At 43.4% G+C, this 144,179-nt stretch overlaps 1 protein-coding gene and 1 pseudogene across 1 annotated transcript; one reads left to right on the plus strand and one right to left on the minus strand.

Moving 5' to 3' along the window:
- Nucleotides 1–35,789: 35,789 nt before the first annotated feature.
- FAM155B (family with sequence similarity 155 member B) lies at nt 35,790–63,071 on the minus strand. Its single transcript, XM_025373032.1, has 3 exons — nt 62,157–63,071; nt 39,133–39,304; nt 35,790–38,726 (listed from the first exon to the last, which is right to left on the minus strand). Exons 1-3 carry the CDS (start codon nt 63,021–63,023, stop codon nt 38,341–38,343), a joined length of 1,425 nt encoding a protein of 474 aa, XP_025228817.1. The 5' UTR covers nt 63,024–63,071; the 3' UTR covers nt 35,790–38,340.
- A 5,815-nt stretch (nt 63,072–68,886) lies between these two features.
- Nucleotides 68,887–83,890, plus strand: LOC112615196 (annotated as a pseudogene).
- Nucleotides 83,891–144,179: the final 60,289 nt, after the last annotated feature.

A 144,179-nucleotide genomic window follows, 5' to 3' on the forward strand; every position in this document is an offset into this window, starting at 1 on the left:
GAACTTTACTGCATGCTAGTGCCTTGGAGTTAAAACTGGCCATTGCCCATGTTCTGGAAATAAAGATAGCCATGCTTTATTTCAACATGGAGCCCAAAATTTGGGCTTCATTCCATTTGGTTCAATACAACAATATCTGTGGCTGAGCAGACAATCATGTATTCTATATGGAATCCCCAGGGACTAATTTCAGTTTCTGGCGTAAAGTACATACTCAGTCAATGCTTGATCAGTGGGTAAGTTCTCAGCAAATGTTTGTTCTCTCATGAAGACCATATCGTTTGGAAGTGCAGAGTTGCCAATTCGTGATTAGTGGAGGAGATCCCATCCTCACACCCAGGATTCAGATGATGAGGAAGAGGATAAATAAAAAGGGAAAAGTCTAAGCCAGTATGACAAACATATGGCACATATGCTACAACTTCTTTCTCCTTCACCTACAGCAGATATTGCTAACCAACGGCACTCATGTCTACCACTAAGTTCATTTGCAGCCACAGACTCCTTGACAGCACACTCCAAACAATCCCTACTATTCAGCTGGAGTGCAGCATGTGTTTATCATTCTGAACTCAGGTTCCCTCGGTTATGAAGAAAGCATGAACGTGGATCTAAAATAAGAGTAAGATGCCTGTATAGTAAATCAGAAAATCTTTGAGTACACCATGACTTTTGTGGGGTTTTTTGATACTCATAGCTAAGATTTATTACAGTGATTTATTAAGGATATTAAGATGCATTAAGGATACATAGCCAGATCCTAAGGAAGAAACACACAGGTGGAGTCTGGAAGAATTCATATGCATAGGTCATAACTTTGTATGTTTTTGAGCCTTTGAACATGCTCTTTCTTCTTCTTGACATGAAATTTTTCTCCCTTGTTGTCCTGGTAGACTCCTAGTCATTCTTCATGATTTAGGTCAAGCCTGACCTCCTCTTTGAAGCCTTGTCTCTCCTTTCTCCCCATCCCAAAGAGAGTTGATTACCTCTAGACTATTTTTCTCAGTCTTCTTTCATTCATTCAGCAATGTTTATTGTGCATTTACTATGACACAGATTCTATGCTCTTATTCCTCATCTCATCCCTTAAAGTCTGGGGTCCCACGAGCCTCTTTCTTCAGCCCCTTTCCTCATTTTCTCTCTATACACTGTCGTTGGGCCATCCCATCCACCCTCATGGCTTCAATGACCAGCTCTGTTCAGTTGTTGCCATCTCTCTCTTACTTGATCTTCAGTTCTGAATATTCATATATCTATTTGGATGTTTTGCAGACACTTTACAATCAACATATTCAAAACTTAATACACTATTTTCTTTCTCTCTCTCTCTCTTTTTTTTTTTTTTTTTTTTTTTGAGATGGAGCCTCACTCTGTCACCTAGGCTGGAGTGCAACGGTGCGATCTCGGCTCACTGCAAACTCTGCCTCCTAGGTTCAAGCAATTCTCCTGCTTCAGCCTCCCAGGTAGCTGGGATTACAGGCGCCCACTACCACATCCAGCTAATTTTTGTATTTTTAGTACAGATGGGGTTTTACCATTGTGGCCAGGCTGGTCTCGAACTCCCAACCTCAAATGATCCACCTGCCTCAGCCTCCCAAAGTGCTGGGATTACAGGTGTGAGCCACCGCACCCAGCCAATAAACTATTTTTCTTCCACCCTACACCTGCGCCTTCTCCAGTACTCCCTATCCCAGTGCACAGCATTTAACAACCACCTAAGTGGCTAAGCAGAACTTTGGAAATTGACTCCTTCCTCTTCCTTAGCCCCTACATCTGATCAATCACCAACCAATTCCTATTGATTCTACCACCTACATCTCTTGCATTGTTCCACCTTGCTCTATCCCCACTGCCATCACCCTACCTGGGCCACCATTTTCTCTCATTTGGATCCCTGCATGGGCATCCCAACTGGTCTCTTTGTGTCTAATTCTTGCTCCCTTTTAATCTGTTCCCTATAAAACAGTGAGAAGGATTTTTTAAAACACAGATATGATATGTAACTCTTGAAAACTCTTCAATGGCTTCACATTTTTTCCCAAAGGAGCAAAGTCAAAACCAGGCCTGAAATATGGACTGGTACAATCAAGCTGCTACCTCTCTCAACAGCCTCATCTTCCATTCCTCAACACTCGCTAGTCCCCTCCTCACACTCCATGTTCCTGCCATATTAAACTTCTGTCAGGTATCTCCAGAAGAGATACCATTCTCTTCACTTGGGGGAACTCTTCCCCACTTTCTACTAATTCCTTAGGCCTGAGCTTAAATATCACCCTCTCCGGGGTATTGCTGCTTCTGGAAGGCCTCTCGACTACACCCACTCATCGAGTCTGAGTTTTGCTACCCCTTCACTTACTCCCACAAAACTTTGTGCTTTCTTCTAATGGTACCTTCACATTAAACCCAAATGACTTGTTTACTTGTCTGACTCCTGTACTAGCCTGTGAGCTCCCTGAGGCAGAGACCAGAACTGTCTTATTCTCATTCATATACCTAGTGCTTAGCACAGTACCTGGTACATAGTAGGTGCTCAATAAATATCTGTTGACCACATGAGTGGTTGCTACTCCACAGAGAAGTTTTGTCTAGACTGGGCATAAATTTGGGAAGTTGATAAACAACCCCCTTTGAAATAATACTTCTCTATAAAAGTAGTTGTTTGCAAATGTTAATGTATGACTGGCAAGAGATTGACTGGAAGCCGAACAATAGGTGAGAAACAAATTGTTCCCTGGTGTGTGGAGAGCAAGGAATGAGTCAGGAAACAATGAAAGAATCAGAATTGAATTAGCTAAAATGAAAGATTAGCATGAAATAGCCTGCAGGAAGCTGAAAAGTGGGCAAGTAAGGAAAAGATTGAGTGAGTGGTGAGCTAAGAATAACAACTAGAACAGGTTATGGTACTTTATATATCATAATGCCCTTCACCTACACTGTTCATCAAATCCTCACAACAACCCACTAATACAGCTATTGTTAACCCCTCCCCTTTCAATGTTAGCACAAGAGGAAACTGAGATTCAGAAGCTAAAGTAACCTGGCAAAGGCATACAGCAATCTAATGAGAAAGCCAGGACTCCAATCCAAGTGCACTAACTGCTATACCTGTACTATGCCCTAGAGCATCTTGGAGCAGGGATAACTAGGGCAGGTGAGATAGCCATTCTATCTGAGGCAGCCCAGGCATTCCTGACCACCTGCGCACACCTCCCATCTGGGTCAGGCCCCCTCTCTGCATGCTCCTAACACCTTAGGATTCCTAGCATCACACTCAGCATGCTGCATGGGAACCATGCTCACTTTGCTCTCTCCCCTGCAATAGCCCCTGCCCCCTACTCCAGCCACAACACTCCTATGCCTAAGGAGTGGGTACTAGCAGGAAGCAGCTGAATGCAAAGGTAGGGCATTGGACTCAGGCAGAGGCAGGAAGCTCCAGGCGGGGCGAGTAATTGTTCAGTCTCTCCAGAGAAACAAACCACTCAGCCCATTCAAAGTCTGCCCCAGCTAGGGCCAGATCAATACAGTCAAAGAGAAGGAATCTCCAGTAAGAATGCTAGAATTCCCAGGCGACTGGGCACTCAGATCCCTGGAGCAGTCATTCAAACTAATAAAAGCAAACAGACCATAAACATAGACAGAAGAGCCACAAACAAATGTCATGAAGCTTGAATGGCCTCATTTCTCAAGCAGGAGGGGATATGGCAGAAGGCCTGAGGGGAATTAAAGGAGAAAATACCTTAGAGCACGTGGTGGGTTGAAAAATGGTCCCTCAAAATATATCCACCAAATGTTATACGCCAGAAAAAAAACAAAAACACCTTGCAGATATGATTTAAGTTAAAGGTCTTGAGATGGGGGAAATTATCCTGAATTTTCTGGGTGGATTCTAAATGCAATCACATATTTCCATATAAGAAAGGCACAGGGAACTTTGACACACAGAAAATAGGAGCAGACAATGTAACGATGTGGATTAGAGTGTTGCAGACCCAAGCCGGGGAATGCCGGCAGCCACCCAAAGCTGGAAGAGGCAAGTAATAGGTTCTCTCCGAGAGCCTCCAGAGGGAGCAGGGCTCTGACAACACCTTGATTTTGGCCCAGTGAAACTGATTGTGGACTTCAGGCATTCAAAACTGTGAGAAAATAAATGTGCGTTGCTTTAAGCCACCAAGTTTGTGGTAATTTGTTATAGTTGCCATAGGAAACTAATACAGAGTACAAAGCCTGTTAAGGCATTTTGGGTTTTGGCTGATTCTGTTGCCAATGTAGATTATACACAGTGAACACAGAAGCCTTTTATCTTCTTATTTCCCCATTAGGTAAAAATCTGGGGTCATTTGTCTTATCTCTGTCCTTTTTCAGAAAGACAGAATGTACAAATCTGACAGTTTTTCTTGTCAGAAACGCTTCAAAAGCAAGACTTGGGTCGGGTGGGACTCAAGAGGGCAAGGCTGAAGTGAAAGTGAGCAGGCTGGATCTGGGCCAATTGCCAGGACCTGAGAGCCAAAGTTCAAGTATCAATCAAGACCAGTACACAGCACACAGTAGGCCTGGATGTGGATTTAGACATATGAGATCTCAAGGAGAAGCCAATTTTCATTAAGGAGAGGCTGCTGTGAAAGTCACATGTCAGCAACCCAAGCCCAGGGTGTCAGAACATCTGGGCAAAGAGGACAACCACTGGGAGCCTGGCATTAGAGTCCAAGCAAGAGTGGTGATAAGGCGGACTCCATGCTGCCCCTTCTCTCCCCCACTACTAAGGTCAGGAGGTGTTTCTGAGGGTGGGGTTGGTGCAGGGCCTACAAATAACAAAAATAGCTAACAATTCATGCACTTACTGTGTGCCAGGCATTGTGCTAGAGTGGTTTACACATATTAACACATTTAATCCTCAGCACAACCATATGAGGTAGGTACCACTGTTCTTTCCATTTCAAAGATGAGGGAAGTGAGGCTTGCAGAGATTGTGTAACTGCTCCAAGGTCACACACTTAGTAAGTGAAGGAGACAAAATTCAATCTGAAATTCAATGCCAGGGCTGTCTGGCTGGCTTCAGGGCCCATTTTGCCAGTAAATTTCAACTGCAGTTGCAAATTGGGAGCTTTAAAAAATAACCCTGCCTGGTCTCCACCTATGGATATTCTGACTTAATTTGTTAGGGGTGGGAACTGGTCATGATTTATTTTTTAATCTCACAGGTGATCCTTACAGCAGCCAGAGTTGAGAAGCCCTAGACTAGGCTGTACCAACTCTTGAATGACTGATAGCTCCTCCTTTGAATTCTTCCAGAGGTGTTTGCATGTTATTGAAATAAATCTCTTATGGGTGGAATTTCAAGTCAAGTTGGGAGACATAATAGTAACTATAATGAAGATGATAATGATACTAATAACTCTTTATAGCTTTATAGGCGTCATCATTTACAAATGGCTTTCAAATGCATTATCTGCCACTTAAACCTCACAACCATCCTGTGAGGAAACAATCACTATCTCCACCTTACAGATTATCACACTGAGGCTCAGAGAGGTTAATAAACTTGCTCAATGTGTCCCAGAGTTGGTAAGCTGCAGAACTTTGGGTCTTTGGATTTCAAATTCCTTAGTCTCTCAATTACAGCACAAGTACAATCTTCCAAGGTCACAGTTTGGCAGAAGAGGGAGCAGGCAGGAAATAGCTACATGTATCTCCCAAATTCACCTTTTCTTTCCCGTGCCAGCAGCCCCAGCCCCAGCCTCCTTTTATGTGGGATTGCCATGTCTAGTATGAGCCCTCTCTGTCCAATTTTCAAGGTCATGGTTCAGTTTGTCTCCCAACTATCAACATTATTTTTTCCTTTGTAATGGCATAAACAACATCAACATAAATACAAAGAAAAGAAAAAAATAATTCACTGACAATCCTGCCACCACAATGAGTCATTTTCATTTTTTATGCTCCCCTCTCCAAAGCTTGGCCATGTGCATAGATCATTTTTACATACTTGTAATCATTGCATAGCTGTAATTTCATATTCTGCTCGTGTCGCTTAGCATTATATAGTAATCATTTGCTGTATTGCTACAGTGTCCTCATAATTACCATTTTAATGGCCACATAATATTCCATTGAGTGGAAGCACCATCATTGACTTAAGTATTTCCAATTTTTCACTATTATAGATAATGCTGCAATAAGCATCCTTACACATAGAGCTTTTTTCTTCTCATTCAGTCATCCATTCATCCAACTATTCATTCAGTCTAAAAACATTGTCAGGACATTGGGGCACACGCACAGAAGAATGAGACATGGGCCCTGTGTTCAGTCTAGTGGTAAAACAAGCACCTCAGCGAATGATTATGATATTATGCTCTAAGTGCTATGGGAGTCCAGTGGAGGGAGTAACACATTCTGTCTCTTTCCCCTAGGGTAGCTTATTATTGTTCTCTTGCCAGGACTTTGTCTCTTGCCTGACAGCTCTGGTTAACTTCATTTCTCCAGTCTCTTCTTTCTCCCTTGACTGGCCTCTCAGTCTCCCTCACTCAAAGTCCCCTTCTTCTGAGCAATCTGTCCAAACTTGACCCTGGAATGCACACCCCCCACAACTCATAAGCTTTCTTTCTTCCTTAATTCAAATATCTCTGACTGCTACCTCCTCTTAATAAGCCTTCCCACAGGTTGCGAAGTACGGCCTTTAGGCCACATTGGGCCTACGGGTTCATTGGTTGAGCACAGTGTTTTCAAACGTTGAAACTGGAAGCTTGTGGACTAGGCATGCTTCTCTGTTTCCCCCAGGTCCATCACAACCTACCATCTCAGACTAGGTCAGTTCTACTCTGGTATTTGTCCTGGCTGGTCTGAACTGGCAACTCAAACTAGGATCCACTCAAGTAACCTGGGAACTTTTAATATTTTCCCTCAATTCCTTACCCCTCTACATAGGAATTTAATTTCTCCTATATTCCAACCTTGATGTGTGCTGCTGGTTTTTTATTACATGTCTATTTGCTTCATTCATTTATTAATTCAGTGACTGGTAAGGTAAGGAACCCTCACTGTGCAGCTGTATTGTGCTGAATGCTGGACATACAGATGTAAATGATATGAAGTATTTACACAGATGGAACTCATGGTCTAATATCCATATGTGCTGTATGAATTTAGATTGTAAGCCCCTTTGCCTTTTGCGGGGGCATGGTTAAAACACTTTATTTAGAGTCCTGCATATAAAACAATATACTTAGTGCTCTTTGGTGACAACTTTGCCAAAATAATGGCTATTCATTCGAGGGCCATTCTACTTCATCATGTGAAGCTCCACTGGTGTCTAGTTTTGTGGGACCAGAAGTTGACAAAATTTATATTTCTTCCAGGATAAAACTGGTCACTTGGAAAAGACTAGATGATTATCCTAAGATTTCTCAGTAGGAAGAATTTTGTCCTTTCCTCTCATTTGGTCTTTGCCTCTATCTTCTGCCTCTAGCTTCTGTTTTGTTCATCTGTTCCCAAGCTTTTGCGTAAGTACAGGTCCTCGGGCCTCAGTATGAGAGGGTCTAGCCTCTCCTGTCTTCTCAGGACCACAGCTGAGATGTCTTTTTATCCAGACAGGAGAAAAAAGAGGTGGAAAGAAGAAATGAAGTCCTGATCTTACATGGCTTGTCCCTGGCATCTGACCCTTGTTTTGGAACACTCTCTTGACCTGCTCTTATTCCTGTGTATCTGCCCCAGTACTTGCTGTTGACTATCCTATCTTTAGGACATTTCCCCTAAAGGTCTTTTTCATCCATCTTTTTTTCCTGAATTTTAGTAACAGCTTTATTGAGATGCAATTCACATACCACACAACTCACATCTGTAAAGTGCACAATTAGGTGGTTTTTAGTGTATATTCAGAGTTATGCAACCTTTACCACTCATTCCAGAACATTTTCATTACCCTTAAAAGAAGCCCCATACTCCTTAGCCATCACCCCCAAACCAGTCCTAAACAACCTACTAATCTACTTTCTGTCTCTCCGAATATGCCTATTCTGAATGTTTCATAAAAATAAGGTTATACAGTGTATGTCTTTTGCGTCTGACTTCTTTCGCTTAGCATAATGTTTCAAAGTTTATCCATACTGTAGCATGTGCCAGTACTTCATTTCTTCTTAAGGTTGAATAATACTCCATTGTATGGATATGCCAGCATTTGTTTATGCATTCATCCATTGATGGACATGTGAGTTGTTTCTACCTTTTGGCAATTGTAAATAGTGCTGCTAGGAGCACTTTTGTACAAATTTTTCTGTGCATGTGTGTTTTCATTTCTCTTGAGTATATATATATTAGGGAGCAGAATTGCTGGGTCAAATCATAACTCTACGTTTAACCTTCAGAAGAACTGCCAGACTGTCTTCCAAAGTGCCTCTGTGCACCTTTTTAAATGTTGCTGTTTCTCTTTTCTTTTTAACTACCATTGATATTTTCCAAATTTCCACTTCCAGCTCAGATTCCCCTCTGAGCTGCCTATGAACATCTCCACCTGGGCGTCCCACAGACTCTTCAACCTAACAGTGCAAAATGGAATGTATCATATCCTCCCTACCCCATACTCTCTTCCCTCCTTCTCCCATGTTGTCTATCCCAGCATATGTTACAGTAGTCTAGCCAGTTGCCCAAATGCCAGACAGATACTAGATTCTTGCCCCTTCCTCATTCTCCACATCCAATTCATTACTAAATTCTAAAGGTTCCATCTTCTCAATAATTCTCCAGGGTGGGGGACGGTGGCTCACGCCTGTAATCCCAGCACTTTGGGAGACTGAGGAGGGCGGATCACCTGAGGTCGGAAGTTCGAGACCAGCCTGATCAACATGGAGAAACCCCATCTCTACTAAAAATACAAAATTAGCCAGACATGGTGGCGCAAGCCTGTAATCCTAGCTACTTGGGAGGCTGAGGCAGGAGAATCGCTTGAACCCAGGAGGCAGAGGTTGTGGTGAGCCGAGATCACGCCATTGCACTGCAGCTTGGGCAACCACAGCGAAACTCCGTCTCAAAAATATGAAAATAAAAATAAAAATAAAAAATAGTTCTCCAATCTACTCTTCATGCCCATTTGCCACTGCTCCAATTAAGGTCCCGTTTTGCTCAAAATAGTAGTGTTCCATCTAACCTCTAATCTTACTATCCCTCCAAATCTTTCTAAATATTATTGCTACTGTGATAAGTCACTTTCCTGCTCAAAATTCTTCAGTAACATGCACCAGACAATGGGATGAAATTTATCTTCTTTACCTGATATGGTAACACATAATGCTTCAGCAATATCGAATTAGGTATGCTTTCTTATACTTCAGTGCCTTGCACATGCTGTTTCCTTGGCCTAAGGACTCTCCCCATGTTTGTTCACTGAGAAAGTTTCTATTCATCCTGTAAAGCCTAGATCAAATGCTACCTCCTCTGTGCAGCCTTCCCTGACTTCCTTGGGTAGACTTGTCTTACTTCCTCCACATTTCCACTGAGTTTATACATATACTTCACTAGACACATTATTATAAATTATGTTTATTTAACTATCTTCTTTTCCAGATTGCAAGACACTTGAGGGCAGAGATTTTATCATTTCATCTCTGAACATCCAGCCTCTACTACAGTATGTGGTATAAACATACACACAGAGAGAGAAGCAAGGAAAAAAAGTAAGCTTTATAGACTCTTTGATCATCTGCTGCTCTGGGCCAAGAATGTTAAACAGTTTGCATATTATCTCATTTAATCCTTATTTAACCCTCTACTTGATATTTCTACCTTAAAAATGAGAAAACTTGGGCTCTATGAGGTTAGGTAATTTACACAATGTCACGTATATAGTCAAAGACAGAGGCAAAGGTGACAGAGAGAAAAAGAATTGAACTCCTCTAGGAGTAGTCTTTCCTTAAAAGGGCCCCAACCTGAATTTTCACCAAATCCATCTTGCCTTCAGACCCAAAGCCTCCAAACAGTGTCTTATCTACAGACCATAGTCATCTACATCCTCCCTCTAAGAAAGAAAAGTTTCTAAGGAAGAAACTTTATGTCTCAGAAATGCCACCTTTCTGTGTAACTTGCCTCCATCTTCTCTACCTAAGACTTCAACTGGGTCCATTGCAGCCATCTCCATTCCTCCCTGTTGGGAGCTTGAAACCCTCCCAGCTGTCTTGACCTTTCTATGGCCCAAGCCTTTTGCTTGAATTGATCTACAACAAAATGGGAGTTTTTGAAAAGAACTTTTCTCAGAAGTTGAGGGGAACACAACAATTTTTTTAAAATTACAAAACCCTAGAAATAAATGAGTTTACAGAAGACATTTATTTTCCTAATGGATCTCAGATCTTTCCACTGATGGATTTGGCCGGCAGATTATAGGGCATTCAATCCCCATTCCTATTCTTGGCCTCAGCCCTGTCTGAATTGGATGCTTGACCATGATATTCAGACTCATTGCCTGGAAAGTTTGGGTTTGTGCCACCATTAGAGCTGGTGGGATTCTCTGTCTTTTCCAGAATCTGCTTTATTAATTTGGCTTTGCAGTAGGGAGGGGTGAAGGGAGATGGGGGACATTGCCAGATTACCTCCTTGCCCTGGGAAACTCTATAATTGTCCTGAGTAGCTTTTCTGTCCCCTGAGAGAACTACCCTGGTTCCTAGTCCCAGAGTAAGGAATATACTTCCTTATCTAGCCCAAAAGTGGCCTTTCTTGCACTTCAGGTAGCCTAGCAAATGTCTCTGTAACTCCTCTTAGATGCCTCTAGGCTCTGGTCTCTGAAAAGCCCACCTTCACTCCAGCTTGTTTCTCTTGGTCTCCTTAGATTTTCCTGGAGCATATCTGGTAGACACCTCCTGCGGTGGTGGTATGGCTCACAACAGCACCCCTATGGCAGTCACTGCTGATTGTCTATCCAGTAGACCTGTCCCCGCTCCATCACTTATTGTTCCGGGGTTTAAAAATCTCTTAAAACTCAGTCCGAACAACTTCACTCTCTAGGGAATTTTAAACTGGCAGCGGGAGACACAAAGTGTGGCAGCCAGTCATTGAAGCTGGGTCTCATGAGTAGCAGCGATTTAATGAGGAGGGGACACCGATTCCCACTGTTTAGGTCTACAAAGCAGTCCTGGTTCCTGCCTTTCCTGAGGTTAACTCTTCCCTCAGTTGCTTGCAACCCAAAGAGCCTTAGATAAGGGCGTCTAACAAATTAGACATTAGGACTAGTTCTACCATTCTGTGACACACACAGCTGATATTGTAGGCCTGAAATTACAAATTGCTTTCATTTTCCATGTCAATGACTAGTGTACTCAGTTAAGAAGGACTTCAAAGTAGTGTCAGCACTGAAATCGGGGTGCAAGGTCCACCAGGGGCAGAGGAGTGAGAAGTGGCATTATGTTTGCCAAGTATTTGCAGACCCTATCTGGGCTAATATCTGAGACTATTCTCTCTAGTAACCTATGTGGCCTCTTTCTGAAGCCTGTTTGTCTACCTAGTTCACTAACTCTGTGACCTTGGACAAACTTCTTCCCTTCTCTGAGTACTGGTTCCTTGAGTATGAAACAAAGAGGCTGGGTCAGATGATCTCGGGGTCCTTTCTAGCTCTATGACTCAGGTCAGCTCCCTTCAAAGGGCAGTAGCAGACTCCCTGTCTCTTCCTGTTTCAAAACTCCCTCCCCTCCCCCTTTACAGCACTCACTGAATTCCAGTGTCATGTTTGAGGGACACCTTCAGTTCTCAGACCATTGGCAGAGTACAGTGGATTGACAGGCCTGGAGCCCAATGAATCATCAGGCCTTTCCTAGTTCAGGTTACGAACTCCACCCACTTCCCCTGGGTTTCTCTGATGATTCATTCAGGTGCCCCTCTCCTATCCTTGGGAATGACCTTCCAGAATTTTATCTCTCCAGTTTTGCAGTAGACAAATACTTCACATGCTGACTTATGGTAAGAGACAATATCCATCAGCAGTAAAAGGGTTGCTTTCTCACGCCCTCCTTCCTCTGCCTCCACCACTATCATCCAAACCATGCGCCTCTCCAGTCAGGCTCTCACTGGCCCTCTCTTTCCTGTCTGCCTTCAGACTCAGTCCTGCATTCCGCCGGATTTCCTCTCCTAAGGCCCAAGTGCCTGCACCTCACCCCTTTCCCCTCATTAGGCTCTGGTCTTCCGTGGCAACGGGGCCTTTACCTTTTCCCCACCCTGCCACCCCACTCCAGCCTCATTGCCCCCTTCACGGGCCTCTCCCTCTGCAGCTGCTGCAGTCTGAATAAGCACAACAAAAAAATTACCACATGTATTAAAGCGAAGCTCTTGTTGGACAACTGCAGATTTCCCTGGGCAGGATTTCAGTTTGATTTTCTCAGGGTTCCTATGGAGCCGGAGTTCCTGCCCAGACCCACCCCACCCCCGCCCCAGATGTTTGGGCCTGTAGGGAACCAGAGCCCTTTGCTTCTTTGGCCAGTCCTGGAAGACCAGACCCCCTTCCCACCCTGAACTTCCTTGTCCACCAGTCAGGGGCCCAAGGAACAGAGAGGACAGAGGAAAGTCAGCCAAATGGGGCAGAGAGCCTGCAGTCCACCCCTTAGGGAAGTTTAACTCAGAACTGGGGGCCTTAGGGCAGAGATCCAAGCCCCCCTCTCACTGAAACAGAAACCAATCTTGCAAATAAACATATAAACAGATTACCAGTGAGTTAGGAAGGGCTGCTAAGGGACTGGAGAGCTAAGCTGTCCATGGCCCCACCCCTGGCACTTCCCCCAAGGAAGAGGGATTGAGTCTCCAAAGCCTAGGCCCCACCCAACCTCTCAGTTGCTGAGCTTGGCCAGGCTGGGGCCTCTTCGTTCACTGTTGCCCCTTTCTCCCTGGCCTCTCCACCCAGAATCCCACTCCAACTCTTTTGCTTCAGAAGGCTGCACTCCTGCCCATCTCTTCTGTGCACCTCTGCCATCTCTTGCCAGTTTTTCACCATCCCCAGCCACATTCTCTATATCCCCAAGCACATTTGCCACCGTGTGCCTCCCTCTCAAGTGCTCATTAGGAGCCTTGAAAATGGCCACAGATAACACTCACTTCATCCCCCTCCTCACTTTTACTCTTTCAGAAGGCCAGGCAGACCCTTCTATTTAAGTTGTCTGCGTCTCAGCTTGTCCCAAAATGCTGAGAGCCTTGCCCACACCCACAGGCACCCCTGAGAAGTATCTGTATGTTATGGAGCAGAACTGTGGTGCCCGGGCTCTGGGCCTCAGCAAGATTTTCCCAGTTTGTTCCTTCCTGTGGTTGCCCTTTCTATCACTCCCATCATAACCATTAGGGAATGGTTCCAAGCATTCAGATGCTGAGAGGGCCCAAGGGGAACCTGGTAACAGGCCAGAATGCTCTGCTGGAGGTCAGGTTGCCCATGCAGGTCACAGCCTCCAGCCTTGGCCAGAGGGAGAGAATACTGTCCCTGGGCCAGGCTGGAAGTTCCACAAGTCTGTTTAAGCTCTGTTACTGCATCCTCAAGGCCTAGCACAGTGTCTGGCACACAGGAGGCATGCAACAAATATGTTGAATATGTGCATGCGGAAGTATCTAAATGAATAAAGCTGACAGCAACAAACTTCTAGAGCGATGGTGCTTCCTCACATGACTAAAACTGGAAGGCTTCTGTATTAGCTTTCCATGACCGTTGTAACATATTAGCACAAACTTAGCAGCTTTAAAACACCACCTATTTATTAGCTCACAGTTCTGTAGATCAGAAGTCTGGGTGGACTCAATTGGGTTCCCTGCTCAGGGTCTCATAAAAGCAAGATCAAGATTTCTGCTGGCCTAGGCTCTTATCTGGAGGCTGAGTAAATATCCATTTCCAAGTTCATTTAGGTTGCTGGCAGAATTCACTTCCTTGTGACTGTAGGTCTAAGGTCCTGTTTCCTCGCTGGCTATCAGCTGGGGGCTGCTCACTGTCCTGAGAGGTTGCCTGCATTTCTTCTCACAGGCCCCTTCCTCCATTTTTCAAAGCAGCAACAGCGACTCAACTTTTCAAATCACTTTGCCTTTCTTTTCTGCCTTCCTCTTCCGCCACCAGCTGGAGAAAGTTCACTGCTTTTAAGGACTCGTGATTAGACCAGGTACATCCAGATATTCTCCCTTTTTTATTGTGGTAAAATACAGAAAATGGGCCACTGAACCATTAAGTGTACAATCCATTGAGATTAAGTACACTCATATTGCTGTGCAGCCATCCCCAACGTCCATCTCCAGAAGTTTTTCATCCTCCCAAACTGAAACTCCGTACCCATTAAACAATACCTCCACATTCCTTCATACCCCCAGCCCCTAGCAACCACTATTCCATTTTCTATCTCTGTGAACTTGACTACTCTAGGTATCTCATATAAGTGGAATCATACAATTGTTTTATGACTCGCTTGGTTAACTTAGCATCATATTTTGAAGTTTTAGCCATGTTGTGGCATGTGTCAGAATTTCCTTCCTTTTAAAGGTTAAGTGATATCCCATTAAATCTCCCTTTTGTAAGGTCAACTGGGCCATAGAACTCAATATAACCCTGAGAGAGATAGCTTATCACATTTACAGGTTTTGGGAATTAGAACATAAAATCCTGGGGCCATTCTTAGAAATTCCGCCTACTGCAGTCTCCAATTCAAGGATGTAGACTATTGCTATCCTCCAGCCAGAGCAAAAAAGAGCAGCGTGGGTAGTAGCCAGAGCATGCCATGGGCCTGGTGAGGGTGACTGGTACGGGGAGTGGACCAAGAGGGTCAATGGAGAAAGGCACTAATCTTTATTGCATGAGCACTATACACAGGGTGCTAATAGGTGCTTTTACATGCATAATTCGTCAAATCCTGAGAACACTCCTGAGAAATATGGATTATCATTTCCATATGACATGAGGAAACTGAAGCTCAGAGAGTTTGAGTAACTTACTCAAAGTCTCACAACCAGTAAGAGGAAACATGTGCCTGACTCCACAGTCCGTGCTCTTTTCACTATATAGTGCCACCTTTCAAGACTGGACTTGAGACTGGTCAAGCTTATGAGGGCATGACTAGGTGGCTTTTGCTCCCACCTCTCACTAACTCTACCCACCTGTACCGGAACAGAATTTATGAATGCTGGGCACAGCATAGGGTGACTGTTATGAACTCAATGTTTCATTCCCCCCGCCCCTGCCAAATTCATATGTTAAGGCTCTAACTCCCAGTGTGACTGTATTTGGAGATAGGGGCTGTGAGGAGGTAATAAAGGTTAAATAAGGTCATAAGGATGGGGCCCTGATGTGATAGGACTGGTGCCCTTATGGAAGAAGAAGAGAAACCAGAGCTGTCTCTCCCTTTGCTATGTGAGGACGTAATGAGAAGATGGCAGTCTATAAGGCAGAAAGAGAGCCCTCACTAGGAACCAAATTGTCTAGCACCTTGATCTTGGATGTCTCCACCTCCAGAACCATGAAAAAAAATAAATTTCTGTTGTTTAAGCCACACAGTCTTTGGTATTTTATTATGGCAGTCCAAGCAGACTAATACAGTGACCATGATACACAGCAGCAGAAACCAAGATAGAAAGAAAGCTCCCAGCCCAATTGTGCAATCCTACTCTATGTCCTTGACCTTTCTGGCATTTACTGAGAGCCAGCCTGGGTGTTCTGCTGGCCCCAGTTCTGGCGCCTAGAAGAAAAGGAGAAACGGACAGTTTCTGAGGCTCAGGCTGTCTTAATGCAGCTACCTGTGAACTGAATAGGGCTGCTGGAGCAGCTGGGGCCCTGGGTGCAAGGCCACCTCCCCAGGTGGGGTTAAGAAAGGTTGCAAGGGGGATTAGCTACAGCTGAAAATCTGCAGCGAGAAGCAGGGCAAGTGTACAGTACCATCAATCTGCAATTCATTTGTGACTGTGAACAGCATATTTGGGATGTGACAGCCGACTGCAAGGTCAAGAAGCCAGCAGAGCTGGGTTGGTTTGGAGGCAGTTCAAGACTCTGAACTGAAAAATCATGTGTGTGTGTGTGTGTGTGTGTGTGTGTGTGTGTGTGTGTGTATTTTTTTTTTTGGGGGGGGAAAGACCACGAGCATCTGTTTCAACTCCGAGACTGGCTCCTCCCTCCTGTTGTTGCTGGTTTCTTTTGTCAGAATGGGTAGGTCCCAACTGTGGCTCCTGGAAGCAAAGCTCCCAGTTGTTCAATGGCATCTTACCCTTGGGGCTGTGCATTAGTTATCTATTGCTGCATAACAAATTACCATACATTTAATGACTTAAAACAACACAAAGTTATTATCTCATGGTTTCCATGCATCAGAAGTCTGGGCACATTTTAGCTGGCCCTCTGCTCAGGGTCTTACTAGGTTGAAATCAAGGTATTCACAGGACTGCAATGTCATCTGAAACTTGGGGTCCTCTTCTAAGCTCACTGGTTGTTGGCAGAATTCAGTTCCTTGCAATTATAGACCTTAAGGCCCCATTTTCTTGCTGGCTCTTGGCCAGGGGGTAGTCTCAACTCCTAGAGGCTGCACTCTGAGGTCATTGCCACATGGCCCCTTCCACAAGCAGTTCCTAACAGGACTGTTTGCTTCTGCAAGGTTGGAAAGAGTGCGTCTGCTCTCTTGCTCACTCCCTTTCACTCTCCCTCGCTCTTTCCCTCTCTCTTTCTCTCTTTAATTTATTTTGAAATAATTATAGAGTCACAGGAAGTTGAAAAGATAACACAAGGAGGTCCAATGTAGTGTTCCCTGACAGTTATGTCTTATATCAGTATAGTACTATGTCAAATCCAGGAAACTGACATTGGTGCAATGTATGTGTATACTTTTTTGCTATTTTATCACGTATGTAGATTCCTGAAACCACAACTGCAGTCAAGATTCAGAACTGGTTCATACGTTAAAGGTTTCCTTTGTGCCACCCCTTTGTAGTCACACTACCTCCTTCCCTCCCATCATCCCTAACTTGCAACTACTTATCTGTTCCCTGACTCTATAATTTTGTCATTTTGAGAATGTTACATAACATTCAGCATGTGACCTTTTGAGATTGGCTTTTTGTCTCCACTCGGCATAATGCCCTTGAGATCCATCCAACCTTTTTTATGTATCAATAATAGTGCATTCCCCTTTTATTGCTGAGTAGTATTCCATGGTATGGATGTACCATAATTTGTTTAACCATTCACCACGTGACAAAACTTTTGGTTGTTTCTGGGCCTGGCCAGTGCAAATAAAACTGATAGGAACAATTGTGCGCAGATTTTTGTGTCAACATAGATTTTCACTTTTCTGGGATACTTGTCCAAGAGCTGGGTTATATGGTAAATGATGTATAGTTTTAAAGAAACTGCCATACTCTTCTCCAGAGTGGCTGTACTATTTTACATTCCCACCAGCGAGGCAGGAGTCATCCAGTTTCTCACATCCTCACCAGCATTTGGTGTTGTTATTATTTTTTTTAGTCTTTTGGATAGGTGGTTTTAATTAGCAATTCCCTAATAGCTAATGATGATGAACATCTTTTCATGTGCTTCCTTCCCATTTGCATATTCTCTTCAGTGAAATGTCTCTTCATGTCTCTTGCTTATTTTCTAATTGGATTGTTTGCTTTCTATTGTTGAGTTTTCAGAGCTCTTTACACATTCTAGATACATGCCCTTTGTCAGACATGTGGCTTGCAGATATTTTATCCAAGTCTGTAGTTTGTCTTTTCTTCCTCTTAATGGATCTTTCAGAGTAAAAGTTTCTACTTTTAATGAAGTCAAATTTATTATTATTTTTCTTTTATAGATCAGACTTTTCATGTCAAGTCTAAGAACTCTTCACCAATTCCTAGGTCACAAAGGTTTTCTCCTATGTTTTCTCCTAAAAGTTTTAAAGTTTTGTATTTTATATTTAAATCTACAATCCACTTGGAGTTACATTTTGTATAAGGCATGAAATTCAGGTTGTTTTCTCTTTTTGTTGATGGATGTCCACATGCAGCAGCATCATTTGTTGAAAAGACTTTTTGTGTCTTTTAAAGACTCACCTCAATCAGTCAGGCCCCACTCAGGAAAATCCTCATTTTGATTAACTCAAACAGAACTGATTATGGACCTTAATTATATCTGAAACATCACTTTGTTAAATAGTAGCATAATCATGGGAGTGATAGCCCTTCATGTTTACCAGTTCCACCCACACTCAAGTGGAAGCAATTATACAAGACTGTGGATCATTGTGGGAGACAGGGTCATCTCTAGAATTCTGTGGATCACAGGCCATGACTCATGACTCATTCACACTCACTTTTTTTTTTTTTTTTTGGAAGGAGTTTCACTCTTGTTGCCCAGGCTGGAGTGCAGTGGCACAATCTCGGCTCACTGCAACCTCTGCCTCCCAGGTTCAAGCGATTCTCCTGTCTCAGCCGCCTCAGTAGCTGGGATGACAGGCATCCACCACCACACCCAGCTAATTTTTTGTATTTTTAGTAGAGACAGGGTTTCACCATGTTGGCCAGGCTGCTCTCGAACTCCTGACCTCAGGTGATCCACCCACCTCGGCCTCCCAAAGTCCTGGGATTACAAGCGTGAACCACCGTGCCCAGCCCATTCACACTCACTTTTTCCTCCTCTGGGGTGGGAAAGCCTGCTCAGCTGTAGGGCCTTGAACAAGTGGGGACTAGCTTATTTGGAAAGCCCTGCAGGGATCTGAGGGTGGGTATGGGTACACGTATATATGCCATGACCCAAGCAAAACATGATTGTTCCTTCCCAGGGTTAGGGCTGGGTACTCTCACTCCGGACTGAATAGCTCTGATGGTGACGTGAAACACAAGTGGGATGGGAGGACACTACCACATGAGCCTTTTCTTTTAAAATAGAGCTTGGATTAGCGAACTCAAAGCAGAAGATTGTCATAGGCCCAATTAATGCAGGAAATGCCCATTCTCTTGCAAACGATTTTCTAATCTTCACCTAAACCACTGTTCTTTCACTGACATTCAGCCAAGAAGCAATGTTGGGGGCCCAAGAGTGAGACTTCCTTTATCTGTGACTTCTTTTAGCCATTGGATCCTTCCTGTCCCTCTGTACTTATCTCTGAAACTTCTACAACACGTCTTCTGCCTGAAAGAATCAGGCTTGTAGAAAAGAAGGCCCACCCAGATCCTTGTAGACAAATATCCCAAAAGTCTCAGCAGACCAGCCACTTGGCTGATTCTATGACTCTTGAATGAAAGGTGGCATGGTGAAATCAAGTCACAATGATGGCCTTTCAAGCTGGGGCCCAACAGGAGATTGTAAGCAGTAAGTGGCTGAGGACGTTGAGAAACATTCAAGAGAAAAGGTGAATTGAGAGATATAATGGGAAGGCTATTAGCAGATGCCTATTTAAATGAGTGGGATCCCAAACCTGCTTGTTAATCAGTCCTTCATAAAGCCAAAGAAAAACCTAAAGCAAGAAGAGTAAGGAGAAGTACAAAGTCTTATCTGGTCACAAACATTCTCTTATTATCTCAACTCCCAGCTCCTCTGGACTTTCTTCTTCTTTATAATTCCAATGTGAATATCATCCCTGGGGCTGAGCAGTACGGCAGCCCTGATTCTAATGTGCACTATGGAAATAGCACTCTAAGGTCAGCAAGCTCCCATACACTTTCAATCTCTTCTCAGAGTGCACCCTCCACCTCCTGCACTGGCTGCTAAAATCAGGCTCTCTGTGGACACACTTCCTCTACAAACTAGCTCCTTCTCTGATATCCCACCAGTACATTGCCTCAAAGTAGGATTGGCATCACCTAAATCCCTGTGGCTGTTTCCAGGCCATTGTTCTCCATCATTATGTAAAATCCCTTCCTCCTTCAATACTCAGTCCATCTGGTATCATCCCCTTCTATCCGCTTCTGTCTACTATCACTGTCCATTTTCTCTTCATTGTCAGAGGATTTTTGCCACCCCTTGCTTAGTTTATATATTCCTTCTCCATTCCAATTTGTCTTGCCACATTGGCTGATTTCAACATTCATATGGATGATTCCACTTACATCTCTGGCCCCGTGGTTTTTGATGTGCAATCACTTGAAAAAGTTTTTTAAAGTACTGATGCTTGGGACCAACTCAGATGAATTGAATCTGAATCTCTGGGAATGTGGCCTGAACACTACAGTACAACTCTCACACTTCCCTACTCTAGTGCTTCTTCCATTTCATTACAACTCCAGATTTTTAACCCTACCACTGTTAAGACGTATTAGCAGTAGCCCATCATTTTGTTTTCCCACCCATCCTGGCTCCCATGATTGATATTCTCACTAGTAACTTCACCAGCCAAGCTCTCTTGCCTATCTGTTGCACTTACCTTTACAAATCCCAAACCCTGAACCAACAGGGAAATCTACCTCCCCTGGTCTTCTGTCAGAACTTCTGGAGAAAAATTGGATATGCCATCCAGATGGGTGCCACTGTCACAGGATCTTCAGGTTGTCACTTTTCTGACCAGAAACCTCTGTGGCCAGTGGTGCTTTTGCCCAAGTTTTGCTTGGGCCCACTGGGCTTGTTCTGCCCACTTGGCCTGTCAGGCTACTCTTGGCTCATGCTACTGGCCTGGATCCCACACCTGCCAAGGGTGAGCCAGGTGCAGAGTGGCAAGGGGTGTGTGAGTGAGTGAGCATGGGGTCTGGCCATTGTGCACAACCAAGCATGCCAGCTGTGGTGGGGTGGGCAGCTCCAGGCGCTGGCATGGGTGCCGGCTCCTTGTGAGGCTGAGGCTGGACCAGGCAGCTTCCACTCTGGCAATGAGAAACATGGTGGTGTCCAGAGGCTTGGAGATGCCAGGAACCTCAGAGCCCCAAAGAGGGTGTCATAGCCCTGGCCTGGGGAACTGCTACGTCTGGTATCTCTGAAGGGCCACAGCTCCCTCTTCTCTTCTCTCCTTCTTGTTGCCTGCAATGTAGCCAGTCAGGGACATGTTTCAGCCCTGTTTGTGTTACAGCTCTTTCAGCTCTTTCAGTCCCACCATTAGACAGGTCCCAAGTTCTTCTCCTGCATCCAGGAAGAATGAGGTATACTGACAACTGGAGAGTGAGTAAGGTGAAGAGGTGCTTTATTGAGTAACAGTACAGCTCTCAGGAGACATGAAGTGGGTAGCTCCTCTCTGCAGGCAGGTCATCCTGTTGCCTGCTTGAGTCTGGCTGAGTTTGGGGTTTTTATGGGCTCCAGATGGGAGGAAGTACATGCTGATTTGTCCATGGGTGGCCATGGGTGGGCCTGGATAAAGCACCATAAGTTCTCACTCTGGTCCATACAACTGGCATCCCAGTTCCTGGGCCTCAGGCTGTCCCTGGCCTGAAGGTGGGGTTTCACCAGGGATCCACCCCTTTTCACCCAGGAGCCTGCCTGCCACCTGCCACCATTAACCTGCCATCCACAGTACCCATGGTACCCAGGCTGTTTTTGCTGAGGGGTGCCTGCAGGCCTGCACCAAGCCACCCTTAGTACCCCCTCAGCCTCCCTCCTGTGATCATTGATGCCCAAAGTTCAGAGGGGGCCAAGGTGGCAGGGGGTTGGCATGTCAGCACTTTCCTGAGTGCATGGACACCTGGCCAGGTTGCAACAGTGCCTGGGCGGCTTGGCCACAACTTTGCTCTGAAATCAGAGCAGGTGTTGGGAGTGAAGAAAGGCCATCCAGTGGGAGCAGGCACTTCCTAGCCTGTCATGGGGAAGACATGCCCAGGTCCACAGTGGCTGCAGCTGCTCCAGGGAGGGTGGGGCTCCCACCCCTCCAGCTTGGAATTGGGCAGGGCTTCTGCCTGTTCCCAGCTCCTGCCAGCTTCACAGAGCATGCAGCCCTGACGGCGCCTCCTCCACGGCAGCTGGTGTCATGGCAGCAACCACTCCAGATGGGCCACTGCTGAAATGTATGGCAGCCATCACCACTACAAATATATGATTTCTAATTTTAGTTAATTTCCAATACTATTTTTTTTTTACTTCTATTCAGCTCTCCCTCCCATTTCCCTTAGCCACAATTCTAAAACTTTTCCCCCACTTAGAAAGGGGCCATAGTTTATGAGGCCCCTCTTCCACAACCATAAGTTTGTTTGCATCTCCTATTGTCCTTTTCTCTTTTCCTTTTTCTCTGAGAAGAGTGTTCCTTTTCCTGTACAAGGCACATTATTCTTTCCGTATTCTAAATCCTATCATCATGTCTCCTTTATTGAATCTTCAACCTCTGCCAGCTTCTTCCCCTGATGATACACACACACACAAACACACACACACACACACACACACACACAAAGTCTCTCCCATCTTCTAAAAATTCTCTCTTGAGCTTATATTTTCCTTCCACTACCATCATCTGTTTGACCTCAGCCAAGCTTCTTGAAAGAGTGGTCTAATTTATTGTCTCCCTTTCCTTGCCTCGCAATTACTCCTCAATCCACAGCTACTAGGCTCCCATCATTCCACTAACCGCATGGCAAATAGTTAGGGCAGAATTCACACAGACATTCTAGATTTTTCTTTTATTGAAATTATTCTCTACACCATCTGTGCTAACCACTTCTGCCTTTTTGAAACCTACCTTGGGTCTCCTGATATTTCCCTACTATGGATCACCTTCTCCCTTTCTGACTGAATGCTTCTTTTAAATCTTCATTGCTGCATTATGCATTATCTTTTATGTGCATTTTAAAAGTTGGTATATTCAAAAGTACTTTCCCTTGCCCTCATCTTTTCTCTCTATATACCGTCTCCCTAGATAGCCTTATATTGAGGACTTCCAATACTCTCAGTCAAGTCCAAGCCTTTTGTCTAAGTTCTAGAACTATACATTCACTGTCTATTGGATCTCTCCTCCTCCTCCTCCATTTCCTCAACTTTTACATGTCTCAGACCAAGCTCATAACCTTCTAGAATCTTCTCAAATATAAAACCAGATACCTGTGTTTCTTATCTTTATTTGTGATGCCATTATCTACTCAGTGTATCACAACAGAAACCTGGGTTTAGTTATAATGTTTAGTGATAACACCTCCTAACTTGTCTCCCTGTCTGCAGTTTTCCTCCTCAATGATGCTTCCACCCAGCAGCCACAGTGATAGAAAGCCCCTAGAATACTACCTGGTACGTATCAGGTATTCAGTGGAGTTTTGTTGGCTGAATGGATGTCCAAATGTTCTATGGAGGAACATATATATCCTGTTCCTAGTTCTGGCCTCATTTCCTCCATTGCAATTTGGATTCTGGCTAATGAGTGCAAGAGCAGATCTCATAACAGGCCTTCTGATTCCAAGTTTGAGTGTTCTTTTGACTACAGCCCAGCTGCTTCCATTTCAGCCTCATTTTATGGAAGTCTTAAAAACCTTCTGCTTGGGAGTATTTGCATACAGTCCCAACTGGAGGCAAAAGGATAGACAATATGACTTCCCCCTTCACTTCCCACTACTGAATTCTATGATGTTAGACCCACCAGAGAAGGAAGGAGATAGGTTCTATAGAGGTCGAGAGCGTGGAAAAATTCAGACCATAATTACTGCATTCACTAATTCATTCGTTTACTCAACAGACATTTACTTTGTGCCCAGCTCCATGGCAGGCCCTGAGTATGATGGTGGGCTCCACTACCTTCAGGAGATTTGATGGACAGTGATGGGAACTTTTGATACATTGGGAAACAGAAGGGGATGAATCTGTGCAGCATGACCTTGGTGGTGTGGCGGCCAAGGGGAGAAGAGCATCTCCCATATCCTCTGGACCAGGATCTACTTCTGCCAGGCTGTGGGCCCTTGGGCATGTCCTTTCTTTTCTCTGGGTCTGTTTTCTCCTCTACTGAACAAGGAGAGTGTTAAGCAATGTCTGGGATGGTTTAAAAAAAAAATAGCCAAAAAATAGCCAAAGAACTGCTCCAGGGTGTGTCCTGGGTCCCTGCAGTGCTAGGGCAATGGGAAGTCATGGGATAGTGGGCAGAGAGGGAGTTCTGGGTCTGGAGCAAAACATTATTGCCTTAGCCCCTCACTTTTTGCTCTAACTACCCCTTGAAGCAATAATTATCCCACTCCCTGGATACCTAGGATGTGGCCAAGTCAACCTTCCTGGCAGTGCCCAAGATGGCTGGCAGCATAAACTTCCCTGAGAAGATGTTATTATGTGGAATTGAGCATGCCCACTGAGGGGCAAGTTGCCCAGGACTGTCTTCAGCCTGAGTTTTTACCCATAAGCCCTTAGCTCTTTACTGGTGACTCACTCAGGTGCCCCCCAAAGGAAAGTCTTTTACCCAGAATCCTAGAACTTCTTTGACAATATTTTTAAAACCACTTTGTATACCAGACAATTTCTGCCAGCATTGTTGGCGGAGAAGCATTGGTGCCTCACACAGTTGCCGACCTATGAGGACTAGGGCAGGCAACAGGGATCAAGGCTGCAAAGCTTAGCAGTGGAGAAATGTCTGTGCTGTGACTCTGTGCTTTCTCCCCAGGGGTCTGAGCCAGACCCCAGGGCTGGCCTCCTCTGTGCCCCACCCTTTGCCCCCCTCCCTTTCTGGGCAGGGCTGTACCAGACCAAGAAGACACTGCCCCAGGGGCTCGTAATCTGAACGAGACAGTCCAATTATCTACAATTTATGGAGCTCAATTGGAGTGAGTTCAGAAAGGAGCAACCTGAACAATTAAGGGACCAGAGGGCTCGGCTTCTGGGGCAAGATAAAAGGCAGGAGGTCTGAGGCAGCAGTAGTGGTTTCAGGGGGAGTGGTGACTAAGGGGGAGGGCTGGCATGGATGTCTGCCAGCGAGGGAGTGTTAAAGGGGGCAGACACCTGTGAGGGAGGGGGCAGAACGAGCGGGAACAAGGCAAGGGATATGAGCCCCCAGGTAGGGCGGGCAAGAGGCTTAGAGCTCAGACCCAGCCTCTGGGAGTCAAGCCATGTTGAGCAAGTAGTAAATTTTGGCTTTCCCGGCCCAGGCCCTGGCTTGAGGGAATCCCAGGAAGCCCCAGGGAGCAAAGCAAGCAGCAGGGTAGTGTCTGACAGAAAGAAGCCTAGACCTGGGGCCCGTGGAAAGCACAGGCCCCATAAGAAGGCCATGAGATGAAGAAAATGGTGGTTTGCTGGGCTGGTTGAGCTCCAAAATATCCTGAAATATCCGTTCCAGCCCTGCAAAGATCCCACAGAAAAAGAAGTCCCTAACCCAATTCAATTCTTAACTCAGACTCTATCTTAAATCTAGAGGTATACTAGTTGAGAAGTCCTGCTTCTGGACCAGGTTCTCCTGCCAGGCTGTGTGACCTCGGGCAAGTCCTTTCTTTTCTCTGGGTCTGTTTTCTCCTCTACTGAACAATGGGAGTTTAAAATGAAGTATGGGATGGTTATTTTTTTAAAAAAACAGACAAACCAAGGGGGACCTTTTAAACTAGCTGAACACTTCCCCTTTTAATGAAAACTTACACAGAATCCTACCATGTAAAACAGATAAAAGCAGTGCTTTATTGATAGAAATGTGTTCATTGGGATCAAATTTATGCCATTTACCTTATTATAAAGTGAATCAATCAGAATTATGGGGCTATTTTGATGAAATCCATGGTTTGAAATGAAAGGTTGCAGCTCTCGGTTGCTGTCTGAATCTGCCAACACATCTGACCTTTGCAGAACTCCCGAAGCTCTTCTGTAAAGCCCAGGGGCACCACAGAATTCTGGGTGAAAACCATCACCTCAGTTATCCCCCACATTTCTCCCAACTCAGACTTTTTCCGAATCTAGACTATGTCTCTCTAGAGGACAGGCACTCTGTCTCCTTTTCCTGGTGTCCCCAGCACCTCAGGATCTTTACACCTGGCCTGGACCTTTGCACACAGTAGGGTTTATTTTTTAAAGCTGTTGAATTGAATCAGGGGTCTTCGGTCAGGTAATGGAGGAAGGCCTTGGTTGACAGGGTGTATACACAGATGCAAGGGCTCTGCCCACTTCAGAGATCCCTCCCCAGATAACTGGGAGAAGCACTTTCAGAGAAGGAGGGTTTAAGGCCTGGTCTTTGGGTGCACTGGTGTTGCCAAACTACTTTTCACTTTAGCCACAATCCCCAGAAGGCTGAACTTCTGGGTGCCAAGGAGGCAGCCCAAACGAGGAATTTTTAGAGCTTGAATGTAGCCAACCTGAGCAGAATAGAGGAGATGGCCCAGGCAAGAAGCAGCAGAGTAAACGTGACTTATGTACACTTGGACATAGAATGATGACTGTGTAAATGACTGCAAATGAAAGGCTAGGGTACTGCAGACTCCAGGTTGTTCCCTGTGTAGCCTTGATGGTGATTCACCTTGTCGGTGACTTCAGGTTGTCTTAGGAGGAATACTGGAATTAGTTTTTTTGTTCCTTTTGTATCTACTGCAGGATTTATTAAAAACAAGATTTTTTTGGCTTAGATTCATGGTTCAAAATTTAAAAGAAATACAAAGGTATATACTGAAAAAAAAAAAAAAAAAAAAGCCTGTCTTCTTTCTCTCCCAGCTACACAATTCTTTTCCCCAGAGGCGGCACTGGTTACCAATTTCTTGACTTATCCTTCCATAGATATTTTACGTCTACACTATATTCAGACATCCTTCCGGAGATATTCTATACAAATACAAATACAAGCAAGTATAAGCGTGGGTGTTTATATTTCCGTTTTCCCCTTCCCACAGAAATGGAAGCATATCGTATGCACCACTCTTCATGTTCTTTTTAATGATCACATAGTATTCCACTGTAGGTATGTGTCAAATTGATGACATTTCAGTTCTTTCTAATAGTTTCTATTATTCATGATGCTGTACATACATCACTTGGCAGCGACATGAGTGTATCTTACTAGAATTGTTATTACTATTGAGTCCTTGAGCCAAATTTTAAACCCAACTTTGGGGCTGCAGGAGAGGATTCTCTGGAGTGCCATGGCCTCATTTTGACTCCCTTTACCATGTTTGCTGCTTCTCTTGACCTTCAAGTTGGTGTGACTAAGTGCCATTCTGGGACATTAAAGAAAAGGCAGGCAAAGGCTTCTGACTGGCTTGGTAGGGATCTCTTGAGATGTCCCCATTGGCTGACAATTTCTGCTTCATGATGTTCCTTGCCCCTTGAACCATTTAAGCAGTGGTGAAAGATGACAGATTGACTTTAGAGGCCAGGAAGATAATGAAAACTCATGAAGCTAGCTGCATGTAAGATGACAAATGGCAAGTGACACCTGGCTTCAGTGTCAGGGACCAAACAGGAATTTGCAGGACTGAGGCTACCCAGGAAAGAGCACATCCCACCTGAAGAGGGCAGATTCCGTTCTAGGTGGCAATGGAGGTCCAGGGCTGTCAGATTTTCTGAATATTTAAGGGGAAGTGAGAATTTGGGTTTTATGTGAACTCTCCCCAATTTGTATATAATAATAATAGTAATAACAAACACATAGCATTTACTAGGTGTCAGATACTATTCTAAGAGCTTTAGATATAACTCAATACTCATTGTAACCCTATGAGGTAGAGTACTGTTGTTTAAATCTCCATTTTACAGATGAGCAAGATGAAGCACAGAGAGTTTCAGTAACCTTCCCAGAGTCACAGAGAACAAGTGGCAGAGTCAGGATGCAAACCTAGGCTATGTTGTTAATGACTACACTATACAACCTCTTATAGAGGAAACCCAACTCAAATTTAAATACTGAATAGATCAACACTGCCAAGTTAAACAAAATAGCTGTAGAAGCTCCAGGTGGAGACTTCTACATTAGAAGGGGTTTGGCATGAGGCTGGCTGTTGCTCTGATGGTCCTGCAAACCTCAACATTGACTGAATTCCCCTGCCATCATTCAGACCCAGGCCAGGTGTCAGCATGGCCCAGGAGCCAGGTGAAAGCCCTTCACTTGGCTTCAGTCACACTGCCTGCTTTTTCAATCACTCTTGAGAACAGGGTGAGGGTACAGGACTGGGGCCAGTTAACCTAGCTTTGGGTCTTCAATAGGTCATGAAACCATGGATGGAAAAGTGCTGGCACTGGTCTTAGAGTTGGAGTTCTTGGCTTCTAGTCCTGGCCTTCTGCTTTACATTTCTCTTGTTTATTTTGGGTGAGTGGATCTTTTGGCCTCTTCAAGCCTCAGTTTTTTCATCTGTAAACCTAAACTAATTTCTACTGCACATGGTTATTGTGAGGATTAGCAAGACACTGTGTGTATACATGCAGTACAAGTGGAAAAGGATATTCTTAGCAGTAGAGCTAATTTGGGGGGCAGGAAGCTGTCATTTCCCAGAGAAAGTTACCCCAAGATGGAGCCAGGGAAGAGGAACTGCCTCCTCCTCTCATCCCAGCCTTCTCGGGGCTATGTCTTTCATTCCAAGCCCTTTTGTCCACTAGGCCACAAATGAGCCATATCTGACCCTGGGCACTGATTCCAGGAGTCCAAGGGCCCAGGGAATCTTGAAATGAACCATCAGTGTTTGCCAATAAATCTACCTTTGCAATTTTCCTCTTCACCTGTATGCTTTTCCATGTGAATTTTCAGGTTTGTGTCCTGGGTTCAACAAGGCTAAGATCAATACAGGAGTCTCTGACCTTTCCTCAAGAACAGCTACCTACAGTCTTAGTATCTGTGAATAGCAGGTTCCTCAAGAAAAACAAAAACAAAAAACCAACCCAAGTGCTGAAAGTGAAACTCGATGTTACAGAGAAGCCTGGTCATGCATGTCATCAAGCACTTTGTGGCAGGATGCTGTGTGCTTGTTGAGAATAAAGCCTCCTGCCTCCTGTACCAGCAGGCGGGTCATGAGGGGACAAGACAGAGGAGAAGAGGAGATGGCAGGAGAGGATAGATCCTGGGAACAGGGGAAAAAGAGAGGGGCCAAAGGAATAAATACGGATGTGCTCTAGTGTTCCAGGGCAGGCAAGAATTGTGTTCTCTGCACCTCTCCAGTCTTGTGACAATGTGATCATGAATTAAGGTTGTTCAAATAGATGCTATGGAGCCCTGTACAGAGTCTTACAGAGCCTCCCACTCTGTTCAGTTCCTGTTCTAATTCCTCTTCTACTCAGGGCAGCCCACCAGGGGTATGCCTTTGAGTCTGGATGTGAGTTGAAGTGAGTTGGCCAAAAGGGTGAGGTCAGAATGTGGAAGGCCCTGAACAACAGCTTTCGATTTTTTTCCCAAACAATGGGAACCATTAGAGGGGCAGGATGCCAGGCCAGTGCTCCAGGAGGCTCCTGGCTCTGTGCGAAGGTGTCTGCGCTGCAAGGGCAGGAGGCTAGAGGCAGGGATGCCAGTTGGGAGGTAATGAAGATCTGGGCAGACGACAGCAGTGACGAAGGAGGGATCAGTTTAGGATATAGAATATATATATGGGGTGGTGGCGATGTAATCTGGGACACACGGCAGGAGGGTGGAAAGGGCCACTGGAGGAGTCCCAGATCAGCTTCTTGCTCCAGGGGTCGGGAGGAAAGGCAGGACTATTAACATAAACGGTGAATTGGCCCCTTAACTGCTCTGGTCCCTCCGCAGGAAAATGCTGCCCTTGCAGCCCTGAGCTCCCTTTAGTCCCGGGCCTGGCTGGACTGGACGGGCCGGCTCGGGGCTGCGGTCGCGAGCTCTGTTTTGTCGTTGGGGTCCAGGGAGACTTGAGGCCTGAACAGGCTGAAAAAGAAGGGCGACACTCCCGCGTCCCGCCCAGGCCCCTGCCTCTGGCCCGGCTGGTCGGAAAGCGAAGGAAGGTCAGAAGCGAAGGAGAGCGGGCTACCGGGGGCCAGGTTGGGGGTGGGAACGGGCCTGAACGCGGGAGAAGCCCGCGAAGTGGGAGAAAGGAACAGACGAGGAAGAGCCCGCTCTGCAGCGCCGACAGACCCTAGAGCCAGGCCGGGTTCGGCGGCTGCGCCTCCGCCTTCCTGGCGCCTCCAGCCTGGGTAGGAGGAGCCACAGCGCCACCCAGCGGCCGGTGTCGGGGAACAGCAGTCAGGGCTCTTCCGTGGCCCCAGAAGAGTGGGGGAGCTGGGTGGAATAGGACAGTGGAGGGCCTAGAGGACAGCGGGTACCAGCGCGGGCACAGAGTGGTTGATACGCCCTCCGTTTACTTCACCTACCAGTCCATCCGGCACATGGCACCAGTTAAATCTTACTCCAGGTCAGCTGATGCTATTCCTCTCAAGCTCAACAATCTTCCATGGCTCCCAATGGGTCACCATATAAAGCCCACACATTCCCTGGCCTGACCTTCACGGCCTTCTGTGTTTTTACCTCAGGCTATCTTTCAGGCTCATCTCTTACCACCCACTCCACACATCCTGTGCCACTCATTCCTGCTCAGATGAACCACCCACCACTTCTGCATCTACATCCATTCACTCAGTGAGCATTGACTAAGGCACTGGGAAGATAATAAATAAGACAGACAAGGTCCTTGTCTGCTCAGAGCTTACATTCAAATGGAGAAAGAGGCAATAAACAAGAAAGCCAAAGTATAAACAAGATCGTTCCAAATAGTTACAAGTGCTAGATCATATACAAAGCAGGGTGGTATGATAGAGTGTCTGCGGTGAGAAGGGCACTACTATACCTAGAGTAGCCAGGAAAAACCTTTCTGAGAAAGAGATATCTGAGCTCAGACCTGATCATGAGGAGCGTTGCAAAAATCTGGGAGAATAACATTTCAGGCTGAGAAATGGCATGTTCAAAGGACCTGAGACAGGAATAAGCTTAACATATCAGTGGAAAATAAATAAGGCAGGGTGGCTGTAGGAGAGTGAAGGGAATATTCTAGGTGAGGTTGGAGAGATAGACAATTGGCAGGTAGTGTAGGGCACTGTGGGCCATAGTAAGGAGTCTGGAATTTATTTTGATTTAGATGGGAAACTAGGAGAGGGTGTTAGCCGGGGAAAGACATGATCTGGTTTGCATTTTTAAGAGATACTCTGAGTGAACTGTGCATGGGGTGCAAGACTGGAAGCAGGGAGACCAGTTAGGAGGCCATTGCAGTGGTCTATGAGAGAGTTGGTGACTAGGCGGTGACAATGGAGGTGAGAGAAATGGTCAGATTCTAGAGTATTTTGACCAATTTCTGTTCATGTATTTTCTCTCCAACCAACCCAGGAGCTTCTTGAGCTTCTTCATGTCTGAGTGAGCTTTGGATTCCCATCCTACACCCCTAAGCAGTTAGTTTGTCTGCGATCTGCCACAGTGAATGTGACAGGAGGTAATGGCAGTTGGATAGAAACTTGGGCATGGCGCAGAAGTTCTGAGACTTCCTTCTAGTTGCTCTAATGGGCTTCTCCATCTCCTTTTTTCCTTCTTCACCCTTTAGTGTCACCTAAAAGAATTTAAGTATGTTTTGGAGGGAAGAAAACACAGGAGTTATGGAGTTGCTCCTCTGTGCTAGCAACTGGGCTCCATGTCTTCATGTAGATTACTTCATTTGGGTTAACTTATTTCATATTTATAAAAACATCTAATCCTATCCCTTCATTTTAGAGATAGGCAGATTAAGAACCCCAAAAGGAAAAGGGACTTTATGAAGTTGGGTAGAAAGGTGAGGTTGTCATAGCATAAAGCAGTCACTATTTTGAGTCCCTCATAGACCCCTCTTCCCATTTAACACCCAAATACTGTTTGTCTACACCCATTTTGCTAAGGTCTTTTTCAGTCTCTTGTTAATTGTTAGCATTACATAATGCCAATAAATCTCTGGGTGAAACTGCAGGTCTTGAAAAGGATTCAAGGTTTCATGAAGTCAATGAAAGTGATGTTGGAGACCCTCTCTAATGTCATGTAAAGTCTTTGATAAATGGGAATTTGGCAGAGATAGACCAGTTACCCCTGGCAGAAGAGAAAATTGACCTGGGTAATGACAGGATCAAGGCTTCAAAGAGAATGATTCAACTCTCAAAGGATTACAAGAGGTCCTTGGGATAATTGAAGAAGCTCTCTAATTTTGGAAAAACAAAACAAAATCTCTGCTTATGACTGTGCTGCAAAAGTCAATATTATCCTCCCATGTACTTTGGTCAGGAAAATTACATTATCCCCCAGTGCTTGACTCATTCTTTGTTCATTGTAAGAATTAGTGCGTATTTGCAATTATTTATACATTTATACATTTTGTACATTTTAAATGGAAACTAAAATATTTTCCATGTTTCCAATTTTATTTCTCAAGATGAAGTCCTAACCAAATCCTTTTTCCCTTTTCTTCTGCTCTACTGTGAAATGTTGGTCCCCATTTCAAGTGGATTCATTGTAAGTGGCCTTTTTCTAGCACCACTTATCCTCAAATAACAAGGACTTCATGTAGCCAAAGCCTTCTCTTCACCCAGTGATTGTAAAGCCTGGCTGCACATTAGAATCACTTGTGGAGTTTTCTAAACAATGCTGAAGCTGGGACTCCCACCCCGGACTAATTAAATCAGACTCTCTGCTGGTAAGGCCAGAACTAAAACTCTCCAGGTGATTCTGATGTGCTGCCAGGGCTGTGAGCCACTGCCATGTTTCCTCCTCGCCCATGCTGAGGCTGCAAGAGACAGACTGTCTGCAGTTGGACTGACCTGAAGAGAGTGCCAGGGCCTGGGCCTGGGCGAGGGAGGGAGCGCTTAGAGAGGCAGCTGCAGGGTGATGGTAGCTTAGTCCAGGAGTGAAGTTGTGACATATGGCTTGTAGAGCTACTTCCTTGGCACAGCTATTGCGCCCTTTAGTCCCTTAGTACTGTGGGTGTATTGCTCCCTCTGCTTTTGTATGTAGTAGGTTAGTGTGGGACCTGCAATCCCTCATCTCTCTTTCCTATGCACAAGGCCAAGAGAACCTGGCTCCCTCCTCTTGGGTATGCAGTGAGACAAAAACTCTAATGTTGTGGTGGGTGGTATTATGGTTGTCCAATGCATAAAGTCATGTTATTGTGTGGATTTATAATGTGTCTGTTTCCTGCTGTTTTGCCAGCACCCAGTGCAGTGTTTGATATATAGTAATTGCTCAGTAGGTACATTTTGAATGAATAAATTGAACACAGGCAGGATGTAATCAGTACCACGATTAAGGGACAAAGTGTTATTGAAGTACAGAGGAGGAAGAGATTTTTTCCAGCTTGAGAGAGGGGGGAATGTGTAAGTCTTCATAGCAGAGGTGGCATTTGAGCTGGACTTTGAAAACTAGGAAAGTCAGTGATAGGCAGAGATGGAAAGAGGGCATCCCAGGCAGAAGAGACAATGCGAGCCAAGGGTGGGAGATGAGACTGTGCAGAGCTCATTCAGAGGCTAACCAGTAGGGCAGTGGGGAGTGGATGTGAGTATATGAGCACCTATGGGGGAAGATCAGACTAGTAGGATATGATCAAAAAACAAAGATCCTTGAATGAGATACTCAGAAGTTTACACTTGATTCTACAGACAATGTGGAGCCATCTGATGTTTTTGATGTTTTCCAGGGGTGTAATGTTTGCTTTAGGAAGATTAGCTCTGTCCTCTAGGTAACTCAACTATGGCAGCAATTGTTTCACAAAATCTCTAGCAAGTGCCTCTGAAGCATGTGGGACTGTGCTAGGTAGAGGATGGATCAGAGATGGAGTGACTGGACAAGAGATTGGTTGATAGGCTATTGCAGTAGTCCAGGCAAAAGCTACTGAAGGCCTGAAACAGCTTAGTAGGAGTCAGGGCGGAAAGTATGGGGAGGATTTGAACATCTTACAAAAGAAGAATGATGGAACTTGGTGACTGTCTTAGGTGGGGGTGAAAGAAAGAGAAGAAAGACTGAGCGACTAATGATAATAACAATCAGCATGTGAGTGGCTCCTTTGTGCCAGCTGTTTTGCCAAGTGCTTCATGTACTACACCATCTAATTCTCACAGTAACCCTTGTGATAGATGAGGACACCAAGGTTCAAGGAAGTAAAGGAACTCTTGTCTGAACCCATACAAGTAGGAGATGATGATGACAGCAGTGGCCCATCTAGAGTGGCCACTGCCAAGATGTCGGCTGCAGCAGGAAGGTGTGGTCCAGGCCTCCCACTCCACGGAGCAGGCAGGAGCCCTATCCCCTAGGCCTGGGCATCCCACTTTACAAAGCAGGCAGGAGACCCACCCTCCCAGGTGGGGCTGCAGCTGCCCAAGTCATGCCTGCAGATCTGAGCATCCCTGTGCTCTTGAGGGGCTGAGAGCAGGCAGGAGCCCTGCCCTCCTGGGCACAGCTACAGCTGCCCAAACCATGGTTGCAGACCTGGGCCTCCTGCTCCATGGAGCAGGCAGGAGCCCTGCTCCCCCAGGCACAGCGCAGTTGCCCAACCATGGCTGCAGACTCGGGCATCTCGGCACTTTTAGGGGCCCAGGAAGGCTCCCCTACCCTCTCAGGCTCAGAAGTGCCTGCTCCCACTGCCTGACTTCTCCCTGCTGCCGGTGCCCCCTCTGATCTTGGAGCAAAGTCGGGTCAAGCCCGGACACCATGAGCAGCAGTAGAAGGCAGATAGGTTCCTCGGTGAAAGGGGGTGGGTCCCTGGTGAGGCCCCACCTTCAGGCCAGGGAGGGTCTGAAGGCTGGGGGCCAGGCTGCCAGTCCCACAGACTGGAGTGGGAACTTGTGGTGCCTTTTCTGGGCCTGCCCATGGCTGCCCGTGGGCCAATCGGTGCACACTTCCTCCCCTCTGAGGCCCATAAAAGCCTTGGGCTCAGCCAGAGCTGAGCAGATGACAGGATGACCAGATGCAGTGAGGAGCTATCCGCTCTGCTGAGAGCTTCAGAGACCTGCAGAGATGTCAGGACTACCAGCTGCAGAGAGGAGCTACCCTCTCCAGGGCCTCCTCTCTGCTGAGAGCTGCAGAGATGACAGGATGACCTGCCTGCAGAGGAGCTACCCACTGTGGGTCCCCTCTGAGCTGTTCTAACACTCAGTAAAGCTCCTCTTTGTCTTGCTCACCCTCCACTTGTCTGCATACTTCATTCTTCCTGGATGCAGGACAAGAACTTGGGCAAAGGTGTCACTGACCACAGAGGTTTTCGGCCAGAAAAGTGACACCCCAAAGATCCCGTAACAATGGCACTGGCTAGACTTGGAACTCATATGGTCTGGCTCCAGAGACCATGCTCTGACCTCCATGTTATGCTGCTTTTGGGGAAGTGGAGTGGGCTCATGTTTTCTTGGCAAAGTAATTTGGCAGCTCAGTCAGGACACCAGCCTCTCTCCTGACCATGCTCTCCTTTCCTCATTTATGTGAAAAGCAGTATTAGTGATGGAGAGCCCTGTCTGCCACCCCTCAAGCAGTTGTCCCCAAGTGACCTTCCTCCTGTGATGGGAAGATGGGTCTGGTGAAGAGGTGTAGGAGAGATGAGGCTGGCAGACTAGAACCAAAGGCTGCAACAAAAGCAAGAACTGGCAATCCCCAGGCCACATACAGCCTGCAGACTTGTTTAGCCCTCATGGAGATAGGTTTGTTGGTTTTTATACTTGAGCCAACATTTATGAATTAGGGGGCTTCATGTTAGAATCCCAAGTCCTAACTTCCCTTGAAGAATGAGAAGACTGGCAACACTGGACCTACATTCCCCAAGACAACCCTGGGCTTCAGCTGCCTCCTTTGCACATGTCCTGCAGTTCTCAGCACTCAAATTGGAGTCTGCACTTTTCCCCAACCCGGCCTACTTCACTCCATACAGTGATCTGCCTGATCCCTGCAGGTGGCTGGCTTTGTGAGTCCTTGTCTAGCATGGTCTACTACAGTTTACCCTTTCTTCCTGAGATTTGAGCTGACAGAGAGCTGGGCACAGGGTCAACATCTCTGGTCCCACCCCCTCCCCAAGCCACAGCCTTTCCTAATGCAACAAGCTCAACTCCACAGAACAAATCCATGAAGGGAGGGTTATCATCAAGTCTTACCATTTATTTCTTTATGGGGTTAAACAAGAGCAGAGAGGCCTCTGCTCCACAATGCAACAAAACAGAAAGCAGTACACATACAGAGACTCTTACCGAAACACAGAGGCAGGGTAAGAGGGAGGGCAGAGACAACTGAATCATAGCTGGGTAAGGGAGGAAGGGATGGGGGACTACTAGGAAACCAGTTTGGAGACTCAGTCATAAGAACTAGTGCAAGAAAGTCCTACTCATGAAGCACAGTGTAGAAAATGGCATAAGAAAGCTGCCCGGCTCTGCTGCCTGTGATGGAGGGCAGGGGCAGCCGGAGAGGTGGTGGAAGATTAGGGTGGTGGGGTGGATGGGGGCAGTCAAATGACTTTGAGGTGGAGTGAGGTGCCCCTTTCCCCTGCCACTGGGCAAGGCCTTGGGCTGGTCTGAGCCAGGGGTCTCCTGGGCACTTGGTGAAGGGGAAGAGAGGATGGGAGTCTCCAAGGGTCCATTCCCTGGGGCCATATGGTTCCCCTTTACTTCCCAGTTCCTTTTCCCCTGCTGAGGATGCAGGAGTTAGAAGGCAGTACCTAAGGTCTCTCTGGAGCCCAAGCACCTGCCCCTTTACTTATACATAAGCATGTCTGGAAAGGAGCCAGCACCTCTTCCCCTCCCCAGCTGAAAAGATCACTAGGGATGGGGTATGTGACCAGGCCGGAAGTGCTGAGGGCCAAACAGGGGAGTGTGTGGGCAGGGCACAGGGGTAGGGCTGGGGGATAGGCTGTAAGAAATGAGAAAACTGGCAGGGAAGGACTCCCCAGTCTCATGTAATCAGTCTGGGACCCAGCTGAGGCCCATGAATGATTCCTTCTCCACTCATCCCTAAGCTGACCAAGGTCAGCTCTTCCTTCCCCATCCGCTTCTTGGTTTCACTCTCACGAAGCTCCAGGCCCACCCTTCCATTCACTCATTAGCATCGCATCCCAGGACACAGGCCCTGCTGGCACTAAAGGCTCCCTGGCCTGTCCCAGGAATACAGCTCTGGCTCCCTTTCCTGTCCATTCTTATCAGCATTCAGATGTCCCAGGCAATGTGGGATGCCCCCTACTCCCCACCCCCACACAGCAGACCAGAGCAAGGCTAATGGCCCCCAAGGGGGCTCTCAATGCCTCTTCTCTTGTCCAGCCCTCTAGCCTGACTCAACAGTTTCTCAGCCAAGAGATGACAGCACATTATCTTTAGTCAAAGGGTCTTCTTGGCAGTCCCTGGACTTTCTCTTGCAAGGGGCCGGGGTGACTGGAGCAGAAGACCCTGCTACAGGGTGAAGAGGAGTCTGGGTGTTTCACAATTGGGACAGTAACCCATGGAGTCAGGGATGGAAAGGTGTGAATACTCTTTGGTAGGCTGGGGACGGGGACAGGGTGGGGATAGGGGAGGCTCATCTCTGGAGAGCTCTGGGGAAATGCCACCAGGTTCTCCTTCATGGAGGCCTGGGCTGGGACAAGATGGGGGAGTATGAGGACCCGGGCCAGGCCTGACCCACTTGGGCTTAAGTCCCTCCTCCCCATGGAGATCGGAAATGGAAATATCTTTGACCCCAAGGCCAAGATCTCCAGGGCATGAGTGGCCCTTGGGAGTATGTGCACCTTCTGTAAGATATGGTCCTTCAGACAACGGCAGTCTAACCATGTGCCTGCAGCCTTTTGTTTTGAGGCCTAGCAACTCAGTTCCTGTGCTCTTTCCCCAGAGGGCTCCTCATGCAACTCACTGATTTGGGGAGCAGTTCTCGAGCCTACCTCAACACTTATCAACTGTCTTCCCAAAGCCGGGTGGCAGTAGCCTATTCGGCCATCTCTTCAAGCCCTCTGTCCACATTTCTCCTCTCCTCTCCCCGTTCTCTATCTTCACTCTCTTTCACCATTCATTCTGTACCCCTTACCTGCCCCTCATTGCCTAGGGTGGTGGGGCACAGCTTAACTGGGGCCCCGACCTAGCTGCAACTGTGTGCACCTCATCTCCCAGCCTGGTGCTTCACGTGTGATGGTCCCAGGTGGGGCAAGGTGTGCTGAAGTGGCAGGAGGGCCATTGCACTGTCTGCCGTCGCCTGTAGGGATGTGGGCAGGAGGGAATTAAGGATCTTGGCAACAAAAGGAATGTGGAGTGGGGGAAAGAGCTTCTCCCCTCTGTGCCCCCCAACATTCCCTGCAGGGCCAAGGCTGGGTGAGCAGCATCCTTCCCTGGGGTCAGGGCTTTTGGCAGGGGTGGGCATATCCAGTCCCCACTTCCTCCCTTTTTTCGCTAAGCCCCATAAATGGGGGCTTGGGAGGGGTCACCTGCTGCTCCTGCCTTTTTCTCCCGGATGAATTTTGCAGCTCCCTGGGACCCTCTGGCCATTCTGTTGGAGCTGATTTTGGGGTGGGGGTAGGTTGGGGGGGATGTGTTGTTCCCCCATTTCCCCCCGCCCCCACCTTATCCTATACCTCCCATGGGAGGAACCCCTCCCCCCCACCTGGGGGAGCTGGAGCTGATGTCAGTGTGTGGTGGAGGTCTGTCCTCCCTCCCTACTGTCACTCTTCCCGTGTCAGGCCCTCCTCTAGGGCAGGCAGTGTCTCCAGCCCCAATCCCCCACCACCCTGGTTGCTGGAGAAGGACACCACGGTATGGAGGAGCATGAGAACAAGGACGCAGAGCCGGATCCTGCTAGGGCTGAGGCGGGAGCCCCCAGAGACCGGCAGCAGGGCGGGCTTGTTGCTGACGCGGTGGGGGTGTTCATGACGGGGGTGGTAGTGATGGTACTGTTGGTGGTAGTGGTGGAAATAGGAGTGGTGGAATTGCTGGTGGTGGGTTTTGGGGGCCTCAGACTCCTTGAACTTCTTCTTCTTCGCCTCACAGGAGACCCACTGCACGTCACAGCACTTGGTTTCCGGACGCTTTGGTGAAGTATCCAGCAACCCTGCCAATGGATAAGGAAGGTGTGGTGGGGTGCTCGGGGAGCTGATAGCTATGCCTTACCTAGGGAGCAAGTTTCCAGAGCTGGGGCTGCTCAAGTAGCCTCATCTAAGGCTCCTTCCCCCCAGCCCTCGGCACTTGCCCTTTCTGAGTCCTTCTTTCCTGGGGACCCCAGCCAGTTTCTTCGGGATGACTACCTGGGAGTGTCCTGGGCAGAGAAAGACACTCTGGCCTTTTTCCCTATTCCAGTTGGCCCTGTCCCCACCTGGGGACCTCACTGCCCATTCGTCCAGCCACTGGCCTTCTTCTCACCTGACTCCCCGGTTGTTCTCCCTGCTCCCAGCTCCTCTGACCTGATGCCTGTCCTGGGCCCCCAGCCTCCTCCCTCTTCCCCAGTGCCCTGCCTTTACCTGTACAGATAAAGCCAGGGAGCCCTCCGTACACCATTTCCTCATTGTCGGGGAGTATAAAGGGGCACCGGGTCTGCACCTCCAGGCAGTATTGCTTGCAGGGCACCCAGCGCTGGCATTCCTGCTGGGTCACGCTGAAGTATTCTGAGCACAGCCAGGCCTTGTAGACAGCCTGTGGGGAGAGGAAAGAGCATCAGCCCATGTGTCAGCCCCTTCTCACCTCAGAGGAGAGGGATGGGGAGACTTGCTTGTGGTCTCTCAAGGGGGCCTCACCAACCTAACCCCAAGATTCCAGTGGGTAGAGAGGAAGAAGGGCTTGGATCAAGGCCACTACATCTTACCTAAGATCTCCCATCTCATAGCCAGTGCTCCCAAGCACCCCAGTCTGCAGTCATCCAAGACTCAGCATTTGTGTGTTGGCGAAGATCACAAAATTACTGGAAGGTCAGCACTGGAAGGAGCCTTACCAATCATTCCGTGCAACCCTGTCATTTTACACTTGGTCCAAGGAAGTCTCTGACTTGTCTGAGACTACCTATATATAATGAGGCAAATGTCAGTTCTGTTCAATTCAGCAAACATTTCTTTGGCTGATGGTATTGAGTTTCTAAATTCAAGAAAGAATAATCCTTGCTCTACCTCATTAGAGTGTTGTATGGATGAAATAATATGGCACATATGAAAATGTTTTGTAAACTGTAAAGTGTAACGCAAATGTGAGGGGTTATTTTTAATGAAAAAAACAAAAACAAAAACAAAAACAAAAAAACAAAAAAACCCAGGAACCTGCCTTACCAGGCACCACATGTGCCTTTGAGCTCTACTTGATCCATGCTCTGCCCTATTGGCTTCTGCTCTGGCATGGAGCAGACATCACACACACTGCTATGTTTCATTTGGAACCTCTGCTTTGCAGTTTCACTTCGCGGGTATGCTTCCTGTCCCTCATCTAGTCCACCCCTACCAGGCACTGGGTCCTAGCTAAGAAAGGTTCCCTGCTCCATACTCTTTGGTTATCATCAAGCCCAGGGTTTCTTAACAGTGATACTACTGACATTATGGGTCAGATAATTATTTGTTGTGGTGGCTGTCCTGTATACTGCAGGATATTGCACAGCATCTCTGTCCTCTACCCATTACACAGTAGTAGCATTCTCTCCCCTCACCTATTGTGAAAACCAAAAAAGAAAAAAAAATGTCTCCAGCCATTGTCAAATGTTCCCCTGGGGTGGGGGCATTGTCTCCAGTTGTGAACCACTGATCTAGGTCCTTGCTCCTCAAAGTGTGGACCTGGACCAGCAGCATCACCATCACCATCACCTAGGAGCTTGTGAGAGATGCAGGATCTCAGACTCCACGCCCGATCTGCCAAGTCAGCATGTGCATTTTAACAGATGCCCAGATGGCTCTCATGCACCTGGCCTGTTTCTGTCTCGCCACCCACATCCAGTCCTGTATCTTTAGGGGCGCTTTCTAGGTTCATTGTTGTTCCTCACAGCAATGGTTCTCAGACTTCAGTGTGCCTCAGAACCCCCTGAAGCATTTGTTAAATATGCAGACGTCTCCCTCTGTTTCAGCTTCAAGAGGACGAAGGTGGGCTCAGAATCTGCATTTCTGAGCCAGGTCTGGGTCACTGTGCTGCAGGAGGCTCTTCTATCACATTCTGAGCAACATGGTTTCAGAAGCACTGTCAGTTTCTTATACTTACTTTAAACATTTTCACTAAACTACAAATAACTGCTGTGAACATGGACTTTGGCAATGCAATCCCACACTGGCCTTTTCCAAAGCAGGGGGGTACTAGTGGGTGATGGGGTAGGTTGTGTTGCTAACCAATCCCCCAAAGAGCAAAGCATTGCTTGGGACTTTGGTATTTCACAGGCATCTCAAATTTAACATGTTATAAATTTTAAAATGTAGATCTTATTTTTTTAATCCCAAATCCACTGTCCTCCTCAAGTCTTGACCGTTTCAGTGAGTGCCATGAAACCTAGATGTCAGCCTTCATTTCTCTTTCTGTTTCCCCACATCTAGTCCATCAGCAAGGCATGCCAACTGTAGCTCCACATCCACGCCTTTGGGCAGACCATCATCATCCCTCACCTGGATGACAGTCTCCCATCTGGCCTCTCCACCTGCACCCTTGCTCTTTCCAATCCACTGTCTACACAGGAGGAACAGGGGTCTCAAAACGCAATTGACTCATGTTACTCCTTTGCTCCAAACCCTTCAATGCATTTAGAATTAAACTTCTGACCACAGATTTCTAGCCCTTGTATAACTTTGCTCCTGTCTTTCTCTCCAACTTCATTTTCTTTCTTTTCCTTGAACATGCCCTACTTGTTCCCACCACAGGGCCTTGGCACATGCTGTTCTTTTGGCCTGGAATGCTCTTCCCCCTACTCTTGACATGTCTGGGTCATTTTCATTTTTCAGGTCTCAGTTTAAATGTCCTCTCCTCAGAGAGGGTCTCCCTTACCCCTCTCACCAAAGGATGCTACCCTCATTATTCTCTTTTCCTTGCTTCTTCACCACAAGTATTACTTTCTCTGCACTCTTGTTTGGTTCCTGTCAGCTCCACTAAAATGTGAGTTGCACGTAAGCAGACATGGGTTTGCTTTATTAACCATTGTGTACTCGGCACAATATACACTTTCAAAAATCTGTTGAATGAATGAACAGGACAACTAAATGAGGACATGTCCCTATGCTCATGAAAATTCCAGTTTCATGGGTAGACACATCTAACTTGAATCTATGGCATATGATCTATACCACAAGAGAGTTCAAACCACGGACCAATGGAGGGAAGCAAGTAGAGAAGCAGGGGAAGATTTCAGTGATGGGAAAACAGATGAGCTTGGACTCAAATCAGGATTTTAGATGGGGTGGGTAGAGATGACATAAACAAGCATTCCAGGCTGAGACAATAGCTTAAGCAAAGATATGTCGGCAAACAAATTCATGGTGTGTTAAGAGAACAGAGAATGGTTTTATATGAATGGAATGAAAAGGGCATTGGTGATCTCTTGTTCATGGACATTTATTTCCACGTTTTCACTATTATGAACAACGCTCCAGTGATTATCTTTATACACACATCTCTCACACACTTGTGTTAAATTTTATTTATATAAATTCCTAAATATGAAATTATTGGGCTAAAAGAGTATATGAAAAGGAATGGGAAAGGAGTGAAAGGGCGGTAGAAAAACAGGTGGAAATAGGAGGCAGGGTAAGAGAGCTGGAGGGTTAAAAGAGGGCAGGAAGAGAGGGGCCTGAGGGGATTGAGAGAGTGGCAGATGGGGTAAGGGGTGGAAGACATGAGGTGTATGGGAAAGAGAGGGTAAGGAATGGTAGGAATAGTGGGGGTAGGAAACAACAGGGTTGGGAGAAACAGCCAGGGAATTAGAGGTGGAGGGTGTAAGGGAGGTGAAGAGTTAAGAGTGAGGTGAGGGTGAAATAAGTTGAAAGAGAGGGTGAGATAGGGGTAAGCGGGGCTGTTAAGAGGAGGCGGTAAGAAAGAGGGAGTAAGAAAGACGGGTAAGAACAAGCAGGGGGTGAATAAGATGGAATAAGAGTGGCTAAGAAAGATGGGAGCGTAAGAAAGCAAAGGTAAGAAAGAGGGATAAGAGAGCGCAAGAAGGGGAGGAGAAAGAAACAGAAGTAAGGCAGGAAAGAACATGAAATTACAAGAACTAAGGGTCCCAGTACCTTAGAGACTTCCCTCCATCTTTTGAGCCCCTGAGTGCCAAGATGAGTCTCTGTCCACAGGCTCTGCCCCAATATCTGTAGCCTGGACCCAGAGCCTGCCTGACCCTCACCCCAAAATGTGTGCAATCGGCCCCCTCCCAACCCTGCATCCATCAGTGCAACTCAGAGGTCCCTGTGGAATTCTTTCTGGGCTCTTCTAGTTCAATGCTCCAGCTCCTAGGTGAGAAGGCCCCAGTGGAGTTCCTGCCCTCCTCCCAGGCAACTGCAATTAGCCCAGTAACAGGCTATGGTGGCTGGGCGCTCCTCTCATCTGCTCCTGGAGGGAGGAAGGGAGGGAGCCAGCCAAGGGTAGGTTGGGGAAGGGGGAGGGGTGGCCTGACATTGGGAGTGTGGCCTTTCTCCTTAATTAGACGACCTCCCCACTCAGTCCCCACACCCCCAGCCAGAGTCACCATGACAACAAGTGGGTGAGCAGATTGCTTGGGGAGGACACCAGGCCTGTGGGTGGCGAAGCAGGAACAGGCAAGGAGCTAATGAGGGGAATGGAGGAAGAAGAGTGACAGGGGGCTCAGAGGTAATCCAATTCCTCAGCCCCACAGCTGGCCAGCGGAGGCCATCGCTATCCCTCATGCCTCAGAGGTAGGCTGGGGTCCTTCTCAGGTGAAAGATCTGGCTCTCAGTGTTTGTTACAGCTTGGGCAACAAGCCTGCCTTAGACTCTGCAGCTCTGTTTCTTAGATGGACCTAGGTAGCTTGCCCTGTCTCATTAGTTTTAGGACTGAGCCAGGGGTTGACAGGGGGAGGTTGTTTGGGCAGTCACAGCTTCCTGGGCACTTGTCTACAAGGATGGAGGAAAGCCAGGAGGGCCCGGCTTAGGAGAGTTGTGGGGCTTGCTGGAGGCAAGGGATGCAGGGAAAGAAATGTTTCAGAACAAGACAACAGTCAGTTTTGGGTGAACCACGGAGCTCTTTTGTTCTCCAGGATCTCAACTCTGGCTGCATATCACAATCACTCAGAGAGCTGCCAAAAAAATACTCCTGTCTTGGGCTGGGTGTGGTGGCTTATGCTGGTAATACCAGCAATTTGGGAGGCTGAAGCTGGCGGATCGCTTGAGTCCAGGAGTTCTAGACCAGCCTGGACAACATGGTGAAACCCTATCTCTGCAAAAAAACATAGCTGGGTGTGGTGGTGCACACCTTGGATCCCACCTATTTAGGATGCTGAGGTGGGAGGGTCACCTTTGCCCGGGAGGCGGAGATTGCAGTGAGCCAAGATGACACCATTGCACTCCAACCTGGGCAACAGAGTGAGACCCTGTCTAAAAATGCACACACACACACAAATACTCCTGTCTGGCTCACATCACACCCAGACCAACTAAGTCAGAATCCTTGTGGGTGGAGCCTACACATCTGTAGTTTTTCAAAATACCTCAGGCAATTTTAGTATGCAGCCACAGTTGAGAACCATCGGTTTGGGAGGAACTGGAAACCTGGCTTCCCACCTCCACTCCAGGGTTCTTCCTACTGAACAATCCTACCAGCAACAGTGAATCCAAAATTTGAGAGGCAGGACACAGGGCGTGGGGAGGGGAGGAGAGCTGAGGAGAACCAGACCTGCTCTGGCGTGTTAGGCTCTTCAAACTCTAGCCCTGGCATAAAAGGCTTTCCAATTATGTCCTGTCCTCTGAGCTTAACCATCCTGAACCCTTGAGATGGCAGTGGGGGGGCGGGGGGAAGCATTGACCTGGCGGTGCCCTCCTTTCCCCACCTCAGTTGGGCCACTGCTGGGCTCAATCAAGTTCTGGCTGCTACAGCCCAGTTGCTATGGGAACTGGGAGGGGAAGGAAGCAGGGAATAACTAGAGGGAACACCAATTAACCCAAAAAGGAAGCTGCGAAGGCTGTCCCATCCCTCCTCCCAGCTGGGCTGCAGAGCACTCCTGAAATGGGAGGGCCAAGACGAGAGGGGTCACCATCCCTCCTGGGCTCTGCAGTTGCCAGTCTAGGGAGGATCCAGAGAGCCTTACCCTCCGGCTCTGAGGCTTGCAGCCCTGGCCGCGGCATCCTCATCCCTACTCTCCTCTAGAAAGAAGACTTTTACATCCCAAAGCCAGGACTCAGGACCAGAAAGTTTAGAAAGCGGAGGCCATCCCAAGCTCCTTGGTTCTGGGGCTGAAAAGCCCTCCGGGGAGGAGAGCTTTAGTTCTTGCCAACCAGGAAGTTAAGCAGTTTCCTTCTTGGATTCTAACTTGCTTCCCTCCCTGGGGCCTGTTTCCCCATCCAAATCCTCCCTATAGGCCTTCTCTCCAGGGCTGCTTGTCTTCCTAATGTACCCCTGGGGCCCTTGACCAGCAGCTGGAGCTGCAGCCGCAGAGCCTGTGGAGGCAAAGCAGCAATGTGAGCTACATATGGGGATGATATCCACTGTGCACAGACACCACGGTAAACTCCGCTCCCAGATTTTACCCATGGGGAAACTGAGGCCCAAAGAAGAGGGTCGACTTAGCCAAGTCAGAGGCATGGAAGCAATCAACTATAAGCCATGATTCGAAGGGAGGCAACCTGATTGCTAACCTGATGCCTCTTTGTACCGCATCCATCAGCACACAGAGAAGTGTGTGAGGGACCCCCTCGGGCAGGGTCTGAAAAGAGCCAAGTGCTCCTAGTCCTGACTCGGGGCTTTCAAAGTATTGGATCAGAACAGGGTTAGGTCAGAGTCAGTCTCCTCAACCAGAGGAAGGAGATCATAGACGTAACTCTGGGGAAAGTAGTTCATTGGGATTGGTAGAATCAAACTGGGATTAGAGGCATTAAAGGGCAAATCCAGGTGGATGATAGGGCTCTACTTAAGTGGCTCTAAAAAATAAGCAATAGCTGTCCTGCTTCTCAGACTAAGCAATTATGAGTCAAAGTGGCCTGGCCTGAAGGAAAGGCAGGGGAGATGGCTGGAGAAGAGGGTGAGAACCTAGAGCCAGCACACTTCCAGAAAGCTCTCCCACCATCAAGCCTCTTGGGCCATCTGCTCAAAGGCCAGCGGCTGGATGGGCCCAGCCTGGACACGGTTGGTCCAGTGGAGAAACAGTGTCCCTAATGCAGGAGCAGCTCTGAAGGGGCCTAGATAATCCATGTCAATCAGGTGAGTAGAGGAGTCAGGTTCATGACTGTTCCAGAATAGAAGGGACCATGATAACCATCACAACACTGCCCTGTCTGCTGTTGGAATTTCCACTCCAACATCACTGCCAAGTGCTTATCCAGTTTCTGATTGTAAGCCTTGTCACAGGGGGTCATGCTGTCCTAGGGCAGCCCATATCTTCAGATAACTCTAGCAGTTACAGAAGTTCTTCCTTCTTTTGAACTAATTCCTCCTTGTGGCTTCACTCGCGGCTCTTACTAACTCTTCTGGTGCCATATGGAACAGCTACCTTCCTGTCCCCCGTGCCAACCCTGCAGGTATTTTTAGACTTCTCCGAGTCTGGTTTTCTCATTATTTGTCCATGCGAACATTTCTTGAACATCTTCTGAGTGCCTGGCACTGTACTGGGAACTACAGATAATAGAGATGAGTAAGACAAGATTCCTGTCTTCAAGGAGCAGGGGAGACAATTATATGAATCAATCATTTGAAGTCACTGTGATAGGTAGCACAGACGGTTCCCAACTTATGATGGGGAAACTTACACTTTTTCAATTTTAACCATAGTGAGAAAGCAATATATATTCAGTGGAAATGATACTTCAAGTACCCATACAACCATTCTGTTTTTCACTTTCAGTACAGTATTCAATAAATTACATGATACATTCAACACTTTATTATAAAATACACTTTGTGTTGGATTATTTTGCCTAATTGTAGGCTAGTGTAAGTGCTCTGAGCACGTCTGAGGTAGGCTAGGCTAAGCTATGATGTTTGGTAGGTTAGGTGTATTAAATGCATTTTCAACTTACGATATTCTCAACTTACAATGGGTTTCCCATGGTGTAACCCCACTGTAAGTCAAGAAGCATTGTATCTCCTTGGTACAGTAGTAGCATTAAGGGTGGAGTGATCAACTGTGTTTTGAGGGCTGAAGGACAGGAAAACATCTCCATGTGGGAGAGGGTTGAGTTAGGAATTGAAAAAAAAAAATGAGTAGAAGGTAACTAGGTGGAATATGGAAACAGTAAGTACACTTCAAGCAAAGAAATGAGCAGGCATAAAGGCCTGGAAGTGTTGAGTTTAGAGACTGTAGGTAGTTCAGCATAGTTAGAGGGCGCAAAGTGGGACACAATGGGAGATGAGGTTGCAGAGGAAGGCCATGGCCATGGTTATGACATGCTCTGGAAGCTGACAAGGAGCTGGGCTTCATCCTATAGGCAATGGAGAGCCTTTAATAGGTTTCAAATAATTGCCTACTTAAAGATCGCTTGCCCCTCACATGACTAACTTTTCAGACTTCTGTCTGAAAGTGTGGATGATGGAGTATAGGCATCAAGACTGGAGGCATGGAGACCAGTTACGAGACAATTCCAACAGTCTGAGTGAGAGGTTATGAGGACCCCGACTAAGGCAACAGCGGCAGAATTGAGAAACAGGGAGGAGGGGGTGGATGTGGGAAGAGATGTTAAAGAGGTAGAATCACCAGGATTACTTGAGGATGTGGGGAATGAGAGAGAGGGAGAGATCCAGGATGACGACCAAGCTCCTGGCTTGGGTAGCTGGATGAATAGTTTCATTTATTAAGGCAGGGAAAACAGGAGGCATAGAGTTGGGGGTGAAGACGATAAATTCAGTTTGGGGTCATGTTGACTTTGAGGTATATGTGAGTCAGCCAGGTGGAAATGCTGAGGAGGCAGTTGGACACAGTAGTCAGCTCAGAAGGAGGGTTTGCATAAAGGCTTGGAAGTTATCAGGGGCTAGGGACTTAGTCATCAGGAACATAGTAGGACTATACTTTCCCACATCCTCTGAAGTTAGGCATGGCCATATGACTTGCTTTGGTCAATGAAGTGTGAGTTGAGGTGACATGAGTCACTTCTGGGGAGAAGTTTTAAGAGCAAATGTATGATGTGCCACATTCTCCTCCCTCTGATGCTGACTGTGGAAGCAGTGTTATGTCGGATTCTCTACCATGCTGGGTCTTTGGTGACTATCATGAGCCGATGTTCCCTGATGACCTGTTTCAGACATGTATCATGAGAAAGAAGTAACCATTTGTTGTGCTAAACCTCAGATATTTGGGGGTTGTTTGTTACCAGAGCATAATCTAGCTCACCCTGGCTGCGTCAGCAATTGTGGAAGCCTAGAAAGTGGATGGCATTACCTAGGGAGAGTAGATAGAGAAAGGGATCAACAGATCCCTAGAAAAACTAACATTTAAGGGGCAGATGGAGGAAAAGAATCAGATGAAGATGGAGGAGTGGCTCAAGAGACCGGAGGAGAAACAGAAGAGAGGCATTCTGCCAATTAAGGGAAGAGAGAATTTCAAAGAATAGGGAGTGGCCAGCAGATAAGGATTTAGATGGGAACACAGTGGTTTGGGGAATTAAGAGGCAGTCTCATTATGGTGAGAGCAGTTTCAGTGGAGCAGTGGGGGCAGAAACCAGCCTGTAGAAAATTGAAAAGGAAATGTGAGGAAATAAAATCGAAGATAGCTATGTGTAGACTACTCTTTCAAGAAGCCAAACATCCCCAATGTTTTTTTCAACTATTTCAAAAGATGTGGTTTCCAGTCCTCTCTTAGCCTGGTTGTTCACATTCAGATGAGTCCCTGTATTTCCATGTCCTTTGCAACTACACATAATCCCCAGATAGGATTTATCAACACAACGTGAAGTAGAGGTATCAGCCCTCCTGTCCTAGAAACTTTTTGTTAATGCAGTCTAGGGTCACATTTGCTCTTTGGGGGGCTGTATCACATTCTGGTAACTCATGGGAAACAAAGAAGAGGAGGGCTGCCTGAGTGTGGGACCAAAGGGACAGCCTAGATCAGTCTTAACACAAAGCCTTCTGGTAAGACATTTCTATAAATTATACACTCATGAGACTGTAGATTCACCAAGGACAGATTGTATCTTACTCATCTGTCCCCTGTCCTCAGGGCCTCACATGGAGGTGGGTATATAAGTGGAGGAGGTATACACATGGAGGTACTTGACAAGTACTTGAAAACCAAACCTCTAGCAACTAGAGCAAGGTGGAGAGCTCCAAGAAAAAAAGTGAAAATAATGGGTTATGAAAGTGTTTGTGTGAGATTTTATAGTTCTGATAAAGAAATTGGGAATGTATCAGCAAAAAATGAGAAAACTAAGCAAACATAAAACAAGAGGCAATTATTAACTCCATGCAAACAAGATGACCAAGGAAGGAAACATAATCACAGTATTCTACATAACTCAGCTGTGAACAATATTTGTAATTCTAGTAATATAAACTGGAATATTGTTAAAACCAGAAATTTTGATTTGCCAATACTGAATGTATGAGGGGAGGGGAAGCATGTGTGTATGTTAAGTGCTGCTGGGAGTAAAAGAACTAAATCTTCCTCTAATCACATTTTAAAAGTCAACAGATATTTAAAAGAGAAAAATTGGGAAATAGAATATTGACATGGCATTTAGAAATGTGGAGGTAAATATCAGAAGAAAACAGCTAAGAGAGTTGGAAGTATTTAATTCTTAAGATTTAGGCTCAGGGGTGGAGTAGAGGGCTACTGTTTTAATGATAAACATTGAGATCTATATATGTCATTTAACAGACATTTTATATATAGAATTTAAAAGCTTTATAAGCTACAAGGATACATATAAATGAGATATATACACACAGGTGTAGATATGTGTATGTGTGAATATCTAGCTATATGTGTGTGTATACACAAATATTTAAAACAGAAAAAACAAGAAATAGCAATATTAGCATACCATTTAGAAATACTGAGGTAAATATCAGAAGAAACAGTCAAGAGTGTCTCAAGTGTTTGACTCTGAAGAGTGAGGCTTGAGGTGTGTGTGTGTGTACACATATATATGTGTGTATATGTATATAGCTTGTACATGCCATTTAAAATTATGAAGATACAGTACTTTGATAAACTGAATTTTAAATAAAAACAAACTGCTTTGCAGCCACAAACCTCAAAAACAAAAAACAAAATCTCCAAGACCTGATCTGACCAACCTCGCCAGACTCAGCCCACACTGAACCTGCTGCAGAGCCCCAGGCCCTGCACTGCCCTGCCCTGGATCATCTACTCCATCATCACTGTCTGGACCACGGTAAATTTATCAGGACAACGGAGCTAATGAGGGGTCCCACAGCCACACAGAGGACTAAGATGAGAGGAGGGGAGCTTTGGGAGCTTCTGTGCACAATGGTTGTGCAGATTACCATGGGAATGGTGCCAGTGTGACAGTGACAGCCATAGGTTCCCTTGAGCTGCACACACTTCCCCTTCCCAGGCACACTTGTTTGCCACATACAGCTATACCTGGGCCTGGGCCCAGGCCCAGGCAGCAATCTCCAGCCTTCTCCAGGGATCACTAAAGACAGATCTTTACCTCCTCCTCCAAATGCTGTGCCTTGCCAGAAAGATGAGAGGCTGGAGAGAACAGAGATGTGATCAAAGATGACTGTGAGCTGTGCTTGGTCTTTAGTGATGAGGTAAATCAAGGGCTTTGGAGTCTTTCCATCTCCCTCTCTGCCTCTTTACTCCCCCATCTAAGCATATCCTTGTGCTTTCCCTCACTAGAATCCTCTGGCTCGTCATCTCCCACCCCAGATACTTCACCTCCTGCTCACAAATTACCTTTCCCTACTCCTAAGTAGCCCGCCCCAGTGTTGCCAATCTCAATTAGATATTAAGCAGTCATTTGGATTAAACACACCTAATTAAGGAGAGAATAATAATAGCTACCATTTATTAAGTGCTTACTATATGCCAGGCTCTGTTCTAATCACCTGACCCTGACATTTCTTAACTCACTGAAACCTCACAACCATCCCTTGAGGTAGAGACACATCTTTACAGATGAGGACAGGGAGGACCAAAGAGTTTAAATAATTTGTCCAAGGTCCACAGTCAATAATAATAATAACAATGTGGCTAGCCTGTCTTGAGCACTTTCCATCTCACAGGCACTGTGCTCTTAAGAGATTAGCATGCTTCATGGCATTTAAGCCTCATAATAACCCTATTTTTTAGTTCCAAAGGTGAGGAAAGTGAGATTCCAATAGAGATTAAAGAATATGTTCAAGTTCTCAACAGCTATTCTACAGAGAAGACAGATTTTGAACTGGAAGTTGAAGTCAGGTCAATCTGGACTTCGGTGTCCAAACTTTTATACTCATATTGCCTTTGGGATGGTCCCCTTCAATTCATTACAACCGCTGAAGCCTGTGGACTCAAACAAATCTCGTTTTGACATAATTTCACATCAAATTAGGGAGAGGTTTGTAGGTCTGGATGGGAGGGGCGACTCTGTAAAAATCAGTCTGTGTAGTCCATTCTTCATATGAGTAAAGTTTTCTTTGTAAGTAGATGTGGGGGGAATAGCATTTGGATATTAGGTGCCACGAATGATCATTTCCATTCCACAATCAAAGTATTCCTTTCTCTCTCTCCTCAACACACACACACACACGCATATGCACACATACACGTACACACGCACACACCCTGGGAGATGGAGGTGTTAAAAAGAGGCAAACACTGCTTTGCTTCTTCTGCACCCATCAGCTTCCTACCCAGAGCCGAAGGCTCACTTTTCCTGTTTTAATCTTAACAATTGGTGAAGGGAAGGCAGCTGTCTTCAGAAGAAAGATTTTCTTGCCTCAGAATGTGAGTTCTCCTGTCCCAGGTCCTACCATCTAGGGGCTTCTAGAGTAGCCTCACCCTGGAAGACTCCAATGCCAGAGTCCATTCCTTCAGAAAAGTCTCGGGGTATCTATGCACTCCACTTTCTCCCCAACTCCTTCTCCCCAGCATATTCCACAAATTCTCTTCATTGAGAAGCCCCTGCTCCAGTTAGATAGACAGTTAGAGCTGGCTTCAGATTCTGGCTCTGCCACCAACTGTGTGAATTTGGACAAGTCACCTCCTGTAGGGAGACAGGGACTCAGCCACTAACTTTCTGGTGACTGTGAGAAAGGTATTTTTCCTTCCTGGGCCTCAAGTTGGATCCAAGAAGTTGATGCCTAGGGAGTAAGCAAATACAGTGGGAAGACAGGGTCAAACATCTTTAAACTCAAACAGTCATGCCATCCAAACCCAAACCCTAGGTCTGCTCATACTGCTTATAAAACCTCAGGCAAGTTACTGGACTTCCCTGATCCACACTTTCCTCATCTGTAAAATGGAGATAATAAAATTACGTACCCTTACTTTTCTGTAAATGATGCCTGTTAAGGAACTAGCACGAAGCTTTACCACACAAAGCTTTACCGATAGTATAATTACACCAGCAAAGACTGGGTGGTGCCATTGTCTGCTGCCATTCAAATCCCTGGATTTGACGTGGGTTCAAATCCCAGCTCCAACTCTTACTAGCTGGATGACCTTAAGCTAGCCATTTAACCTCTCTGAGCCTGTCTTCTCCTCTGTAAAATGGGAATAATATATATGTACTTCATAAGGCAGATGCAAGAATTAAGTAAGATAAAGGACACAAAGTTTGTGGAATGGTTCTCTTCCTTTCCATTCCCTCCTCTCAGCTCTATGGTGCAAATAACAAATGAAAAAATTCTGCCACAAATGTGATTAGAAAAAGGTTAATATCATTAATACATACAAAAAAGCACGTACAAATCAGTAAGGGAAACAGAAAACATGAAAAGACAATTCACAAAGCAGGCAAGACAAATGGCCTATAAACAAGAAAAACAAACATCTGACCTAAGGAATGCAAATGAAAAGCCAATGCTGTACCATTTTTCAACTACCAAATTAGTAAAGCTTTAAAGATGTGATAGCCAATACTGGAAAAGTGTGCTGCATTAGTCTCACACTTTTGGTGAGGGTATAAACCAGAATAACCCAGTAATTTGAAAGAAAGTTGGTAATGTATGTCAAGAGCCTCAAAAAGGTTAATACTCTTTGATTCTGTAAGTCTAGCTCTGAAACTTCATCTTGCAGAATTAACGTCTATGCTCCCATTTGTATGCAAAAGGAAAGAAAAAGTCATTTTGTGTGTAGACGTTTATGTAAGCCTGGACAGAGGGGTAGGAGAACACACTCCATATTGTTAACATCAGGGACCTCAGGCAGTGGGACTGGGAGGGGAGCTAATAGAAGGATCATTAATGTTTTCTTTATAAACCACTGTATTGTTAGATTTGGTACAAACAGCACGCATTATTTTGTGATTTTTAAAAACTCAGCAAAGTAGAGAAATAAAAAATGACTGAGATAGCATTTATTAGTAAAAAAGATTCGTAGTTCTGAAACAGATTTATGAACAAAGAATATCATCACAGTATTATTTATAATAGTAAAATGTTGGAAGTAACATAGATGTCGATAGGGGACTAGTTAAATACATTACATTACATTACATTCACATGATGGAATATTGTACACTTATCAAGAATGAGGTTTATGAATATTTAATTATATAAAAAGATAGTGTAACAAGCTTAAAAGAGCAGGGTAAAAAACACTATGGTTTCAACTATGTAAAAATACAGTAACATATCAAGATGGCTATTATTGAAAACACTTCAAAAATAACAAGTGTTGACAAGGATGTGCAGAAACTGGAACTCTTGTGTATTGCTGTTATGTATGTAAAATGGTGCAGAATGTATAACATAAAATGTAATATAATGTAAAATGGTACAGCCATTGTGGAAAACAGGATGGCAGTTCCTCAAAAAGTTAAACATAGAATTGCCATATGATCTGGCAATTTTACTCCTAGGCATTAATATAAACCCAAAAGAAATGAAAGCAGGGATGCAAAGGATACCTATACACCAATGTTCAATGTTCATAGCAGCATTATTTACAATAGCCAAAAAGTGGAAATAACCCAAACGCCCACCAACAAATGAATGGATAAACAAAATATGTCATAGATATACAATGGACTATTAGCCATAAAAAGGAATGAAGTACTGGTGCATACTGCAACACGGATGAACCTTGAACACATTATGCTAAATGAAATAAGCTGGACACAAAAGGACAAATAGTGTATGACTCCACTTATATGAAGTACCTACTCAAATTCCTAGAGACAGAAAGTAGAATAATGCTTACCAGGGGTTGGAAGGGGGGAAGAATGGGGGGTTATTTTTTTTTAATTTTTTTTTTTATTTTTTGAGACAGTGTCTCACTTTGTCACCCAGGCTGGAGTGCAGCGACGCAATCTCAGCTCACGGCAACCTCCACCTCCAGAGTTCAAGTGACTCTCCTGTCTCAGCCTCCTGAGTAGCTGGGATTACAGGTGTGCACCACCATGCCCGGCTGTTTTGTATTTTTAGTAGAGCTGGGGTTTTGCCATGTTGGCCAGGCTGGTCTCGAACTCCTGACCTCAGGTGATCTGCTCAGCTCGACCTCCAAAAGTGCTGGGATTACAGGCACGAGCTACCGCGCCCAGCTGGGAGTTACTGTTTAATGGGCACAGAGTTTCTGTTTGGGAGGATGGAAACGTTTCAGAAACAGATAGTGGTGATGATTGTACAATACTGCAAATGTGCTTAATTCCACTGAATTGTCCACTTAAAAATGGTTGAAATGGTCAATTTTATGTTATGTATATTTTACCACAGGAAAAAAAAAGACTAAGTGCTCTGGGACTTTTTTCCTTTTATACTTCTACTTTCCAAAATTTCTCCAAGACCTTTTTGGTTAACTGGGAAAAAAAAAAAAAAAAAGATATTATTGTAAGATTCTGAGACTATAATAATTCTAAGAGATTAACTTGGTTGGAAGTTTTAATGAGTTCAACACTAAACAGACAAGCTCACCTTTCACAGATCAGCCAGGTAGCCATGCTATCTTCTTAAAACCAAGTAAGACAGGGAACATTGGTAACACCCACCGCCACCAAATGCCCCTCTTCTGGCAGAATTTGGTGGGTTGGCACTTCCTTCAATCCCCAAAAAAAGCCTAGGTATTCAAGGTTAGGGGCTCACCAAAACCCCTGCATGGGAACTGGGCATCCAGAGTCCACGCCAGGCCTCAGCAGACTCTGGGGCGACAGTCTTACTGCAGTCGTTTTCCCTTCCAGCTCTACCAGCATGGGCAAGGATATGGAGAAATTGCACATGTTGAGGTGCAGTGGATGTGGAGGCCAGGGTCTCAGGCCTGCATTAGGCCTGCTTAGGGACTAACTTAGGTTAATATTCTGCAGCTTCTCCCCTCTTGCTCTGCTTGATCCCTCCAGCAGATTGCGGCTGAGAATATAACAGAGATACCTTCTCTCCAGGCGAGAGGAGCCCAGGTCCTCCTGTCTCCTTTACAGTTCCTTCCTTGTGCCCATTCTCTTGTTGCTATTCCAGGAAGGTAACAGTGATTGTCACTGGATTCAAGGACAAGAGACTGGGATATTGAACAAAGAGGATGTTGGTGGGTCCTCATTTTGGATCTGGGCCACTCCAGAGGACCTCTAAGCTGCCAATAGGCTCTGTTGGGCCTCCCTTTCAGTCCGTCCAGCTTCTCAGCCCAGCCTCTCAGTAGCCAGCTGGGTGCTACCTCTGACAGCTGGAGGAGATTATTAGCATTTTCTTCATGCATCTGTGCACTGGAGAAAGAACAGACAGACCTAGGTTTGTATGCCAGTCCTTTTGCTACGTGGCCTGGGAAGGTCACTTCACCTCAGAGCCTCAGTTGTCTCGTGTGTAAAATGGGGATGATGATAGTGCCTGCCTGCTAGGATGACTGCCAGGATTAAATGAGTTCATGAACATATATAAAGCCCCTGGCATCTCCTAGGCACTCAAAGCTCACAATTTTCTTCTTTCCTTCCCCTTTCTTAGCTCTTTCATCTTTGCAGCCAGTTGGCCTCATCTTCTGGCCCATAGACTTGTGGCTCAGGTTCCAGCTACTTTCCCCAGAATGCATTCCAGCAGGAGCTTTGGCCCTGGCAGTCCCTGTCACTCCGTAGTAACTCCTTCCCTCTCCAGAGCCAGCTGCAGCTCGCCTGGTGCCCTTGCTCTCCCCTCTAAGCACCTATCTGGCTCACAGTATCAAAAATTCAGGCTTTACTGAACCCACTTTTATGCCCAGGGAGAAAAGGCTGGTCCAGCATCCCTGGCCTCTTGCACACACTCTGGTCTGTGTGCTTGTAATCACACAAAATGCAAACATACCCATTCCCCAGAGACCTACCAGGCCAGCATTGGAGAATGGTGCTTGTAGTGGTCCAGATTTGTCCAGACCCCCAGAAGCAGGGGCCACCCCTGGCTTTCAGTTAACACTAGCAGCTGGAATCCACATGTGGTTGAGAAATGAGCTGGGAAGGGCAGGTTTGATGCCCAGTCTGCACGGGCACACAGCAGGTAAACAGCCTCAGAGGGTGGGGGCACAGAAGAACTGCCCCAAAGGAGAAGTTTTTCTAGGACACACTCCCACCCCTGAGTCTGAGGTGTCAGCCGATGTCCCTCCCCACATGTAAAAAAGTGGGTATACCCTTTCCTTAGGGTACTGACATATCCAGAGGGGACCAGCATGCACCTGCATGGCTTCGAAGCACCCTCTCATGCTTACGATGTGTTGGGAGATTCTTGACCCTCCTTTGATCTTGGTCCCACCCACTGTCTTCCCTCTCTTCACTTCCACCTTCACCATGTTCAGAAGACTTTTCCTGCCAGACCATGGTAATGGGCGGGAGGCTGTTAGGCTCCCTTTCTCCACCTAACTCCCCCAACCCCCACCTTCAGGAGATACCAGTGTATCCTTCCTGGAGGTTCCCGTTGCTATGGTGACTGTAGTAGTCAGGCACCAGCCTGCGGGAAGGATGGGAAGTGGCCATGAAGAAGACTGGGGGATGTGTGTCTGTGTGTGCATGCACACATGTACATGTCTACCCTGAATGGTAAGGAGAGAAGAGAAGTGGGAGAAAGAGAGCAGAGAGGGAGAGGGGGAGGCAGGAGGAAAGAGGGCAGAAGACAGGACCAGAAGATGAAAGGGAGCAAGACAAGGGATGGCAAAAAGGGAGGTAAAGTGTGAGTGGAGTGTGAGTGATGCAACACCCAAGGGGCATGCGGGCCAGAAGAGGGTGTGGGATCTTGGAGTAAAGGTTTGGGCGGGGTGTCAGGTGGGAGATGGGAATAGGGGGAGTAAGGTGGAATGTGAGGGGCTGACTGTTGACAGGAAAGAGGTGGGGAGTGAGGTCCAGAGTTGGGGTGAAAGGGGGTAGAGGTCACTGTCAGGAGGGGCAGGGGTTGGAGGACTATAGGTAGAGGGAGTAAGGCGTGGGTGTGACTTGGGAAAAGCCTAGGGTGATAAGTAGAAGATTGGGAAGGTTGTAGGGTCATTGGAAAGTGGATAGGCATGTTGGGTGTGAGCTAACATGTGGGAAGAATATGGGGGTTGGAGTTGGGGCAGGTCAGGGTGGGCGTGAAGGGTCTGGAAAGGTGTGAGCAGCATGAGGCCACTTTCCCACTCCCAGTCTTAATTCACTGTGTCCTTGTCCTAGCTATAAACATTGCCTCCTCTCTGTCCCTGCTCCAGGATTCCTGGTTCCTGCTCCTTCCCAGAACCCCATGCTCACATTCCTTGGTGACGAGATGAGCTTCTGTGGATCTGGAGGCCCCTCTCCCAGGGCAGGGTTTGCCATGGCTCCCAAGAGGCTGTTTATTGACAGCCTGCCCCTTCCTCTACCCCCAAACAGGGACCAGGGCACCTCTCTGGCTCTAAGAGCCCTGGGTCAGGGAGGCTGCCTGTGGGGCACTGCTCCCTGACTGCAAGCCTGTGTGATGGTAACAGAGACCACTGGCCAACTTGGGGCTCCTGTCCTTTACCCAGTGCCCTGAGCTCCCTGCTCTCAGCACCCCTCATACCCAGTGTTAGCAAGGAGTCCTGCTTGGCAGGAAAGCTGTGGCAGGTGGGAGGAGAGAGGAAGGCAGTGAGGCAGAAACAGCTGCCAGCCGGAGTGGAGGAAGAGCAGGGCCCCAGCGGGTACGGGCAGAAGGCAAGGCGCTGGCTCTGGCAGCCCCCCACCCCCTCTCTTTGTGTGGGTGTTAGGACCAACCTCCTTCCCCAGCCCTCCCCATCCAGTGCTGCTGTTCAAGGAGCAAGCTTTGCTCACAGGCCTAAAATCCAGGCAGAAATAGACCTCAAAGGTCACCCGGTCCAACTCTGCTCAAAATCTGGTGTTAGAGTTGCCTCCATGGCATTTTCCCCAGGGGTCCACCTGTACCGGGCCAGATACTTCCTGGGAGGAGGAACTCACTTCCTCCTAAGGCAGTCTGTTCCTTTTTTGAAAGGAAGAAACTGAGCAACTCTGCTATGGCAGGTCTAGGTACTGTAAAGACTCTTCTCATTAATAATGACCTCGCAGGACTGTTACAATGAATTAGCCCCATTTTACAGGTGAGAAAAGTGAGGCTCAGAGAGTTGACGTCCTTAGCTCAAGGTTACACAGGTAATAAATAAAAGAACTACGTTTTAACCTAGGACTTTCTAACTACAAAAGCCCTTTGGGGCTACGCAGGTCATGCTTCTTCATTTATACCATGTCAACTCTTCTGAGGTGTGACGTCAGACAGCATGTCTGCCTGAGTCGCCTCTTCTCCAAGTGAAACACCTCCTTCTACTCTCTCCAGAAGAACATGGGTTCCTGCCTCCTCCTCAGCGCAGTCAGTGTGAGACCCAAAATCAAACATGCTGTCTGCCAGGTGTGCTTGGGTCAGTCTGGAGTAGAGCAGAACTATCACATCTTTCCCTGGTACTCATCTTTACTAATGCAACCCTATGGCTGGTGAGAGAGCTAAGAACTGTCCCTCCCTTGGGCCTCTATTCCCTCTCAGATCAATAGCTTTGAGAGAAGTCAGGATTTTGCCCCCATCTCCATCACTCCCCCTAGTCTGAATGTTCTGAAGAGAGAGTAGGAAAGAGAGAGGTGGGGGAAGAGGCAATCAGAAAGGCAGAAGCGTGGCAGAACTGGGAGGCTGGAGAGGCATGGGGGAGTGAGGTGGTTGTCCAGTAACCCTAGCTAGGTCCAAGAGAGTGGGGTGGGGGTTGGAGGAAACAGGGCTTGGGGGGATGCACAGGGAGATAAGAGAGAGGTGAGGCATGACCCTAGGAGCTGGGAGAGGCCAGGGCGGGGAAGGGCATCGGCCTGCCTAAGTTAACATTGCCCTGCTGTGTGAGAGGAAGTCAGTCACACATTAAGGAAATGTTGCAGTTGGTACTAAATTGGGAGGTGTCACAGGCAGCAGTGAGGACAGGTATGATTCGTGGGGCCCTGTGTGGCCTGAAACAGGGGCAGATATTGCAAAGGCAGAGAACAGGGTTTCTGGGGCCACCCAGGGAAGAGCTAACTGATGCACTCAGGACAGGGCCCTGGGGACAGGGGGTCACCTGGCTCTGGAACAGAGGTTCCCAGCTTGGTTTCCAGAAGTAGAGAAAGCGTCTTCATCCTGGCCTGGGGCTGTGGGCTCTCCACTCTGGAGAAGCTCTGAGGGTGGGGCATCATCTCCCAGGGATCCCATTTGGAGTGGGGACTGGACAGGAGGGCTTGGAGCCCAGGAACAGGGTTGGGGAATGGCAACTAAGGCCTGCCAGGGAGGTTGGGTGAGGGGCTGAGGAGAGAGGAGCCTACAGTCCAAGAAGGGTAGCAAGGTTGTCTTTTCCCTTAGTGCCCATCATACAGCTGGATTCGAGAGCCAGGTGGGTCTGGCCTCAGTTGAGGGAGAGAGCATTGGACAAGGGGTGGGAAAGGCAGGAAGAGAGCTGTGGAGCTGGCACTGCCCTTCTGCCAGCACAGCAGGCAGCAAGAGAGCAGGAGGAGTTCGCTGGTTTGCTGGAGAGAGACAGACAAGAAGACAAAGGAGAGGAGGGAGGGCCATCAGGAACTTGATGTGAGGCCATGGCAAAAGCACCAGCTTAGCACCAAAACAGGTGGGCTGGAGTCCTGGCACTCCTGCTCATTATCTGAGTGACCTTAGGGCAAACCGTTTGATCCCCTTGCACCTAAATTTCCTCATCTGTAAAATGGGAGTAATGGTGTTAGTATCACCAGCCTCCTTGATCTCATAACATACACGAGAGGGGCGGAAAAACCCTAAGCATTACATTAATGTCAGATGTTATATTCTTATTACAAAATACATCTGCACCTTCTCCCCACAAAAGACCCAGGATGTGGGCAGAGCAAGGATGATGATCCCTGTTTTACAAATGAGGAAATGAAAGCTTACAAAAGTGAAGTGACTTGCCCAAGGTCATACCACTTACAAGAGGTAGAGGTGATAAGGCCGCCTGAATCAGAGAGATCAGATATATTTCTTCTACGTCACACTGCTTGGTAAAACAGTCAACATGAGAGATTTGTATTTAGTTCAGGTCCAGACAGAAATCGGAATCAACTACAACATGGAGAAAACCCCGTGGGGAAGTTGTGGTGTGCCTCTCATCCATACTGGTGATTGAGGAAAAAAACAAAACAAACAAACAAACAAACAAAAAACAGGGCCATGGGGTTGAAGGGAGGGCCACAAAAAACAGACATCCTCGATTCCATCTGCTTGTGGACCCTGTCTCTCTGCTCCCACTGAGTGTATGTGTCCGTGGCTGACATCAAGGGTATGTGTCTCTATTAAGACAAAATGTGTCCTTCTTCATGTGACAGTACTTCTGCCTGCGTGTCTCTGACACCATGGGGAGATGTGCGTGTGTGTGACACGGCATCTGCTTCTGTGACACTGTTTGTGGGTGTGACGACCTCTCTGCATGTCTATGTGACTTTGCCCAGGGTGGTGGTGATGGTGTATGGCAGTGTGTGTGTCTATCTGCTTGTACACCTTTAAGAAGTGGAATATCTCATTTGGTAGTGTGAGTGAGGCAGTGAGTCAGCTGAGGCTGAGGGAGGCGGGAGGGAGACTGCTAGGTTACGAGAGCAGGAAAAAGGAGAAGGAGAAAGTGAAGTCAGGAGCGAGGAACTACCCCTTTCCTGCCCAACCCTCTGCCCCCAATCCCTAGGGAACCCGCCAAAAGCATGGAAGCCCTGCAGAAGTCCACAAGGGCCATGCTGGATGGAAAAGGGCACTTTCTGCCCCTCCCCAAAGTCTTGGAGGGAGACGAGCTAGGCTAGAAAGCAACTGTCTCACTCTCCAGCTCTTGGCCCCAGCTCGAGGATGTGTGAGGTCACCACCCCTCCCGGTCTCCTTGTCATTTGACCCTTTGACCTTGCTGTTCTCTTTCCTCCCAAAGGCAGGTCACCTGGCCAGGCCGGGTGAGCAGGGCAGTAGCATCAAGTCCCAAATGTTTGCAGCCCTCACCCACCTAACTGTCCAGAGCAACCCCGCCGAGGATCAAGAAGTTTAACACTCGGCTCTTCCCTAGGCGGGCCTGTTCTGCAGCTGCCTCGCCTCTCCTCTGGATACCTATCCCCAGCAGCTAGAAAGCCAGTTTTCCCTCCACTGTCACCCTGGGGTGCTGGGAAGGCACTAGGAGTTTTGTATGAGAATGCACCAACCTTCAGTGGCCTTCCCACCAGTCGCTGTTCCCTGTTCCCAGCTCCTTCCTTTGTCAGGGGAGTAGAGCCTGCAGGTGACTTCCTTGGGAGAAGACAGGCACCCCCTGGGGTTGACCTGCCTCGGCTATGGCCAGCCACCTCAGGTCACGTAAGGTCAAGAGTTTGGTGTGTCCCACCACCAGGAGTGCTCCTCCTCTCAGCCACTGGCAGAAGCCAAAGGGTGAGAGTTTGGTTGCCAAATATTCTTCCTCCCGTCTTTGGCCTTCCCCCTGTACCAGCCAGTCCCAGGACGTTCAATTCCAGCTTCGGAAAGGAGGGGGGCATGGCTGGCTGAGGATGGAGGCTGGGGGGAGCACAATCCCTCTTGCCACCTCATTGTCAGCCCAGGGCCCCGTGGCCCCTCCCCACTCATGAGGGGGCAGGTCTCCAAGAAGCCCCAGGCCTAAGGTGCCCAAACCCGGAATTAATAGAAGTTGGCCAGGTGGTTACCTGACCTGAATCCCTGAGGCCCCTTGACTAGGGAGGGTCCCAGGGTGGCACTGGTTAGTGCTGCACAGGGCACGGTGGGAGTGGTGGGGTGGGTAGAAAGGGAGACTTCCTTTTCTCTTCCCATCCCACTGCTGCCGCTGCCGCTGCCGCTGCCGCTGCCCAGGGCGGCTGTTGTGGCTGCGGAAGCCAGTCCTTACCTTACAGCCTTTCGTGCAGGACCGGATTGAGTACTCTTCCGCCTGTAAGTATTTATGCAGCACGAGGTCGAACTCGTCATATTTTTCCTGAGCGTGTCGGTCCAGCCGCTGGTATGCCTCGATACAGTTGCTACACGCCTCCCAGGCCCCGGAGCCCGGGCTGGCCACCACGGCTAGCAGGTCCCCCAGCAGGGTGTCCAGGCTACAGTCCAGGCTGTCGGGGCGGTCCATGCCCAGCAGCAAGTCCCAGACCGTGTAGGTATCGCAAAAGGAGAGAGTGAAGTTCCGAAAGTGGCCTTTGAGCAAGTTTTTTTTGGCGGAAGGGAACTCGGCCGGGCCACGGGAAGGGGAGTCAGGGGGCCGCAGAGGGGGAGCCGGGGTGGTGGGTTCGAAAAGTCTCTGCAAAGATTGCAATTTGGTGCAAGCTGCGTCCAGCCCAGTGGGCTCTGGGACGCCGCCGCAGACCGGCCGAGAGCCGGCGGCGGGGGCGGCTTTGGTCAGGTTGCTGTATCTGGGGCCGCAGGTGCCCGGGGGCGCGCTGGGCTCGCCGGGCTGCGGCGGCGGCAGCGGCAGCACCGCGCGAGGAGGCACCGGCGGCCGCTCCCGGCCGGTCCCCCAGGGCGGCCGCATGGCGCTGCTCAGCTCCCTGGCCCGGGGCCGGGCCCGGGCCCCAGCGCACAGCCACAGATGGTCAGCGAGCAGCACGGTGAAGAAGAGCAGGGACGCCAGGGACAGTCGCCATCGCTGCGCCCGCTCGGAGTCGGCGCAAGGTTTGTCGCTCGGCCTGGGAGCCCAGCAGCAGCAGCAGCAGCAGATAGTCAGCGCGGCGGCGTCTTTCCCGGGCCACATCCAAGCGCCCCTGAACATATTTCAGGGGGGTCCGGGCTGGAGGGAGTAGGCAGGCGCGAGGCCGGACGGCCGTCTCGGGCGGGCGGGCTGCGCGCCGCTCTGCGCTCCTCGGCGCCGTCCAGGCTCTACCTCGGGGGCTGCATGGTGAGGCAGGCCGGCCGGCCCGGTGCCCCGCTCAGGCCGGAGTCGCGGGGCGCTCTGGTGCCGTCTCCGCGCCGCTCCCGCGCTCCGTCGCTCTCAGCCCGGGCGACGCCGCCCAGCCCGCTAGGCGCTGCCCGGCGTCCCGGTTGGGGGCGGTGCGGGGCACTGGGGCGGTGGCGGCTGCGGCGGCGGCGCCGCACTCCTCATAGTGTCGGGCCCCTCAGCTGCCCTCGGCTCCGCGCCACTTCACTCCGCGCCGGCGGCCGCCCGGCTCGCACTCCAAACCGGCCGTCTCGGCTCGGCGCAGCTCTGCGCCCCTCAGCGCCGCCGTGCGGGCCCCGCCGCCGCGCTCCGCTCCGCTCCCCTCGCCCCGCGCCGCTCCGCTCCGCTCCCGCCCGTCCGCCCGCTGCCCGCTCCGCGCCGCTCCCTGCCTCGCTCGCGCCTTCCTAGGCCGGCCGGCCGGTCCGCTGCCGGGCCCTTCGGGCTTCGTTCGCGCTCCGGGTGTTCGCCGGGGCCAGTCCCGGGCCGGCTCCGCTCTGGCTCCGCACCGGCTGCTCCTGGAGTTCCGGCTCGGGCGGGCCACCTGGCTCCCGGCAGCGCCACAGGCGCCGGACGCGGACACCGGGTTTTACTTAGTGCGCCTCTCGCTTCCGCCTCTCGTTCGCACCGCTGTGGCGGCAGCCGAGCGGCACGGCCCCGTGGCTCCCGCTGGCTATGCCCCCTCAGTCTGTCGCCATCTTCCGCTGTGCGGAGAACACCTTGAGAGCCCGTGTGCAAGTGTGTTTAGGGGGGAGCAGGGCGGAGAAAGAGGCACGGAGAGGAGGAGGGAGCGGGACTGGTGCCCCGACTGCGCCTGCGCCTCAGGACTCCCCCCACCCCACCCCGCCCCAGCCCCCGCCGGCCGCAGCCGGTGCTGTTTGGGGATGTTTCCAGTCCACCCCCAACTCCATTCACTTCAGCGCCTCCGTTCATCCGCCCGCTGCCCGCGTGCACACGCCACACGCTGAGTCCCAGGCCCTGGCGCTTCCCCTCCCCCACTAACCCGGGCGCCCGCCTTCCTCCCCAAGGCCGTCCCTCACTCCCCCGAGGGCTAGGGGACTTCTGAGGGTGATTCTTGGAGGCAGGGGGCAGGAGGCATCTCGTAGCTGCTTGCTGCCTCCCTGGGTCGCCTCCGCCGTCCCCGTGACTGGAAGACGCTCGAGCCGGCTGCGGATCGGACCAGTCCAGTGTCCCTAACTCCACCGTCGCCCTCACCGTCCTGCCCGAGGACAAGGCGGCCCTTGGTGCTGAAGGACAGCTCCCAGCTTAGGGGCTGAGGAGGACTGAGTTTGGAGAGCGTCCCGGAGGGGGCAAGGCAGTGGGCTGAGATAGTAGTGGTGGGGTGTCGGTGTTTGCCCTTAGGAATATTTCCAGCAGCCTCCACCCCCTACTCGCTCCCCCCACGCCAGCATCAGCCCCCGTCCTAGCTTTCTGGCTCCCCCTACAGGCTGCTGAGAATAGCTGACGGAGAGTTAGGGAAGCTGCGCCGCCCGGATGGAACCATGTGCTTGGGGCCCTCACAGAGTCACATGGCACTAGGAACTCAGACGTACAAACGTCCTGCCGCGCCACTAACCTTGTTTGGACTCCACTGGCTCTGTGGTCGGCTTGCTTTCCTCCCTCCCTTTCACTCCTAGTAACTCTCACATTGTAATTTTTTGTCAACCGTTGCCGGCAAGCGTTTGTTAATATTAAGAATAATAACAATAAAGAAAATAGCCTTAATTGAGCGTGTACTATGTGCTATGTACTGCTCTATACATTTTGCATGCATTCGTCATCCAGTCTTCACAACAGTGTTGTGAGATAGGTACTACTGTTATCTTCATTTGCATACAAAGAAGCTGAGGTTTACTGTGGTTGTTGCCTAAAGTAACCGGAGCAGCTAAGAAAGAAACTCAGTCTGACTCTAGAATTCTCTTAACACTCCAGTAAGGCCCTGGAAAGATAAAAGAGCCAAGGCATTCCTTCCTTAAAGGAAATTATAGTCTATATAAGGAAGCAAGACATGTATATTGGCTAGTGGGAGGATTCATGAACTAGAGCCTTGGATAATAACTCAACTGCTGAAATGCCGTGTGCCCTTGAGAGTCTTTTCCTTTTCTGTGTCTTGGTTTTCCCCTGAGTAACACGAAGGGATGCCAAGGGTTAAATGAAATGGGTGGGCATCGTTAGCACTACTCAGAGGTGGGCTGGGGTGGGTACATAAAAGGTTTCTGAAAGAGGGACAATTGAGGCTAGTTTCTAAAGTAGCAGGATTTGGACGGTGGTTGAGAAGGGCATTCCAAATAAAAGGAATGCAGATGAAAAGTTTCAGGGGTAAGGAGCAGCTTTGTATGTTTGTGAAACCACAAGTGTGGCAGTTTGGCTACATTGATGGTGAGAATTTGTGCGGAAGAGAGTAGCAGGAAATGAGACAAGGGACAAAACTCTCAGGCATTTGGGAGGCCTATTTCTTCATTATGTTTCAAGCACTGTGCTGGGGACTAAGTGGGATACTGAGGGGAATCAGATGGCCCTGCCCTTGAGGTGCTCACAGTTGAATTAGAGAGGCAGGCATGTTAAAGAAGAAATTGCAACCTAGTGCAACAAGGATGGTAGGTGTCCCTCCCATAGAGGGAGGGACCAGTCAACTTTGCCAGATTCCCTCAGAGATGATTTTGCACACAGCCGCTGGAGTTGAGTCATTCATTCATTGATTCGTTCCTCTGTCAAACATCTATTGAGGCTCTATTACATCTTAGATGCTGTATTAGGCATCAGCAGTATAGACATGAGTAAAATATGTGTCTTGAGCTGAAGGAGGTTAGGTGAAACCTTAAGGGATGAGTAAGGACTGGCTAGACAGGTAGCAAAGAAGGTGGTGTGTGAAGGATGTCCCAGGCAGTGGGAATGTTATGTGTAAAGGACCAGAAGTAACGCCAGGAATGGTATGTTCAGAAACCTGCAAAGTAGTTTATCATGACTAGGTGTGAAGTGGGAGCACTGCCAAAATGAGGCTGAGGATTTGGCAGGAGCCAAATCATGAAGGGCACTGGGTGCCATGCTAAGTAGTTTGGACTTTATCCCAAGGGCACTAGAAGCCATGGAAGAGGCTGAAAGGTTTTCAGCAGGAGGTGACACGATCAGACTTGTATTTTTAGAAGATGGATTTGACTGCAGCATGGAGACTGGATTGGAGGGAGTGAGACGGCAGGCGGGGAGACTAGTTGGAAGACTGGTTAGTAGTCAGATGAGAGGTGTTGAGGGCTGAACAAAGACAGCAGCAGTGGAGACAGAGAAAAGAAATACACATGGGAGGGAAATGAAAGAAGTAGAATTGAAAGAAGCTAGGAGGCAGGGCCAAAAGGAGGATGAAATCGAAGAGTTCCAGTTAGTGACACTGGCACGACTGCCCCTGCCCACCTAGGAACTGTCTTTCCTAAGCCATTCTTTGTTTAGTCCTTGGAGGGTTCAGTGTTCTGTTTAACAAAGAAAGCTAATCGCTTACAGATACCTAGTTCGGAGCTGATTGGCAGGGCCACAGTGATTGACACCCTTGAATGCCAATGAAAGAGCAGCCTGCCAGGTCTAGGCTATCAGCTCTGAGCACCTCTGGAGCTGTCTGTGAGAAATCACTCAGGCAAGACTCCCTCCCTCTCCCCAAGCACACACAGGGCGAAAAGTATCTCACAACGGTCCATTTATCACAGAAGCACAATATAACAATAACTTACCCACACAGTACCCGCTGCACACAAAGAAGAAGTGCTAGCACACCAACAGTCAGAAGAGGCTCTCATTCTCTCACTCCAGATGACCCAAGAAATTGGGATGGGGGAAGGGAAGGCATTGGCCTTAATCGTCCCCTGGAGCAGAATAGCCAAGGTGGGGAGGGGGACTGGAGTGGCTTACTGCTCCCCCAGAGCTGGTGGGCCCTGGCCAGTCCTTCTTCTCAGCTCTTTCTTTCCACCTGCTCCCGGGTTAGTGGAGGCTAAAACCAGGGGATGGAGGCGGGTCACTCCTGAGGGGGCCCAGACTGCACAAGAAGAGCAATAGAGTGCCCTCAAACCAGGCAGAGGGGAAGACAACTTGAAGGAGAGGGAGAAGGGGAAGGTTTCTTGCACTGAAATGCTGACAATTAGGAAGAAGACAAAGTGGGAGCTGTTTAAAGCGACCAATGTGGTTGCATCAGGAGCTTTCTGTTAAGCTCAGATCTTAAAAGGTCATGGGAAAAAAAAGGTGGAAAGAAGGGCATGTAATTAAGGGTGAATCTGTAAGAAGAGTGTCAGGATGGCTAAAGCGCAGCTTGAGATGATGCTTGTCAGGCTCTGCCTGGATCCTCCCTTCATAGTTGGAGTAATTTCTCTCCTATTTGCAGGCTATCCCTGTCCTAAGACAGGAAGGATTGAAGTAACCTGGGTATGCACACTGAAACTCAGCGTCAAGTTGTCCCTTCACCACTGATCTGAGTCCGATCTCAAGTTTCCATTGAGTCTCTACCTCATTCCCCACTTCTGATCCCTAACCTTCTGTCTCATGTCCTGTATCTGAGTCTCTCAGTCAGAAACCCTGCCTACCTACCTCTACCAGTGCCCTGTCAAGGCCTAGACCCAGTCATGCTCTTTCAGTCCACCATCCAGGAAGGAAGTCCTGACCCTGAGCCCTAACCCAGTGGCTGAGAGGTCTGGTGGCCCACTGACAGACTCCTCTAATCCTGACTGCCCGCTTATATTTCTACATATCTTCCCCTTCTGGATTCCTATAGTCATGTTTGTCCTCCATTTGGAACCCCAGTTTTTCTGTTATGTAGGGTTACTATGTTAATTAGGAATATTTTTTGGCTGCAAATACCAGACAACTCTACAATAGTGGCTTAAACAGACAGAGGTTTATTTGTCTCATTCAACAAAAAATTTCCTTGACAGATGGCCCAGATAGGACTGATGTGGCAGTTCAATGATGCCATCAAGACCCTGGTTTTTCATCTCCACCATCTTAAGGTAGGCTTTCATCCACTTGCTTTTTGCCTCGTGGTCACAACATGGCTGCTGCAGCTCTAAGCCTCATGTCTGCATTCTAGACAAGAAGAAGGGAAAGAGCTAGAGGGCAAGAAGGCTAAGGACAAAGGATCTTCTACATTTTTATTCCAAATGCAACATCCACTCCAGTGACATCCACCTACATCTCTGACCAGAGCCATGTCATATGGACATTCCTAGCTGCAAAGGAAGCTGGGAAATCCAGTACTTTTAGCTGGGCACACTGCTTCCCTGAACAAAATTGGGATTCTATAAGTAAGGAAGAAGAGAAAAATCATTATTAGGCAGGCAATGAGTAGCATCTGCCACGAACCCTAACCACCAATTGCTTGCCTGAACTAAATCCCTAAGACACTGGGCTTTTGTCTACTAGACTTGACTTTCTCCTAGCAACTACAGCTGGGTTTATTCCTCTAGCACAGGATAGAAGAGCCCTGCCTGGTTTAACAACAGCACATGTGAAAAAGTCCTTGATTTGACTGTAAAGTCAATGTGAGCCAACAGAGTGATGGTGCTGCCAACAGAGGTAATTAGATTTTAGGCTGCATTAATGGAAGTAGAGAACCAGAACAAGAGAAGAGATGGTTCTGCCCTTCCCTACACTTGTCATGTCCTACCTGGAGCACTGTGCTCCATTCTGGACAACCCATTTAAGCTAGGATACAATGACAAGATGCAAGATGCCCAAAGGTGAGTCACTGGGCTAGTGCACTAGCGGTCACATCATACGAGGAACATTTGAAGGCCCCAAGCTTATTTGGTCTAGAGATAAACAGATCTGGGAAAGAACCTGCATAGGGGAAGGATCAAAAGTAGTTATTCAGTTAGGGTTCAGAGCCAGGGAGATTCCAACAAGCAGGGTAGTATCAAGTGATTGAGTGAATGAGAGAGAGATTGAGTGAATTGGGAGAGAGTCAATAACAATAAAAATGAACATGCACCAGGTACTGTTCTAAGTATTTACATATTTTAAGCCACTTAACCCTCTATGACAACAATTATGTGGGGTAGAGCTACCATTGTCTCTATTTTCTAGAAACTGAGGTACAGACAGGTTAAGTCACTTGTCTGAGGTCATGCAGTTGGCAAGTGGCGAAGGCAGAATTTGAGTACATGCAGTCTGGTTCCGGAGTTCATGACTACTTGATCTCTTCTCAGAATAAACTTAGTGATTCTGGGTAATTGCCAAGATTCAAACACCAAATAACATTTTCAACTTCTTGATTGTTTGGCAGCTGTGGGTGAGCTGGGAGAGATGGGGCTGAGACATGGACTTAAACCCAGGAGATTCCTCCTAGATATTTTAATATCTTCTCAGTCAAAACCAAGAGAAGTAAATGTTCACATTTTAACCCACCTTGGGCCCTTTCACTTTTACTTTCTAATATGAGGAATCTGACCTTATCCCTAAGTTGACAGAGTGGCCTCACCCTAGGATCCATCCCACTCTAGACCACAAAGGTACCGAGATGGCTACCTCTAGGCTCACCACTACTCCAGAGCTTGGAGTGTACAGACCCTGCAGCTACTGAAACCAAATGAAGGATTTGGTTTCTGTCTCACTGGCTTCCCCACCCCTGACTGCAAGGCCCGCCATCATCCTAGGGGACTTCAGTGTACAAATTAAGATTCAGCCATCACCTGGGCTTCCTGGTTCCTAAACTGCCCCATCTCTTCCACTCTACCTCAGCCACCCACCTGCATTGTCACAAACGAGACCTGCTCCACTATAAATCACCAATGTCAGTCAAGCCTTCAGCATTGCTTCACAATCCAAGCAGGTACTAAATTTCTTTAGTACTTTTCATTCTCCAGGGTGACTATTTCAAATATTCTCCATTCTTTTCTTAAACCTCCAACCCCTGTGTCCACCCTGTCACTCTTAGCCAATAATCTTATGTCTTAGTCCATTTTGTGTTGCTCTAAAAGAATACCTGAGAGTGGCCTCCAGTGATCCTCCTGCCTAGGCCTCCCAAAATTTTGGAATTGCAGGTGTGAGCCACCATGCCTGGCCCACACCGGCCACCTTTGAGTTCCAAATGCCATGCCTTTTTGGCCACAGGGCCTTTGCACATGCTGTTTCCTTTGCCTGAAACATTCTCTTTACTCCCTACCTCTAGCCACTTTGCCTGGCTAATCCTACTTAATACTCAGATTCCAATTCCAGCATCACTTCCTCAGGGAAGGTTTCCTCGACTAGTTCTTGCAGGCTAGGTCAGGTTCCCTTGTTAGATCCCTTGTAGAACTCTTTTCCTTTCTTCATAGCACTTATCTTAGATGCATTTACACCCTTGTTAGCGTGATTCCTTGGTTAATCACTGTCTCTCCCACTACACTCCAAAATCCATCGAACAGGAACCATGTCTGTTTTTGTTCCTCCTTGTTTCTCTAGCTGCAAACAAAATGCCTAGCGTGTAGATGCTCTGTATTTAGAATTAATTAATTAATAGACATTTCAAGTGAGAAAGTGAGAACATCCCAATTCCATTAGAGGAGTATGACTTTACCTCAATTAATCTGCTAGCATGCCTGTGTTTTAATACCAAACATGACCCACAACATGTAGAAACAGAAGGTTATTCTCTCATGTGCCTCCAGAGATAATGAATTCCTCTCAATGAAGGTATCTTCAAGCAGATATCTAAGGAGAAGTTGAATGACTGCTTATGGTGATATAGCCATAAGATATCTCTAAAGCTTTTGCCATCCAAGGTTTTGTGATTCTAGGATTTGATGCATAGAGAGGGTGGCTTGAGCAAAGGGAATTCAGACACCCTCTAGGATGGAAAAGCCATGGAGAAAGGCACTTTAGGATTTTAGTCCCGTTGAGATTACCTCATTCATTTCTTTCCTTCCCACAGAAGCTTCTCTTCTAGTTCATACTTTGGAGGACCATTTTTTCCTATGTTAAAGATTGCCATAGGTAGAGGGTCTTTAATTTTCAAAGCTCTCTCAGTTTCAAGATTCACTGGAAATCTTGTTTCCAATTTTCATTTTTCCTGCTTAAATTGAAAGCTATTTCCTTATGCCTCTCATGGCAAGGATGAAAGTACAGTGGTTCAGGTATATCCAAAGAGTTTTTAATAAAGGTTATTGTTTTTGACTGAATGCAAATCCCCACACTTCACAGTACAAAGAATTGAGATACCAACTCTGATGAAATCAGACCCTTGTTGTACATGTGTGGGTAACTCTCGATATGTGGATGTTAAAGGTCTCATAGGGCTACAGTGTTGTCAGACTGTGGGGCCTGTAAAGGTCATAGCCAAACCCCTCAGTGTAAGGGGTTGGCACTCACTTGAACTGTCAGATAATAAATGGTATCAATCAACAACTGAGTCCTAAGGATCACCTGGAAAAGAAATGCATTCCTCAGAGAGGGAACCAGAGCTGAGGAGGACTCCAAGAAGACTGTAACTCAGGTTTCTGTAGTACTGGCCAGGGAGGGAACCCAGCCCTCAAACACTTGCTCCCTGAGGTTGGAGGTAAGAGGTGCCTACCCTGGAAGCACAGGTCAGGGATGGAGAAGGGAGTCAGCCTTCTGCTGCTTTGGAGCCTGAATATAGTACAGACAGAATGTGTGAGTCTCAGAGAAAACTTGGCTGTGGCTGGCTCTGAGACATGTGCTGTGAAAGCTGGACTGTTTGGGTTTCTGGCATGGCCCTCTCCTTCTCCCAGACTGCTTCAAAAAGTTCTTTGTGCAGTTGCTTCCTGCTCACTCTGCTGTTCCCAGGGAAAGCCAAAGATGGGCTTTGTGCCTCTCTCAGGCCAGAATCTTAAAAAGAGAGTGACACATCCATGGGGCATGTAGTGTGTAGTGTGTGACAGCAGGGGCAAAAAGAAAGAGACCAAGCCCTACCATGGAGTTCACTGTGGGGGTACTGGGAATGAGAGCTTCTCTCCTGCATGCCTCCTCCCTAAGATATTCGTTGCTTGAACCTTGGAGCCCCCAAGTTCTGTTTTACCAAGGAAGTGACGATGGTGAGATCAGAGGGAGACCTAGGGCCCTAAGGGGAAAGGAGAAATTCAAAGGGCCAGAGTTGGGGAAAAACTAGAGCTGCTTCCTCCATGGAGATTCTCTCTTCAGTGCTATGAGTTTCTTCTTTCAGGAGAAGCAGCTTCTTTCTTCACTGAGTACTTTTTAATGGGTGAACATGAGACCTACCTGTCAAGACAGAGGTAGATTTTCCATCTGGTAGTGGGTAGATGGGACCCCTCTAGCACTGTTCTTCAGATCCTCTCTGGAGTCTGCTTCCCAGGCAGGGCAAGGCCTTGGCCAAAAGGCTCCTGGTCCTGGATCTGGTGCAGGTTGCTTGTCAAGGCCAAAAAGCCCCTCTCTGTAGCTTCCTGTCTCATCACACTAGAGGCAACTGCCTCCTGAAAGTGGTGAAAGGTAGGGCCGGGGGTAAGGAAAGAGCTCCATCCTCCACTACTCAGTGTGAAGTCACTGTCAGACTCATCTCCTGTCATCAGTAGAGCTAAGTATAGAAGGGAGCTGAGTAGAGGTCTTGAGGCAGTAAATCTGGACTGAGCACTAGAGTCCAAGTCACCCTGGACACTGACCCATGTGTGACCTGGGACTCTGGGCCCAAGGAAAACCTGGGTTTCCCGGACTCGGGGTCTTCTCCAACAACCTGCTCCCCTACTGCCTCTGTGTTGGAGGGAGGGCAATACTCTGGCATACACCCTCCACAAAGCCAAAACACTTCGGCTTTGTGGCTGTCCTGTCTCCTGGAGGGTCTGTGGTTCTCTTCCTGTGGTTTGGGTCCTGGTCCAGTGATCTCGCAGTTGCCTCAATCAGCTCCCACCCTCTTCAGAAAGCAGCACTTTGGTATTTGAAAACAGCATAAACTTTGGAATCAGGAAGGCTTGGGTTTACAACCCAGCCTAGCACTTCTGAGCACAAAGAATCAGAGTCAGTTTTCGTATCAATTAAAAAAGGAGGGGGAAAATAGTTACTTCATAAGGTTGTTGTGTAGAAAAAATGTGATGATGACCTTAAAGTGTCTTATATATGGTCCTCAGTACATATTAGTCCTCCCTGAACTGTTCTTTGTTGGAGAGAATAAGCCCTCCCTTTTTCTTCTCTCATGGTGTCTTTCTATTCTGTTCTGCTGCCTGAGACACATTCACCAGCAGGTTATTAAGTCTGGTTATCTGCTGGGAGGAAACTCCCAGAGGGGAAGATTTCTATGTATAGCAAAGGCTTGTGGGTTGGGTGCTCCTCCTCATTCCCCAGGGTGAACATCCTCTGAAGTACAGATTCCTCATGCAGAGAAAAGAGGCCTGCATGCCCTTGCTTCAGGTATGGGTTGGGCGAAATGTGGGTGGGGGGATTACAGGGAGATGATCTCCCTCCAAAGAGTGCAGAAGAAAGAAGCCTAGCAGCTTTCAGTGGCCATCGTAGAAGGGATCAGGAGATAGAGCCCAACTTCCAACTATCTGGAGACTTTGGAAGGTGGATCCTGTGTCACTTTACATTTATTCCACTGTAACAATTCACCAAATCTAGTATGTGCAACATGTTGGTTTTGTTACTTCTGTCCTGTTTTGCCTTCATGATGGCCAGTAGAGCCCTTTACCTGAGGGTTGTCTTTAGAATTCTCTTTTTGGGAGGGCCAGGGCAGCTTTTTCTCACTCTTGACCCAGTCCAAAGGAGAGACATGACCCACCCAAAGGGATAGAGTGTTAATGGTAGCTTTAAGGATGAAAGTCTCTAGGCCTGCAGGAAGGAAGCCAGGAGACCACTCGTAGTTGGTCTGACCCTGACACATGGGTATGGAAGCGTAGGAGGAAAAACAGTGAGGCTTCTCCAGGACATTCCTCCGAGATGCTCAGCACCTTCACTGGTTGGTCTAAACTCATATCTGGGTTTGTTTATTCTGTCAGGTATGTGGTCTCCAGAGTGGATGGCATCTCAGACTCCAACATGTCGGTTAACAGGCTCCCTCTTTCTTCTCTGAAGTCTGAGCTTGCTTTTGGACTTTCCCAGTAAGGCTTTGTCTTTCTGGAGTTTTTCTGGCTTTCAGGCTCATTTGTAGAATGTAGATAGCCATTGTTTTCTGAGTTTTGTAACAAATCAAGCTAGCACTGGTTACCAACCTCACCTTCTTCCCCAAGAAATCACTGATGACTCACCCTTCTTGTGTACACAGGGGGAGGATGACACTCTTCCCTAAATCCCTGAGTTGCATTCTTACAATATCCAGATACCCCAAATTCATAGACCATAAAGGTAAGAAGGTGGCTCTTCCAGGCAATAAAGGCCAGCATGGTGGACATGGAAAAAGTCATTGCTAGGGTGATCTGGGACAGAAGCTGAGGTAGCTGTTCTGAGCAGGAGTTCTAGGCTAGGAGAGGTCAGCCAAGAATATCAAAACTGGAGAAGAATGTATCTGTGTGAGAATCAGTTAGGGAGGGAGAGATTTCTGCGCATACTCACAGTAAGGACTGAACAAAATTATATGTAAATAACTACTCTCTTCCCTTACCATGCTTTGGACTTGTCTATTATGGCATTTTGGGTCTTCAAGGCTGCCCTACTGTCCTGGAACCTTTCCTTTTCTTGGACTTCCCTGACTGCACTTTGGAGCACCCCCTCCCCACATTGGGCCAGGTCTGCGCTGGCCTGCAGGGAGGTAATGCTGGCCTGGGACTGAGCAGACTCCAGACATGACTGCCCACCGATCCAAACCTTTTAACCCAGGAGCTCCTAGTCCAGGCTCCAGGTTTTTTAATTGGCCTCTGCTGCCCCCACATGGTAACTGAGGTTATTTTTCCTCACCTGAGGTGACTTCTGATGAAAGGTTGTCAGAATCCCAAATTTCTGGCCACTTTCTCCAGCTCCTTATAGCCACCCCCACCCGCTCTGCAGTGCTTCGGGAATGTTGCTCTCTGTTGAGACAGGCAGGACGAAACTCAGTCAAATCCTGGGACTGATGAGGTTCGGGGTCATGACTGGGAGGTGGTGCTGCTCACTTCAGCTCATCTGGGGATGTGGGAAGTCATAGGAGAAGGAAGGGGTTCAAAACACTGGAAACAGGATGACTTCTCTTACAGTCTCAAAAATCATCAGTCTAAAACCCCTAAGATCCCCGAGCAACCATGTCATGAGGAGCATGACCCTTCCCAAGTTATTCCTCAAAGCTAATCCAGAAACCATGACTCAGCTTCTATTGCTCTTTGCCTGGTAGCTCTGATAGGTCAGAGGTGGCCCAGACTTTCCACCCTCTGTACCTTGCACACCTTTGGACATTAAAACATGGATGGAAAAGGAAGCAGGATTTTGATCAGATACAAAAGATGTAGGCTTCCCCCACAGAGCCCAGGGAAATGTCCCATTGCTGTCAGAGAGAGTACCACTCTACCCATGAAGCCAGAAAAATGGGGTCCAAGGCCAAGGTTGATGGCCCAGGCAGAAGTAAGAAAAGAGGTTTAGAGGATATATGCCTCTCAGACTATGAACTAGAAGAGTGAGGTTGTTACCAGCATCCCACCTACCAGCTTGAGAATCTGGTGGGAAGATGTCACCTAAAAGTAGATCTAGGCCAGGCACGATGGCTTGCGCCTGTAATCCCAGCACTTTGGGAGGCCAAGGCGGGCAGATCACGGGGTCCGCAGATCAAGACCATCCTGGCTAACACGGTGAAACCTCGTCTCTACTAAAAATACAAAAAATTAGCTGGGCGTGGTGGCGGGTGCCTGTAGTCCCAGCTACTCGGGAGGCTGAGGCAGGAGAATGGTGTGAACCCTGGGAGGTGGAGCTTGCAGTGAGCCAAGATTGTGCCACTGCTCTCCAGCCTGGGCGACAGAGCAAGACTCCATCTCAAAAAAAAAAAAAAAAAAAAAAAGTAGATCTAGTGACTTTTGTCCTGGGCCCCAAGTCCAGCCCTTAGCATGCTGGGAAACTGCTGCTCATCCTCACTTTGGGCTCCTTTCTTTGAATATCCCTTCCACAACTCCTTCCTGTATCTGAGACCACTATCTCATTCCAGAGGCAGAGCAGGACCTGTCTAGGGGCCGAGTCAGAACTCTGGGAGTCACAATGGAATTCCTGTAGGTCTTTACATGTATTATTTCATTAATCCTTATAAAAATTCATGAAAGATGAATTGTTATCATTTTTACAGATGAATAAACCAAGGAAGGCTCTGAGAAGTAAGATGATTGCCCAGGATCCCACAGCTAGTTCTTGGAGGAGTCTCTTATACATTTATCTGGCTTTAAAGTTAGGATTCTTTTTTTTTTTTTTTTTTTTTTTTTTTTTTGAGACGGAGTCTCGCTCTGTAGCCCAGGCTGGAGTGCAGTGGCCGGATCTCAGCTCACTGCAAGCGCCGCCTCCCGGGTTCACGCCATTCTCCTGCCTCAGCCTCCCGAGTAGCTGGGACTACAGGCGCCCGCCACCTCGCCCGGCTATTTTTTGTATTTCTTAGTAGAGACGGGGTTTCACCATGTTAGCCAGGATGGTCTCGATCTCCTGACCTCGTGATCCGCCCATCTCGGCCTCCCAAAGTGCTGGGATTACAGGCTTGAGCCACCGCGCCCGGCCAGGATTCTTATAGACTATTACTCTGCCACCTTTTTATTGCAGTCCCTTCTCTCTCTGATTCTTTATATCCAACCAGATGCCAAATCTATAGATTCTATTTTATAAATATCTCCTAAGTCTGCTCCCTCCTTTCTCCCTCTCTTCCCCTCCCCTCTTCCTGTCTTCTATTTCTCTTCTCTTCCTTTCTTGAGTCACTTGTCTCCTGTATCTTCTCTTAACTGAGGTAAAATTTACATACAGTGAAGTGCACATATCCTAAGTGTACAACTCAGTGAGTTTTAATAATGTGTGCTCTCTATTTCTATCACTCAAAATCAAGATGTAAAATACTTCCATCACACTTGAAAGCCCTCTCATTTTCACTTTCAGTTAGTCCTTGGCCCACACATGCAATGATGGATATGGTTTCTGATGCTGTGTATTACTTTTCCTGTTCTAGAATCTCATATAAATGAAACAACACAGTATATACTCTTTGGGGTCTACTTCTTTTGGTTTTATGACATGTTTTATATTCTACACGTTTGTTTATCACATACTTCATTCTCTTTTTTTGCTAACAGCTACATTGAGATGTGATTTACATACCACACAATTCACCCATATAAGTGTACAATTCAATGATTTCTAGTACAGTATATTCACAGAATTCTATAACCTTCACAACAATTGATTTTAGAAAGTTTTTATCATCCCAAAATGAAACTCTATACCCCTTAGTCATCAACCTCCAGCCACAACCCCTGTCTCCACGCCTAAGCAACCACCCATCAATCTAATTTTTGTCTCTATAGATTTGCCTATTATAGACATTTCATATAAATGGAATCATATAACATATGGTCTTTTGTGGTTGAGATTTCTTTCACCTAGCATAATGTTTTGAAGGTTCATCCATGTTGTAGCATGTATCAATACTTGATTCCTTTTTATGGCCGAATAATATGCCATTGTAGGGATATACCACATTTTGTTTCCACTTTTGACTAATATGCATAACGCTGCTATAAATAATCATGTACAAGTCTTTGCATGGACATATATTTTCATTTCTCTTGGATATATACCTAGGAGTGGAATTGCTGGATCATGTGGTGAGTCTGTGTTTAACTTCTTGAGGCACTGCCAAACTCTTTTCCAAGTGGCTGCACCATTTTGAGGCCCAACAGAAGCATATGAAGTTCTGATTTCTCCACATCCCCACCAACACTTGTTAATATCTGACTTTTTGATTATGGCCACCCTATGGTTGTGAAGTAATACCTCATTATGGTTTTGAATTTCTTTCCCTTTTTTATTGCTGAATAGTATTTCATTGTATGGACATACTACAATTTATTTATTCTCCTGTTGATTATGGACATTTGGGATGTTTTTAATTTAGGACTATTATGAATAAAGATGCTATAAACATTCTTGTAGAAGTCTTATTGTGGACATAAATTTTTATATTTTGGGGGTAAATATGCAAGAGTAGAATAGCTGGGTCATAGAGTAGGTGTACGTTGAACTTCACAGGAAAATTCCAAACTCCTTTTCAAATCGTTGTATCTGCTACCATGTATGAAAGATCCAGTTGTTTCACATCTTCCCTAACATGTGGTATTAGTAAACTTTTTATTTACCATTCTGGTTGTTGCTTGGTGGTTTCTTGTGGTTTTAATTTGCATTTCTTCAGACCAAAGATGTTGAACACCCTTTATCTGCTTATTGGCCATTTATGTATGTTTTTCTGTGAAGTATCTGTTCAAGTTTTTTGCCCATTAAAAAATTGGGTTGTCTGTCTTTTTGTTACTGATTTATATAACAGGGTTTCTCAATATAATACTATTGACATTTTGGGCCAGATAATTCTTCGTTGTGGGGGTCTGTCCTGTGCATTGTAGGGCTTTAAACAGCATCCCTGGCCTCTGCCTACTAGATTCTACTAGGAAAATACCCCCTCCAGTTGTGACAACCAAAAATGTCTTTAAACATTGTCAACTGTCCCCAGGGAACAAAAATCACCCCCAGTTGAGAACCACTGATTTATAAAGATTTATATATTCAGGATACAAGTCCTTTGTTAGATATCTGTTTTGTGAACATTTTCTCCTAGTTTGTGGCTAACTTTTAAATTTTCTTAATGATGTCTTTTGAGGAGCAGAAAGTTTAGATTCAGATTAAGTACAAGTTAGTAATTTTTCTTTTATGTTTAGAACTTAAAATAATATAATATTTCTTTTATGTTTACAACCTAGCACAATATCTGGGAGAAGGCTCTCGTTATGGTGGGATCCTCCTGGCTACCAGTGCCACCTGCTGCTTGGTATGAAAGGGAATCTCTTGCCCTGTGGAGAAGAACAGTGTTTCCCGGCCCAGTGCTTCTTGCAGCATGATTTCCCTGTCTGCGAGAGACTGAGAGTTCCTCCAGCTCCAGACAGGTTGTTGCAGTGGAATTTTCCCTGTTGATGCCCCTGGACCATATCTCTTGGTGGGGCAGGGGAGTCTCAGATCATGGAGACAAAGAGGTTTCCAGTTCCAGGTTGTTTGATATGATATGGTCCCCCTTGCTGGTGCTTCCAGTTGCCCATTGTCTCTCCCTGAAAGAGGGGGTTCTTGGACATGGTGAAGCAGGAGAGGCTTCCACTGTCCACATATTGTCAGAGGGAATCCCCACTGATCCCCCTTGCCAGTGCTGCCAAGTTCACCTGGGGTTGTCGTTGGGAATCCTGTTCCATCTGGGAAAGAAATGAATCTACCTGGGATACCTGTTGCTAGGTTGAGGTCAATTGCTGATAGGCCTGGGTCTACTTCTTCTGTTGGGTGGGGGATTGTTAGATACCCTGCTGCATCTTTCCTCAAGTCCTTAGGTCCCAAACTAGTTCATCATCCTCTTTTCACCTTGCATAGCTCTCTTTTGGTTGCCTCTTGCATTGTTTCTAGGATTATAGTTGCATCCAGCAGGGAGAGAATGGATGAATGAATGAATCTACACTATCATTCCTCAACTGGAAGTCTAGATAAAATGTTTTAAAGAACCAAGTAAGTTTTCCATTAATAAAAAATGTAATTATTGATGTTAAAATTTAATGGAAGGGTTAAGTAGCAAATTAGATGGAAATAAAGAGAAAATTCATTATCTGAAATGCATAGCTGAAGAAACTGCTCAGAATGCAGCAGCAGCAGAGAAAGAGATAGGAATTGTAAAGGAGAAATTTGAAGATATGGAAGACAGAATGAGAAGATATAATTGCATTTCTAGATGGAGAGAATGGAGAAAATGAGAGAGAAGCAAGATCCAAAGAATAATGGCTGATAATTTTTTGTTGTTGTTGATGAATGACATGAATCCTTAGATTCAAGAATTACAACTGCCCGGCCAATCCCAGGCAGCACAAATACAAAGAAAGCCTCACATAGACATATGGTGATAAAAAAGATAGAGAATATCTGAAAAGAAGCCAGACAAAGATGATGGATTACCTCCAAAGGAATGACTCATAAACAAAGAGAAGACTTCTCAAGACTGCTCTTCTGCCTTTGTGAAGACTTCTCAAGACTGCTCTTGTAGTCTTGAGAAGTCTTCACAAAGTCAGAAGATAAGAGAATAATACTTTCTTTCTTTATTTGAAGTTTTTCTTTCATTATACTTTATGTTCTAGGGTACATGTGCACAACGTGCAGGTTTGTTACATATGTATACATGTGCCATGTTGGTGTACTGCACCCATTAACTCGTCATTTACGTTAGGTATATCTCCGAATGCTACCCCTCTCCCCCTCCCACCACCCCACAACAGGCCCCAGTGTGTGATGCTCCCCTTCCTGTGTCCAAGTGTTCTCATTGTTCAATTCCCACCTATGAGCAAGAACATGCAGTGTTTGGTTTTCTGTTCTTGCGATAGTTTGCTGAGAATGGTGGTTTCCAGCTGCATCCATGTCCCTACAAAGGACACAAACTCATCCTTTTTTATGGCTGCATAGTATTCCCTGGTGTATATGTGCCACATTTTCTTAATCCAGTCTGTCATTGATGGACATTTGGGTTGGTTCCAAGTCTTTGCTATTGTGAATAGTGCTGCAATAAACATACGTGTGCATGTGTCTTTATAGCAGCATGATTTATAATCCTTTGGGTATATCCCCAGTAATGGGATGTCTGGGTCAAATGGTATTTCTAGTTCTAGATCCTGTGAATCATACTTTCAAAGTGCCAAAGGAAAATATGGCAAACTAGAAGATTAGTGTTTGACAAACTAATATTTAACAATAAGAGCCAAATAAAGACATTTTCAGAAATGTAAAATCAGATCCTCACTAAAGGATTTTTTAGAATAATCTCCAGAAGGAAGAATTAGATGAAAGAAAAAATAGTGGGCAAAGAAATTTGTGAAATTTAGATAAGCATAAACAACCATTACCTATATGAAACACTAAAAATAGTGACTAAGTTGGGGGAATTTATAAAAGGGTGGAACTAAATTACTTATTAAAAATAATAAGTAAGTGGGGAAGAGGTGGTAGTGATGGACATTAAAGCATTAGAAGGTCTTTGTATCACTTAGGAGGAAGCTAGAGATATTGATTAAACTTGGTTTAAGTATAAATGGTAAAATTTAAAGGTAGCTATTAAAAGAATAGAAGTAACAGACTCAATGCAATACCTATAAAAATACCAATGAGATTATTCACAAAAATAGAAAAACAATCTTAAAATTTATATGGAAAGACAGAAGACCCCCAATAGCCAAAGCAATTTCAAGCAAAAAGGAACAAAGCTGGAGGTATTACAATATCTGACTTCAAAATATACTACAAAGCTATAGTAACCAAAATAGCCCAGTACTGGCATAAAAACAGACATATAAACCAATGGAACAGAATAGAGAACCCAGAAATGAACCCATGCATTTATAGCTCATTGATTTTTGGCAAAGGCTTCAAGAACACACATTGGGGAAAGGGCAGTATCTTCAATAAATGGTGTTGGGAAAACTGGACATACACATACAGAAGTGTGAAACTAAACCTCTATCTCTCACCATATACAAAAATCAACTCTAAATGGATTAAATATTTAAATGTAGGCTCCCCAAGTTATGAAACTACTAGAAGAAAATGTAGGGGAAGCACTTAAGCCCAGACATTGGACTGGGCATGGATTTTTTAAATAAGACCTCAAAAGCACAAGCAACAAAAGCAAACATAGACAAATGGGATTACATCAAACTTAAAAGCTTCTGCACAGCAAAGGAAACAGTCAATAAAGTGAAAAAAAAAAAAAACAGTCTACAGAATGAGAGAAAGTATTTGCAAACTATGCATCTGGCAGGGAGTTACTACCCAGAATATATAAGGAACTCAGCTCAATAGCAAAAAACAAATAATGAGATTAAAAAATGGCAAAAGACTTTAATAAACATCTCTCAAAAGAAGACCTACAAATGGCCAACAGATACATGAAAAAATGCTCAACATCACTAATTATCACAGATAAATTAAAATCAAAACCATAATGAGATATCACCTCACCCTAGCTAGAATGGCTGTAGTTAAAAAGACAAAAATTAACAAATGCTGGTGAGGATGCGAAGAAAAGGGAACTCATACACTGCTGGTAGAAATGTAAATTAGTACAGCGACCATGGAAAACAGTATGAAAGTTTCTTAAAAAATTAAAAATAGAACTACAATATGATCCAGCAATCCCATTACTGAGTATACATACAAAGGAAATAGAATCAGTATGTCAAACAAAGATATCTGTACACCCATGTTTATTGCAGCACTATTCACAATAGCCAAAATATGGAATCAACCTAACTGCCCACTTGATGATGAGTGGATAAAAAAAAAATGTTACACACACACACACCCCCGACACACACACTATTCAACTATGAAACAAAATGATATCTCATCATTTGTGACAACATGGATGAACCTGGAAGACATAACATGAAATGAAAAAGAGTCAGAGACAGAAAGACAAAAACTGCATGATCTCACTCATATGTGGAATCTAAAAAAAAAAAGAATGATTTAATGGACGTAGAGAGTAGAATAGTGGTTACCTGGAGCTGGGGAGAGGAGACAGGGGTTGGGGGTGGGGGAAACTAGAAGAGGCTGGTCGATGGGCACAAAGTTATAGTTAGACAGGAAGAAAAGTTCTGTTGTTCTGTTACACAGCACGACCACTATAGCAAATAACAATGTATTGTAATTTTTAAGATAGCTAGAAATTAATAGGTACGATGTACACTATTTGGATGATGGTTACACAAAAAACACAGACTTCACCGTTAGGTAATATATCCATGTAACAAAACTGCACTTGTGCCTGCTAAATCTATAAAAATTAAAATTAAAAATTAAAAAGATAGCTAGAAGAGAAGATTTTGAATGTTGTTAATACTTATCAGAAATTATAAATATGTTTAAAGTGATGGATATGGTAATTACCAATTTGATCACTATACTATGTATATATGCATTGAAACATCACATTATAACCTATAAATATGTGCAACTATTATGTGTCAACTGTAAATTAAAATTTTTTAATTTTATTACGTTATTTGTCTATTGTAAATTTAAAAATTTTTAAAGAATAGATAAAGCATAAAACATATAAAACAGTAGAAGGAGAAATAGAAAAACAAAAACTAAAGTACTTGCAAAGAAAACAGAAAAAATGAAAAAAAGATAAAAATCAAGGTAAATATAAAGCATTAAAGTACATGATATGACTAAATGAATAGTATGTCAGAGAAAGGGCAGGACATCTGGCTTCCCAGCGGGAAACTTCATAGTGCCAGCAATGAAAGAGAGAATTAAATGTGGGTGATGTTGAGAAAGGCAAGAAGATTTTTGCTCAAAAGTGTGCCCAGTGCCACACTGTGGAAGAGGGAGTCAAGCACAAGCCTGGGCCAGACCTCCATGACCTCTTTGGATAGAAGACAGGTCAGGCTGTTGAATTCTCTTACACAGATGCCAATAAGAACAAAGGCATCACCTGGGGAGAGGATACACTGATGGAGTATTTGGAGAATCACAAGAAGTACATTCCTGGAACAAAAATGATCTTCACTGGCATCAAGAAGGCAGAAAGGGCAGACTTCTAAGCTTATCTCAAAAATGCTACTAATGAGTAATAACTGGCCACTACCGAAGGTCTTTTCTGCATCTATTGAGATAATCATGTGGTTTTTGTCATTGGTTCTGTTTATGTAACGGATTATGTTTATTGATTTGCATATGTTGAACCAGCCTTGCATCCCAGGGATGAAGCCGACTTGATCATGGTGGATAAACTTTTTGATGTGCTGCTGGATTCGGTTTGCCAGTATTTTATTGAGGATTTTCACATCGATGTTCTTCAGGGATATTGGCCTAAAATTCTCTTTTTTTGTTGTGTCTCTGCTTTTTTTTTGTTGTGTCAGGCTTTGGTATCAGGATGATGGCAAACAGACCTTCATGCTAAAAACTCTCAATAAACTAGGTCTTGATGGAATGTGTCTCAAAATAATAAGAGCTATTTATGACAAACCCACAGCCAATATCATACTGAATGGGCAAAAACTGGAAGCATTCCCTGTGAAAACCGGAACAAGACAAGGATGCCCTCTCTCACCACTCCTATTCAACATAATGTTGGAAGTTCTGGCTAGGGCAATCAGGCAAGAAAAAGAAATAAAGGATATTCAATTAAGAAAAGAGGAAGTCAAATTGTCCCTGTTTGCAGATGACATGATTGTATGTTTCAAAAGCCTCATTGTCTCAGCCCAAAATCTCCTTAAGCTGATAAGCAACTTCAGCAAAGACTCAGGATACAAAATCAATGTGCAAAAATCACAAGCATTCCTATACACCATTAAGAGACAAACAGAGAGCCAAATCATGAGTGAACTCCCATTCACAATTACTACAAAGAGAATAAAATACCTAGGAATCCAACTGACAAGGGATGTGAAGGACCTCTTCAAGCAGAATACAAACCACTGCTCAACAAAATAAAAGAGCACACAAACAAATAGAAGAACATTCCATGCTCATGGATAGGAAGAATCAATATCGGGAAAATGGCCATACTGTCCAAGGTAATTTATAGATTCAATGCTATCCCCATCAAGCTTCCACTGACTTTCTTCACAGAATTGGGAAAAACGACTTTAAAGTTCATATGGAACCAAGAAAGGGCCCACATAGCCAAGACAATAAGCCAAAAGAACAAAGCTGGAGGCATCATGCTACCTGACTTCAAACTATACTATATGGCTACATTAACCAAAACAGCATGGTACTGGTACCAAAACAGAGATACAGATCAATGGAACAGAACAGAAGCCTCAGAAATAACACCACACATCTATAACCATCTGATCTTTAACAAACCTGACAGAAACAAGCAATGGGGAAAGGATTTCCTATTTAATAAATGGTGCTGGGAAAACTGGCTAGCCATATGTAGAAAGCTGAAACTGGATCCCTTCCTTACACTGTATACAAAAATTAACTCAAGATGGATTAAAGACTTAAATGTAAGACCTAACACCATTAAAACCCTAGAAGAAAACCTAGGCAATACCATTCAGTACATAGGCATGGGCAAAGAGTTCATGACTAAAACACCAAAAGCAATGGCAACAAACGCCGAAATAGACAAATGGGATCTAATTAAACTAAAGAGCTTCTGCACAGCAAAAGAAACTATCATCAGAGTGAGCAGGCCACCTACAGAATGGGAGAAAATTTTTGCAGTCTACCCATCTGACAAAAGGCTAATATCCAGAATGTACACAGAACTTAAACAAATTTACAAGAAAAAAAATCAAACAACCCCATCAAAAAGTGGGCAAAGGATATGAACAGACACTTCTCAAAAGATGACATTTATGCAGCCAACAGACGTGTGAAAAAATGCTCATCATCACGGGTCATCAGAGAAATGCAAATCAAAACCACAATGAGATACCATCTCACACCAGTTGGAATGGTGATCATTAAAAAGTCAGGAAACAACAGGTGCTGGAGAGGATGTGGAGAAATAGGAATGCTTTTACACTGTTGGTGGGAGTGTAAACGAGTTCAACCATTGTGAAAGACAGTGTGGCGATTCCTCAAGGATCTGGAACTAGAAATACCATTTGATCCAGAGATCCCATTACTGGGTGTATACCTAAAGGATTATAAATCACGCTAGTATAAAAACACATGCACACGTATGTTTATTGTGGCACTATTTGCAATAGCAAAGGCTTGGACCCAATCCCAATGTCAACCAATGACAGACTGGATTAAGAAAATGTGGCACATATACACCATGGAATACTATGCAGCCATAAAAAAAAGGATGAGTTCATGTCCTTTTTAGGGACATGGATGAAGCTGGAAACCATCATTCTCAGCAAACTATCACAAGGGCAGAAAACCAAACACCTCATGTTCTCATTCATAAGCGGGAGTTGAACAGTGAGAACACATGGACACAGGGTGGGGAACATCACACACCAGGGCCTGTCTTTGGGTGAGGGCCTGGGGGAGGGATAGCCTTAGAGGAAATACCTAATGTAAATGACTAGTTGATGGGTGCAGCAAACCAACATGGCACATGTATACCTATGTAACAAACCTGCACGTTGTGCACATGTACCCTAGAACTTAAAGTATAATTAAAAAAAATAAAAATAATTGGCCACTACCTCATTTTTACTGACAGATCTCATGAATTTTTTTTATGTGTACCATAATTTAATAGATGTCAGACACCAGAATTCAGATCACGAATGACTGACAGAATATTTTCGTTGGGAAGTCCTGATTTAACTAACACTGGCTTGGAGTTAAATGAAGGTGATTTTTTTTTATTTTAATAGTAATTCGAATTCAGTAAATGCTATCACTGACTTCCCCTTCTGAAGGTATGATTAGATTTGAATAGTAATGTTCAACTTTTCAATCTTAAACACTAGTGGAGATTGGTTTTATATTCAAATTTATATAAATGGTTACATGAATATATTTAAATACTGGGGAATCCCTTCACTGTTTCAGAGCCAAGTGAGACTCATCTGTGTTTTGTGTTCATTAGCCTCTTAAAGCAAGGTCTGAAGATAAGGTAGCAACATTTACTTATATTTGTGGTTTTAACTATGCCAATCTAATTAGAATTCCTTGTATCTAAAAATGGCGACTTTTACTTATTGAAAGGCATTTTAATATGGTTTATGTGTAATATCAGAAAGAGAATATTTAACAGAAAATATGTCAATGATCAAAATAAATGTAATTGGATGAAATCTACCAGTTAAAATACTGGAATTGTAAGTTGAGTTTAAAAAAATCTAGTTACATGGGCCGGGCACAGTGGCTCATGCCTGTAATCCCAGCACTTTGGGAGGTCGAGGCAGGCAGATCACTTGAGGTCAGGAGTTTGAGACCAGCCTGGCCAACATAGGGAAACCACGTTTTTTCTAAAAATACAAAAATTAGCCGGGCATGGTAGCCCGCGCCTGTAATCCCAGCTACTTGGGAAGCTGAGGTGGGAGAATCACTTGCACCCGGGAGGCGGAAGTTGAAGTGAGCTAGGATCGTGTCACTGCACTTCAGGCTGGCAGGCTGGCAAAGCGAGACTCCGTCTCAAAAAAAAAAAAAAAGACACAAATCTAGTTATATGTTGTTATAAAAGACACACATGAAATATAAAGACCATATTCTTTGGTCACTATGTAACTAAGAAGTCAGTAGAAAAAGAAAACCCAACTTAAATATATAGAGAGACAGATTTGAAAACACACATCCAATTAACTCATGGGTCAAAGAACTAACTATAATGTAAATTAGAAAATATTTATGACTGAATGCTAATAAAAGTATCTCACATCAAAATCTACAGGGTGCAGCAAAGGAAGATTATACTTAGATACTTATAGCCTTAAATGCTTTTATTTGAAAATAAGAAAGAATGAGCATTTATATATTAAGTGCCCAACTTAAGAAGTTCGAAAGGCAACAATAAAATAAAACCAAGAAAGTTTGGGAGGCCGAGGTGGGCAGATCACCTGAGGTTGGGAGTTGGAGACCAGCGTGACCAACATGGAGAAGCCCCGTCTCTACTAATAATACAAAAATTAGCTGGGCATGGTGGTGCATGCCTGTAATCCCAGCTACTCAGGAGGCTGAGGCACGAGAATCGCTTGAACTAGGGAGGCAGATTTTGCGGTGAGCCGAGATCGTGCCATTGCACTCCAGCCTGGGCAACAAGAGCAAAACACTGTCAGAGAGAGAGAGAGAGAGAGAGAGAGAGAGAGAGAGAGAGAGAGAAGCTATAATTAGAATTCGTTCAACAAATGTTTATGAAGCACCAGCTATGTGGTAGGCACTGGAAATATAGCAGCAAATTAGAAACAAATCCCTTGTCTCATGGAATTTACGTTCTAGTTAGGAAAGACAGAAAATAAAAAAGTAAAAGCTGTAATATAAGTAATTTGTAGTAGTGAAGTGCAGCAAGGAGCAGCGTTCTCAATAGAAGCACAGACAACCATGTGAAATATACTTACATAGTAATGTTGAGGCAGTTGGGAGGGGTGGTTAATAATTTCAGAGACTTGGAATGGGGCCAGTAATAACTTCTTTAGTTATATTAGGATTGGCTAGGGCAGGTGGGTCAGGAGGAGAGTGAGACCACGTTCCCTAAATGTTTTGCACCCTATACCTTAATGAGCTCTGTTTGTCAGCAGAGGTACAGCCTGCATCCATCACAGGTGCATCCTGCAGGGCAGCCTGGCAGTTCTCAAGGCAGTGACCAAGTGGTGATGCAAAGTACAGGGAAGGGACAGCAATGGCATCTCTTATTATTGAAATCAAAGGATTCTGGGTTAAACGTAGCAGTCATTCAAGACATCTGGACCAGGCTTTGAATTCAGGCACTGGGGTATCATGTGGTACAGGTGGAGGAATGTCATGTTATGTATGAAACCACTACAAGTCCCTATGGACTACATTCAGACTTTTTACTGACCACACAAATGAACCTCTGGAATGACATTGTGGCAGGAATCTTAGCCATACTGGCCTTTCTGTTTCTTCAACATGCTCTTCTCATTTCTACCTCAGGGCCTTTGTACTTTCTGGAATAATCTTCTGTACCTTTGCAATATTTCAACTCAAGTATCGGCTCTGTAAGATAGGCCTTCTTTGAGCACACTAAGTAAGCCCTCAGCCACTCTCTATCACTTCCCCTTGCTTAATATTCTCTTTATTAATTTTTAATTTTGTGAGTACATAGTAGGTGTATATATATGTTTTGATATATATATACACACACATAAAACATATATATGTTTTGATACAGGCATACAATGTGTAATAATCACATCAGGGTAAATGGGGTATCCATCCCCTCGGACATTTGTCCTTCATGTTACAAATAATCCAGCTATACTCTTTTAATTATTTTTAAATATACAATTAAATTATTGACTATAGTTGCCCTGTTGTGCTATCAAATACTAGATCTGATTCATTCTTTCTATTTTTTGTACCCATTAACCATTCCTATTTTCCACTCCCACTTTCACTACCCTTCCCAGCCTCTGGTAATCACCCTCCTACTCCCTATGTCCATGTGGTTGAGTGTTTTAATTTTTAGCCCCCATGAATAAGAACATGTGAAGTTTGTCTTTCTATGCCTGGCTTATTTCACTTAACACAATGTTTTTTTTTTTGAGAGAGGATCTCTCTCTGTGGCCCAGGCTGAAGTGCAGTGGTGTGATCACAGCTCACTGCAGCCTCAACCTCCCAGGATCAAGCAATTCTCCCACCTCAGCCCCTGAGTAGCTGGAACTACAGGAGCATGCCACCACACCAGGCTAATTTTATTTTATTTTATTTTTTGTAGAGGTGGAGTCTCACCATGTTGCCCAGGCTGATCTCAGACTCCTGGGCTCAAACAATACTCCTACCTTGGACTCCCAAAGTGCTGGGAGTACAGGGATAAGCCACCATGCTTGGTAGATTTCATTCTTTTTATGGCTGACTAATACTCAATTGTATACATGTAACATTTTCTTTATCGATTCATCAGTGAGTGGACACAGGCTCCTTCCAAATCTTGGCTATGGTGAGTAGTGCTGCAATAAACATGGGAGTGCAGATATCTCTTCGATATACCAATTTCATTCCTTTTGGGCATATACCTAGCAGTGATATTGCTGGATCCTATGGTAGTTATATTTTTAGTTTTTTGAGGAACCTCCAAACCATTCTCCATAGTGACTCTACTAATTTACATTCCCACCAACAGTGTATGAAGGTTCTCTTTTCTCCACATCCTTGCCAGCATTTGTTATTGCCTGTCTTTTGGATGAAAGCCATTTTAACTGGGGTGAGATGATATCTCACTGTAGTTTTTTATTTGCATATCTCTGATGATCAGTGATGTTGAGCACCTTTTCATATACCTGTTTGCCATTTGTATGTCTTCTTTTGAGAAATCTCTATTCAAATCTTTTGCCCATTTTTAAATTGGATTATTAGATTTTTTTTTCTATAGAGCTGTTTGAGCTCCTTATATATTCTGGTTATTAATCCCTTGTCAGCTGAGTAGTTTGCAAATATTTTCCCCCATTCTGTGGGTTGTCTTGTCACTTTGCTGATTATTTCCTTTGCTGTGAAGAAGCTTTTTAACGTGAAGTGATCCCGTTTGTCCATTTTTGCTTTGGTTGCCTGTGCTTGTGGTGTATTCCTCAAAAGATGTTTGCCCAGATTGATGACCTAGAGAGTTTCTCTGCATTAGTCCATTTTCACACTGCTGTAAAGAACTACCTGAAACTGGGCACTTTATAAAGAAAGAGGTTTAATTGACTCATATTTCCACATGGCTGGGGAGGCCTCAGGAAACTTACAATCATGGTGGAAGAGGAAGGGGAAGGAAGGCACGTCTTACACAGGGACAGGAGAGTGGGGGTGGGAATTGCCAAACACTTTTGAACCATCAGATCTCATGAAAACTTACTCACTGTCATGAGAACAGCATGGGGGAAACTGCCCCCAAGATCAAGTCACCTCCCACCAGGTCCCTCCCTTGACATGTGAGGATTACAATTTGAGATGAGATGAGATTTGGATGGGGTCACAGAGACAAACCATATCATTCTCCAATGTTTTCTTTTAGCAGTTTCATAGTTTGAGGTCTTAGATTTAAGTTTTACTCCATTTTCCTTTGATTTTTGTATATGGTGAGAGATAGAGGTCTAGTTCATTCTTCTGTGAACAGATATCCAGTTTTCCCAGCAATATTTATTGAAGAGATTGTCCTTTCCCCATTGTAACTTCTTGGCACCTCTACTGAAAATGAGTTCACTGCAGGTGTATGGATTTGTTTTTAGGTTCTCTATACTGTTCCATTGGTCTATGTGTCTGCTTTTATGCCAGTGCTATGCTGTTTGGGTTACTATAACTCTGTAATATAATTTGAAGTCAGGTGATGTGATTCCTCTAGTTTTGTTCTTTTTGTTCAGAATAGCTTTGGCTATTCTGGGTCTTCTGTGGTCCCATATAAATTTTAGGATTTTTCTTTTCTTTTTGCTATTTCTGTGAAGAATGTCATTAGTATTTTGGCAGGGATTGCATTGAATCTGTAGATTGCCTTGGGTAGTATGGACTTTTTAACAATATTGATTCTTCCAGTCCTTGAACATGGAATATCTTTCCATTTTTTGGTGTCCTTTTTAATTGCTCGCATCAATGTTTTATACTTTTCATTGTAGAGATCTTTCACTTTTTTGGTTAGTTCCTAGATATTTTATTTTATTTGTAGGTATTGTAAATGGGATTCCTTTTTTGATTTCTTTTTCAGGTTGTTCACTGTTGACATATAGAAATGCTACTGATTTTTATATGTTGATTTGTATCCTGCAACTTTACTGAATTTGTTTATCAGTTCTAATAGTTTTTTTTGGTGGAGTCTTTAGGTTTTTCCTAATATAAGATCATATAATTTGCGAAAAAGGATAACTTGACATCCTCCTTTCCCATTTGGTTGCCTCTTATTTGCTTGAGGCAACCAAATGGGAAAGGAAGAAGTCAAGTTACCCTTTTATTCAACATAATACTGGGAGTCCTAGCTAGAGCAATTTGTCTGGTGGCTCTAGCTAGGATTTCCAGTACTATGTCAAATAACAGTGGTGATAGTGGGCATACTTGTCATGTTCCAGATCTTAGGTAAAAGGCTTTCAGTTTTTCCCCATTCAGTATGATACTAGCTGTGAGTCTGTCATATGTGGCTTTTATTATGTTGAAGTATGTTCCTTCTATATCTAGTTTTTTTAGGGTTTTATCATAAAGGCATGTGGAATTTTATCAAATTCTTTTTCAGCATCAATTGAAATGATCATATGTTTTTTGTCCTTCACTCTGTTGATATAATGTATCACACTGAATGACTTGTGTATGTTGAACTACCCTTCCATTCCTGGGATAAATCACACTTGGTCAGGATGAGTGATATTTTTAATTTATTGTTGAATTCAGTTTGTTAGTATTGTATTGAGAATTTTTGCACCAATGTTCATCGGGGATGTTGGCCTGTAGTTTTCTTTTTTTTGTGTATCTTTTTCTGGTTTCGGTCTCATGGAATGAGTTTGTAAGTATTCCCTCCTCCTCTATTTTTTTGGAATAGTTTGAGTAGGATTGGTATTAGTTCTTTAAGTGTTTGGTAAAATTCAGCAGTGAAGCTATCAGGTCCCATGCTTTTCTTTACTGGGAGATGTTTTATTATACCTTTGATCTTATTAACAGTTATTGGTCTGTTCATGTTTTGGATTTCTTCATGGTTTAATATTGGTAGTGTATGTGTCTAGGAGTTTGGCAATTTCTTCTAAGTTTTCCAGTGTATTGGCAGATAGTTGCTCATAGTAGCTACTGATAATCCTCTGAATTTTTGTGGTATCAGTTGTAATGTCTCCTTTTTCATCTCTGATTTTATTTGGGCTTCTCTATTTTTTTCTTAGTCGGACTAAAGGTTTTTCAGTTTTGTTTAACTTTTCAAAACATTGACTATTTCATTTATCTATTATATTGTTTACTTCATTTCAGTTTCATTTATTTCTGCTCTCATTTTATTATTTCTTCTACTAATTTTGGGTTTGGTTTGCTCTTGCTTTTCTAGTTCTTTAGGATGCATCATTAGATTGTTTATTTAAAGTTTTTCTAATTTTTTATGTAGGCACTTATAGCTATAAACTTCTCTGTTAGTACTGCTTTTGCTGTATCCCATTGGCTTTGGTATGCTGTGTTTCCATTATCATTTGTGTCAATAAATTTTTCAGTTTGCTTCTTAATTCTTTCATTGACCCACTGGTTGTTCAGGCACTTATAGCTATAAACTTCTCTGTTAGTACTGCTTTTGCTGTATCCCATTGGCTTTGATATGCTGTGTTTCCATTATCATTTGTGTCAATAAATTTTTCAGTTTCCTTCTTAATTCTTTCATTGACCCACTGGTTGTTCAGGAACATATTTTTCAACTTCCATATTTTAAATTTCCATGACAACTTAACACTGATTGCATAAACAAACTAACAAGCAAAAAGAAAACTAATAAAACTCTACATTTTAGCACTGTCCCTCCTGCTTTTTAACTTTTCATTGTTTCTATTTATATCTTATTTTACTGCCTATGTCTTGAAACATAGTTGTAGTTATTATTTTTATTAGTTCATCTTTTAGTCTTTCTACTTAAGAGTAGTTTACACACCACAGTTACGTTGTTATAACATTCTGTGTTTTTCTGTGTATTCACTATTGCAAGTGAGTTTTGTACCTTCACATGATGTCTTATTGCTCATTGATTTCCTTTTCTTTCTTTTTTTTTTTTATTATACTTTAAGTTCTAGGGTACATGTGCACAACGTGCAGGTTTGTTACATAGATTTCCTTTTCTTTCTGATTAAAGTACTCCCTTTAGCATCTCTTGCAGGACAGATCTGGTGTTGATGAAATCCCTCACCTTTTGTTTCTCTGGGAAAGTCTTTATTTCTCCTTCATGTTTAAAGAATATATTTGACAGATATACTGTTCGACGGTAAAATATTTTTTCTTCAGCACTTTAAAGATGTCGTGCCATTCTCTTCCGGCCTGTACAGTTTCCACTGAAAAGTCTGCTGCCAGATGTATTGAAGCTCTGCTTTGTGTTATTTATTTTTTTCTCTTGTTGATTTTAGGATCCTTTCTTAATCCTTCACTTTTTGTAGTTTGATTATTAAATGCCATGAGGTAGTCTTCTTTGGGTTAAATCTGCATGATGGAATCAACCCAAATGCCCATCAATGATAGACTGGATAAAGAAAATGTGGTACATATACACCATGGAATACTATGCAGCCATAAAAAGGACTGAGATCATGCCCTTTGCAGGGACATGGGTGGAGCTGGAGGTCATTATCCTGAGCAAACTAACACAGGAACAGAAAACCAAACACCACATGTTCTCTCTTATAAGTGGGAGCTGAACAATGAGAACATATGGACGCAGGGAGGGGAACAACATACACTGGGGCCTGTTAGAGGGGCAGAGGGAGGGAGACCATCAGGATAAACAGATAATGCATGTGGGGTTTAATACCAAGGTGATGGGTTGATAGGTGCAGCAAACCACTATGGCACATGTTTACCTATGTAACAAACCTGCACGTCCTGCTCATGTATCCCAGAACTTAAAAAAAAACCAAAATCTCCTTGGTGTTCTATAACCTTCTTGTACCTGGATATTGATGTCTTTCTCTAAGCTTGGAGAATTCTCTGTTATTATCCATTTGAATAAGCTTTCTACCTCTATCTCTTTCTCTACCTCCCTTTTTAAGGCCAATAACTCTTAGATTTGCCATTTTGAGGTTATTTTCTAGATTTTGTGGGCATGCTTCATTCTTTTTTATTTTGTCTCCTCAGACTGTGTATTTTCAAATAGCCTGTCTTCAAGCTCACTAATTCTTTCTTCTGCTTGATCAGTCTGTTATTAAGAGACTTGAGTATTGTGATCTAAGTTTTTGGTTACCGCAGTTGTGTCTGCATTAGGGGGCACCCCAAGTCCAATAACAACTGAAGCCAGCGCATCTCAGAGTCTCACCCAAGACCCACAGTGTGTACTGCCTGGCTACTACTGCATCACAGGCTCTTCAGTTAGCAGGTGATGAAAACTACCAGGACTGGGTCCTTCCCTTCAAGGCAGCAGTCTCCCTTCTGGGGAAGAGTTGACACAAGCACTCTTGTGGCCACCACCACTAGGACTGCACTGAATCAGACCTGAAGCCAGCACTGCACTGGGTCTTACCCGAGGCTTGCTATAACCACTACCTGACTACCACCTATGTTCCCTCAAGGCCCTAGGGCTCTACAATCAGCAGGTAGCAAAGCTAGCTAGGCTTATGTCCTTCCCTTCAGACTGGTGAGTTCCCCAAGGCCCCAGGTGGGCCCATATATGCCATCCAGGTGCAAAGGCCTAGAGTCAAAAACCTTAGGAATCTACCTGCTGCTCTATCTTACTATGGCTGCGCTGTCACCCAAGCCACAAGTCAAAGTCCTTCCTACTCTTCTCTCCCCTTTCTACAAGCAGAGGAGTCTCTCCCCATGGCCACTACAGCCTCAGGTCTATGGAGGGTACTGAGAGGCTATCACTGATGTTCACTTAAGGCCCAAGAGCTCTTCAGTCAGCTTGTGGTGAATGCTGTCAGGTCTGAGACCCACCCTTCAGGGAAGTGGACTCCTCTCTGGCCCAGGGTAGGTCCAGAAATGCCACCCAAGAACCAAGGCTTGGAAATGGGGACCCTAAGAGCCCACTTGGTGCTCTATCCCACTGTGGCAGAGCTGGGACCTGTGCTATAAGACAAATTCCCCTTTATTCTTCCCTCTGCTTTTCTCAATCAGAAGGAGTCTCTCCTCATAAGCACCACAGCTGGAAATGTGCTGGGTCACACCTGAAGTCAGCATGTCTCAGAGTCTCACCCAAGGCCCACAGTGTGTACTGCCTGGCTACTACTGTTGATTATTCAGGACCTACAGGCTCTTCAGTTAGCAAGTGATGAAAACTGCCAAGACAAGGTCCTTCCCTTCAAGGCAGCAGCTTCCCTTCTGGCCCAGGGTATACCCTATCCTACTTTGGTTTATATGATATCCAATTTGCAAAACAAAGTCCTCTTTCCTCTTTCCTCTCCTCTCCTCAAGTGGAAGGAAGGAGTCTCTTTCAGAGCTGTGAACTGCACTGCCTGGGGTTGGGGAAATGGTAATGCAAGCATTCTCTTTGCTGCCCAAGCTGGTGTCTCACTGGGTCACATGCCCCCAAAGTCCACTGGCTCCAAGGCCAGCACAGCACTACAATTTACCTTGGAGTTGCAGTCCTTGTGGCCTAGACTGCCTTTTAAGTTTATTTAGAACTCCAGAGTACTTTAGCCCACAGTGGTGAGGCTTGCCAAAACTCAGGTTCTGACCACTGGGATGGGTGATTCCCCTCTGGCTAGATCTGGTTTAAATACACCCTCTGTGGGTGAGCATCAGCTAAGTTCAGCCTGGTTTTGCTTTCTGCTGTGACAGAGCATCACTGAGTTCAATGCAATGTCTCACAATTGCCGTGCTCTTCCTCTCCCAAAGGCACAGATGCTCTCCATGCCATGTGGCTGCTGCTGGGGCATGGGGGAAGGGCAGTATGTCAGCAATTCAAGACTATCTTTCCTACCCTCTTCAGTAACTCTTTCAGTGATAATTAAGTTAAAACCAGGTACTCTGATCACTTGCCCGATTTTTGGTTCTTGTAAGGTGTTTTTTTGTATAGATGTTAAATTTGGTGTCTCTGCAGAGAAGACGATTAGTGGAGGCTTCTATTCAGCTATCTTCCTCTGCCTCCTCCCCTTTCTTAATATTCTCCTTAGCAGTTATCACTATCTGAAGTTATCTTGCTTATTAGTTTGCTTGTTTACTGTCTACTCTCTTCTACTCAAATGTAATCTCCACAAAGATCAAGATTATTACCTCTGGGTCACTGCTTTATCCCCAGTGCCTGACATAGTGCCTGACATGTAGTAAGTGCTCAATAAATATTTGTTGAGGAAGGGAAGATGGAAGAAAGAAAAGAAGGAAGGAAGGAAGGAAGAAAGGAAGGAAGGAAGGAAGGAAGGAAGGAAGGAAGGAAAGAAGGAAGGAAGGTAGGTCTTGGAACAAGAATTCAAAGCCTTCTGAGTTAACTGCTTAGCCTCTGCTAAGCAAGGTTGTATTTAGACTTTGGCCTAACACCCATGCAGGATTGTTGCTGTTAGCTACAAACTCGAAACTTTCTGGTCATAGAACTTCCCAGTATAGAGCTGTATCACTGCCCTAACAGCTCTCCCTTCTGAGAGAGGGCATTTCTGCCCATCTTCCCTATTCCTCTTAGTGATTCCTGGCTGCCTAGAGAAAACAGATAGTAGTAGGAGGAAATCATACTCTGGCACGAGCTAAATTTCTTTTATTGCCTTAGTGGCTTTAGAATGTCATGATTTGCAAGCTATGTTATAAGACTGCTGTGGTTTGAATATTTGACTCCCTCCAAATCTCATGTGGAAACATGATCCTCAATGTTGGGAGTCGGGCCTAATGGAAGGTGTTTGGGTCATGAGGGGCAGATCCCTCATGAATGACTTAGTGCTTTCCTCATGGTAATGACAAAGTTCTTGCTCTATTAGTTCTGTGAGAGCTGATTGTTTAGAGGAGCCTGGCACCTTCCCCCACCATTTGCTTCCTTTCTCACACGTGATCTTTGCATATGCCAGTTCCCCTTCATCTTCTATCATGTGGAAACAAAGTGAGGTCCTCGCTAGAAGCAGTTGCTGGCACCATGCTTCTCCTACAGCCTGCAGAGCCATGAGCCGAATAAACCTCTTTCTATATAAACTAGTCAGCCTCAGGTATTCCTTTGTGGCAACACAAATGGACTAAGACAATGACTCAGTGTAGTAACACCTTTTAATGGTTTGTCTTGGTAGCATGGTTGTTTAGAATGTAAAATAAAGAAAGGGGCCACTTAATTCCATTAGTCTCCTTTCGCTATTGAATATTTTAGTAGATACTTTTTATTTCTCCCCCTCCTTTTTAAAGTCAGTATTGTGTTTGTAGTAATAATATTAATGGTAAGATTATATGTAAAAACCTAAACAACATGCTCTGGAAACATTTTTTAAAGATGCACTTGGTTTAAAAGGGTAAGTATATGAACACTTTCAGAATACAAAACAGCCAAAAGTTATTGTAAATCCATTTGTTTTCCCTTCTTATGTGGGCAGTAATGTCATATGTGCCACATATAGCTAGGTAACATTTGAAATAAAATTGATTGATTTTCAATATAAACTGTTACAATGCACTGATTGTATATAAAACTTTGTATATGACAAATTAAAGAAAAAACTCATGAAGTTATATGGTATGAATGGTGACGGATTGAGGAGATGTTCAAGATAATTTTAGTCATAGGTAATATTAACTATTCCAAGGCACTATTTTGGTTGCTTTGTCTATATTAGTTTATGTAATGTTGGCAACAATTCTATGAGGTAAATGCTATTATTATCACTCCATTTACATACGGGGTAAGTATAGCATGGGGATACCAAGTTACTTGTCCAATGCCACACAGTTAGAAAGTGGTGGAGCTTGAATTTGACCCCAGAAGTCTGACCGTAGAGCCCTTTCTCTTAACCTACTGCATTGGTACTCTTGACTGTTAATAGTTCCCTTTCCTACTTGAGATAATTCCCTCATCTGGAGAAATATGATCATGGAAGGAAGTAACAGGAGACTGGATCTGCTGAGGAGAAAGTAGTCCCAAGTTTTGAAAGTTTCTGTTTTAGTGGACTGTGTGTATGTATGTGTGTGCATGTGTCTGTGTATGGCTGTGTGTATAAATGCATATATATATATATGTATATATATGTATATATGTATATATATGCAATCTTATTTATTTATCCCTGCCTCAGTAGGTTCATATATACCAATAATAAAGATCAGAAAATATAATGGTGAAAAAGTATTCAATTGTCGATAGCAATACCAGGCTGGGTGCAGTGGCTCACACCTGTAATCCCAGCACTTTGGGAGACTAAGGCGGGCAGATCACTTGAGGTGAGGAGTTCGAGACCAGCCTGGCCAACATGGTGAAACACCATCTCTACTAAAACTATACACACAAAAAAGAAACTAGCCAGGCATGATGGTACATGCCAGTAATCTTATCTACTCGGGAGGCTGAGGTGGGAGGATTGCTTGAACCCAAGAGGCAGAGGTTGCAGTGAGCCAGGATCATGACACTGTACTCCAACCTGAGTGACAGAGCGAGACTCTGTCTCTCAAAAAAAAAAAAAAAAAAAAAAAAAAAAAGAAATAGCAGGGTCTGTTCCAAGATGGCCGAATAGGAACAGTTCTGGTCTGCAGCTCCCAGTGTGATCCATGCAGAAGAGGGGTGATTTCTGCATTTACAACTGAGGTACCTGGTTCATCTCATTGGGACTGGTTGGAACGTGGGTGCAGCCCATCGAGGGCAAGCCAAAGCAGGGCGGAGCATCACCTAACCCGGGAAATGCAAGGGATCAGGGAATTTCCCTTTCCTAGCCAAGGGAAGCCATGACAGACTGTACAGGGAAAATCGGGACATTGCCACCTAAACACTGTGCTTTTCCAATGGTCTTAGCAAATGGCACACCAGGAGATTATATCCCGCACCTGGCTCAGCGGGTCCCATGTCCATGGAGCCTTGCTCACTGCTAGTCTGAGATCTAACTGCGAGGTGGCAAGCCTGACTGGGGGAGGGGCGTCTGCCATTGCTGAGACTTGAGTAGGTAAACAAAGCAGCCGGGAAGCTCAAACTGCATGGAACCCACTGCAGCTCAATGAGGCCTGCCTGCCTCTGTAGACTCCACCTCTGGGGGTAGGGCATAGCTGAACAAAAGGCATCAGAAACTTCTGCAGACTTAAACGTCCCTGTCTGACAGCTCTGAAGAGAGCAGTGGTTCTCCCAGCATGGTGTTTGAGCTCTGAGAAAGGACAGACCGCCTCCTCAAGTGGGTCTCTGACCCCCATGTAGCCTAACTTGGAGACACCTCCCAGTAGGGGCTGACTGACACCTCATACAGTTGGGTGCCCCTCTGAGATGAAGCTTTCAGAAGAAGGGTCAGGCAGCAATATTTTCTGTTCTGCAATATTGGCTGTTCTGCAGCCTCTGCTGGTAATACCCAGGCAAACAGGGTCTGGAGTGGACCTCCAGCAAACTCCAACAGACCTGCAGCTGAGAGACGTGACTGTTAGAAGGAAAACTAACAAACATAAAGGAATAGCATCACTATCAACAAAAAGGATATCCACACCAAAACCCCATCTGTAGGTCACCAACATCAAAGACCAAAGGCAGATAAAACCACAAAGATGGGGAGAAACCAGAGCAGAAAATATGAAAATTCTAAAAACCAGAGCACTCCTTCTCCTCCAAAGGATCGCAGCTCCTCGCCAGCAACGGAACAAAGCTGGATGGAGAATGACTTTGATGAGTTGACAGCAGTAGGCTTCAGAAGGTCGGTAATAACAAACTTCTCTGAGTTAAAGGAGGATGTTCAAACCCATCACAAGGAAGCTAAAAACCTCGAGAAAAGACTAGACGAATGGCTAACTAGAATAAACAGTGTAGAGAAGATCTTAAATGACCTGATGGAACTGAAAACCATGGCACGAGAACTACATGTTGCATGCACAATCTTCAGTAGCCGATTCGACCAAGTGGAAGAAAGTGTATCAGTGATTGAAGATCAGATTAATGAAATGAAGTGAGAAGACAAGTTTAGAGAAAAAAGAGTAAAAATAAACAAACAAAGCCTCCAAGAAATATGGGACTATGTGAAAAGACCAAATCTATGTTTGATGGTGTACCTGAAAGTGAAGGGGAGGATGGAACCAAGCTGGAAAACAGCCTTCAGGATATTATCCAGGAGAAGTTCCCCAACCTAGCAAGGCAGGCCAACATTCAAATTCAGGAAATACAGAGAACACCACAAAGATACTCCTCGAGAAGAGCAACCCCAAGACATATAATTGTCAGATTCACTAAGGTTGAAATGAAGGAAAAAATGATAAGGGCAGCCAGAGAGAAAGGTTGGGTTACCCACAAAGGGAAGCCCATCAGACTAACAACAGATCTCTCGGCAGAAACCCTACAAGCCAGAAGAGAGTGGGGGCCAATATTCAGCATTCTTAAAGAAAAGAATTTTCAACCCAGAATTTCACATCCAGCCAAACTAAGCTTCATAAGTGAAGGAGAAATAAAATCCTTTACAGACAAGTAAATGCTGAGAGATTTTGTCACCACCAGGCCTGCCTTACAAGAGCTCCTGAAAGAAGCACTAAACATGGAAAGGAACAAGCAGTACCAGCCACTGCAAAACCATGCCAAATTGTAAAGACCATCGATGCTAGGAAGGAACTGCATCAACTAATGGGCAAAATAACCAGCTGACATCATAATGACAGGATCAAGTTCATATATAACAGTATTAACCTTAAATGTAAATGGCCTAATGCCACAATTAAAAGACACAGACTGGAAAATTGGATAAAGAGTCAAGACCCATCCATGTGCTGTATTCAGGAGACCATCCCACATGCAGAGATACACATAGGCTCAAAATAAAGGGATGGAGGAAGATCTACCAAGCAAATGGAAAGCCAAAAAAAAAAAGCAGGGGTTGCAATCCTAGTCTCTGATGAAACAGACTTTAAACCAACAAAGATCAAAAGAGACAAAGAAAGCCATTACATAATGGTAAAGGGATCAATTCAACAAGAAGAGCTAACTATCCTAGATATATATGCACCCAATACAGGAGCACCCAGATTCAGAAAACAAGTCCTGAGAGACCTACAAAGAGACTTAGACTCCCACACAATAATAATGGGAGACTTTAACACCCCACTGTCAATATTAGACAGATGAACGAGATAGAAGGTTAACAAGGATATCCAGGACTTGAACTCAGCTCTGCAACAAGCAGACCTAATAGACATCTACAGAACTCTCCACCCCAAATCAACAGAATATACATTCTTCTTAACACCACATCGCACTTATTCCAAAATTGACCACATAGTTGGAAGTAAAGCACTCCTCAGCAAATGTAAAAGAATAGAAATCACAACAAACTGTCTCTCATACCACAGTGCAATCAAATTAGAACTCAGGATTAAGAAACTCACACAAAACCGCACAACTACATGGAAACTGAACAACCTGCTCTTGAATGACTACTGGGTAAATAATGAAATGAAGGCAGAAATAAAGATGTTCTTTGAAACCAATGAGAACAAAGACACAACGTACCAGAATCTCTGGGGCACATTTAAAGCAATGTGTAGAGGGAAATTTATAGCACTAAATGCCCACAAGAGAAAGTAGGAAATAACTAAAATTGACACCCTAACATCACAATTAAAAGAACTAAAGAAGCAAAAGAAAACACATTCAAAAGCTAGAAGAAGGCAAGAAATAACTAAGATCAGAGCAGAACTGAAGGAGATAGAGACACAAAAAACCCTTCAAAAAAATCAATGAATCCAGGAGCTGTTTTGTTTTGAAAAGATCAACAAAATTGATAGACGGCTAGCAACACTAATAAAGAAGAAAAGAGAGAAGATGAGCATTTTTTCATGTGTCTGTTGGCTGTATGAATGTCTTCTTTTGAGAAATGTCTGTTCATATCCTTTGCCCACTTTTTGATGGGGTTGTTTGTTTTTTTCTTGTAAATTTGTTTGAGTTCTTTGTAGGTTCTGAATATTAGCCCTTTGTCAGATGAGTAGATTGCAAAAATTTTCTCCCATTCTGTAGGTTGCCTGTTCACACTGATGGTAGTTTCTTTTGCTGTGCAGAAGCTCTTTAGTTTAATGAGATCCCATTTGTCAATTTTGGCTTTTGCTGCCGTTGCTTTTGGTGTTTTAGACATGAAGTCTTTGCCCATGCCTATGTCCTGAATAGTACTACCTAGGTTTTCCTCTAGGATTTTTATGGTATTAGGTCTAACATTTAAGTCTCTAATCCATCTTGAATTAATTTTCGTATAAGGAGTAAGGAAAGGTTCCAGTTTCAGCTTTCTACTTATGGCTAGCCAATTTTCCCAGCACCATTTATTAAATAGGGAATCCTTTCCCCATTTCTTGTTTCTCTCAGGTTTGTCAAAGATCAGATGGCTGTAGATGTGTGGTATTATTTCTGAGGACTCTGTTCTGTTCCATTGGTCTATATCTCTGTTTTGGTACCAGTACCATCCTGTTTTGGTTACTGTAGCCTTGTAGTATAGTTTAAAGTCAGGTAGCGTGATGTCTCCAGCTTTGTTCTTTTGACGTAGGATTGTCTTGGAGATGTGGGCTCTTTTTTGGTTCCATATGAACTTTAAAGCAGTTTTTTCCAATTCTGTGAAGAAACTCATTGGTAGCTTGATGAGGATGGCATTGAATCTATAAATAACCTTGGGCAGTATGGCCATTTTCACGATATTGATTCTTCCTATCCATGAGCATGGTATGTTCTTCCATTTGTTTGTGTCCATCACTGGCCATCAGAGAAATGCAAATCAAAACCACAATGAGATACCATCTCACACCAGTTAGAATGGCGATCATTAAAAAGTCAGGAAACAACAGGTGCTGGAGAAGATGTGGAGAAATAGGAACACTTTTACACTGTTGGTGGGATTGTAAACTAGTTCAACCATTATGGAAAACAGTATGGCGATTCCTCAAGGATCTAGAACTAGATGTACCATATGACCCAGCCATCCCACTACTGGGTATATACCCAAAGGATTATAAATCATGCTGCTATAAAGACACATGCACACGTATGTTTATTGTGGCATTATTCACAATAGCAAAGACTTGGAATCAACCCAAATGTCCATCAGTGACAGACTGGATTAAGAAAATGTGGCACATATACACCATGGAATACTATGCAGCCATAAAAAAGGATGAGTTTGTGTCCTTTGTAGGGACATGGATGCAGCTGGAAACCATCATTCTTAGCAAACTATCACAAGAACAGAAAACCAAACACCGCATGTTCTCACTCATAGGTGGGAACTGAACAATGAGATCACTAGGACTCGGGAAGGGGAACAGCACACACCGGGGCCTATCATGGGGAGGGGGGAGGGGGGAGGGATTGCATTGGGAGTTTTACCTGATGTAAATGACGAGTTGATGGGTGCTGACGAGTTGATGGGTGCAGCACAGCAACATGGCACAAGTATACATATGTAACAAACCTGCACGTTATGCACATGTACCCTAGAACTTAAAGTATAATAATAATAAAAAATAAATAAATAAATAAACAAAAGAAAATAGAGAAGAATCAAATAGATGCAATAGAAAATGATAAAGGGGAATATCACCACCGACCAACCAAAAAAAGTCCAGGACCAGACGGATTCACAGCCAAATTCTACCAGTGGTACAAAGAGGAGCTGGTACCATTCCTTCTGAAACTCTTCCAATCAATAGAAAAAGAGGGAATCCTCCCTAACTCATTTTATGAGGACATTATCCTGATACCAAAGCCTGGCAGAGACACAACAAAAAAGAGAATTTTAGACCAATATCCCTGATGAACATCGATACAAAAATCCTCAATACAATACTGGCAAGCCGAATCCAGCAGCACATCAAAAAGCTTATCCACCAAGATCAAGTTGGCTTCATCCCTGGGATGCAAGGCTGGTTCAACATACACAAATCAATAAATGTAATCCATCACATAAACAGAACCAAAGCAAAAGCCACATTATCTCAATAGATGCAGAAAAGGCCTTCGACAAAATTCAACAGTTCTTCATGCTAAAAACTCTCAATAAACTAGGTATTGATGGAACGTATCTCAAAATAATAAGAGCTATTTATGATAAACCCACAGCCAATATGATACTGAATGGGCAAAAACTGGAAGCATTTCCTTTGAAAACTGGCACAAGAGAGGGATGCCCTCTCTCACCACTCCTATTCAACATAGTGTTGGAAGTTCTGGTCAGGGCAATCAGGCAAGAGAAAGAAATAAAGGGTATTCAATTAGGAAAAGAGGAAGTCAAATTGTCCCTGTTTCAGATGACATGATTGTATATTTTGAAAGCCTCATCATCTCAGCCCAAAATCTCCTTAAGCTGATAAGCAACTTCAGCAAAGACTCAGGATATAAAATCAATGTGCAAAAATCACAAGCAATAACAGACAAACAGAGAGCCAAATCATGAGTGAACTCCCATTCACAATTGCTACAAAGAGAATAAAATACCTAGGAATCCAACCTACAAGGGTTGTGAAGGACCTCTCCAAGGACAACTACAAGCCACTGCTCAGTGAAACAAAAGAGGACACAAACAAATGGAAGAACATTCCATGCTCATGGATAGGAAGAATCAATATAGTGAAAATGGCCATACTGCCCAAGGTAATTTATAAATTCAATGCCATCGCCATCAAGCTACCAATGACTTTCTTCACAGAATTGGAAAAAACGACTTTAAGGTTCATATGGAACCAAAAAAGAGCCCGCATTGCCAAGACAATCCTAAGCAAAAAGAACAAAGCTGGAGGCATCACATTACCTGACTTCAAACTATACCACAAGGCTACAGTAACCAAAACAGCGTGGTACTGGTACTAAAACAGAGATATTGGCCAATGGAACAGAACAGAGGCCTCAGAAGTAACACCACACATCTACAACCATCTGATCTTTGACAAACCTGACAAAAACAAGCAATGGGGAAAGGATTTCCTATTTAATAAATGGTGCTGGGAAAACTGGCTAGCCATATGTAGAAAGTTGAAACTGGATCCCTTCCTTACACTGTATACAAAAATTAACTCAAGATGGATTAAAGACTTAAATGTAAGACCTAATACCATAAAAACCCTAGAAGAAAACCTAGGCAATACCGTTCAGGACATAGGCATGGGCAAGGACTTCATCACTAAAACACCAAAAGCAATGGCAACAAAAGCCAAAATAGACAAATGGGACCTAATTAAACTAAAGAGCTTCTGCACAGCAAAAGAAACTATCATCAGAGTGAGCAGGCCACCTACAGAATGGGAGAAAATTTTTACAATCTACCTATCTGATAAAGGGATAATATCCAGAATCTACAAAGAACTTAAACAAATTTACAAGAAAAAAAATCAACCTCATCAAAAAGTGGTCAAAGGATATGAATAGACACTTCAAAAGAAGACATTTATGCAGCCAACAGACATGTGAAAAAATGCTCATCATCACGGGTCATCAGAGAAATGCAAATCAAAACCACAATGAGATACTATCTCACACCAGTTAAAATGGTGATCATTAAAATGTCAGGAAACAACAGGTGCTGGAGAGGATATGGAGAAATAGGAATGCTTTTACACTGTTGGTGGGAGTGTAAACGAGTTCAACCATTGTGGAAGACAGTGTGGCGATTCCTCAAGGATCTAGAACTAGAAATACCATTTGACCCATACTGTGTATATACCCAAAGGATTGTAAATCATGCTACTATAAAGATACATGCACACGTATGTTTATTGTGGCTCTATTCACAATAGCAAAGACTTGGAACCAACCCAAATGTCCATCAATGATAGACTGGATTAAGAAAATGTGGCACATATACACCATGGAATACTATGCAGCCATAAAAAAGGATGAGTTCATGTCCTTTGTAGCGACAGAGATGAAACTGGAAACCATCATTCTGAGCAAACTATCGCAAGGACAGAAAACCAAACACCGCATGTTCTCACTCATAGGTGGGAACTGAACAATGAGAACACTTGGACACAGGGTGGGGAACATCACACACCGGGGCCTGTTGTGGGGTGGAGGGGATGTAAGAGTGATAGCATTAGGATAAATAACCTAATGTAAATGATGAGTTAATGGGTACAGCAAACCAACACGGCACATGTATACATATGTGACAAACCTGCACATTGTGCACATGTACCCTAGAACTTAAAGTATAGTAATAATAAAAAAAAGCAATACCAAACACAGATTACATAGGAATACAATCTTAAATAAATGTTGAAGACTCACCATTTGAAGAAAAGTATAAATGCTTGGGAATATAAATTTAACAAAAAAAGTGCAAGACTCATGTATATAACTGCTTAGAAACATTAAATAAGGCTTTAATAAATGGAGAAATGTACTTTGTTCTTAGATAAGAAGACTCAATGTTTTTAAAAAGCTGTCTATTCTCTAATAATAAGTCCATAAATTAAAGACATTCCCGATGAAAATTCCAAGAGTTTTGGGGGTTGCTTTTATTTTTGAAAACTTTACAAAATTTTTCTAGTTTATCTGGAAGAATAAATATTAACTAATAGCAAAGAAATTTTGAAAAATAAAACGATTAAGATAAGATTTGCCCTACCAGTTGTTAAAATTCATTACAAAGCTATAATAAAATACTGTAGCACTGTCCCATAAATAGAGACATGGACCAGTAGAATCATAATAGAAAAATTAGAAATAAACCCTCATGTGGAATTTTTGTGTTATAAAAGAGTCATTGAAATTTACTGGAAAAATGAAATATTAAATAAGCACTATTGGGACAACTAGCTAATTATTTACAAAATAAAGCTGGTTTAATACCTCACTCCTTATGCCATATGAAGTTTTCATATAATAATACAAAATGTGAAAACAATAAAACCGTAAATCAATAGACGGAAATATGAGTGAATATTTTTATAATCCCAGGGTAGCAGCGGCCTTTTCAAGCATTATATGAAATGCATAAACCATAAGGGGAAGATTGACAGGTTTGACTACATAAAAATGAAAAAATTCTGTACAGCAGAAAATGTCATAATATTGAAAGACAAATGACAAATTGAGAAAGACCACATGTGACAGACAAAGGTTAATTTCCTTCATCTTACAGCCTATTAACAAAAATACAAATACTTCAACAGAAAGAGGGCAAAGGACATAAACAGAAAAATCACTAAAGAAAAGTATGCGTGGCCAGTAAGCCTATAAAAAGCTGTTCAATATCACCTTTAATCAAATAAATGCAAATAAGAACCATAATGAGATGGACTTTGTCACCTTTTGACTTACCAAATATTTTAAGATAGGCTTTGTTTTTTAGAACAGTTTAAGATTTATAGAAAATTTGAGATGTTACAGAGATTTTCCATATATTCTACGCCAAGTTTCTCTTATTATTAACATATTACGCGAGTATGGTACGTCTGTTAAAGTTAATGAACCAATACTTACATGTCATTATTAATTAAAGTCTATGTTTTTTTTTTTTTCAGATTTCCTTAGTTTTTACCTAATGTCCTTTTTCTGTCCCAGGATCCCATTCAGGATACCATGTTACATGTAGTCGTCATGTCTCATTATGTTCCTCTTGGCTGTAGTAGTTTCTCACACTTTCCTTTACAATTTTGGAGTACTGGTTAGGTATTTTGTAGGATTCTCCACGACTGAAATTGGTCTGATGTTTTTCTCAGGCAAGAGATAATGTAAGATTGGGGTTATGGATTATTAGGAGAAAGAGCGCAGAGTTAAAGTGCTGTTTTCATCACATCATATCAAGGATACATACTATTGACATGATTTATGTCTGTTGTTATTGACCTTGCTGAGGTAGTGTTTGTCAGGTTTCTCTGCTGTAAAGTTACACGCGCTCTCTCTCTCCTTCTCTTTTTTCCTTCCTATGCTGTGCTCTTTGGAGGAAAGTCACTATGTGCAACCCTCATCTAAGGAGTGAGGTGTTATGCGCCCCCCTCCGTGGGGGCAGAATGTCCACATAAGTTGTTTGGAACTCTTCTGCACAGGAGATTTGTTTCTTCTCCTCAGTTTATGAATTTATTCAGTCATTTATATCAGTATGGACTCATGGATACTCATTTTATACTTTGGGTTATAATTCAATACTATAGCTTGTGCTCAAATTGTTCTAGCTTTGGCCATTGGGAGCTCTTTCAGTTGGCTCCTGTGCTCTTTTGACATACCCCTCCTCAATGTGTGTGTGGTGTGTGTATGTGTGTGTGTGTGTGTCTGTTAGCACATCCTTGTTTCTAGCACTACAAGATGCCAAACTCAACTTGTATGTTTCCTGCCCCCGTCTTAGAATCAGCCATTTCTCCAAGAAGCCCTCATTTTTCTAATTGAAGAATGATATTATAAACTGAGATCTGGATACTTGGTGTGCTTTTTGCTCCAAGGGTGTCATTGCTTCTAGGCTCTCTCAGCTGACAGAGCAAAGAAATATGTATGTATACTAACGCATGTATATGCACCTATCTATAATCACTTCTATACATAACCATCTATATCTATATTAAGTTAAATCTGAGCTCATACTGATGCCTCCAACTCTAATCCATTACCACAAGGATCATTTTAGTTTCCTCCTCTTGTTTATCTATGAATTTCCATGCCAACAGAACAGTAAGAAACCCTGGTTCCCACTATCTGCTATGTAGTCAATTGATTAATTTCAGCATACATGCATAAGAGTATCAGAATTGCTAACATATCCCCATGGGAATCAGACTTTATCACCAGATTACAGTGCTTATGTGCAGTTCCTTGTGTTAATCTTAGGAACTCCACTCTTTTTCCTTTCTCTCTCTCTCTCTCTTTCTCTCTTTGTCTTTCTTTCTCTCTCTTTCTCTCTCTCTTTCTCTCCCTTCCTTCCTTCCTTCTTTCCTTCCTTCCTTCCTTCCTTCCTTCCTTCCTTCCTTCCTTCCTTCCTTCCTTCCTTCCTTCCTTTCCTTTTTTCTTTCTTTCCTCTCTCTTTTTCAGGGTCTCTGTTGCCCAGGCTGGAGTGCAGTGGCATGATCATGGCTCACTGCGGCCTTGATCTCCTGGGCTCAGGTGACCTTCCCACTTCAGCCTCCCGAGTAGCTGGGACTACAGTTGCACACCACCATGGCCAGCTAATATTTGTACTTTATATAGAGACGGGGTTTCACCATGTTGCCAGGCTGGTCTACAACTCCTGGGCTCAAGTGATCCTCCTGCCTCGGCCTCCCAAAGTGTTGGGAATACAGGCATGAGCCACCGCACCTGGCCCTACTCCACACATTTCTAAAATTACTTAGAATCTATTACCCCCAGTCCATCTGGTGAAATTGTTTCATTTCTAACTGTATTTGTAAGTGTGACAGTTAGAATCTCTTGTCACAGTCTGCATGCCTTCTTAGAATCCTGGCCTCCTACATGATGTTTTAAAACCATATACATTAAGTTCACTCTTCATGCTGTAAGGTTCTATGGATTTTGACAAATACATAATGTCATGTATCTACCATTACATTATCATTGCAGGTAGTTAACTGCCCTAAAAATCCCCCGTGCTTCACTTTTTCATCCCCCTCACTGCCCATCCTCTGAGTCATGGGGAACCACTGATCATTGTATCTACAGTTTTGCCTTTTCTAGAATGTCATATACTTGAAATAATGCAGTATGTAGCCATTTCATGCTGACTTTTTTCACAAAAGAATATGTGTCTTCATGGCTTGATAGCTCAATTCTTTTTGGCATTCAACAGTATTCCATTGTATGGATGCACCACAGTTTGTTTATTCTTGCACCTATAAGAGGACATCTTGGTAACTTCCAGTTTTTGGTGATTATAAATAATGCTGTCATAAACATCTATGCAGGCTTTTGTGTGGGCATGGGTTTTTAAGTCAGTGGGTAAATAGCTAGGAGTACAATTGCTGTATCATATAAGACTATATTTAGATTTGTAAGAAACTGACAAACTGTCTTCTAAAGTGGCTGCACTATTTTGCATTCCCACGAAATATGAATGAGAGTTCCCAAAGCTCTACCTCCTTGCCAGCACTGGAGTTTGTCCATTTTTTAAATTTTAGTCATTTTTTTTTTTTTTTGAGATGGAGTTTCACTCTTGTTGCCCAGGTTGGAGTACAATGGCGCCATCTTGGCTCACCGCAACCTCCGCCTCCCGGGTTCAAGTGATTCTCCTGCCTCAGTCTCCCAAGTAGCTGGGATTACAGGCATGAGCCATCACGCACGGCTAATTTTGTATTTTTAGTAGGGACGGTGTTTCTCCATGTTGGTCAGGCTGGTCTTGAACTCCTGACCTCAGGTGATCCGCTCGCCTCGGCCTCCCAAAATGCTGGGATTACAGGCATGAGTCACTGCGCCTGGCCAAAATTTTCGTCATTCTAATAGGTGTATAGAGGGATCTCATTGTTGTTTGAATTTGCAATACCTAGTGACATATAATGTTGAGCATCTTTTCATATGTTTACGTGCTATCTGTGTATCTGATTAGGTGGGATATCTGTTTATATTTTTTGCCTATTTCTTAATTGAATTATTTGTTTTCTCATTGTTGAGTTTAAAGACTTCATGGTATATTTTGGATACCAGTTTTTTTCATCACATATGTGGTTTGCAAATATTTTCTCCCAGAGTGTAGCTTGTCTTTTGATTCTCTAAAGAGTGTCTTTCACAGAGAAATTTTGAATTTTAATAAAATCCAGTTTATCATTTTTTTCTTTCATGGGTTGCACTTTGGTATTGTATTTAAAAACTAATTGCCAAATCCCAGGTCACATGGATTTTCTCGTGTTATCTTCTAGAACTTTTATAGTAGTGCACTTTATGTTTAGGTCTATGATTCACTTTGAGTTAACTTTTGTGAAAGGTTTAAAATCTGTGTCTAGAGTCATTTTTTGCATGTGGATGTTTTGTTGAAAAAACGATCCTTTCTATATTGAATTGCCTTTGCTCCTTGTCAAAGATCAGTTACCTATATCTGTGTAGGTCTGTTTTCTGGGGTCTCTATTCTATTCCGTTGATCTACTTGTCCATCTTTCACCAGTAGCACACTGTTTCCGTTACTGTAGCTTTATAATAAGTCTTGAAGTTGGATAGTGTCAACCTTTTAACTTTATTCTCCTTCTCCAGTATTTTGTTGGCTATTCTGGGAATTTTGCTTTTCCATATAAACTTTAGAATTAGCTTGTTGATATCTAGAAAATAACTTGCTAAGATTTTGATCAGAATTGCATTGAATCTTTAGATTAAATTGGGAAGAATTGACATTTAACAATATCAAGCCTTCTAATCCACGAACACAGAACCTTTCTCAATTATTCAGGTTATCTTTAATTTCTTTCATCTGAGTTTTCTAGTTTTCATCATATAGATCCTATACACATTAAATTTATATCTAAATTTTGGGTGCTATTGTAGATCCTATTGTGTTTTTTATTTCAAATTCTAATTTGAAATTAAAAGCAACTGAAATTTGTATATATTAGTTCTAGGAGGTTTGGGGTTTTTTTGGTCAATTTCTGGGACTTTCTACACAGACTGTAATGTCACCTGTGAACAGGGTGTTATTTTTTCTTTCCCAATTTGTATACTATATTTCCTTTTCTTCTCTTATTGCACTAACTAGGACTTCCACTATGATGTTGAATAGGAGTGATGAAAGGGTATATCCTTCTCTGTTGCTGATCTTAAGGAGAAAGCATCCAGTTACTCACCATTAGTATGAAGTTAGCTGCAGGTTTTTTTGTAGATGTTCTTTATCAAATTGTAAAAGTCCCCCCCTATTAGATTGCTGAGAGGTTTTTTTGTTTTGTTTTGTTTGTTTGTTTGTTTGTTTTTGTTTGTTTTTTAAATCATGAATGGGTTTTGAATTTTGGGAAATGCTTTTTCTGGATCATGATTTTTCTTCCTTAGCCTGTTGGCCTGTTGATGCAGTGGATTACATTAATTGATTTTTGAATGCTGAACCAGTCTTGCATACTTGAAATAAATTGCACTTGGTCATGTGTATAGTTTTTATACATTGTGGATTCAGTCTGATACTATTTTATAGAGGATTTTTGCATTTGTGTTCATGAGGGATTTTGTCCTGTATTTGACTTTTCTTGTAATATCTTTATCTTTGGTATTAGGGTATTGGTATTAGGTTTCGTATTAGGGTAATGCTGGCCTCATAGTATGAGTTAAGGAATATTCTTTTTATCTTTTTTCTGGAAGAGGATTGTAGATAATTTGTAGCATTTCTTCTTTAAATGTTTGGTAGAGTTCACCAGTGAAACTATTTGGGCCTGTTACTTATTTTTTTTTTGTAAGATTATTAATGATTAATTCAATTTCTCTGCTAGATATAGGCCTGTTCAAATGATCTGTTTCTCCTTGTGTGAGTTTAGTAGTTTGTGTCTTTCAAGAAATTGTTCCATTTCATATAAGTTGTCAAGTTGTGAGCATAGAGATGGTTCATATTGCTCCTTTATTATCTTTTGAATGTCCATAGGATCAGCAGTGATGACTTCACTTTCATTTTTCACGTTGGAATTTTTTGTCTTCTTTTTCTTCCCTCAGTCAGCCTAGCTAGAGGTTTATTGATCTTATTTACTTTTTTTTTAAACAAACAAACAAGTGAACCAGTTTTTGGTTTTGTTGATTTTCTGTATTGTTTTCCTGTTTTCAATTTCATTGATTTCTGATTTAATTTTTTCTTTTTTCTAGTTGCTTTAAGCTTAAATCATTCTACTTTCTCTAGTTTCATAGCTGGAAGCTTAGATTATTAATTTTAGTTTCTTTCTTTTCTAATATATACTTTTAATGCTATAAAGTCTCCTCTGAATTTCCCTGCATCCCACAAACCGGTAAGTTATATTTTTATTTTCTTTATCTCAAAATGTTTTTAAACTTTCTTTTGAGACTATTTATTTGATCTGTATGCTATTTAGAAATGTGTTATTTAATCCCCAAATATTTGGGGATTTTTCAGTTATCTTTCTGTTATAGATTTCTAGTTTAATTCTGCTGTGTACTGAGAACATACTTTGTATAATTTTTAGTTTTAAAAATTTGTTCAGGTGTTTTTTTTATGGCCCATGATGTGGTCTATATTGGAGAATGATCCATGTGAGCTTGAGAAGAATGTGTATTCTGCTGTTGTTGAATAAAGTATTCCATAAACATCAATTAGATCCAGTTGATTGATGGGGCATTCAATTCCACTATATCCTTACTAATTTTCTTTCTACTTTATCTATCAATTACTGAAAGACATCTGTCGAAATCTGCAACTATAATTGTGAATTTGTCTATTTCTCATGCAGTTTGATCAGTTTTTGCATCATGTATTTTGACACTCTGTTATTGGACACATAGCATTAAAGATTGCTATGTGTTCTTGGAGAACTGACCCCTTTATCATCAATGTAGTGCTCCTCTTTATCCTGGATATTTTCTTGCTCTGAAGTTCTTTTTCTGAAATTAATATAGACATTCCAGCATTCTTTAGTTAGTGTTATCATGGTATATATTTCTCCATCCCTTTATTTTTTCAAGTTGGCTATCTTGGCTTTACTTTTTTTGCATTTTAAATGTAGTAATATACATAACATAAAACTTACCATTTAAAAATGTACAATTCGGTGGCATTAAATACATTCACAATGTCAAGCAACCATCACCACTATCAATTTCCAGAATGTTTTCATCACTCTAAACAGAAACACTGCACCTATTAAATAATAAGTCCTCATTTTTCCTTTCGCCTGGCTCTTAGTAACCTCTATTCTATTTTCTATCTCTGTGAATGTGCCTATTCTGAGTATCTCATAGAAATAAAATTATGCAATGTTTGTCCTTTTGTGTCTGGCTTAGTTCACTTAGCGTAATGTTTTCAAGGTTCATCCATGTTATAGCATGCATCAGAATTTAATTTCTTTTTAAGGCTGAACAATATTCCATTTTATGTATTTACCACATTTTGTTCAGTCATTCATGTGTTGATGGACACTTGAGTTGTTTGCACATTTTGGCTATTGTGAATAAAGCTGCTATGAACCTTGGTGTACTAGTATCTGTTTGAGTCCCTGCTTTCTGTGCCTTTCAGTATACTCAGGAGTGAAATTGCCAGTTCACATGGTAACTCTACATTTAAGAACAATCAGGCCGGGCGCGGTGGCTCAAGCCTGTAATCCCAGCACTTTGGGAGGCCGAGACGGGTGGATCATGAGGTCAGGAGATCGAGACCATCCTGGCTAACACGGTGAAACCCCGTCTCTACTAAAAAATACAAAAAAACCTAGCCGGGTGAGGTGGCGGGCGCCTGTAGTCCCAGCTACTCGGGAGGCTGAGGCAGGAGAATGGCGTGGACCCGGGAGGCGGAGCTTGCAGTGAGCTGAGATCCGGCCACTGCACTCCAGCCTGGGAGACAGAGCGAGACTCCGTCTCAAAAAAAAAAAAAAAAAAAAAGAACAATCAAATTGTTTTTTCACAGTAGCTGCACCATTTTACATTCCCGTTAGTAATGCAAGAGTGTTCCAATTATCCACATCCTTGCTAACACTTGTTATTTCCCATTTTAAAAAATAATGTCATCCCTAATGGGTGTAAAATGGTCTCTCATGGTGGTTTTAATATGCATTTCTCTAACTAGTGAAGTTGAACATCTTTTCATATGATTATTGGCCATCTGTATATCTTCTTTGGAGAAATGTTTTACTCAAGTTATTTGCCCATTTTCAGATTGGGTTGTTTGTTTCTTCTGTTATTGAATTGTAGAAGTTCTTTATATATTCTGAATATTAATTCCTTATCAGACATATGATTTGTAAAGCTTTTCTCTCACTCTGTGGGTTATCTTTTCTTCTGTTACTATCCTTTGATGCACAAAAGTTTTTAATTTGATGGATTTATCTATTTTTTTCTTTTGTTGCCTGTGTTTTTGTTGTCATATCAAATGCCACATCCAAAGTCCCATGTATTCTGAGAATTTTATAGTTTTAGATCTTATGTACAGGTATTTCATCCATTTTGAATTAATTTTTGTATATGGTGCTAAGTAAGGATCCAACTTCATTCTTTTGAATGTAGATATTCAGTCTTCTTACCACCATTTGTTGAAAAGGCATTTCTTTTCCCCATTGAATGGTCTTGGAACCTTTGTCGAAAATAAAATGTTGACTATATAGGTGAATGTTTATTTCTGGGCTCTCTGTTCTATTCCATTAGTCTGTATGTCTGTTCTTATCAGTACCATACTGTTTTCATTATTGTAGATTTGTAGTAAGTTTTGAGATCCAGAGGTGTAAGACGGCTCACTCACTTGGTTGTAAGTGACAGAAGCTTAACCAAAAGTGATGTAAGACAAAAAGGGAAGTACAGGAGTACAACTGGCTACAGACATAGCTAGACCCAGGCCTCATATTATATAATCAGTCTCTCCATCTCTTAGTTCTGCTTCTTTCTTTGCTGGATTTCACATTTGGGGTCGTGGTGCTAATGATGGCCTCTCTCAGCTCTAGACTTACATGGTTCATTAGTGTCTTTGATCTCACAGAGAAAGTCTGCATCTTTCTCAATAGTTACAGCAAAAATACCAAGGAGGAATTTCATTGACCAGATTTTTATTAACTAGTCCTGGGCTAATGATTATGGCCAAGAAGAGGGAGGACTCCAATTAGCCAGGCCTAGTTCATTTACCCAACCCTCTGAATGTGAAAAATGGGATGGTTTTCCTCATCTGAATCATATGAACCAATTTGGGAGGGATGATTTCCCAAACAGATGTTGGGTCAGACAAAAGCATGTGACCATTATAGTGAGGGTTGAATTATCTCTTTCCACAAGTATCTTAGATGCACTTTCTTGCATACTCCATCTCCCACCAGTGTTTCCCATTAGCCAAAGCCAGTGGACAAGAATATCCTTCACAATCCTTCCTACTAGTTATGATCCCACTCCTAGAGCTTGAAAAAAAACCTAGTGGAGCACCATCCACAGGACTCTGAGGCAAGGTGGCCAAGTAGCTTGGAGGACACATTTCGATCAACAGTGTAGGATAACAAATGACCTTAAGCAGCCAAAGACAGCATAGCCAGAGGAACAATCTAGATTGTGGCCAATGAGGAAACAAAAACATTTACTCTAGATAAATCAGGCCAAATAAAGGCTATAAGGAGACTAGTAGTAAGGTCTACAATCAGGAGGACAGGAAACAGATTAAAAAATGTGGGATAAGGAAGATGGTTCAAACTAAGGCCTTGAATAGTGGGATGAGGCCTGCATCTCTGTGGTGCCTGTTGTGGGACACGAAGGCACATGCAATGATTTAAATTTGTTGGGTAGTTACCATGTGACATTAAAGATCCTCCACTTCTGAATCTCAAAATAGCCAGTGATTTCTGTTACATCATGAGCATTTCCAGCTTTTTAATCCTATTATGATCCCCTTAATGGACCTCTAGAAAAGGAGCCACCCCTTTCAATGATTGTCTGCCATAAAGACGCCAACCTGGTATGTCAATAGGTTTCTAAACTGATACTTTAAACAACACCATCAGTATTAGCTTGACCCAGGAAAATATTCTGATCCTAAAGACATACTGCTTATGAAAGCAAAACCAGAGAGACCAGGACTAACCCATGTGAGAGGAGTTCCTGGCCCAAACACTGCATTCAAGGGCTAACATGATTTTTGGAAAGGGTGTATCTCTAGTCACAGTCAAGCCACTGTAGGCACTGATATCAGCCAGAGGAAAAAAAAAAAAGCAGTCTAATTTTTTTTTTTTTTTTGAACACGGAGTTTCACTCTGTTGTCCAGGCTGGAGTGCAATGGCTCGATCTCAGCTCACTGCAACCTCCACCTCCTGGGTTCAAGTGATTCTCCTGCCTCAGCCTCCCAAGTAGCTGGGATTACAGGCGCTTGCCACCACGCCCACCTAATTTTTTTTTGTATTTAGTAGAGATGGGGTTTTACCATGTTGGTCAGGCTGGTCTCGAACTCCTGACATCATGTGATCCACCCGCCTCCACCTCCGAAAATGCTGGGATTACAAGCATGAGCCACCATGCCCGGCCTCTAAATTTTTAAAACAGGAAATTTAATATAGGAAATTAGCAAGACACATAATAGAAAAGTTGAAGAGTCAAACAGCAAAGCAGGACAGATATTAGCCACAGCAGGAAGCCTCTACCTTCTCTAGCACTGGAGAAACACAAGGGAGGAGTGAAAGCCAAGGTTAGCTGGTGAGATCTAGGATCTTGATGAAAGGTATGTCTAGTGGGGAGCTAAAATTATGGAGAAAGATGGAGCCACCGCCACAAAGTGCCTCCCAAGGTATATCCTGGCTTATACTTTCTTCCATACTCCATCTCCCACCAGTGTTTCCCATTAGCCAAAGCCAGTGGACAAGAATACCTGAGTAACATCATTAACAGGAGAAGAGCATGGAATACTCAGCATATCATTCATTATTGCCAAGATTACTCTGTACTTTCTCTTAGCTGACCAGATCTTGAACTTCTCCTCTTTTTTCATCCAGACAAATCTTTCCACTGTGCCCTCTGGAACGCACACTCTGTGATCAGCAAAATCCCTTCAGCCTCTTCTCGAAATATTCCCTCAACTTCCTGCCATAACTGCAATCTAGATGGACCCTTAGCATATCAATTCTCCCATAGGCGGTTTTTCCTTCGTACTACACATATCAGGACTGTGAGGTAGGAATTCTTCTTGCTTTCAATTTTTCCTTATAAGCCATTACTCCCAATCCTTGTGTTAAAATTCTGCTTATGGGACTCATGCTATCAACAATACCACTGTATTAGTCTGTTTTCACACTGCTATAAAGAATACTACCCAAGACTGGGTAATTATAAAGGAAAGAGGTTTCCTTGACTCACAGTTCTGCAGGCTTAACAGGAAACATGGCTAGAAGGCCTCAGGAAACTTACAATATTGGGAGAAGGGGAAGGGGAAGCAGGCACCTTCTTCACAAGGAAGCAGGAGGGAGTGAAGAGCAAGCACAGGGGAACTGCCCTTTATAAAACCATCAGATCTCATGAGAACTTACTCACTATCATGAGAACAGCCTGAGGAAAACCACCCCATCATCCAATCACCTCCTTGGGGGATTACAATCTGAGATGACATTTGGATGGGGACAGAGAGCCGACCCATATAAACAACCCTACCCCCTCCTCACTGTTGTTATCTACCAATATGTGAGTAACTCCCCCTCACCCCACTGCTCACACTCTCTTTCATCATACCCTTCCCCGACATTCATTAAATACCTGATATCTGCCTCACTCTGTAAGTTGGGTTGCTTTTGGCAACATGTAACAGAAAACCCCAAATGAGCTTACTTCTTTATTAGAACATGTATTTTCTCACCCATAACAAAAGCTCTAGTGACAGGGAAGGTTCCAGACTGCTTAATTCAGTGGCTTTATAATATCATGTAGGATGTGCCCTTTTTTTTTTTTTTTTTTTTTTTTTTTTGCTCTGCTGTCATAGCCATAATGCCACCCTCAGCTTGTTCTCTTAGACTGATTCCCCTCATAGTAGCAACACACATGTAAACCATACCTGTGCATTCTCTTACATGTAGGCAAGGTATAAAAATGAAAGTCATAGTGAGAAGCTTGTTTAGTGAGCATGAAATAAAAGTGAAGGGAGCTAGTTGTATTATTTAAATATATAAAAATACTTGGCCAAGAAAACTGGAAATCTCCCTTCTCTACAATAAATATGCTGGTTATCATGGGTAGGTCCTTAGACCAGGATTCCAAATCATTTGGAAAGTGTCTGGAGGGAGCTGCTCATATTTGTCTCTGTGGTTCTTTTTATGTATGCATCTGTCTTAGTCTATTTTGTGTTGCTATAAAAATACCTGAGATTGGATAACTTATACAGAAAAGATGTTTATTTAGCTCATAGTTCTGCCAGTTGAAAAGTTCAAGGGCATGACCATGGCTTCTGGTGAGGGCTTTTCTGCTATGTTACGACATGGTGGAGAAGGCCAAAAAGAAAGTGGGCACGTGCAAAGAGAGGAAAACCTGAGGGGCATGCTGGGTTTATAACAACCTCCCTCACAGGAACTAATTCATCACTATAAAAACTAATACAGTCTTGCAAGGGTGAGATCTCACTCACCACTGTGAGAACAGCACCAAGCTATTCATGAGGGATCCACTTCCATCACCTCCCACCAGGCCCTACCTCCTAACATCCCCACACTGGGATCAAAACATGAGTTTTTGTGGGGACAAACAATCCACATCCAAACCATAACAGTACCATAGTTGACCAGCTGTCCTTCTGTTTGACACATTATTTCTTTGGATGTCCCAAATCAGTTTATAGTCAAGCATTACTGGTAAGGGAGCTATTCTGTCTTATTAAGGTGTCATTGCACACTTCTGTTAGTAGTCATCTTGTGTTAATTCAACTGTTTGACTCTCAAAGGCAATCTTAGTTCTTCCATTTCCAAGCCCTATAAGTACAGTTTGCTTTAGTGGGAGACAGTAGAGCATAGCCTGATTCTAGAATAGCACTGCTCTACCATTTAACATTTCTGAGCCACAGTTTTGCCATCTGTAAAGTGAAGATTATAAAGTTGCTTACCTCATAATGTTATGTGGACAAAATGAGAAAACAAAAGGTCCTACCATAGCACCTGTCACATCAAATGCACTCAATAAATGTTGTCTAGAATTATTATAATAGTATATTTCTTTCCATTCTTTTCTATTTTGTTTTATTTTAATATTAGAGAGAGGACAGGGTGCAAAGGCCCTAAAACAAGATAGCAGGGCATAATAGAGAAACTGCAAGTAATTCAGTATGGTGAGAGGATAGATGTCAAGGAGGATGAGCAGCTGTCTCAATATAAAGATGAAGAGATACACAGGAGACTTGTCATGCTAAGGAATTTTGGCTTTATCCTATATATGTTACAGGGGGAAAGGCACTGAAGAATTGTAATCAGAAGATACCAGGATCAGATTTGCATCTTCAAATAATCACTCTGCCAGTGGTGCATACCATGGATTACAAGAGCAACTGGAGGCATGGAAGCCAGTAAGAAGTCTATTACAATAGCTTAGTTCAGAGATGACTAGACTCTGAGTTAAAGGAGAGGAGTTCTGGTTCCAGTAACGGCAAAGTAGGTTGTATCAGACTAACTTTCTCACAGAAAATTATAAACTCTAGACAAAATATTTTTAAAACGAATATTTGAAAAATGCCAGCTATTTGAGTGCACTGGAAATTGAACAAAAACAAGGAGAAACAGGAAGAGATTTGATCCTTAAAAGAAGGAAATTTCACTGGTTGAGATCCACAATTATATGCCTTTTCCCTGAAAGCAATCCCCAGCTCTTATGTCACAGAATGGCTTGAACTTAATCAGTCACATTATTTTTGGCTTGAAGTGTCAGACGACAGAGATTGGACTTGCCAGAGCAGCTGGAGATTAAGGAGGGAAATCTGATTTTTTTAAAAAAGGGGAACTTGGAGGGAGATCCTAAAGTCCTTGACTGACCCTGAAATCACATGCATGGAGGGACTCTAAGGACCTGGAGGAAAGTAACAGCTAGAAGGCTGAAAATCCTGAGCAGAGATTTCAACTGCTCCCCATTGCAGAGAAGGCAGAATTTAGAGTTTGAGTGCTGCCAAGTAAAAGGGGTAAATTTCTCTTGGCAAATATTTCAAGCTTTTCATTGAAACCCATAAATCCCTTAACTTTGGAATAAAGACTATGTCAAAAGATGAAAGTACTTACCCTAAGAGTAAGACTAAATTATTGAAATAGACTCATCCTAAAAAAGTATGAAATCTAGCCCCCATCAGTTCAATGTTATCAACTGGTGATTTATCTGCCCACTAGAACAAAAAGTCAACACTCTTTGAGGACAAAACAAAATCTACAGTCACTATACTGTACAATCCACAAGGTCAAAAGTAAAATAAAAAGTTAGTAGATATGTGAAGAAACAGAAAATTATGACTCAATGTCAAGAGAAATAGCAGTCAATATAAACCAACCTGAAATAAGCCACTTATTGGAATTTGTAGACAAGGGCTTTAAAGCATTTTTATATAAATAAGAAAGGAAAAATATGGCCATAAAGATTAAAAGATAGAGAATCTGAACAAAAAATACAAATTCTTAAAAGAAAACAAATGGGGCTTCAGATCCAAATAACATGGCATAGACCAATTCCTCTTGGACAAGGTGGTATAGACTCAATGATAAGATAAATCCATGAAATAATGCAAGAGCCAGACAAAAGAGAACTGGAAACAGTGGAAAGAGGAGGTTAGACTGGTTAGAGACTCTAGGATTGGAGGAAACTTAGCAGGACATCCTATGACCCCAACCAAAAAGAAGGCTACCTAGGCCTAATGTTTCCTGATCTCCTTCCTACCTAGCAACAGAAGTCAGCCAAGGTAGACTCACTTTTCCCCTGGATGATATGGGAATCTTGATGATAATCCCAGGTGAAACTGGCAGCAGGGGAGATCAATTGGAGGACCTGCTGATGATAAGGGACCAAGTGAAGTGTTCTCCTTCCTTATTAGTCCGGATACTTCCATCCTCCACCAAGAGAAACCTAGTAACTGGGTGGCAGCAGCAAGGAGGATCCCATCACAAGTGACATGGACCGGGGATGTTCCATACTATTGTGGGATGGCCTAGGGAAACTCCTTCTCCGTACTCAGCATCACCACCAGAAACTAGTGAGAGCTCCAGCCGCACTAGATAATCAAGCTCACAAACATAGCACTTTAAAGGCTCTAAAATTTGTCATTAGAATCAGAGTCCATAAAAGCACGCCAAGACCTGTATGCTATACCTAATAGGGTGACTTCTTGCTATAACAAAATATTTAAATAGGATCCAGAGCCTCCTAAAATAATAGACACAATGTTTAGGATACAATAAAAATTGCCTATCATAAGAAGAAAATCACAACTTTAATGAGAAAAGATAATCAACAGGTGGCAACACTAAGATGAATCAGATGTTGAAATTATCTGACGAGGATTTTAAAACAGCCATTGCAAAAATTATCTTACAACAGGCCGGGCGCGGTGGCTCAAGCCTGTAATCCCAGCACTTTGGGAGGCCGAGACGGGTGGATCACGAGGTCAGGAGATCGAGACCATCCTGGCTAATACGGTGAAACCCCGTCTCTACTAAAAATACAAAAAACTAGCCGGGCGAGGTGGCGGGCGCCTGTAGTCCCAGCTACTCGGGAGGCTGAGGCAGGAGAATGGCGTAAACCCGGGAGGCAGAGCTTGCAGTGAGCTGAGATCCGGCCACTGCACTCCAGTCTGGGCGACAGAGCGAGACTCCATCTCAAAAAAAAAAAAAAAAAAATTATCTTACAACAAAGGAAAAAAACAGAATTTCTCAGCAAATAAATAGAAATTATAAAAAAGGACCAAATATATGTTATATAATCAAAAAATACAAAATAGAAATTAAATACTTGTTAGATGGGTTCAGTAGTATAGTGGAGATAACAGAGGATAGAATCAGTCGGGACTGATTGACTTGTCAAGGGAATTCATCCAGTCTGAACAACAGAGATAAAACAGACTGGAAAAAAAATGAACAGAGACATATATCTGTGGGATAACAAAAATCGAACATTGATACCATTGGAGCCCCAGAAAGAGAAGACAAAGAGTGACAATGAGAGCATATTTAAAGAAATAATGGCTAAAAACTTCTAAGAAATTGAACAAATGCCAAAACGGCAACCCCAAAAAAGTCTACATCAAGACATACCATAATTAAACTTCTGAAAAGTAATGACAAAGAAAAAAACCTGAAAGGAGACAGAGGGAAATGACACATTACCTATATGGGAACACCAATTCAAGTTACAGCAGATTTCTCATCTGAAACCATGAAGACCAGAAGGAAGTGGCATATTTTTCAAGTGCTTTTGTTTAAGAAAAGAACTGTCATCTGTGACTTCTATATCTGATGAAACTATACTTCAGGAATAAAGTATATTTATTGGAAATAAAGACATTGCCCCATGAAAGATGACTGAAAGACTGGGTCACTAGTAGACCTCCCCTTAAATAATTGCTAAAGAAATTTCTTTAAATAGAAAGGAAGTGATAAAAGAAGGAATCTTAGAGCTGCAGGAAAGAAGAAGGAATAGAAAAAGCAGAAATATGGCTACATACAATAGAATATCCCCATGAGTTTTCTAAATTATATTTGATGATTGAAACAAATATAGTACCACCTGATACTCAAGGCAATGATATTTAAATATGGGGAAGGTAAAAGAGCCTAAATGGAAGTGATGTTTCTATATTTCATTTGCGTATTACTCTATTTTCTTATTTCCTATATTATTGATGTTTTGGCACCTAGGACGTTGCTGAGTGGGGAGAGACTGCTCCTCCTAGGGCTAAACAATTCTCAGAGATATGTTCACCACGGAGTATGTCTTTCATAAGCCAATCCAGAACCCCCACTCCAGACTACTCCTTCTACCTGGATTGTATACTCCATGAGGCAATATCCCTCTGCCCTAATCACCCCAAGGACAGGTGCTAGACAACTAGGACCATCCCTACAGCCTAGAGACAGCCAAAAGTATTCAAACTATCCAAACCAAAGCATACTCAGTTACTTGCCGTACCTTGCCCATTCCTTCCTCGGAAAACCACAATAAAACTTTTTGCCCACGCTTTCCCCTCACTCTTTCAGCCACTTGATTTACTGGCCTGGTACTTTTCCATGCTGCCCTGTGTGGCATGGCTTACACCCTTCCCTTAGGATCTTGTAACAAACCATCTTTTCAACAGTTATCATCTCCTGATCTGTTGGCCTCACAATACCTGAATAAAAACAAAATCCAGATACATTTAAAACACCTTAAAGTGGTAAGAAGTTGATATCAGTAGTCTCTGATAAGTTACATATGCATATTGTAATAACAATAGAAAACAATAACTACACAAACTGATACACTTAAAAACACTAAAACCAATGTTTAAGTAACACACAAGAAGCAAGAAAAGAGAAACAGAGGAATGGGAAACAGGAACCAGAAAGCAAATAGCAAAATGTCACATTTAAGCCCTAACATATCAATAATTACCTTAAGTGTTAATGGTGTAAATACACTAATTAAAAGACAGAGATTGGTAGAGTGGATTTTCTTAAATGACATATTTGCTGTTTACAAGGAGTTCACTTAAATTTATCAGCATAGGTTGAAAATAAAAGACTTAACATGCAAGCATAAAAAGGCAGGAATGGCTATGTTAATATTCTATAAAGTAGATGTCATAGCCAATAAAATTATTACAAAGAAGGATATTGCATATTCATAAAAGGATCAATGCACCAAAATGACATAGTGATCTCCTATGTGCACACACACCAAAACAGAGCCTCAAAACACATGAGATTAAAACTGACAGAACCGAAAGGAGAAATAGAAAAATCCACAATTATAGTTCGGAAGTTCAACACTATCTTATTAGCAACTGATGGAACGTCTAGATAGAAAATCAGCAAGTGTATAGAACTGAACAATACCATAAACCAATCGGATCTGACTGACATATATTTTGCAGAATACAAATTGTTTTCAAATGCCCATGAAACATCTGCCAACATAGACCATATCCTGGATCATAAAAAAGAATCTCAAAAATTTTAAAAAATTGAAATCATACAGAGTATGTTCTCTGGCCATAATGGAATCAAACTAAAACTCAATAACAGAAAGATGACTGTAAAATCTCTAAAGCTGTGGAAATTAAATAACAGACATCTAAATAATTCATGGCCAAGGAAGTCTCAAAGGAAAATTTAAAATATATAGAACTGAACTAAAGTGAAAATGCATATATCAAAATACAGATAATGCAGGTAAGGTAGAGCTGAAAGAGGTATTTTTAGAATTAAATGCTTACATTAGAAAAAGGTAGTGTCTCAAATCAATAATATAAGCTCCTACCTCAGGAAACTAGAAAAAGAAGAGCAAAATAAACTTGAAAGAAGCAGAAGAAAGAAAACAATAAAGAACAGAAATCAATGAACTGGCAGTAGGAAAACAATAGAGAAAATAAAGAAAACAAAAGGCTTGTTCTTTAAAAATAAAAGTGATTAACCTTTAGCAAGACTGATAAAAATAAAAAGAGAGAAGACACAAACCACCAATACCAAGAATGAGGCAAGTTAGCAACACAGATCCTAAGACTATTAAAAGGATAACATGGGAATACTATAACAACTTTACACTCATAAATTCAACAACTTAGAAGAATTGGACCAGTTCCTTAAAAACACAAACCGTCAAAACTCACCCAGTAGGAACTATATTATTTGACTAGCTCTATAGCTATTAAGGAAATTTAAAACTCCTGGAAAAGAAATCTCCAGGCCCAGATGGTTTCACTGGATAGTCTTACCAAACATTTAAGGATGAATTAGCACCAATTTTATTCAATTCATTCCAAAAAATGAAAGAGGAAGAACATTTCCCAACTCATTTTATGAGTACTACCTTGATATAAAAAGTAGACAATGAAAGTACAAGAAAAGACAACTGCAGACCAACATCTCTCATGAACTTAGACACAAAAATTCTCAATAAAATATTAGTAATCCAAATCTAACAATTTATTTAAAAAATTATACACAGTGACTAAGTGGGGTTTATTACTGGTATACAAACTTATTTCATCATTTGAAAATCAGTCAAAATAATTCACCATGTCAATAGGTTAAAGAAGAGGATATAATCAACAAACAATCCAATTTAACGACGGACAAAAGGAAGGAGGGTCCTTTTTTTGAGACAAGGGTCTCACTCTATTGGCTCCACCATAGCTCACTGCAGCCTCGAACTCCTGGGCTCAAACAATCCTCCCACCTCAGTCTCCCAAGTAGTTGGGACGACAAGTGTGAGCCACCATGCCTCTAATTTGTTATTATTATTATTATGTTAGAGATGGAGTTGCTATGTCGCTCAGGCTGGTCTCAAACTCGTAGCCTCAAGCAATCCTCCCACCTCAGCCTCCCAAGTAGCTGGGATACAGGTGTGAGCCACTGTGTGCAGTGGAAGGAGAGTGTTTTAAACTAATGGCGCGGGAACAATTGGACATACATACCAAAAAAAAAAAAAAGAAAAAAGGAAGAAGAAAGTAGAAGAAGAGAAGAAGGAGGAGGTGGAGGAGGAGGAGAACCTCAAACTAAACCTCTCAACTTATGTAAGGATTAACTCAAAATGGGCCACAGACTTAAATGTAAAACATTAATCTGTAAAACTTTTAGAGAACAAAACAGAAGAAAGTCTTCAGAATCTAGGGCTAGGCAAATTTCCTAGACTTGCATCAAAAGCATGATGCATAGAAGGAAAATTGATAAATTGGATCCCATCAAAATTAAAAACCTTCACTTTGGAAAAGATCCTGTTAAGAGAATAAAGAGAGAAGCTACAGGCTGGGGGAGATATTCACAAGTTATATATCCAATAAAGGACTGGTATCTAGAATATATAAAGAATTATCAATACTCAAAGGTAGAAAAACAAAACAATCCAATTAGAAAATGGACAAAAGACATGAAGACATATTTCACCAAAGAAGATATAAGGATGGCAAATAAGCACATTAAAATATTTATAGCATCATTATCCATTAGGGAAACACAAATTAAAACCATAATAAGGTGTCACTACACACATCAGAATGGCTAAAATTTATTTATTTATTTATATTTATTTTTTTTTTCAGGCTATAGCACCTAGTAATTTTTTATTGAATGTCATCCATCATGTATTTTACCTTCTTGCGTTCAGATGTTTTTTGTTTTCTTTTTTTTTTAATTTATTTTTTTATTATTATTATACTTTAAGTTCTAGGGTACATGTGCATAATGTGCAGGTTTGTTACATATGTATGCTTGTGCCATGTTGCTGTGCTGCACCCATCAACTCGTCAGCACCCATCAACTCGTCATTTACATCAGGTAAAACTCCCAATGCAATCCCTCCCCCCTCCCCCCTCCCCATGATAGGCCCCGGTGTGTGCTGTTCCCCTTCCCGAGTCCTAGTGATCTCATTGTTCAGTTCCCACCTATGAGTGAGAACATGCGGTGTTTGGTTTTCTGTTCTTGTGATAGTTTGCTAAGAATGATGGTTTCCAGCTGCATCCATGTCCCTACAAAGGACACAAACTCATCCTTTTTTATGGCTGCATAGTATTCCATGGTGTATATGTGCCACATTTTCTTAATCCAGTCTGTCACTGATGGACATTTGGGTTGATTCCAAGTCTTTGCTATTGTGAATAGTGCCACAATAAACATATGTGTGCATGTGTCTTTATAAAAGTGGGCAAAGGATATGAACAGACATTTCTCAAAAGAAGACATGCATACAGCCAACAGACACATGAAAAAATGCTCATCATCACTGGCCATCAGAGAAATGCAAATCAAAACCACAATGAGATACCATCTCACACCAGTTAGAATGGCGATCATTAAAAAGTCAGGAAACAACAGGTGCTGGAGAGGATGTGGAGAAATAGGAACACTTTTACACTGTTGGTGGGATTGTAAACTAGTTCAACCATTATGGAAAACAGTATGGCGATTCCTCAAGGATCTAGAACTAGATGTACCATATGACCCAGCCATCCCATTACTGGGGATATACCCAAAGGATTATAAATCATGCTGCTATAAAGGCTAAAATTTAAAAAACAGTGGCAATACTAAATGCTGGTGTGGACGCTGAGAAACCAGATTCCACATAAATTACTAGGAATATAAAATAGTATAGTCATCTGGAAAACAGTTTGGCTATTTCTTATAAAGCTAAACATGCAGCTATCATGTAATCCATCAATTAGACCCCTGGGGATTTATTCCAGAGAAATGAAAACATGTTTACACAAAAACCTGTACATGAATATTTATAGCAGCTTTATTCATAGTAGCCAAAAATTGGAAACAATACAGATATCTTTCAGTGGGAAAATGATTAAACAAACTGTGTTACTTCCATACCACCGAATACTACTGTTATGGGTGGGTCTTTGTTCTTAGAGCTCCCAAGATGGTGGCGGGCTGCTCCCAAGATGCGGCGGGCCACTCCCAAGATGGTGGCAAGCCTTTCGTTCTCTGACCTGGGGTTCTTGGCCTCATGGATTCTAAGGAATGGAACCTTGGGCCATGTGGTGAGTGTTACAGCTCTATTAGAAGCCATGGGTCACAGAAGAGAACCGTGGAACCCAGCGACCAGTGTTCAGCTCGATTAGGACGAACAGGCAGTTAGCCTGCAGGAGCAATGACGAGCCTTTAGCCCAACTGGGAGTGGCAATGGGTGCCTTGCTGTATCAGAAACACAGTGAACACGCTGTCAGATCTAGAAGGGTGGAAGTCAGCAGCGGGTCTGCAATGGCAGCAAATGGCAGTGGTGGATGGTGAGTGAAAGCTCAACTTGAACTGTAACAAACATGGACCAGAAGAGTGTGCAGTTGCAAGATTTAATAGAGTGAAAACAGAGCTCCCATACCATGGGAGGGGACCCAAAGGGGGTTGCCCACTCCCTGCTCCAATGCCTGAGTTTGTATCCTGATGGTTGTCCCTCCCACTTTGCTCTCAGGTGATATATGATTTGACTACTTTCTTTACCTCCTGCTTTTAGCTTAATTTGTATTTTAGTGAGCTCTTTTTACTACCTGATTGGTCGGGTGTGAGCTGAGTTACAAGCCCCGTGTTTAAAGGTAGGTGTGGTCACCTTCCCCAGCTAAGTTTAGGAATTCTTAGTCGGCCTAGGAAATCCAGCTAGTCCTGTCTCTCACTACTCAGCAACAAAAAAGAACAAACTTGATAAACACAACCACTTGGATGAATATCCAGGGAATTATGGTGAGTAAAAACCACTAACCTTGAAATATTACATACTGTATGATCCCATTTATACAGCATTTTTGAATTGACAAAATTATAGAGATGAAAAACAGATAAGTAGGTGCTAAGGATTAGGTGTGGGAGAGGGAGCAGGAAGGAGGTGGGTTATAAAAGGACAACATGAGGGAGCCTGATGGTGATAGAACTTTTATATCTTAACTGTGGTGGCAGATACATGAATTTATAAGTAATAGAATTACATAGAACTGAACGCACACACACAAATAAATGATTATAAGTAAAACTGGAGAAATTTGAATAAAATCAATGGGTTGTTTCCATGTCAATATCCTGGTTATGATATTGTGCTATAGTTATGTAAGATGTTACCATTGGGGGGAACTGGGTAAAAGATAATGGGATCTCTCTGTATTATTTCTTGCAAATGCACGTGAATCTATAATTATCTCAAAAGTTTTTATTTTAAAATTTTGAAAATAATTTCTGGTCTTTTTCAAATAGTGTATTGTTCCTTTTTCCTTTCCTCCTTTTAAGTTTTATTTCTTTTACCATATGAGACATACTTATATATTCTGTACCTGCTAATTTCATTATATGGATTTCATAGAGGTATAATCCTCTTGTCTTATTTCTGCCAATTCTCACTAATGATGTCATATTTCCTCATGCCTTTTGTTTCTTTGAATTGTGAGCTCAGTTTTATGTGGCTTTATTTGTCAGAGTTCTGTATGGCCTGGATTGAAGTTCCATCCTTGCAGTTGATTTACCTTTGCTTCTACTAGGCACCCCAGACCATTACCAATCTGGGAATACTTTTGTTAATATTTAGTTGCGGTTTCCTGGACATACAAGTCATATAAATTTTAGCCTTAACTCTTTGTGGTGCGAATTCTTAAAAGAGACTTCACTGATACATACACAATAATGCTAAAGTCAAAACAGCTAAGTGCTTGTTTTCTCATATGATTATGAAGTGGGATTTTTTTCTAGTCTATACTTTATGAAGGTTTGGTTCATTGGGGGCCTTCATTAGTGTGTGTGATGGTTTTAATTCTTACTTTTCCTTTCTATAAGGGCCCAGAGCCTTTTTCTGCTACACCCATATGTCTGTTAAATCAAAAGCTGCAGGATCTGAGATCTAAATGTGAAAGGCAAAACAATAGAGCTTTTAGGGAAAAAAATAGAGAATATCTTCATGATCTTAAGATAAGCAGAGATTTTATGATCAGGACATAAAAGTACTAACCATTTAAGAAAATATTGTTAAGTTGGATTATATTAAAACTAAGAACTGTTTATCAAAAGGTACCATTAGCAAGTGAAAAGAGAAGTCACAAAGCAGGTAAAAGTATTTGCAATGTATATATCCAACAAAAGATTTTATCTAGACTGTATAAGAAACTCTTATAAATCACAAAGAAAAACAAGAATAACCCAAAAGAAAAACAAAGATACTGGAATGACTAGTAAACATATGAAAAAGTATTTAACTTCATTAGTCATCAGGGAAATATGAATTAAAACCACAGTGTGAAATTTATTTATACCTACCAGAATGGAAAAATAAATAATGAAATAATAATAAGTGAAATAATAATAAGTGAAATAATAAAAAATTAAGTGTATTAAATGTAAGCAGTCTTATACACTGCTGGTGGGAGGGTAAATTTGTACAACCAATTTGGAAAACTGGCAGTATCTACTGAAGCTTAATATACACATAACTTATCCCTCAGCAGTTCCACTTCTAGTATATGCCTAACAGAAATACAAATATTTCTCCATCAAAAGACATGTATAAGACAATGCATCATTATTATCAGCATTATTTGTAATAGCTCCAAACTGGAAACAATCCAAACATTCATCAACAGTAGAATGGATGAATAAATTGTGATGTATTCACACACTGGAATACTATACGGCAATGAGAATGAACAAATTACACCTCCACCCAAAACATAAGTGAATTTTACAAAGTATTGAGTAAAAGAGGCCAGATGCAAAAGAGTACATACTATGTAAGTTCCTTCTATAAAGTTCCAAAACAGATAAAATTGACCTACAATGTTAGAAGTTAGAATAGAGTTACCTTTGGGAGACAGTGACAGAATAGGATGTAAAGTGAGATTTCTGGCGTAATGCTCTGTTTCTTGATCTGGGTGTTGGTTACATTGATTTGTTCACTTAAAGAAAATTTATTGGCCAGGCACGGTGGCTCACGTCTGTAATGCCAACACTTTGGGAGACCGAGGTGGGTGGATTGTCTGAGGTCAGGAGTTTGAGACCCGTCTAGCTAACATGGTGAAACTCCGCCTCTACTAAAAGTACAAAAAAATTAGCCAGGTGTGGTGCCATACACTTGTAATCCCAGCTACTTGGAAGGCTGAGGCAGGAGAATTGCTTGAACCAGGGAGGTGGAGGTTGCAGTGAGCCGAGATCTTGCCACTGCGCTCCAGCCCGGGCGACAGAGTGAGACTCCATCAAAAAAAAAGGAAAAGTTATCAAGTTAGACTCTTAAAATATATGTACTTTTCTATTTATATGTTATACTTCAATACAAATTTAGTTTTGGAAAATAGAAAAAGAACTGTGGTCCAGGTTTGGATGTGGAAAAATAAGTAATGAGAGGTCATTGGTATTTTAAAGTTAAAAATTGTTTTTTTTTTTTATTTTGCCAAACTTTTACTTTATTAGAGTTAATTTACTTTAATTAGAGTTAATTTAATTAAAGTTTTACTTTAAATTCGTTAATTATGACCAATGTCATAAAGCTTTTCCTCTATGTTTTTTTTTAGGAGTTTTAATATCAGATTTTATGTTTAAATCTTTAACCCATTTTGAGCTTATTTTTGTGTAAGGTGTAAGATAAGGGTCTAATTTCATTCTTTTGCATGCAGATATTGAGTTTTCCCAACACTATTTGTTGAAGACACTGTCCTTTCCCTGTTTTGTATTCTTGGTACCTTTGTTGAAGATCAGTTAACTATAGATGTGTGCGCTTATTTCTGTGCTCTCTATTCTGTTCCATTGGTCTATAGATCTGTTTTTATTATGGTACTGATAAAAGGTTAATATCCAAAATACAGGGAGTGGTCAAATGGCTGACTAGAAGCAGCTAGTGTGCACGGCTCTCATGGAAAGGAATAGAAGGGGCAAGTAAATACAATATGCTCAACTGAAACATCCAGGTACTCCCATTGGGATTAATTAAGGAAACAACTTGACCCACAGGGAAGGAAGAAAAGTGAGACAGGACAACAGCCCACCTGGGAGCAACACGGAGCCAAGGGATCCTCCCATGCCCAGGGAAGTAATGAGTGAATGAGTGACCCCTGGAAACCATGCTTCTCCTACAGATCTTTGCAACCTTCGGGCCAGGAGATATTGTGAACCCACTCCAGCAGGGCCTTCAGTCTTCAGTCTGACAGTCAGAGCTACGTGGAGTTTCAGCAGAGCAGCTGCTCAGTTTTGCACAGAGACCCTGGAGCCTTAGATACTTGGGCTTTCTGGCAAAAGTAGCTGCAGCTTCGGCAAAGTGGGAAAGTAGAAAAGTAGGAAAGAGGCTGAATCCAGAGGGCTTAGCAGCAACAGCCTGCAGGCCCCACTTCCATGGCACCTCACAAGATAAGACCTACTGACTTGGAGTTCCAGCAAGCTACCAGTAGTGGCATTGCAACTCTCTACGAAGGAGCTCCTTGTGGGAGGGGTGGGCCCCCATCTTTGCTGTTCGGGCACCTTAGCTGTTCTAGCCTTCAGGCATTGGAGAGTGTGAGCTGACCCAGGGCAGAACTGATCCTCTGGTACAGCACAGCTTCTCTACAGAAATGTGGCCAGACTGCTGCTTTTAGTGGATGCCCGATCCCATTCCTCCTCGCTGGGTGAGACCTCACAACCAGATCCTCCAGCCACCCCTGCCCAAGCTCTACAGCTGACAGAGGTCTGAATTCCCCCTGGGACGGTGTTCCCAGAGAGGGAGGTGGGCCGCCATCTCTGCTGTTTGGGCGACTTAACCATTCCAGCCTTTGAGCTTCAGAGTGTCTGAGGTGACCAGGGACTGAAGTGGATCCCCAGCACAGCACAACTGCTCTACCAAAATGTGGGTAGACTGCTTTTTAAAGCAGGTCCTGATCCTGTTCCTCCTCACTAGTGTGACCTCCCAACTGGGGTCTCCAGTCACTTCCTATAGGTGCCTTTGGGCTGGCTACAGGTCTGAAACTCCCTGGGAAAAAGCTCTCAGACAGAGGGCAGGCTGCCATCTTTGCTGTTTTGCTGCCTTCGCTAGTGACACCTCCAGGTTCTGGAAAATCTGAGGTGACTAGGGACTGAAGCAGGCCCCAAGCATACCGCAGCAACCCTATGTAAAAGGGGCCAGACTGTAATGTGGATGCCTGTTCCCATAGCGCCTCACCAGGCAGGTTCTCTTGGCCTGGGCCACCAGCCACTCCCCACCAGAGCTATTGAGCCAGTACCAACTCAGCAACTCCCTGGACAGAGCCTCCAGGGGCAACCGAAAGCTTCTCTGCCACTGCCTTTCCAGTGGAACTTCCCTTGCCACCCTTGGACTAATGAAGGAGCAAAGACCCTAAGTGCCTTATCCATACGTAGCATCAGCAAACTACAGTCAGCCCAAGGAGAGGAGTCCAGTATGTTTTCCATGGGTCCCACACACCCCTCAGAGCTCATCACCAGACAGGGAACCCCTGGCTTGGGCCCACCACACAAATCCTCCATCTTGGGCTGACTGCACTGAGAGATTGCTGACCTACATCTCTCTGGGGTAGGGCCCCTGGGAGTCAAGCAAACGACCCTTGGCCCCAACCACTACTGAGAGCTCTTCATCTGCTGTCTCTCACCTGGGGAAGAAACACAAACACTGAAATTGCCATGAACTACAGCCAGCACTCAAGGGGGAGAGGAATCATCACTTTCAGAGAACTGAGAGGGAACATGGCTACAACTGTGAGGAAACATAGGGGAATCACACAACTGAGCAAGAGTCTACCAAATGACCAGTAAGCCTAAGTGCCACTTGCTGGATCACATCCCAAAGCTTCAACACAAAAAAGACCTTGCTAACATATATCCCTGTGAAACCAGAGACAAGAAGCCAGCTTCAAATAAAGATCCTGCACAAAACCTCTGCCAGGTGAAAATGTCCAGAAAGGAAGTCTATTACTGTACTCAATCTACACTGCAGTTAAAGCAACAGCCACAACAGAGATGAGAAAGAACCAACACAAGAACTCCAATAATTCAAATGGCCAGTGTCATATGTCCTCCAAACAACCACACCAGTTCTCCAACAAGAGTTTTTAAACAGGCTGAACTGACTGGAATGACGGAAATAGAATTCAGAATATGGATTGGAACAAAGATTGTTGAGATTCAGGAAGATGGCAAAACCCAATCCAAGGAAAATAAGAATCACAATAAAGTGATATGGGAGCTGAAGAATGAAATAGCTGGTATAATAAAAAACCTAACAAGTCTGACAGAGCTGGATAACACAATAGAATAATTTCACAATGCAATCACAAGTATTGACAGCAGAATAAACCAAGCTGAGGAAAGAATCTCAGAACTTGAAGACTGGTTTTATGAAATAATACAGTCAGACAAAAATAGAGAAAAAAGAATAAACAAAATCTCCAAGAAGTATGGGATTATGTAAAGAGGCCAAATCTATGAATCGCTGGCATCCCTGAAAGGGAGGGAGAGAAAGCAAATGACTTGGAAAATATATTTCAGGATATTGTCCATAAAAACTTCCCCAGCCTTGATAGAGAAGCCAACAGTCAAATTCAGGAAATAGAGAGAACTCCAGCAAGATGATACACAAGATCATCCCAAGACACATAATTGTCAGATTTTCCAAGGTCAAAATGAAAGAAAGAATGTTAAAGGCAGCTAGAGAGAAAGGGCAGGTCACCTACAAAGGGATCCCCATCAGGCTAACAGCAGCCCTCTCAGCTGAAACCCTACAAACCAGAAGAGATTGGGGGACCAAATTCAACATTGTTAAAGAAAAAAATAATTATTCAACCAAGAATTCCATATTCAGCCAAACTAAGCTTCATCAGTGAAGAAGAAATAAGATCCTTTTCAGATAAGCAAATGTTGAGGGACTTCATTACCACCAGACCTGCCTTACAAGAGATCTTGAAAGGAACACTAAATATAGAAAGGAAGGGCTGCCACCAGCTAATACAAAAAACACTTAAACACACAGATCAGTGTCACTGTAAAGCAACCACACAAGCAAGCCAACATAATAACCAGCTAACAGCACAATGACAGGATCAAATCCCACATATCAACACTAACCTTGAATGTAAATGGTCTAAGTGACCCCACTTAAAAGGCGCAAGTGTCAAGCTGGATAAAAAAAGCAAGACCCAAGTGTAAGCTGTCTTCAAGAGACCCATCTCACAGGTAATGACACTCATAGGCTCAAAATAAAGGGATGGAAAAAAATCTAACAAGCAAATGAGAAACAGAAAAAAGAAGGAGTTGCAATTTTAATTTCAGACAAAACAGATTTCAAACCAACAAAAATCAAAAAAGACAGAAAAGGGCATTTCAGAATGGTAAAGGGTTCAATTCAATAAGAAGACCTAACTATCTGAAATACATATGCACCCAACACAGGATCACCCAGATTCATAAAGCAAGTTCTTAGAGACCTGACAAGAGACATAGATCCCCACATTATAATAGTGGGAGACTACAGCACTCCACTGACAGTATTACACAGATCATTGAGGCAGAAAATTAACAAAGATATTCAAGACCTAAACTCAGCATTGGATCAAATGGATCTGATAGACCTTTAAGAAGTCTCAACCCCAAAACAACAGAATATACATTCTTCTCATCACCACGTGGCACATACTCTAAAATCAGCCACATAACTGGACATAAAACAATCCTTGGCAAATGTAAAAGAAATGAAATCATACCAAACACACTCTCAGACCACAGCACAATAAAAATAGAAGTCAACACAATGAAAATTGCTCAAAACCATGCAATTACATGGAAATTAAACAACATGCTCCTGAATGACTTGAGTAAATAATGAAATTAAGGCAGAAATCAAGAAGTTCTTTGAAAATAATGAAGATATACCAGAATCTCTGGGACACAGTTAAGGCAGTGTTAAACAGGAAATTCGTAGCACTAAATATTTACGACAAAAAGTTAGACAGATCTCAAATTAGCAACTTAAATTTACAACTGAAAGAATTCAAGAAGCAAGAACAAATCAACCCCAAAGCTAGCAGAAGATGAAAAGTAACAAAAATCAGAGCTGAGCTGAAGAAAATCAAGACACAAAAAACCATTCAAAAACTCACCAAATCCAGGAGTTGGTTTTTTGAAAAAATTAATAAAATAGACCACTAGCTTCGACTAAGAAGAAAAGAGACAAGATGCAAATAAATAAAATCAGAAATGATGAAGGGAGGCCGGGTGTGGTGGCTCATGCCTGTAACCCCAGCACTTTGGGAGGCTGAGGTAGGCGGTTCACTTGGGGTTGGGAGTTTGAGACCAGCCTGGCCAACATGGTGAAACCCATCTCTACCAAAAATTCAAAAATTAGCAGCCGGGTGTGCTGGTTCATGCCTGTAATCCCAGCACTTTGGGAGGCCGAAGCGGGTAGATCATGAGGTCAGGAGATCGAGGCCATCCTGCTTAACACGGTGAAGCCCCATCTCTACTAAAAATACAAAAAATTAGCTGAGTGTGGTGGCAGGTGCCTGTAGGTCCAGCTACTGGGGAGGCTGAGGCAGGAGAATGGCATGAACCCAGGAGGTGGAGCTTGCAGTGAGCTGAGATCGCACCACTGCACTCCAGCCTGGGCGACAGAGCAAGACTCCATCTAAAAAAAAAAAAATTAGCCAGGCATGGTGGTGCATGCCTGTAATCCCCTACTCAGGATGCTGAGGCAGAAGAATCGCTTGAACCTGGGAGGCAGAGGTTGCAGTGAGCCCATGAGCCAAGATCACACCACTGCACTCCAGCCTGAGTGACAGAGTGAGACTCTGACTCAAAAAAAAAAAAAAAAAAAAAAAGAAAAAAGAAAAAAAGAAAAAAGAAGAAGAAGAAAGAAATGAGGAAGGGAATGTTACTACTGGCCCCACAGAAATAAAAACAACCATCAACAAACTACTACACACACAAATTAGAAATCTTAGAAGAGATGGATAAATTGCTGGACACATACACCCTCCCAAGACAGAGCCAGGAAGAAATTGATTCCCTGAACAGATCAATAACAAACTCCGAAATCAGTAATAAATAGCCTACAAACCGTAAAAAGCCCAGAACTTGATGGTTTTGCAGCCAAATTCTACCAGATGTACAAAGAATAGTTGGTACCATTCCTACTGAAACTATTCCCAAAAATTGAGGAGGAGGGACTTTTCCCTAACTCATTCTATGACAACGGCATCATCTTGATACCAAAACCTGGTGGAGACACAACAAAAAAAGAAAACTTCACGCCAACATCCTTGATGAACATCAGTGCAAAAATTATCAAGAAAATACTTGCAAACCAAATCCAGCAGCACATCAAAAAGTGAATCCACCATGATCAAGTAGGCTTCATCCCCAGAATGAGTGGTATGTTAGTTCAACATACACAAATCAATCAATATGATTCATCACAGAAACAAAATTAAAGACAAAAACCACATGATTATCTCAATAGATGCAGAAAAGACTTTTGATAAAATTCAACAACGCTTCATGTTAAAAACTCTGAATAAACTAGGTATTGAAGTAACCATTCCTTCTGAAACTATTCCAATCAATAGAAAAAGAGGGAATCCTCCCTAACTCATTTTATGAGGACATTATCCTGATACCAAAGCCTGGCAGAGACACAACAAAAAAAGAGAATTTTAGACCTATATCCCTGATGAACATCAATGCAAAAATCCTCAATACAATACTGGCAAACCGAATCCAGTGGCACATCAAAAAGCTTATCCACCATGATCAAGTGGACTTCATTCCTGGGATGCAAGGCTGGTTCAACATATGCAAATCAATAAACGTAATCCAGCATATAAACAGAACCAAAGACAAAAACCACATGATTATCTCAATAGATGCAGAAAAGGCCTTTGACAAAATTCAACAACCCTTCATGCTAAAAGCTCTCAGTAAATTAGGTATTGATGGGATGTATCTCAAAATAATAAGAGCTATTTATGATAAACCCACAGCCAATAGCATACTGAATGGGCAAAAACTGGAAGCATTCCCTTTGAAAACTGGCACAAGACAGGGATGCCCTCTCTCACCACTCCTATTCAACATAGTGTTGGAAGTTCTGGCCAGGGCAATCAGGCAGGAGAAAGAAATAAAGAGTATTCAGTTAGGAAATGAGGAAGTCAAATTGTCCCTGCTTGCAGATGACATGATTGTATACTTAGAAAACGCCATTGTGTCAGCCCAAAATCTCCTTAAGCCGATAAGCAACTTCAGCAAAGACTCAGGATACAAAATCAATGTGCAAAAATCACAAGCATTACTATACACCAATAACAGACAAACAGAGAACCAAATTATGAGTGAACTCCCATTCACAATTGCTTCAAAGAGAATAAAATACCTATGAATCCAACTTACAAGGGTTGTGAAGGACCTCTTCAAGGACAGCTACAAACCACTGCTCAACAAAATAAAAGAGGACACAAATGGAAGAACATTCCATGCTCATGGATAGGAAGGGTGGTGTAATAATATATACAATGAACCCCCATGACACATGTTTATCTGTATAACAAACCTTCACATGTACCTCTAAACCTAAAATAAAAAATTTTTAAGCCAAAAAATAATAAAATAAATAAAAATTGAATTCCAAATATAAAACAAACAAAAATATGCAAAATACATAAGAACATCCTGCAGCTCAATGAAAAAAAATCCTGATTTAAAAATGGGCAAAGGACTTGAATAGACATTTCTCCAAAGAAGATATACAGATGGACACCAGGTATATGAAAAGATGTTCAACATCACTAATCATCAGGGAAATGCACATCAAAATCACAATGAGATATAGTCTCACATCATTTAGGATGGCTATTATCAAAAAGCAAAAGAAAACAAGTGTTGGCAAGGATGTGGAGAAATTGGAACCTTTCTACACAGTTGGTGGGAATGTAAAATGGTGCAGATGCTACTGAAAAAAGCACAGAGGTTTTTCAAGAAATTTAAAAATGTAGAACTAGCATATGATCCAGTAGTTCCACTTCTGGGTATATATCCAAAAAAACTGATATCAGGATCTTGAAGAGATATTTGCATGCCCATGTTCAACTGCACCATTATTCACAATAGCTAAGTTATGGAAACGACCCAAGTGTCCATCGACAGATGAATGGGTAAAGAAAATGTGGTATATACATATGATATGATATTATTCATCCTTTAAAAAGAAGGAAATCATGTGATTTGAAACTGTGTGGATGAACCTGGAGGACATTATGCTAGGTGAAATAAGCCAGTCACAGAAGGACAAATATTCATGATTCCACTGATATGAGGTACCTAAATTAGTCACACTTAGAGAAGCAGAGAATAGAACTGTGGTTACCAGGGACTTGAGGGAGGGGGAAATAGGGAGTTTAATTGGTATAAAGTTTCAGTTATGCAAGATGAATTCTTTCTAAAGTTCTGCTGTACAGCATAGTGCCTATAATCAACAATACTGTATTGTACACTTAAGAATTTGTTAAGAGGGTGGATTTCATGTTAAGTGTTCTTACCACCAAAAATTGAGACACAAGGAAACTTTTGTAGGTGAGGGATATGGTTGTGGTTTCACAAGTATATGTACAGTCCAAACTCATTGAATTGTATACATTAAATATGTGCAATTTTTGAATAGCAATTATACCTCAATAATGCTGTTAAAAATAAAAGTGGTCAATTGTATAATAACTTAAAATATAGGTAATAATAAAAGTCAATCCAAAAAACAAAACTGCATAGGGCCTTTTTTTTTATTATTATACTTTAAGTTCTAGGGTACATGTGCACAACGTGCAGGTTTGTTACATAGGTATACATGTGCCATGTTGGTGTGCTGCACCCATTAACTTGTCATTTACATTAGGTATATCTCCTAATGCTATCTCTCCCCCTACCCCCCTCCCCACAATACGACCCGGTGTGTGATGTTCCCCTTCCTGTGTCCAAGTGATCTCATTGTTCAATTCTCACCTATGAGTGAGAACATGTGGTATTTGGTTTTCTGTTCTTGCGATAGTTTGCTGAGAATGATGGTTTCCAGCTGCATCCATGTCCCTACAAAGGACACAAACTCATCCTTTTTTATGGCTGCATAGTATTCCATGGTGTATATGTGCCACATTTTCTTAATCCAGTCTGTCACTGATGGACATTTGGGTTGATTCCAAGTCTTTGCTATTGTGAATAGTGCCACAATAAACATACGTGTGCATGTGTCTTTATAGCAGCATGACTTATAATCCTTTGGGTATATCCCCAGTAATGGGATGGCTGGGTCAAATGGTATTTCTAGTTCTAGATCCTTGAGGAATCACCACACTGTTTTCCACAATGGTTGAACTAGTTTACAATCCCACCAACAGTGTAAAAGTGTTCCTATTTCTCCACATCCTCTCCAGCACCTGCTGTTTCCTGATTTTTTAATGATTGCCATTCTAACTGGTATGAGATGGTACCTTATTGTGATTTTGATTTGCATTTCTCTGATGGCGAGTGATGATGAGCATATTTTCATGTGTCTGTTGGCTGTATGAATGTCTTCTTTTGAGAAGTGTCTGTTCATATCCTTTGCCCACTTTTTGATGGGGTTGTTTGTTTTTTTCTTGTAAATTTGATTGAGTTCTTTATAGGTTCTGGATATTAGCCCTTTGTCAGATGAGTAGATTGCAACAATTTTCTCCCATTCTGTAGGTTGCCTGTTCACTCTGATGGTAGTTTCTTTTGCTGTGCAGAAGCTCTTTAGTTTAATGAGATCCCATTTGTCAATTTTGGCTTTTGTTGCCGTTGCTTTTGGTGCATAGGGCCTTTTTTACGATAAGTGTGATGTTTGGTAGTTTGCCTTCCCTGACCCCAAATCAAACAAAAAAGAGGTCCCCAATAAACAGCCAAGCCCTTGAAACTCTACTTGGTTAGCAATCCACAGTTGCCTCCAGGGCACTCATAAAGTGGCATCAGCCTAGGGCTCTTCTGTTAAGCTGGGGTCTTTGTTTTGGCTCTTGGGGATTTTGCTTGCTTCCTTTTGAGTTCAGCAATGGATTTAAAAGGATATTTGTTATTTTTCATACAGTGTTTCTAGGTGTTTTGTAGGAGAAAGTTACTGTCTGGATATCTAAGATACAATATTACCAGAAACGTAAGATGTAGTCCCATTTCTAAATTCTGATAACTCCCAAATTCCTGTCTCCCCACCCTCCACCTGATCCTGAGCTCCTGACCCACATCTAAGAGACAGCTCATATATTCAGTTTCATATGTCCACTTGGATATCTTATAGGCATTTTAAATGTATCATGTTCAAAATAGAATTTTTGATTTTCTCCTCAAACCAGTTTCTTCTCCAGTCTTCCCCATTTCCGTGAATTTGTAGTACTATATACACATCTACTTAAGCCAGAAATCTGGCTATAATACAAAATACCTCGTTCCCCGTTACCCTCTATATCAGTATACTCTGTCCCATTCACTCCAAATTCCTTCACTGCTTGTCTTCACCATTGAACCCATTTCCAAGACCCCATCATCTCTCTTGCCCAGGATTACAACAGCCTTCTTACTTGTCTACCTGCTTCTCCTCTTGACTCTTTCTGCATACAGAGTGAACAGATTGCATCGGTCCCCTACTTTCAACTTGCCCATGTGCTTAGAATGAAATACTAACTCCTGTTAAGAAGTAAACTGAGGCATAATACAATTTTTAAAAGTTTATTTGAGCAAACAATGATTCATGAACCGGGCAGCTCCAAATCAGAAGTGGTTCAGGAACTCCACCAAGGCAACACAAGTGGGAAGCTTTTATAGGACAGACACAGAAACAAAGCAAAGCAAACATTTGATTGGTTACAATTATACAGTTGTCTTATGTGGTTTATCCCTTTGAAAAGTTCCTAGTTATGTAATTACAAGTTTGTTGGCTGTTTATAATTGATTGAGCTTAAGTTCTGTTTTTTAAAAAAAGTATATAGACATTTACAAGAAGTAGGTCAAGTTAAGTTTTGCTTATGTTTGCAAATCAAGCGAGGCTTAGGTCACTTACGAGGCCTAACTGGTTTTGTCTGCTCAGGGATTCTTCAAGCCTGGTCTCCACTTTAATTTGCTTTAAGACTCCTTATCACTACCTACAGTACCCTAGACTACTGATCCAAAACTTAAAGACTTGTTAACTGGAAAGCACATAACCCTTCTCAGTGAGGCATCTGCTACTCAGTTCCAATAGACCGTCACCTTGCTAAATGAAGATCCACTATTGTGAGATCTTTTGATTTTATTTTCCCAAGAGAACTAGAAATCTAGATCAATAATGTGAAATCGTCTGATTTTTAATTATTGGTAACAAAAGCAAAAACAAAATAAAAAACAGAAACAAGAGAGAACTGTGTAGGCTGACTCAAGCACCTCTGCTGGCTACTAGTTTGGAAACTGATCTTGCTCTGCTCCAGGCTTACTAGTTATAGCAGACAGTGTCATCTACTTCCCAGATTCCTCAGATTTGCCATTTCAGTGCACTCCCACTACAGCTTTGTATCTGGCTGCTTTTGCTGGAAGCTTGAAAGGTCACTCTCTTCATGGAGAACAGCCATCAATTAATTACTCCAAGATGATAGAGTAATTCTGAGATGTGTGTTTTGCCCCATTTCCCAGAGTTTCCCTGGAGTATTAAGACTGTTACCCACTGTGCAGCTGGTTTATTAACATACCCTTTACTGACTACATTTGCTTCCCTTTCTGACTTTCCCACTGCTCTACTGGTATTCCCACCCCTTCCGATAAACTAGCTGCACTCAGATCCTTGTCTCTGTGTCTGCATCTGAGAGAACCAAACTGAGATAATTGCCTTCTTTCATTTCTTCCAACAGGTCATGTCCTTTGCCTTTGCTGTTTCCTTTGCTTGTATGCTCTTCCCTTAGATGTTCACATGGTTCACTCCCTCACTTTGTTATTAGCTCAAAAGCCACCTCTGCACATAGGCCATCCAAGACCACCCAAATTATAGTAATTCCTCCCTCCCTTTCATTGTCTGTCAGTTTTATTTTTCTGTGAGCCTTTTCACTATCTGACGTTATCTTGTTAATTTACTTGTTCATGTGTCTATTGTCTAGCTCCCCTTAATATCAGCTTCATGAGAGCAGGAACCTTGACCAACTTGTTCACCGCTCTGTCCGGACTGCAGGACATGAAATGAATGAGCAAATGATTATTTTCCACAATTCTTGGAGTCCTGTTTATTTTCCCTAGTACTCTCTCCCCTGATTCTCTGTTCTTAACCTGCCCCTCTGGATGCCACAAAATTAGTGCTTCCATATCCTTCTATCCTTTAGAAGTGCCCATTAGTATATTTCAGTTGTGAATCCCTTCCATCTAAGTCTTAATGATATCTTT

This window comes from Theropithecus gelada, chromosome X (assembly GCF_003255815.1).
Source record: "Theropithecus gelada isolate Dixy chromosome X, Tgel_1.0, whole genome shotgun sequence".
Lineage (NCBI taxonomy): Eukaryota > Metazoa > Chordata > Mammalia > Primates > Cercopithecidae > Theropithecus > Theropithecus gelada.

Coding starts and splice junctions, on each gene's coding strand:
- FAM155B (XM_025373032.1), bottom strand. CDS start 63,023: ATGTTCAGGGGCGCTTGGATGTGGCCCGGGAAAGACGCCGCCGCGCTG. Junction 39,305..62,156: donor CCTGCACGAAAGGCTGTAAG/GTAAGGACTGGC, acceptor CTCTCCCCACAG/GCTGTCTACAAGGCCTGGCT. Junction 38,727..39,132: donor CCCTGGCTTTATCTGTACAG/GTAAAGGCAGGG, acceptor ATCCATTGGCAG/GGTTGCTGGATACTTCACCA.